Here is a 131,008-nt window from a genome sequence, read left to right as displayed (position 1 = left end):
GACACCGCAAATTATTTAAGTTATTTAAACTTTTTTGATGCCCTTGAATCGGAGGAATTGAAATCAAGAATCGTTTGCAACCGAAAATCTTTCAAATTCAAACAATGCCCAACCCTAATGACGATCACAATGAAAAACAGAATTATATTTTAATATCGCATACTCATTCAAAAGTCATTAAAACCACACCGAACAGACTGGACACTTCATTTGGGGTATCTATATATCGTATTTTCTGTACTATAAGGTGTTTTGGAGTAACCTTCAACGAATGTCTTATTTTAAAACTGTTAACCTACATAGGGTGTACCGCAATATAAAGCACATAGAACTACAAAGAACTACTACACAAAGCTACAACAGTGGCGGCAGTTCATCATGCATTCACTAGATGGAGCTACGCTAAAGGGAATACAATACAATATACCTTTATTTATGTTGAACTTTCACAACCGCTGCAGCTGCAACAAAGCGCTTCAAAGCAATTTAAAATACTACATCCAAGAAATCAGAATAATGATCCATATAACGTGCATCAGATTATAAGGTGCATTGTCAGCGTTTGAGAAAATGTAATGCTTTTAGGTGCGCCTTTTAGTGCGGACAATACGGGTGAGCTCAAAAGAAACAGGAGAAAAAGAGAGAGAGAAAAAGAGCTTTTGTGGATAAAGTCTTTGATACAGTACATCTAGGAGTGCAACTCTTCAAGGTTCAGCATTGACCTTAAAGAGGACTAATCTTTTCGATCTTTTTCAGAGCAACATTTCTGAGTGACGAATTTGGATTGCGCATACCCGAAGGTACGCGTGAAGCTGTATGCACCCACTCTTTCAAATATACTCTACACGCACTGATTTAAAAAAAGCACATTTATAGCACTAAGTGAGAATCCAACCTGCGCTTGGGCTGAGCTATCATTCAGAGCTTTCTGGAGGCCTTGACTGAGTCCTCGACGCAAATTCTGCCTCTGAATGCTATCCAGCCTGTTCCTCCTCACATAGATGGACACAACTATGGCACAAGAATGTAGAGATGAATAAAGAAAAAAAATCTGAGAAGTGAACTATGACACACAAATCAACAATGATCACATTTACCTGTTCTCACCCACATTCTTTCAGTGATATTACACTGCTGAGGTGGAGCTTTGGTGGTGGTGGTAAAAGGGGAGACAAAGACAGTAGTGCCTCCTCTTGGAGGGTTCGTCCTCAGAATGGGCGGGTTGAATAGTCTCCTGGTCGATGGAGTCCTGATGGTTGCGAAAGTGGTTGTTTTCCAGGAGACGGTCACAGGCAGCACCGAGGTTGTGGGGATGGACTGTGTGGTGGTGACTCGTTGCGAAGGCGTAGAAGTCTGGGGCATTCTTGTCGTGGTGCTAGCAGCCACGTTTGTGGTGCTGAGCTTCACAGAGGCTGTTGTGGTGTCCTGTTGAGCGGTCAGAGGTGATACCTGAGATGTCCTCTCAGTGAGCCCAGGAGGAGTCATTCTGGTGGATTTAGAGGGGGATAGTCCGTCCTCTTTGGGAGCAGCGGGCGCAGACACTCTCGATGTTAACTTGTCCTTCTCCGCCACTATAAGAAGACAAACAGTGTGGGGGATTACCCATGAGGGATGTACTGTGGATTAGGCCAGACTGGGTGATGATGCATGTCGGAAGCAAAGTTATGTTCGTTAATCATAATGAAATAACTGTGCATGTTTATAAAACCATCTCTCATTCCAATGAAAATGTCATTTGTTTTCATCTTTGTCAATTGCTTCCATATATGAGCTTTTAATTTCTAATGTATTTATTTCAGTATTATTGTACAGTACAGCCGAACAGAAGGTCAGTCAAGAAATACATTTAACTAAAACTAATACTAAAACATAAACTAGATCGATACTTAAAACTACCTAAAAAGAACAATTAAAAAAAAGAAGTAAAATACAATAGAAAACGAATTGCCATACAATGAAAAAGTTTCAGGGCGGCCCGGTAGTCCAGTGGTTAGCACGTCGGCTTCACAGTGCAGAGGTACCGGGTTCGATTCCAGCTCCGGCCTCCCTGTGTGGAGTTTGCATGTTCTCCCCGGGCCTGCGTGGGTTTTCTCCGGGTGCTCCGGTTTCCTCCCACATTCCAAAAATATGCGTGGCAGGCTGATTGAACACTGTCCCTAGGTGTGAGTGTGAGTGCGAATGGTTGTTCGTTTCTGTGTGCCCTGCGATTGGCTGGCAACCGATTCAGGGTGTCCCCCGCCTACTGCCCAAAGACAGCTGGGATAGGCTCCAGCACCCCCCGCGACCCTAGTGAGGATCAAGCGGCTCGGAAGATGAATGAATGAATGAATGAATGAATGAATGAAAAAGTTTCATGCTCGGGTTAATGCTTGTTTAGGAGTGACAGCCAGATATACTTTACTTCAGATGAGCTCATTCATATGCAGGAATCTTCCGCAATTGCTAAAACTACAACTACTACTAATAATAATTATAATAACAACCACTTCACATTACTATTAGATTAATCCAATTTGAAATATGCACATGCATAATTGTCAATCGTCCAAACTTGGATGTTCTTGTGATGGTCCATCTGCGGCTAAATTTGAATTTAAAAAAATAAATAAAAGCCAGAAGCTGTATTTTCTGATTCAAAGGTGTTTCTATAAAAATGGTTCATCTTTGGTGGTGCTCCACTTTCGATATGCTGCCATTACTTTTGTGCCAAAGCTGAAAATAGCTCTTAATAGCTCAGTACTTCTGTATGCTGCCCATCATTGGCGGTGTTACCACTATGCGGGTTTTTGGACAAGAAACAAGTCCACTCGGTTCGGTTCATTCCGGTAAGCTTTTATTACTTTTCCGTAAATCTTCATTGGTGTGCCCATCATAGTGATCCTTTCATTACTTGAGAATTGTGGTCCTTCCTTCATGACACAATATAATGTCTTATGTAACCTCTGTTTCAAAGACAGCCCATCATTTTTGAGAAAAAGACCCCAGCGCATTTGTCATCCTCCTGGGTTCTACACTCTTCACAGTTATGACTCGGCCAGTGGAATTAATCTGACACCATATTCAAGCCTTGGTGCACTCGGGCTGAAAAGGTGAGACTCAAATTGAGATATCAGGAAAGGGACTTAAGGCCAAGTTTTTCCACCTATCACAAGTAAATCACGCTTATGTCTCTTAGGATACCAGCGTCTGATCACTACGCAGAAATACGCTTACAATAATCAAGGAAACTTATCAATTGTGTGTTAACATGTTTATATCCGCAACGCTCATTTTGAAGTCCAGGCATCCTGAGCGCTTCTGAGTTCTTTTCATTTAACACTGTTCATAGAGTGAATGATGTGTCTCTACTTACTACTTGGACATTATCAAGTAATGATTCATTAATTCGTACTTACAATTTATTGTCCGTTTTACTGCTGGTGATGAGAGTAAAGAGACAGTGCAGTGCAGTTATGATTTGTGATACCTGAACAAAATACTGCGGATTAACACCTTTGTAGGCCAGTTTATTGGAAAACCCTTTCCAAGCAAGAGCCAACGACAGCGTGACCCTTATGGTTTAGGGCAGCATGGTGACCTCATGGTCTGCCTCACATTTTTGAGCATCAAGATTCGACTCTCAGCCTTCTTGTGTGGAGTTTGCATGCTCTGCCCGTGCATGTATAATTTTCTCCTGGTACTCTGGCTTCCTCCTACATTCCCAAAATATGAATGTTCGGTTGATTGGACATAAATTTTACAGTGGTGCGAATGTGATTGTGAATGTTAGTTTGGCAATATGTGTCCTGGCATTGGCTGGCAACCAGTCTAGGATGTACCCTGCTTCGATTGCCGAAAGTCAGCTGGGATCAGGACCAGCTCACCCGCAGTTAATACTGAGGACAAACGGTATAGAAAATGGATGGATGTGAGTGTTTAATTCAGTGGAACAGAGCTAGGAACCATTCCATGAACTTGAGAGGAAAAATCCATTGAGAGGCAGATGGGCACAATAATTACCGCTTGAGGAAGCCGCTGGAGACAGCGATGATGAGGATGTGTGTGACATTCAAGAAAAACACAATTCATCATCATGGAAAAAACAAAAAGTGGTGTAGAAGCTCTTACATGAACTTCCTGGGGACGATGAAGACGGCGTCTCTGAGTCTCGGCTGGAACTGTGTGAAGGCCATCGAGTGATTTTGCTATCAGTGGAGAGTGTCGGGGAAGTTCGACTATGACCAAGGCTCTCTGGGTGTTTGACAGTTTCCGCCATGAGAGATAAGACAGATGAAAAGGCTGGTAGGCCTGATAGGCCTTGCCCCTCAGATTCTGAGCCAGCCTCTGAGTGGGGGGCCGCAAAAGGCACCCGCTGGTCAGCTGAAGGATGAGCAGGAGGAGCTGGGACTGCGGGGTCGCTCGGTAAAGACGAGGAGCCAGAACCATCATAGGTGTTCTTTTCTGTTCATAGAATACAAAGGCAATATAAGGTTAATATTCCAGAGCCGGGCTATTTTCAAGAACAGTTTCCCAATATGCCTTCTTGTGGCTCAAATCCTGTTCCAACTGAAAGTACGAATAAACCAAGAATGCACCGAGGAGCCAGATGTTGTTCTTGTCAGCTAGCTTTAACCAGGTTGGATACCTGTGAAGGTTTGGGAAGAAAAATCCAAATGCATTTTGTCCTGCTATCGCGAGGATGTTATACACAGCCATTCCAATTTACAAAGAGACTCGCGTTCTTAGGGAATCAGACTTACGAAGGTTTAGCTTATAGGGTTATGGCGGGTCCTGATACAAGCAGACAAGTCTAATAGACTGCAGGCAAGATTAAAAAATTGCTCACGTTTGCTGTCATCTACTGTATGTTTGCTTAAGATTTTTTTTTAACTGCATGAACAACAAATTGGGATTAAATTAACAAACCCATCACGATTTAGACCACAGAATGTCATATTTCCTGCCCTTTTCCAAAGAATTTCTCTTTTGATTCTGTCACAGATGGATGTGGAGTGTGTCATACGTTCCAAGCCACAAGTGAATGAAGTCACAATTCGAGTCAGTTGTTCAACCAAATCAGGATGTTGGCAAAAATACAAAAACATCTCTGCAGCCAACATGACGAAATACACTAAATACGGTATATTGTAAATCTAATTTGACCACGTTTAACTAATTTTTAGTAAGACCTGCGTGTTTGGTCAAACGCTGACAGAAATTGTCGTTCACATGACAGCGATAATCAGAAAGGCGCAGGAGACAATTGGCCAGTTCGGAGTCCAAACTATTCTCATGCTGGTCCCCATTTTCTGCTTTTATTCACATCCAATCATCAACAGATCCGTCATCCATCCGCTCAGCACGGTGAAGTGCATCCAGATAGCTCTCCTTCACAGCACATTATGGGGTTTGAAAGGGAACTTTGAATACAGCGTGAAATATACATCATCAAGCAGTCACTTGGCTTCATGTATATTTAACATCACTTGCACAAAATCTAAAACTACATGAGGTTTCTACTTTGTATCAATATATATTTTTTCCATTACAACTGTAATGAGAAAATATCGTGGCAATACAATGACACCCAGAGTATCTTTAAATGTCACCATGACCTCAGAGAAGTGCTCCAGCGGCCTTTCCTCATTTGCTTTTACGTGAATTGTGAACATGTGAACATCGACAGCGCCTTCATGCTACGTGAACTTGCAGATTTGCCATCTGTGATTAAGTGAATATGACGGTCAAATGTGATTATCACCGTATGACCATCTGAAAAAATTAGATGAGTGTGAATCCATTAAGTACCATAAAATGTATGAGCTGCTTCAAAGCTGTCATAAGGTCACTAACGAAACGGACGTTCCAGCACCTCGCCCGCTCTGCTAACACAGATTCGCGTGCCAATCCTCGCCGAGGTGTTGGCTACCAACGGTTCGCCACCTGCTCTGACGGTGTGATGATTATAGGATGATTTTTCAACAACGGGCCAATGATGGGGGCAATGTGATTAGATAAATATAGTTTTGGCGAGGGGGTGGGGGGGGGGGGCGGTGGAGCTGACTCAAGGAAAGTAAGTGCAGTTAGAAAAGGTCCGAGAAGAGCTAAGGGATTGGAGCCGACTTCGCAAAGGAAATAAACAATGACATTTTCAGGAATTTTTTTTAACAGGAAAGACAAGAAGCGCTCATGGTTGTCCACTTTACTGAAAGTAGCATAAATGTGATACCATTGTATATAATGAATATAGAGACACTGTGCAGCACAGGTGTCAAACGCAAGGCCCGGGGGCCAGATCTGGCCCGCTACATTATTTTATGTGGCCTGCCAAAGCAGCTCCAACATGTCAATTTCCATGATCCTTTCTAAAATGTCGACCAAAAGTTAAAATTCTCGTATGTAATAAATAATTATAAGCATTTTCTTTTGACCAAACCCCTCATGATAGTAACTTAAAGTATAGTTAAATCAACAGTTATACTTGACTTCTTTGTCTGGTTTCTGTCATAACAGCCCTCTAAGTGAAACGGTAACTAAAATGTGGCCTGCACCAAAAATGAGTTTTGACACCCCTGCTGTACAGTCTATAATGTGCCTGCTGCATACCTTGAAATTTGAGTGCACAGATCACACAATTTGGATGAATTGCACAGCATATCACACAAAAGTTCAGTGATTCTCATAAAACATCATATTATAGGCTAAAGAATTATATAGCTTTTGCTTTTTTTTTCTTTTTTTTTGCTTCAATACATTGGACATTATGCTGCTCCCCATGGTGTGCCTGCCCTGACCAACTGGGGGCAGTATAATACAGATATCGCAACATTCCTGGAGACTGCAGGAATAGTATTCGGCATCTCAAAAATCTCATAGTCGGGTCACTCATATTGCAAGGTACCACTGTATGAGTAATTACACTACAACATGGATTGCTCTATAAAGCAGCGCTCTGCAGTCTTCAGCTCACAGACCACAACATTAGGTACACCAGCACACAGATGCAACAGCTGCACCTGCAATTCTGCTGTAACATAATGACTGACACTGTCACATAGGGCATCTTATTGTGATTATGTTGGCAGTGGTGTTGAAGAGTACTTAATCACCTTGAAAACTTATTTTTATATTTTGGTTACTTTATCTAGTGACATAGGTGGGACAAATGCTGCAGAGGTCCACACCGCAAGCATAAATATATTCAAACAATATATTCGAAAATATTTCCTTTTTCCACCCCTTCGGTCATTTTTCTTTTCTTTTCAATTTATAACTTTCTCTCAGAAGTCAACCCAAATGCTCTATATTCATCCCCTGAGCAGACAGCATTATATTTGTGTAACCAGCAGTTCAACATGTCACCGCGTGCTCCATTATACACTACTTCGCCTTTTGCTCTCAGCTGTTTTTGTGCTCTTGAGTGCAGAAAATGGTAAACAAGAGAGTACATTTCCAAAGAGAGGCACAGAGAACCCTGCAAGCAGAGAAACACATTTCACAACTAGGATTGTCTGCATTTGATGAGGTGCCAGAGGCATCCCTCAGGTTTGGACCATTTCATGGCACACACGCACACGCGCACGCACGCGCACGCACGCGCACGCACGCGCACACGCACGCACACACACACACACACACACACACACACACACACACACACACACACACACACACACACACACACACACACACACACACACACACACACACACACACAGGATGCAAATGCAAGGTGTTCTTCTTGTCTTATTCAAAGTGTGACAGTAAATCGCTGTGATGTTTGGAAGGTCCTGACATCCTGCGTCCTGTTGTGTGCACAGCGACGGTCACTACTGAGGTGACACAATGCAGTGCTTTCTATTTTCTTCAATGACATGCATCAGCTGTCTGGAGCTCGGCCCAGGAAACACTTAACTACAGCAGCCATGCCGAGATGTCGACGTGTTCTCGATAAATGGGGTGTTTATCTTCTTTTTCAAGAGTTTTTCATCTTTTTCAATCATCGGGTAGGGCCGCGGGTGTGTGTAAAGGAGTCGGGGGGGGGGGGGGGGAGCACCTATGGGGCGGAAGCTAAGGCCTCCCCCCAGATTGTATATTTATGGCCATGTGGAAGGGGCAACCGCTTGGGAAAACTCCTATTTGACGCAACTGCTCAAATTAGGGTGTTTAAAATTGGGTTCAGCTTTGAAAGTAAGGCTTCAAATTAGGGTTTCAAACTCACATTAGGGATTATGGAATGGGCGTGTAAACTCATCCGCGCAGGATGATATAAACTTTAAACCACAGGTGTCGAACTCCGGTCCTGGAGGGCCGCAGTGCTGCATGTTATCAAAGTCGCCCTGTTGCAACACACCTGATTCAAATGATCAGATCATCAGCAAGGTCTGCTGATATTGAACCTGTTCATTTGAATCAAGTGTGTTGCAACAGGGAGACTTGGAAAACATGCAGGACAGCGGCCCTCCAGGACCGGAGTTCAACACCTGTGGTTTAAAGTTTATATCATCCATGAACATGCTGCTAAACGCATGATATGTTTAGTTTGTTAAATGTGTTATTATTGTATTTGCTTATTTTGGAGTAGTGAATATTGATTTCACTGTTACCACTTTATCTGGGTGTCATGCATAATCCTTAGTCGATCAGTCTTTGCTATTGGGTGGGAAACTTAGATGCGAACTCTTAACTAAAACCTAACAAAGTTTTGTTAGTATTTGTCGACTAAAATTAGACTCAAACCGTTTTGAGTGTTTGTCATCGAAAACTATCACAAACAGGAATGACTAAAACTAATTAGGCATTGTTGCCCAAAACACTAGGACTCAGACTAAGACTAAATCTAAACTGGCTGCCAAAAACAACGCCGGTGTCGTCTTGTGCATTTTGGCTTGCTGAAGTCAGGAGTTCTTCTGGAACATAACATTGGTCAGAGTTCTCAAGTTCTTCCACACCAAGCATTCCCATCTGGAACTTGCTTAGTGCACTAAAAAAAAAAAAAGAGGGAGTGGGGGGGGTTACCCAAACGATTTGTGGAGCATAGAATGGACCAAAATGATCTTGTCAAGTTATAAAAATGAAGCCAAACACTTATTTTGTAGCGGTTTCTACCACCAGCAAGAGAAAGCCATTACTTGGGTTCGTTTTAAAAGGTAACAGGGGACACATTCTCCCTGAATTCTTACATGAAAAATTATATATCTGCTGGCTCAAACGCTTTGAGAGTAAAAAATAAATAAATAAATAAGTTGATGCCCAGAGCTATTGATTTCTTGGCCTCAATGTGCACATTCAGAAAGATGCAATTTCTCTAAATGGTGCGCAAGGTGTACAAAGCAAGCCATTCCGGGAAGGTTTTTTTTCACAAGCCCTTTGTCGCCCAAAGAACCATATTTGGGAATTTAACAAAATGGAGACCGCATGCATTACAATAAGGTTGCAGAAGAAGTTGCTTTCTCCAAGACAATCCAAGAAGAGGGATAAAATAAATCATTCAATCAATTATATTGTAGACTATTATTTTTTGAAAAACCCAGAAATTGCTGCTGTGGAAGTTATTTAACCGTGCAATATAAAAACTGTCCAAGCGAATACTCACTAAAACTATTATTGACGTTACATACGAGAATATAAATGCATAACTCAATCTCCACATTGAGTTTAAGCAAACTTGTAAAGTAGTCCGTTGGGATGTAATCTCACATTCTTTTATATATTTCATGGTCATGAACCCTTCCTCATTTTAATCAAATAATTTACCATCTTGAGATAGTGACAATGTGGCGAATACAACTGAAAAGGTTCCTCATCTGCATTCAGGATATGGAACACTGGCACGGCAGTACTTGGAATTGAAATGGACTGATTAAGATTTTTTTTCTTAAAATAGGTGCATGATCCTCTTATCATTAGAAATTAATGCTATGAAAGAAGGGAGAACCATTAAAAGCAGCAAAAAGACATCCTCTGTCACTATTAGAAGTAACGCAAATGGATGACAGATTTTTAAAAATATTTTGGATGCATACTCAACTTGAATCGATTTGAAATAAAACAACCTTCATCTAAATGTAATTGAAGAGTGACCCTGACCTAAGATTTGGAACCTCTGAAATAGATGTTATCTACATACAAAAGCTGTAATTACAGAATGACGACTTTCATTGTAATGTGAAACTATTTGAGTTTAAGTTGATAGTCTATATTTCAATCACATTTGTATTCTCATATCCATTGTGGTGGTCTATAAAGACAAATTCAAAAGGAACAGGAGAGCATCCAAATACTTCTGAACCGAAGTGAATATTGTACAACCCAAATATGCAGCAGAGATTGAGCTGAATTTAGCCTCAAGGGATTAAAATGGGTGTAATTAAAAATAATAATTATTTTCCTTCCATTGCTGCTCATTTTAGCTCTTTTTTTGGGGTGGGTGGTGACAGTGGAAAACTAACTCATCACATTATCAACAATCCAACACAAGTACATCATTGTGTCACTTCAAATAACATCCTCCACAGTGCGGCTCTGAGTGGCGCATCTGCGTGCAGAGACGAGGACGTGACTGTATTAAAACTCATGGTCGTCTGCTGCGAGCTTGATGCGCGAGGAGACAGCGCGAGGAGATAACTGCATGCTGTGACTCTGATGGATCTCGGGATTGCGGCCGCTAGTTGACGTGGTGGATGTGAAATGGCAGCTGGGGGTCAAGGGAGAGCGCCGGCTAATGAGATTACATACAAGGTGAGCATGACTTCGCCTTCAGAGCTATGCATTTGCTCTACTTAAGTTGGCAGACCTCGTACCTTTGATGGGGACATTTTCATTAATTGGAAAATTCACTTTTAGAGGGACATCATCCGCTCATAAGAATGATCTCATGATAACAGGCAGTATGCGGAGCATTTGAAGTCAAATGTGCCCGATGCAAAAAGATCCTGAATTCAGTGCAAAGCATCCATCCATCCATCCATCCATCTTCTACTGCTTATCCGGGGCTGGGTCGCGGGGGCAACAGCTTTAGCAGGGAAGCCCAGACTTCCCTCTCCCTAGCTACTTCTTCCAGCTCTCCCCGGGGGATCCCGAGGCGTTCCCAGGCCAGCTGGGTGACGTAGTCTCTCCAGCGTGTCCTGGGTCTTCCTCGGGGTCTCCTCCCGGTGGGACATGCCCGGAACACCTCACCAGGGAGGCGCTCAGGAGGCATCCGAATCAGATGCCCAAGCCACCTCATCTGGCTCCTCTCGATGTGGAGGAGAAGCGGCTCGACTCTGAGCCCCTCCCGGATGACCGAGCTCCTCACCTTATCTCTAAGGGAGAGCCCGGACACCCTGCGGAGAAAACTCATTTCGGCCGCTTGTATCCGGGATCTCGTTCTTTCGGTCACGACCCATAGCTCGTGACCATAGATGAGGGTTGGGACGTAGATCGACCGGTAAATTGAGAGCTTCGCCCTTTGGCTCAGCTCCTTCTTCACCACGACAGACCGATACAACGTCCGCATCACAGCAGACGCTGCACCGATCCGCCTGTCGATCTCCCGCTCCCTCCTGCCCCCACTCGTGAACAAGACCCCAAGATACTTGAACTCCTCCACTTGGGGCAAGATCTCCTCCCTGACCCGGAGGGGGCACTCCACCCTTTTCAGAATGAGGACCATGGTTTCAGATTTGGAGGTGCTGATTTTCATCCCAACCGCTTCACACTCGGCTGCGAAACGCTCCAGTGAGAGTTGGAGAGCCCCGTTTGAAGGAGCCAACAGCACCACATCATCTGCAAAAAGCAGGGATGCAATACTGAGGCCCCCAAAACGGACCCCTTCAACGCTTCGGCTGCGCCTAGAAATTCTGTCCATAAAAGTTATGAACAGAATCTGCGACAAAGGGCAGCCTTGGCGGAGTCCTACCCCCCACTGGAAACGATTCCGACTTACTGCCGGCAATGCGAACCAAACTCTGACATCGGTGGTATAGTGACCGAACAGCCCGTATCAGGGGGTTCGGTACCCCATACCCACGAAGCACCCCCCACAGAACTCCCCGAGGGACACGGTCAAACGCCTTCTCCAAGTCCACAAAACACATGTAGACTGGTTGGGCGAATTCCCACATACCCTCAAGGACCCTGCTAAGGGTGTAGAGCTGGTCCACTGTTCCACGGCCAGGACGGAAACCACACTGCTCCTCCTCAATCTGAGGCTCGACTTTCTGATGGACCCTCCTCTCCAGCACTCCTGAATAGACCTTACCAGGGAGGCTGAGGAGTGTGATCCCTCTGTAGTTGGAACACACCCTCCGGTCCCCCTTTTTAAAAAGAGGGACTACCACCCCGGTCTGTCAATCCAGAGGCACTCTCGCTGTTGACCACGCGAAGTTGCAGAGGCGTGTCAACCAGGACAGCCCCACAACATCCAGAGCCTTGAGGAACTCTGGGCGGATCTCATCCACCCCTGGGGCCTTGCCACCGAGGAGCTTTTTAACCACATCGGTGACTTCAACCACAGAGATAGGAGAGCCCACCTCAGAGTCCCCGGGCTCTGCTTCCTCCAAGGAAGGCGTGTTGGTGGAGTTGAGGAGGTCTTCGAAGTACTCTGCCCACCGGTTCACAACGTTCCGAGTCGAAGTCAGCAGCGCCCCATCCCCACTGTACACAGTGTTAGTGGTGCACTGCTTCCCCCTCCTGAGACGTCGGATGGTGGACCAGAATTTCCTCGAAGCCGTCCGGAAGTCGGCTTCCATGGCCTCACCGAACTCTTCCCACGCTCGGGTTTTTGCCTCGGCGACCACCGAAGCTGCGTTCCGCTTGGCCTGTCGATACCCGTCAGCTGCCTCTGGGGTCCCACAGGCCATAAAGGCTCGATAGGACTCCTTCTTCAGCTTGACGGCATCCCTTACTGCTGGTGTCCACCAGCGAGTACGGGGGTTGCCGCCACGACAGGCACCAACCACCTTACGGCCACAACTCAGATTGCCCGCCTCAACAATAGAGGCACGGAACATGGTCCACTCGGGCTCAATGTCCCCCGCCTCCCCCGGAACATGGGAAAAGCTCTGTCGAAGGTGGGAGTTGAAACTCCTTCTGACAGGGGATTCCACCAGCCGCTCCCAACAAACCCTCACGATACGTTTGGGTCTGCCAGGACGGACTGGCATCTTCCCCCACCATCGGAGCCTACTCACCACCAGGTGGTGATCAGTTGACAGCTCCGCCCCTCTCTTCACCCGAGTGTCCAGAACATGCGGCCGCAACTCCGATGATACAACTACAAAGTCGATCATCGAACTGCGGCCTAGGGTGTCCTGGTGCCAAGTGCACATATGGACACCCTTATGTTTGAACAAGGTGGACAATACGTGGCGAGCACAGAAGTCCAATAACAAAACACCACTCGAGTTCTGATCGGGGGGGCCGTTCCTCCCAATCACGCCCCTCCAAGTCTCACTGTCATTGCCCACGTGAGCATTGAAGTCCCCCAGCAGAACAAGGGAGTCCCCAGCAGCAGTACTCTCCAGCACACCCTCCAAGGACTCCAAAAAGTGTGGGTATGCTGAGCTGCTGTTTGGTGCATATGCACAAACAACAGTCAGGACCCGTCCACCCACCCGAAGGCGGAGGGAGGCAACCCTCTCGTCTACCGGTGTGAACCCCAATGTACAGGCACTGAGCCGGGGGGCAATGAGTATGCCCACACCTGTTCTGCGCTTCTCACCGTGAGCAACTCCAGAGTGGAAGAGAGTCCAACCCCTCTCGAGAGAACTGGTACCAGAACCCAAGCTGTGTGTGGAGGCAAGTCCGACTATATCCAGTCGGAAATTCTCTGCCTCACACACCAGCTCGGGCTCCTTCCCGGCCAGAGAGGTGACATTCCATGTCCCAAGAGCTAGCTTCTGCAGCCGAGGATCGGACCGCCAGGGTCCCCGTCTTTGGCTGCCGCCCAGCTCACATAACACCCGACCCTTTTGGCCCCTCTCATGGGTGGTGAGCCCATGGGAAGGGGGACCTACGTTGCCTCTTCGGGCTGTGCCCGGCCGGGCCCCATGGGTGTAGGCCCGGCCACCAGGCGCTTGCCAACGAGCCCCACCTCCAGGCCTGGCTCCAGAGTGGGGCCCCGGTGACCCGCGTCCGGGCAAGGGAAACCTTGGTCCATATATTGTAGTCATCATAAGGGTCTATGAGCCATGCTTTGTCTGGCCCCTCACCTAGAACCTGTTTGCCATGGGTGACCCTGCCAGGGGCATAAAGCCCCAGAAAACTTAGCTCCTAGGATCATTGGGACACGCAAACCCCTCCACCACGGTAAGGTGACGGCTCACGGAGGGGCAGTGCAAAGCAGAATTCGACCAAAGTTGACAAAACTATGACTCAAAGGTAGCACAAAACTTTGACGATCACAACCCTCGGTTGCCCTGACATCACTCAAGAGTGAGCAGATTCTATGAAACCTCAGCTCAACAAGCTGTAACAGGGTGCCGCCATTCCAACAAGGGAGGAGCAATCGTTTAAAGCAAAGTGGTAGCTGGAGTGTTCCTTTTATGGAATGTAACAAGCAAAAAATTAGAATGTTCCACATGCAGTAAAAAAATTACAAAAATCAACTCAGAAAATGTGCAGTATTTAGCTTCGGACTACAGTCCACTGTAGTAGGGTGAAAATATCGTCAATGTGATCAGATTTTATACCAATTAACAAGGGATGATAAACACATGCATTTAGTTTTTCGCAACATTAAAAAAATATGCACAGGCATGACTAAAATAACAACCATACTTCTTACACTTAGAATATTCGCAACGGACCAGTGAATAATTAATGAATCCATCCATCTACCCATTTTCTAATCTGTTTATCCTCACGGGGGCCACGGGAGTGCTGGAGCCTATGCCAGATGTATTCAGGTAGGAGACGGGTTAAACCATTAACTGGTGGCCAGCCAATTACAGGGCACCCATAAATGAACAACCGTTCATGCTCACAATCACACCCCGGGACAATTTCGAGTATTCTATTAACCTGCAATCACTGCAAGTGCTAAATACAGAATATTTTGTTGTAAAAAGGATCTTATTATCATATACCTTTAAAACGATGATTGACAAAATTATGTTTATTATTGTGCTCCACTGGGGGGAAAAAAAATGATTGTGTGGTTGTCCCCTACCGTATTGGAATGCATGATTACCTTTGCGGTAGTTTGTCACTTAGCGTCACTCGTTTTTAAGGGAGGGGGAAAAAATGTAAGCCACTTGTAAGTATTAATAAATTGGCACACGGTCTAAATATTCATTCCTCATTTGAAAAGAGATCTCGAGATTGTCTTTTATAATGGCTATTTGTTTACAAGGTTTACACATGTGAAGCTATCACAACAAAAGTGAAGTGGTGTGAAGAAAGTGGAGTAGAACCCAAGTCGGCACACATTCAGTTAGCTAATTACCGTCTTAAGCACTGATTCCGCATGCATAATGTAGAGTAAGTGCTTTGCATAAAATGTGGCCGTCCTGATGCCTAAGGCTGTGGTATCTTCTTAGAAACACAATATAAGCAGAGGACGGTTTCACTATTTGTTGTCTGTGTAGGAAGACAAGGCTTCAGTCTCCTAGCAGGGTGATGTGTGCAGGTGATCTCAAGGATTGGTCATCTGCTGTGACAGAATGAGCACAAAGCCAAGCCGAGAATGTTCCGGTATGACTATGTGAGAGCGATCACATGTCCCTACCTCGGACGATTTAATTGGGCCCGAGGAGACACTTCAGAGGAAGTCAAAGCTTCTCCAGTCTACTGACAGCCTGTTTATCAGTTCAGTAGTGCCTTGACTTGCGAGTTTAATTTGTATTGTGACCATTGACATATCTTAAATAATTTTCCCGTATAGAAATGAATATAAATGCCCTTTATGCATTCCACGACAACAAAAAAGCACCAACAAAAATGTTTGTAAAATATTTTTTCTGCACTATAAGGCATTTCGGATTATAAGGCGCACCTTCAATGAATGGCCTATTTGAAAACCGTTTTCATAAATAGGGCACGCTGCATCACAAGGCGCATAGAATAGAAGCCACAATAGTCGGTGCGTTGTGCTATGCATCCACTAGATGGTGCTATGCTACAGAGAATACAATACATACAATACAAAACATCTTTATTTATATAGAACCTTCACAACCGCTGCACCTGTAAAAAAAGTCATGAGAACTGGTCATGAACACAGACTTGAAACATAAATACAAATGGCATACAAAGGCAATTGATTCTAGAAAAAGGCACACAAACTTCGTGTGCTCACATTCACAAGGAGCCAAATATACTTGTCTCTTTCTCCGGTTTCCTCCCATAATCCAAAAACATGCTTAGCAGGTTAATGGAACTCTCAAAATTGTCCCTACATGTGATTGCGAGCATAAGTGGTTGTTCGTCTATGTGTGCCCTGCAATTGGCTGGCCCAAAGACAGCTGGGATAGGCTCCAGCACGCCCGTGACCCTTGTGAGGATAAGCAGATTGGTAAATGGATATTTCATGCTTTAATTCAACAGACAGTGTGCTACTCCTTTTGGTGTGAACATCTAGGGCGGCTAACCAGGGTTCAGTATAATACATACAGACATACTATACAAAGATTTGATGATGAATGACCTTTGCAAATAAGTAGAATAATCATCATTTTTCGCAAAAGAGAAAGAATATATGCCTGTGAGTGTTATTTCGTCTGTCTGTCTGCATCGCTTCTGTTTGTGCACAAATATACGTTGTTTAAAGGTTTATAACTACGCAATGCAGACACGATTTACTATAAAGTCACGCTACTGATTCAGATGAATCTGTTCGCAAGAGGCAGCAGTAGGGGTTGGCCGAGGCCAGAAATGGTTGAAGCAAAGCGAACAATGAGGGATAATAAGGTGAGGAAAGTCTGTTAAGCTTTCAGTTAAAGCCGACTGAAACCTTGAGCATCGATATACTGACTCAAGCGTAAATGCTCTGTAGTCCGAGATGTCTGCAAGCTGCAAGGCACAATCAAATACAGGCCTACTTTAGTGCATCAGATTTTGAAGGATTCAGGGTTAAAAAAAACAACTGTATGTATGCTGCTGTAAATTGAAATGAGATTGAAACATCGAGTTTGTCTTACACGAACCATTCCCATTCAAATTTATGGTGCAGTATCGCATGTGCCATGCAAGACTGCATTTACTTTATATAAAAATAAAGTATCAACAGAGACTGCTCCGCAGGAGGTAGTGGAAAGTGTGTCACAAACGTGAATGAGGAATGCTTCTTTCTGCACATAACTGAATAACACACCAAATGGGCACCATCACAGCATCCCCGCTTGTGTGTCACATCGCAACGATCACGTGCTCAAAATTGATGCTCCACAGCTGGCACAAAACGAAATCTCCGTAGGTTCACCCTGACAGCTTGATGGATCAGCTCTGCGAGGGAAACCTTCGCGGCTCGAGGAGGCAGACCACCAAGTTACTGCGCCGGATGCCATGACGGCAGTGGGCACCCCACCGTCATGTTTCTAATGAGGTCAAGAAACGGGAGGGAAGAAATCTCCACGCTCATTTCACAACAACACTGCATGATAGACAGGTTCCCATCACACTGCTGCAACCTTTACATCTGACATACAAATGCTGAGCAGCGGGACTGTACCAATATTTGGGATGCTATGTTGAGACGATGACAAGTAATACTATGACAGTATAATGTATTTTGACTTTTATCCCCCTCTCACTGTGCAGTAATCAATCAAATTATTCAATATAATTATAAAACTAGCAACTAAGTTAGCGAACAAAGAGCTACCTGCGGTCTACCTAATATTTATGATAATTACATGGAAATTTCAGACAGAGAGTGGAGGTTTTGTTTTGGATCAACACCAGAGGCGGGCAGCCTGGTGGAGCATGTGGTTAGCAAGTCTGCTTCACAGTCAAAGGTTGGGAGTTGCAATCTCACTTGGACCTTTCTGTGTAGAATGTGCATGTTCTCATGAAATCAAACAAGTCATTTCAAAGACTTTCAATATGTTCAATATTATGTTTGAGTCTGAGTGAAAATGATTGTCTCTAAGTGGCTAGCAACCAGTGTATCTTGCCTCTCGCACAAAGTCCGCGGGGATATAGGCAGCCCTGTAGAACAAGGTAAGCGATTCATCAGGAATAGGCAAGGCTGGGATAGGCTCCAGCATGCCCCGCGAACCTTGTGAGGGTTAAGCGGTTCAGATGATGGATGAGTGGAACTTCAATACGCAGGGCATTAAAAGATGACATCAGCTGCACCATCAATCGTAGACACTTGGAGCTTTATTTTCGGGCTCAGAGCAAATCAGTTGCAAGGCGTCATGAAAATCTGCAGAGCGGCGGGCTAGACTAAGTTTTGGTATTTTCACAGACTTCAAATTAATCAAATCACACTGCACAACCTGCACCGCAACTTGGTGTTGTTCCAGTCGGCAGAAAGTTTAGTCTACTTTTAGGCACCACATTGTCAGGTGCACCGGGCAGATGTCAGAGGTAACATCCTCGGTATGTTGGAACGTCTAGCACAGTGGTTCGATTGAACCTCAGGGGTTCGATGAGTCGGTTTTAGGGGTTCGACGGAGCCTCTCCCATGGAGGGTAAGACACACGCGACTCAACATGTTAGTTATGGCACGCCCGCTTGGCCATCACTGGCTGCAGATGGTCACATGACATTGCCTGTCCAATCAGTGCTGTGGGAAATTTTCTTTAATGCTTAATAGTCAATGTGTGATTGTTGTAATAATACGCTGTGCAATTTTTTAAAAAAAGTATACTTGCCTCTTGAAATGTTTTTTTTCTGTTTTAAAAAAAAAAAATAATAATATTTTGGATTTGTTTTTGTCACTCATAAAGGGCTCAGTGAATGTGCATATTAATTGCTTGCGTTCGGTACCTCTAAAAAAGATTCTGAACCACTGGTCTAGCATGATACAAAGAACCAAATTCCCAAACAAGTGCACGAAAAACCAGGATACGCAACTCGCGCACAGCTGCGCTGTTTACGAGCCCATTATTGATGAAGCCGTAATTGAATGTAGGCTTATACCCAAGCCTATCACCGAAAGTCAGCTGAAACAGGGTCCAGCACATCCCATAATGATGAGATGTGCTATTAAAAAAAATGAATAGGTTAAGATTGTATAAAATATGTACATTCTATTCCTGCATTCCCTTGTAGATTAGCCAGTGATGTTCATGAATTTAAAGGCAAAGCATAACAAGGCGTCAATTAGAGGCGTGATGTTTACTAGTGGGAAGCCCTTTCTTTCGACAAATATATCTAAATCAAAATATACATCAAATCTCAGTACACGCTCCACTGCTCAACACAAGAAAGAACATTTAAACTGGTCCATTATGACGAGACTTAATGTGAGACACGAGTCCACAAGCCCCAATATGTGATGCAGCTTCTCAGAGACTACTACTGAAGAACAAATTCGATCTTTAATGAATAAAAGAAGATATTAGATTATTAAAATGTTAGGAAAAGGGACAACTTGATGGATGAGCGCTCAGGGAAAATAAAATTAATTAAATTGGGAAAAGTCATTGAACTGAACATCAGGGCTCAAGTCTTAAATTTCACATACTGCACGTCCTCCGCCCAGTGTGGCAATAGTGGTGCTGCGGGTTTATTTCAGAGCTCAGAGGCAGACAGACACTGAAAACAGGCGTCCTCGCAGGAACCCGCCCAGATGGTAAATTTCTTTCTGAATAATAACGAGGCACAAATCACTACATGCCAGTATGGAGATGTTTGATGGACGGAGGTATCAAATGCTAATCTCAGATGCCATTTGAAAAAAAAAAAAAAGAAAATCATGATTATATCCTCTCCTTTATGTGGTCTTAACAACACCACGACAGATTGTTTCAAATAACAATGTAGGAAAGAGCCGAGCATAAACTGTCTGAGAAAGGGCAGGCACAAAAAGATCCCTGGAAAATTAATGGATTCTGATTCCGATTATTCACATAAGGGGAGGGGGGAGTGTCTGTGTGTTTGTGTGTGTGTGTGTTTGTGTGTGAGTGGGGGGGGGGGGTGCTACTGCAAAATAAACTCGAGTACATTATTATGTTGTGTCATTTTACTAAAAAGCGCATAATTTTATATGGGGACAATATAGTGCACTACAACAAAAACACAAAATTTGTAAGTGCTCCTCCCTACTTTTGCTACGGTACAATTTTCTCGTGGCATATATGAGAGGTGCACGTGGTTGTTAATCACGACCAGTGATGTTTTTGTGTAATCCTCTCAATGGTGTAATATGAACATGTGCATCTCTATGCTCTCTCCGCTGAACACAACCTAATAGGTGTCATCCATGTCTCTTCTGATGTTTACCGCGAAGGAATAAAGGGACTGACTTGCAATATCATCACTGAAACAAATACGGGTCACACTAAAAAGTGAACGCCCTCTAATGCTGCTCTTCACCTCCATTGACCTGCTCGATTCGTATTGCTGCGATGCAAAGAAAGGCAGTCGCATTGCAATTCAATGCGAAAAAGTAGGTAAAAATAAGGAATCAAGCAAGTACAACAGAACACACATGTAAACCTTTGATAAATCAGGCCTTTTATGAGAGAATATTTAAAACACACACATACACACACATAAAATGAGAACACATTCCAGACGAAAACGACAGTGGCAAATGAATACCTATAAATCCAAGGTATCCAGGGAGGAGACCATAATTTCCCGTCCTGCACAAAGTCATGGAAGTGGCGATCTCAGACAAACATCACACCCACACAATGAAATGATGTAACAGCACATCCCCGATGGATGAGGGGAAGCAAACTGCTATTTGCTACACTGCAGCATGCAGAATTGGTGGGTTTGAAAAACGCACAAAGAGATATATCTCTCCGGAGCCCTGCAACAGCACATTGGGATTAAGCCTGGGATGACCTGTTACCCTGGGAGTCGGTTGTGCCATTTGAACACTGATGTCGCAAGCACAGAGCACTAAAACAAAGGCATGAATCAAACTATTGCTATACAAGCGACAACGGAGCACACGGGGTGTCGTGCAGGCTGATTGAACTAGCTACCATTTGATCTTACCTGGGGAAAAAAAAAACTTTAAAAACCTACGATTAGCTCCACCCAGAAGACTTGTTTGTTGGAAAGCAGTATTTCACAAATACAATTTAGTATTCACACAGTTTTGCTGAAATTTGAGGCACGGGCAAAGAAAGGGGTAATTTTGTCCTGTAAAAACATGAGTGAAAATTGTTCAAATTACTTCCAGATGTGAGATGCACTCAAAAGTTTTTAAACATGCAGGCCGAAAGACTTTTCAAAAAGCTGGATTACTCATTAATAAGACCTCAACAAGTGTTGAACTCTCCCTTTAATGTGCCCAGAGTTTGTGATGCTTCACTGGCACTGATGTAGCAAATGGGTTCCTCCACTCATCTACTTGACACGATTGCTAGAAACCAGGAATAATAGGGGGGGGGGGGGGGTGCTATCTAAACTGCCAGTGCAAGCCATCCCTCCCCACTGACTGGGGACTGAGTGACTGAGGGACTGACACCACATGGGGTCATCTCATGACTTCTTGAGGCTACGTGTTGGTTCATGGAATTGAAATCCCATGAAACTTTGAACCGCAGAATAATTCAAGACTGTGTAAAATGGAGGAAATTAATATTGCGAAATCATGAATATTTCCTTTTCGCTTTTAGGTTAAAGCTACTGTCTGAAAAATTGGGGGGGGGGGGTGGAATAATATGGCCTGCCATGAAGGAGGGTCGTATTTTTCTTAATCATCGACTTGAATGATCGGTAATTTCGCCGTTACCCGCCACGATGCTTCTCATTTCACCTTACAGCGCTAATGTAAAAGACTAAAAGAGACGAGGATCTTCGCATCTATCCATCCATCAATTTTCTGATCCGCTTATCATCACAAGGGTCGCCTGGTGTGCTGGACCCTATCCCAGTTGCCAGCCAATCGCAGCTACCTTAGCATTAATGCGATTCCTACTCCTACTTGAAGCGTCAGACATACAACATCATCATGTCAGATACCGACCCCAGCAACCCCATCCAATCATGTTTGCAAAACAATAGGACTGATGTACACAAAATAATTCAATTTGGCGTTTTTACATGACAATGTGATCATTCTTTGTTAGTTGTGGTCGTGAGAATCCCCAAAACGGGGTCAAGCCACAGGAAAACAAAGTGCCATTCACTATAACCTCTAATTAAAATGCTGTGACCGGAATACATTTCATGCAAAATGGGTTGCTGTGGAGCAGCAGCAAATAGCAGGAGTGGTTAGCATGTGCGCCTCAGTCATCGTTCTGGTTTTTATTCCTATGCTTGTGTTGGTTTGCTTTGAGTAGTTCAGGTTCCTCCAACATTCCAAAAATATGCTTGTTAGGTGAAGTGAATTGACTCTAAATTATCCAGAGTTGTGAATATGAGTGTGAATAATTGGTTCCATGTGATATGTGACTGACTGGCAACCAGTCCAGAATATATCCCAAATTGAGCCCAAAGTCAGCTGAGAAAAGCTTCACCAACACCATAACCCCATTTAAACTGTGTAGAAAATGAGTGGATACATATTTCTTTTCATTTCTTTGCTGATTGACTGAGAAGAAAATATGTCATTCTACTGCCTAAACATGATTCATGCAGGGTTCATTTGTTAGCTAGAGTATTATGGTTCCTTTCGCGATAAAGGCTTACAGGGCAAACGGTAATATTAAGGAGGGCTTGGCTGATTAACTGAATGGCTGATTTGATTGGCGAATATTCGCCTTTTTTTAAATAGTCCCAAAAAAATGGACAATACACTAATACATACACCCCCCCCCAAAAAAAACATCTGCCCCCCCCCCCCCAAAAAAAATCACATTTTTGTTGATGGTTTTTTAACTTGTAATGTGAAACAAATACTACGGGACAAATTATTATACAACAAATTATATAACAGTCAAATGATCTGCCTGTCATTCATAACTTTATTATTGTAAGCGTTAAGCGATCAAAACAAAACTTATTTTATTCTTTGGATTTTATTTCTTATTCGGCCAATTACTTGGATATTGGCTTTTTATTTATTTATTTTTAACCAATTATCAGAATCAGAATAGATCTAAAAAAAATCCAAATTGGCCTGTCTCTAATATGTCCTCACTTCAGTCAGCTTTCCATTGCGGACCAAACTAATGTTGAGGGTTTTTTTGTCTGTTTGTTAGTTTTTTGGGATGTCGATATATCAGAACCACTGGTTTCTGTGAGGCAGCACCACAGCCAAAGCTTTGTCTGCCATTTACATGCACGAGCACTTAAATGCACAGAATAAGGCTAGAGAGAAACATGGATGTAGCTCATAACACAAAGAACAAATATTCCCTTGATCGCACTGAACTATACTGGGGATAATACCGAGCAGATGGTACACTGTACTAATTAGAAGGCATGTTTGCCTTTTTCGTTTCATGTGTGTGTTCCACTCAGGCAAGCTCGCCTTTTTAAACTTCATTAAGATATGACAAAGAACCTCTCGGAGATCATTTCCAGCACCGACAAATATTTAATTATTTGACACCAGCGTTTTCAATTTCGGGTCTAAAACACTTGGCCGGCAAGAACTCCAGACAGATGGAGTGTGAGCGGAATCGAAACGTTTTGAACAGCGCGCCGCTGTTTTTAACATGCTTGCGTATTGATTTAGCAATGAAGCACAAGCTGCATCCATGGAGGCAAACATCGATTTGGATCAAGCACATTCATCTTAAGCTTACTCCCAAGTTAATTAACCGCTGTGCCCTAAATCACCGCAGTGAGGTAAAATGAGGGAAACGTTCGACCGCATGCTATTGACGGTGAGTCACGGTGGTTGTTTGTGTAAACTGACTTCCAGGAAATACTTTTAACATTGGTGGCGGCTTTGAAAGGAGTCACGCTGGCAGAGGCAGAAAAATAAGAAGCAAAAAGATGAGGGATGCACAGCTCCTGGGTCAACTGCTTCTTTTAACCCAATCAGGGACAGCGGTTACTACAGTGGACAGCCTATCATCAGGTTAGAGATTATGATCGTTGGTGCATGAAAGGGTTAAAGTTAAACTCACTTCAACATAGTTTTTTGACACCAAGATGCCACAAGATGGTTGCAAATACCCACGCACTACTTTTGCCTAACTGAAGATACTCAATATACAGTAAGTCAACATAGTTCATTGGTATTAAGATGCAAGAAGATGGTGACAATGTCCTACTTTTGTCGAATTGAAGCTCTTCAAATTCACCATAGTTCTTGGTACCGAGGTGCCACAAGTTGGTAGCAAAGCTCTGCTTTTATCCAAATGAAGTTCCTCAACTATAGTTCATTGGCATCAAAATGCCACAAAATTATGAAAAGAGGCAAGCGCCCCCTCCCTTCCCCCCAACACACACACACAAAAGTGGCAATATGCGGGGGCACACTATCAGCAACTGTCATTCCGAAAAACAGTGCAGTATAATGAACATTTTTGCAGCACATTGTTTCTAATGCGAGATGACAGTATTGTAGTGTGTGTGCAGTTGTGATGTGGTCGTAAGTCATCGCTGCTGAAGCTCCGCTTCTCTCATCACAGCCTCCTTCTAAACATTCAGCACATCCAGTCATATTGAATATGTGCCCCTCCACAACTGGCTTGTATGCACTATGCACTCGTTTTGTTTGGTTGGGGCGAATGTAGCGTGTTGTGTCAAAGTCATATGAGAATGAAAACAATATGCAGTTTAATCAGTGAGCAAGCTTCGTTTTTACAGGCAACCTTGACCCCAGAGATAAACCTACATTTGGCAACATTATGTGTGTCATTAGTGCTGACCCAGATGCTCTAAAAAGCGTGCGACTGCACTGCCTTGCATTCCCAGAATAACTCCCTTCCACTTATTACAGACAATGCCCATGGTTAATGTCAGGTTTTGGGGGGGGGTTGTTTTTTAAAGGACAAAGAGGATTTTAAAGCAGTTGTAATTTGTGGGCTGAGGAAATAGTTTGTGTCACAACAGCACCATCAATTCATATTGGTTTCTGTGCAGTGGAAGCACATTATCAGTTGGTGGCTCTAATACACAATTACACTCTTCACAAAAAGTTAAGGATATTTGACTTTCAGGTGAAATTTCAAGAAGAGCCTAAAATGCATTAAAACCTTTAGAGGTGAACTTAATGTAACCTACTCTCAGATTTTGAATGCCCATGTTCAACTGTTAAATGTTTCAGTACTTTTTGCACAAGTTGCCGTTATCCAACAAGGACCTTAACGGCAAAATTGACAACAGGCATTTGATCCTTGAATCCACCAATAAATGTCGTGGTTCAATTAGAGCTGGTCGTCCTCTTCACGCTCTTCACATTTTGACATCATGAGACCAAGATGACACCTAACAATTGATCATCAGTACGTTGCCATTGTGAAGCTTTAAACAGAACGTTATCAGACAGACGTGGCCACTTAGCTTAGCATGTCACAGAGTGTCATCAGCAGGTTGCAACTGAGATAATGAGAGACTGGAAGAGTCACAGAAAGATGTAGGAAGCGGACATCCTTTGGCTACATCCCATGCTAATGACCGCTGCATTGTGAACAATGCCCTGAGAAACTGGATGATGAATGCCACGCAACTCCAGGCATATTTAAGAGAAGTGAGAGGCACCCAAGGGTCAGATCAGACCATTCGAAACCGTTTAGTGTTCAGTGTGGTCTGTGTGCCAGACGACCTACAAACGCCGATTTCCTCTCACATTCCAAAAACATGCATGGCAGGTTAATGGAACACTCTAAAATGGTTGTTCATATGTATGCCCTGCGATTGGCTGGCAACCAGTTCAGGGTGTCCCCCGCCTAATGCACCAAGACAGCTGGAATAGGCGCCAACATTCCCGCGACTCACGTGAGGATAAGCAGATTCAAAAATGAATCAATTGATGGATCGATGGATGAAAATAACATTGTGATAGATTGTATTGAAATATTCACAGACAAATATTATTTATCCTCTACAAAAACGATTACAGCATTTTAAAGAGTCAAAGTAATAATTCCAAATTCTGTCTTTCTGTCTGCATGACTATATTATACTGCCTCCTGGTGGCCAAGGGGGTACACCATAAGAAACAGCACAATTGGATTGCAGCATTCGATTATGAAGTATAACTGTTTAATTTATTACATTATGTTAAATTATGTTATTATTTTATACTTGTATAAAGTACAATATTATAGAATTCTATTTTTTCCCTTATGAAAATACATCACACATTTTAAGTGGGAGGCTGGAACAGATTAATAGCATTTCCATTCATCTCAATGTGTGAAGATTATTTCAGATGCAAATATTCAGATACGAATGTGACCATGGAATTAATTAAACTCGTACAATAAGGCACCACTGTCACATGCCTCTTGCCAGAGATTAAACTAAAATAGCCATCAGCTCACTCATCACCATAATGAGAACAAGCAGTTTTGAAAAAGGATGGATGGCTGCATTTGCTCATTATTTTATGTCATCCATCTTGTCTGGTCTTGAGATAATCTGAAAAAGACTCTCTACTTCTTGCTCGATAATGGTCATTACCCAAAAAAAAATGAGAAACAGCTCTCCAATATTTGACTGCTGCATTGCATCACACAGAGTGGTTTCTAATATCTTGGTTAGAGAAGTGAAACATAAGTGACTAGTCCCAATCTCTCAGTCCAGTGGGGAAAAAAAAAGACTTTCGGTTGCACATAATTAAAACTAAGACACCTCGTTTATTCAAATTTAAGTAAATCCAAAGGATAATTTTTTCCAGTGTATGATAAAGTGCACCTCTACAATCAACAATAAATACTAGATTAAACATGCAGAATTCTTCAGTATTGGATCTCATAAGGTGTCCTGATAAAGTGACAGTTTATTAACAATGGACATGCAGCGTGTTATATTTCAGCTATTCAGGTGAGCCCAGATGCATCAACTGGGTCGTACAGCCTGCAGCAAATAGTGTGCACAACAATGCCGTGTGAAACACAACACTCACTCACGGCGGAGGGAGATAGCAGGAGACGCATGGTGATGATGCATCCATCTGCATGTTGTGTGTGCGTGTGTGTGTGCGTGTTTGTGTGCGTGTGTCTTACCCTCTGCGGCCAAAGAACACCGGAGCAGGACAAAAAACATCCCAGCCGACAGCGCATACTTTGCAGGCATTCCCACCGCTCCGCTCCTCCACCAGCTCCTTCTTCTTGCACGCCTCCCCTCATCTCCTCCTCCTCCTCCTCCTCCTCCTCCTCCGGCATCCCTCGCCGGTGCTGGATCTGCTGCCCAGGCTGCCCCCGGCGCACGCTTCCTCAGACCGGCAGCCATATCCGGTGGATGAGTTGCTGAAGTTTGGCGCGTAAATAATACATTGGATCAGGCTTCTGCGGGCTTGTGATCCGGTCTTGCGGCCAGGGTTGCAGGGAGGAAGGAGGGGGGTGCAGGGTGCAAGGGCTACGGGGTTCCTGACGCTGCGGTGAAGCCAGATGAGGAAATGAGCCCTACCGGTCCACCTCCGCTCGGTCCACCCATCATCATCATCATCATCACCATCGGCGTGTGGTGCAGGGCGCGCGCACACACTGCCAAAAGGTTCGAATTGTGCTGCAGCTACAATGTAGTGTCCAATGTATTAAATATTTAGCTAGATGGATGACTTTAAAATAAATAAACAAATAAATAAACCAAGATCGAGTACAGCCGGTTATACAAACAGGTTAAGTTACTCATCTTTAAATTCCCTGGAACGTCATTAGGCCGTTGTACCTTCTTTTGTCCACACGGGGTCAGCACAGCACCAGGCAATAAAAGCACGATGGTTGTGACTGCAGTATTTAGCCTCCGTCATCAAACGTACTCGTCTGCACTTCAAAACAATAACATGTCAGGTTCATTTTAGGCCAACTCCCAATCACTGTGCTGAATAAGACATCTTCAGGTGAAGGGAATGACAAAGCACTGGTTCAAAAATGTCTACAACAAATATGAAGGAGTATTCAATTGTTTTGCCTTTCACTCACAATACATTGCTGGCACGTATACGTTCCCCTCCAAAAGTATTAGAACGGCCAGGTTGTATTTGTTGTATACGTTTGACCGACACGTCTGTTGTCCGTTACTCGGTACACCAGTAGATTCTCTTTTTCAAGACATTCCAAATTGTTGTATTGGCAATGCCCAATAGTTGTGCAATAGCCCTGATTGATTTTCCCTCTTCTCTGAGCTTCCGAATGGTTTGCTTTCCTCCCATAGACAGGTCACTGGCCTCTTTGTTTGCTTTATAGCGAATTCATTTGGACAGGTGAAACCCAAATTCCAAAAACAAGCACTGTCGAATATTTAAGCAATCAATATAAAAGGCAACACCTGAGCAACTTGAAACACCCACCAGTCACGCGTTCCAATACTTTTGCACTTGCAAGTGAGTGGCTTCAAACAAAATGTGCTACATCTAGATGTGAGAGCCATGGAAAAAAAGTCGGGCTTATGAATTTCTGTCTCATATTCAACTTTTGATCTGAAACCCAAATATTGACCTTGCCACTCAAATATACAGTGAACCCACATATATTCACAATTCGGCGTTTTTAATTCCCCTGTGAACTTATCCTCTATTATTCGCTGTAAAAATCACCTATTTGCTGTTTTCAGGCAGTGTTGCTCTGCCACCATCTGGTGGAATCTTGGTGCTGCAATTGGGGTGTAGAGCGTCATAAAAGTAGTCCTTTGTTTCCATCTTGCATCAACTCATGGCAGTGTGCCATGTCACCATTGTGTACAGTATTACTTTGCAAAGTACAATCGTTGGGGGAGGTGGAATAAACTCGCTGTTATGTTAAGGTTTCTATTAGGTTAATTTACAAAAATTGCCGAAAACTAAGTTTATCAGTTTGAACAGTATATTCAGTGAAATATACAGTATCTTGAACATCACTTGCAAATAACTGTATTGTATTTTTATTGATGTTTAACAACATTCGAATTTCATTTGGAATTTGGGTTGTTTTACAGACAATAACAAACAAATTCTGAGTCACTGAAAAAAGAATTCAGTCATCCACTGACCACTCAGACCAAAATGAATAAACAAGCAGAAATTCCCCACACCGTGTCTATAGATTTTTTTTTTTAATTCAAAGTGAATCTTAACAATAATACACCATTTATAAGTCTTACTTCGACACTCACCAAAAGAGTCACCTGGAAAACCCGCTTAATGTGACTAAGTAGAGAAGGCTTGGTCACACCTAAAATCACTGAGAACTAGAGAGGAAACACTAACGCAAACTGTAAAGAGACGTCACATCCATATTAGTTTCCCAGTTCTCATACTGTAAATATTGCACAGTGCAATTGCTACATGGCAAACTAGTGTAGCACAGACAAATAAAATAAAAGCAAATAAAACACATGAAAAAAACATCAAAGCCACACAATAATCTACAGGGTTTTTTAAAACAGTAATAGCTCAGATTTCATAATCAAGTGTATTTGATGAACCATCTAGACAGATAATTCCATAACTTGCAGCATGAATTAACTCCGCAGAAAGGGATGAACACAAGCAAAAACATAATCGAGCAAAACAAATCAAAACGGGAACACAGTAGCACATTGAGACTAATACCGAACCTGAATTAACAGCTCTAAAGGATAAAATCGCAGCAGAAGATTTTTTTGTATGTCATCAACTAAAAACTACAATAGTTTACAAACTGTTTTATCTGTTAAATGTTACACGGCTTCTCCAAAAGAAAACACACATTTCTGTAAAGCATGGTGAAGGGGTCAAATTCCAAACAATAGGTTTCATCTCCTCGTGCGTCGCATTGCTGGTGAATACTTTGGGAGGAACCACAACACAAGATGATATTTCCCCATGTGCATTCTTGGCAAACTTTTAAGCAGTAATGATCCGCCAAGTTCATGCCTTGTCGCCGAAAGCTTTCGCGTCCAAAATTAAACACCACATCAGTGTCGAAAACGTATCGCGCCTGTGAGCGCGCCGTGAATCCGCAAGAATAATCTCCTTAATTCAACAACGAAGAGTGGAGAAAAAAAAAATCAACATGCAAGAAGAGAAGTTCCATGATTCTCCAAAGCCAGTGTTACCGGATGTGCTCGACGAAAACAAAGTGACACACATGCAAGCTCATGTCAATAAACAGCTCATCTAAGAACACTTGTGTGGTGCAATGACGGCAAAAATGTTGAAAGTATTGCATCTCGCTGTTTCAAGCCAGTGACAATCCAAAAATGGGTGACGCCATGATGATGTTGATGAAGTTTAAGTGTATTATTGGTACAATGCACCACTCGGCGCCATCCTCTCATGTTTCTATAAACTGATCAGAACAGTCATCTATACGCGCAAAAGTCTTGGGACACGCCTCTTGCTTCTGAGTCATCAATCAGGGGTGAATAATATCCCTTAGTTCCCGCAGATTCTGTATTCCTCATTTTAGCAAGACGGCTCTATTCTTTCATTACAGTGGGAACAGATGTGGCTCTTTTCTGTTAACGGCGCATGAAGCAATGACTTGATGAAGGAATGACTGACTTTGGAAGAATTCCAGAGGCCTGACTAGAACCTCATCAAACACTCAACTCTTTTACGCCGCTTGCGAAAGCCTCCTTTTGCCAAGTTGCTGTTGTGACATGAAAAAGGGGCGACCCAAGTGGCCTTGCCTGGCGCTGATGTGATCACTCATCGGATTATTGAGCTGAGGGGATGCCGCATCACGGTGTGAAAGCAAATATATTTACTGTCCTCCTCCTAAAAAAAATTACCATTTGAAAAATTGCATTGATTTTAAACAGGCTCAGCTAATGGGCGCTATCGGGCTTTTTTTCCATCTCGGGCAGCTGGCAAAGATGAAGCATTTTTCTTGCACGACAGTGCTTTGAAACAGCAATCCGTGCCGTCATCACACCTCAAGATGCCCGTGACGCAATTTATTTTGGAGTCGGCCAGCCTTCTCACAAATGTCTCCAGTTGCTTCAAAAACAAACCTATCTGGACTCTCATTCCAGTTTCGCACCAATGGCTGTTGCGCACTTTAGACTTCAGAGTTCATTTTAAGATTCAATGTTTTCTAATCTCACAGATGAGATTATTTTCTCTCCCCCCCCGCTGGTACCGAAAGACAGAATGACCTCTCGTGGGCATTAGACAGGTCCCTTCGCTGTCCATTTTTTAAAAACAAGTCTTAAGCCCCAATTTTATTCCTTGGCATAAAACTCAGCAATGAGACTTGAGCCTTTAATATGCAATCGTTTTTTTTTTTTTTTAGTGCTCAATAAATAAAATGGAGCGACTATGTTAGTCACTGCTCTGACGAGGCCGTTTTGTACGATCTTGATGTAAACGATTAATTGTGAGCCAGGCAATGGGGATGGGCAAAAGCATTCTTTTCTGCAATTTTCACCTTCGGCCAGTGTCCCAAGACATGTCCTCATATCGTTTTCGCAGAGTTAATGGATTCTCAGCCTAAGTCCCTCCTCCAATATGCATCTAGAATGTTCTGAATCTCAAGGCACAAAGAGACAGTGCTGCTCACACTGCTTCAGTTTCAGTAAGACCACACGACAATGGCAGCTTTCCAATTAAAAACATTGAGAAGAGCGTGGGGGGGGGCAGCGATTGGAATGCAAGGCAAAGCTGATATTCTTATAACATTGAACAGATAAAAACATTCTAACAATAAATACTAGGTTCAATCAGTTCAAACATTTTTGGAGGGATGAAATTCATTCATTTTTGGGCACGTCATCTAATCAGTCTTCCTTTGTGGTGAGTCTAAGTGAGTTTAACATGCACAATGATGTTCTTAAGATGTCCTCTCACAGTGCTCCTTGCACTGGTAGAATATTCTTAATGTACAAGTTAAATTGATACTGCAAGCTACGGTTTCTAAATGTGTACGAAACGTCAATATGAAAGCATACAAAAATTAAGTTCTACGTCAATACGTCGTTTATATGCTAGGATGAGCCCAAAGGATAGGTTGAAAAAAAAGGGTCAAATACTGATGCATAAACACGCGCGCACACCTCGAGAAACGACAAATGCAACTAGTGTTCATTATCAGCAATACAGTAGTTACTATGACACTCCAAATAGGAACACGGGGAAAAAAAAAAATCAAAACCACTCCAATATTAGGTAATTAGGGACCTACACGCACGCACACGCGCAGGCACAAACGCACGCACACAAAATCACAACGCTCGGTTCAAACTCAGAGAAATCACCTAATTTCACAGCTATCGAAGTGGCAATCATCATTTAGCAGCTTATCTATGATACATTCAAGAAAGAAAGAAATGATACGACTTATCAATTGCCCAATAAGCTAGACAAAACCCCGGCCGCGTTGAAGTACGTTTGTTTTGTTTTTATTCATCCGACCCGATTCTACGACTATGTTCTAAGTGAGGTTTATGCAAAGAGTAGCTACCTTGCTCGGGAAATGAACTACAGTCTTTGGTGCTGCCAAGCAACTTCATTTAAAATTAAAGACAAAATTATACACAACTAACTCCGAAAACGAACAAAAAAATACACACACACACAAACACAGATCTACATATATAGATATATGCTATGTAGACTGCTGACACCTGCTCCCACCGTATATATTTATATATGTATACATATATCCTCCCTGACGGAATGTTTAAAAGAAGCAGTCGACACTGAGAAGAAGCCTTTAGCCATCAACAAATGTAAGGGACAAGTTAACTTTGTCACACATGCATAAATGAGAGAATTGCACACAATTAACTCACACCTCATCAAGCATTGGTACTAAATACTCTAGCTCTACAATATACGTCCATATATGTGTGTATATCGAATACTGCATGGTTTTGCTCAGGCTTAGAAAAATCCATACCGTGAATTCATTTTAATTTGCATTGTTTTCCTTACTGAGTCAAAGCCATGCCCACGCATGTCAAAACACCAAAGAAACCAAGTGAAAACAGTCCAAATGAAGATACCAAGACGGGTGGGGAGGGGAAAGGCGACTATTGAGATTGTATTGCAGTTTCGTCAAACAGTACAAATACTGTTAGTAATCAGAGTTTCACTAAATAGAAAGTGATTTGTACACTAGTTCATTCAGAGAAATAAAAGTTGCTTTTTCTCCTTAATCAAACAGCAAAGCATCCACAGCAGCAAAGTATGCTGTTCTGCTTGCATGAACGGAAAAGGAACCTGCGACACGCTGAAATATACACCGACTCCAAAGTGTAAGCACCGCCATCTGCTATCCATCACATCAACATGAAATCCATGCAGATTATGTGCATATATATATATATATATATATACACACACACATACACACACACACAGGTACCTCTACTTGCAAAATGAATTGGTTCAGGAAGAAATGTCTTGACTAAAAAATGTAAGTAGAGACGCGTTTTTCATGTAAATGCCCTAATTTGTTCCAACCCCCCCAAAATTTAGAAATAAATGTTTCCTGAAGGCAAAAAATGCACCAAAATTTGTAACAAATACATTTTACAATTAGATTATTGCACAATAAATACAAGTTGAGCATAATGTAAAAAGCAAAGAGTAAAAAATAAAAATGATGGTCATTTAGATTTTAACTGCGTCCTCATCTTTTTTGTTGTCGTCTTTAGTTCATGTTCTCTCTCAGAAGTGTTTTTTTGCCTGGCGTTTTGTAAAGAACTGATCCAAAGATGTTTGTGTTTGTCGGCTTTTAACAATCCTTTGAAGATGTCCAAGGCAAACATCAGCAGAGTGAGCGGTCACCCGAATGGTGAACACTTTTTCTGGGTGATTCGCATTTACGTAAAACTTTCGGAACACGTCACGGCTCGCAGGGGGAGTAACGAGGACGCTGCATAGACGCATATCTATACGCATAGACAACACATTCGGTCGAGGTATCTGTCAGCCAATGGGTTGACGGGATGATGCTTGGTAATATAGCCAATTGCAGAACAGCTATAAGGATGTTGCGCTTAGGAAACTACTCGCAGCTCATACTGTATTTTTACCTTTCGTATCTTGAAATTTCTTTCGTTAACACGAGGCAATATTTTCCTGTTGAGACGTTTCATAGCTTGAACATTTCGTATGAAGAGACGTTCGTAAGTAGAGGTACCACTGTATATGTATATTCACTCTCTCACACACACACACACACTTAGGATGCATCAAGCGATTGGAATTTCAAGTGCTGCAGTCCAGTACATTAATAGTCTTGTATATAGTCATATATAAGTAGTAACATGAACAATATGTAAGGCACTATGGCTGGGGACAGTTATACAATGCAGCGAGTCTTGTCACACAAAACGATAAGAGCCACGTCTATGGATCGTTCAGTTTACACTTTTGCTCATGCAAGACCACATGCAGCGTGAGGAACGACCCGATTTAAAATCGCGCAATGGACTTTTGACATTGCAAACACCGAAAGACACTGAAAAAGTACAAATACTCGGAACGCGGTACAACAAACACCGTAGACGACATCTGGCAATCTAGAGCTAGAGACTGGGATGGCTTTACAAATGTGGGTGTGTCTTGCTCATGTAAGAAGGCAATATAGAAAAATAGCTGGGATCGGGGGTGCAACGTCAAACTATTCAACACCACCCCAATTATTTACCTGTTTTGAGGAGTATTCGTAGAAGATCCAATGCAAAGGTATATCAAATGTGCAAAACACATTAAGTGTGAGTTTAACTACTCATTCATTCAATCATTCATACATTATTTCCTTCAGATTTTTTTGCCCAAATAATCTCCAACATCGTTCTTTTTTTTTTTCCTTTTCCTGTTAAAGCTTGAAGTTCAATTACACCCAAGTCGACATGATTCAAAAAATAGCTTGCTTTCTCTGTGGTTGTGCCATGGTCTTTCAAATTGAAAAACCATGTTGCTTGTGGTTTAAGACAGAATTCGCCCCGTGCGCTTAGCCCTCGGGTAGTGAGAAGAGTACCTGGGTACTCATGCTCAGATGTAGGGGTATTGGTTTATTTTGGTGGGGCTGAGTGGAAAACCGGCGTAGGCCGGCGAGGCAATGTAGGAATGCGGGGGGAAGAGGGGCTTGAATTGACCTTGGGGATGCAAAGTGGGGGAGGGCAAAAGCCGCGGATTGATGCCCACTGTGACCTGATGCACGATGCCTGCTGGGTGAGAGATGCTGTAAGCGGGCTGAAGGACGGGACGCGAGGCCACGGGGGAGGCCAAGAGGTGGGCTACCGGCGCGGCCGTGACCAGAGGACCAGACGGGGGATAGGACAACAAGGTGGGTTGGGAGTGCGGGTGCCCCCCAAGGTGGGGATGGCCTGCAGAGTGGTTCGGACTGCCGTGGGACAGGGTGAATGCGGGCCCATGTATGGTAGGGGGGATGAAGGCCTGCGGTCTGCGGGGGGCAAAATTGCCATTCCATTCCTGGTGGCAGGAAGTGAAATGTTGGACCTGGAAGAGATACAAATCAGTTTTCAACAATAAATATCAAACATGTGATTGCCAGTAGATGGTGCTGTTTTCCAGGCTTTTCATTTCAACTATTGAATCCCAATGCAAAGCTGTAGGAAAGGAATAAATACGTCAAATTTTGCATGCTGGGGAAACTATACAAATGGTTGTCAAACCTTTTAGACCACGGTTGGACATTAGCACTTCGTGTTAATATGGAAAAGAAACTATATAGTGATTTAGTTGAAGGGCACTACAAAGATAAGATATCCTTTATTTGTCCCACACTGGGGAAATTACAGCCTCCAGCAGCAAGAATGTAGGTAGATAGAAGAAAGAAGAAAAAAAAACAGCAAACACTGTTCAATTAAGTGCAATATAAACACAAAATGGATAAATCACAGTGCTATTTACAATTGTCTTTCACATCATTTAATTGTTATTATTATTATTATTATTGTTATTGTTATTTTTATTCAGCAGCCTGACAGCAGTCGGTAGGAACGAGCGCCGGCGGTATCTCTCCTTCTTGCAGCGCGCGTGTAACAGTCTCTGGCTGAAGGAGCTAGCAAGTGCTGTCAGGGCGGGCTGGAGGGGGTGGGAGGGACTGGCCATCATAGCTTTTAGCTTAGTTAACATCCTTCTGTTGCCCACCTCCTCCAGAGTGTCAGCAAGCAAGTTATAAAAAATGTATTCAAATGTGGAAAAACAAAAATGCCAATGTGTTTGTACTGTACTTATACTTGATTTTCTTTCCTGTTTTAATTGTTGCACATTTTAATTGTATTTAATTCAGTGATTATTTCATGTACTCAATTGTACTCTTACCACACTTGGAGAACCACTAATTGAGATCATATTTGTTTCATCTTAGAATGAGCTCATTTAATTCACTCCTCCTTATTCTGGGAAATCTCCAATGCAGTCCGACAACTCATTCAAGCACGAGGGTGTGACTGCTGCAAGTTCTCACCTGCCCAAAGCCTAAAGGTTGCTGCTGCTGGGGCTGGAATGAAGGGGTGATCTTTTGGGAACGGTTGAGGAGGGGAGTAGAGTGGTGATGATGCCGCCCAGAAGGGCCTCTCCCTTTGGATTGGTACGAAGACTCCGAAACTGAGTGAGAAGTGAGGGAGAAACATAGAGATGAGGATGTCATTCATTTCTTGCGTAAATATAATTTGTGCTGCAAAGTCAGAAGAGCAAAAGAATGCCGCTGCTAAAAGTGGATGACAAACAACAATTGTGGCAGAAGGCTTTATCAGTTGTCTGCTATTTTAGAAGTTTGATCAACTCAGAATTTTCAACATGGTAGAGTGGCTCCTCTGAATGTGATCGCGAAGATTATAAATAGACATATTTGCGAGATCAGGGAGGAACTGGTAACTAAGCTCTTTCATCGAGCTTAAAGAGACGCCAGATCATCAGCTATAAATATAGCTGGTAGCTCCGGAATAGCAAGCCGTGCCCTTTTATGTGGGGCCGCAGTTGCTAGTTGGAGGTGAGACATGACTTTGACATGAAAGGTGATACGACTGAGTGATTTCTGTGAAGGATTTACATAGCAGCCTTACCTAACCCCAATTTGAGCATGTAAAAATAGTGCTGTGGGGCAGGGCAGTGTTAAATAAACATTGGGTCAAGACACATTGACGTCCCACTGGCCACAACTGTTATAAACCATACTCATGGCGTGTGGAAAACCTCTCCTACACGTGAATGAATTTCATGTTTAAACTTTTGTGTTGGTGACATCCAGGAAATGTGTTGACTAGTACTCATTCATGTTTTGAATATTAAATGCGAAGCAAATCCCACATGCCACGTGTAGCTTTATGAAGCTCACTTCCACACAGATACACAGGCTAGCAGAGTCAGTTTGGAATTAGACTATTGGCAGAAAATAAACATCCATTCCATAGATGGGAGCAGATAAATCAGTCAGGTCACCCATAATCACCTGGGAGAACCTCTGTGGCCGACTAAGATGGCGTAATCCCAGGCCATGTGACCTGTAGAGCAGACAGCAGCAGTAGTGACTAGACTTTTGAGCTACCATGACCTAGCACTTGCTGCTCTCCTGTGTGGCCAAGGAATCCAGGGGTCATTACTCACTTAACTATATACTAACACAGATCTGCATGAGTCAGTTCGAAAATGGAATATCAAAGTCATTATTGGCGTATTGGTGAGTGCACAATATGCGTTCAGCATTACCTGTGTTGACAGGTGTTTCACCGACGCCAGTGTTGTTGTTCAGTACCCTCATCGGAGGAACTGCGGCCGTACGCAGGGCTGGCCTTCTGGCCTCGGTTTCCAGGGCCACGCAAGTGACACGAGGCTTGCAGTTCTGATTGCTGTTTGTCATGTACCGCCGCTCGGGAAAGGGACTGTTGTTATTGCCGTTGGAGGCAGGTGAAATGTCCACTGTGTCGCACCCACTTTCCTGTTCATCATCGGACATACTGTAGGCGAGAGGAGAGAGGGGGGTGGAAACATGACTGATGACACTTTGTTGTGGGAATGAAGGCAAAACACTGTCGCTCAGGGCTTTATTGCGATCGTCTGTATTGGTCATACCTGTTGGGATGTTTGCAGGGTGATGTGCTAGACTGCACGGAGGCTGAAGACCTGGTGCTGAGCGTGCTGTCGGGGCTGCTGAGGGAACACACTCTCTCCATGTCAACTGTGCTCTGGCATGCCTCGCAATCTGCACTTCCTTTACATCTGACAAAGATAAAAAGACTTTTACACCTGAGCCGATGCTCTTTTTGTTCTTGGCACCTGGCATTGTGTACTCACTCGCCCATTGAGTGCCTTTGGGCGCCCTCCTCTTCGTCACTACTGATGCTGATGACGCTGACCGACGGGCTGGTGAGCTCCGAGATGACCATGGCGTGCCGCTGCTCCTGCGAAACCGAGAGATCCTCGCTGTCCGGCTCTACTTTACAGCAGTTGTCGTTGTCGTCTTCCTCTTCTGCCTGCTCCGTTTCTTGCTCCTGTATAACAGCATGCCCCTCTTCAGGGCACCTAGCTTCTTCCCTTGCTGCCACTTCCACATTCTTTGCTGTATCAGCCATTTTTGGGGACTGGCATGGTAGATTTTGGATGTTTGTGTTTTGGGAAAAGCTGCTGCCTCTGTGGGCAGAAAAAAGCATGTCACCATCACATCATGAACAAGAGCGTTAATAATAAAGTCAAATCTTCACTGGGCGCACCTAACATAAAATTCATTTAATGAACTTAGTCACTGCCAGCTTTTGACAAAGCAGATCCCCATATTGCCAACATTTTGAATAATCTTTCAAAGCCCACAGAATATTGTGTTCTGTGATAATATAAGCATTGGACCTGCCAAGAGTCTCTTCTTTCACCAGAAAAAAGAAGCTTAGCCTTTTCTGTTCTTTACTAATGGCAGTGGAATGTGGGTTGGTTACAATAAAAACAGTCGTTTCTGACCAGGTTGCTTTTTGTCACAAGAAGCATGTTCAACGCAACAATGATTTCAACATTGAAATGTTTTGCTTTTGTGACACCTCAAACTATAAACCATTAAAAAAGACAGAGAACGGGCTTTTGGTTGCAAAATAATTCATTTGCACATAAAGTGGAAAACACCCAGCGAGTGACATTGACTCACCGCATGACTTGAGTGTGTGTGTGTTTTTTTAATGGCATTTGCCACTCACTCAATAAAGTTCATAATTACAACCGTATTTGCCAAATGGCAGGTGTTTTTAATAGTCCTGTTACATAATTTCCCATCATAAGAGAGGCACAATAGAGGCAGCACTAGTGAATGGAATGCATTGTGTCTGCTGATTTTAATTTTACTGAATAAAGTAACTCACATGACATACCTGTTGGTACAAGGCTTTGCTCTCTTGTTGGCAGCGGGCTGCGGCCACACCACATGTGCAATGCCTATGTTTATTGGCTGGTGGGCGGGCATGGTCATTTGGTTGGTTAGGAACGGCTGAGGGTGGGCAATCATTGAGCTGTAATGGTTACCATGGGGACGCACTTTCCTGCATCGAGAACATTGCACATTGAGCCAAAAGCCTTTAGCAGCATTACTGACAAAATGGTCTCAATCCCAAAGGACACACATATGACTCACCAATCATTAATATTCAAAGGAGATGGCTTTCTGTGTCTGTGATGCAGCGCAACCAAATCCCACTCAGTAGTAAAACAACTTAAGCTAATGACACACTTACTCTCGATATTGTATGATATTATGTCTCCAAAATAGTTGAAAACAACACATTGAAGTGAATTATTGTTACGAGGCATGACTAACAGCTCAGATTTAGCTTACCCCCAGTCACCCACTCTCGGTGGGCCGGCCACTGTGTCAGATGCTAAAGTGGTTGGCGCTGGGGGAACTGATGTCATCTGCTGCCAAGTGGGCACCAGAATCTGCTGGGCTCGGTTTGACCAGGCCTGTTTTAGTGCAGAGAATCCAAAGGAGACATATTTATCTCATCAGTGATTACAATCAAACGCAATTTTCATGTCATTCACAAAAACTCCACATTATAGCCTCATTGTCTCTGATGTCAAAATTGGGCAACTGCACTACCTGCGTGATAACTCCTGGTCTGATTTGGATGGGCTGGATTGGGGGCGCTTGAGTGACCAGAGGAACAGAGGCCTCCATTCGAACAGAGTAGGCCGCTGGTTTCACAGTGTTGGTGGGTATTCCTGCAGGGATGAAATACAGAATACTTGGTTATAGTTGGTTTCTTAATGTTTGAAGAAATGGTTTTTGAACCGCTCCAAATGCAAAACGGCGTGAGTTAACTTTTGATTTGAATTAGTACTACAAAAGAGAAATTAAGTGAAAAGGAATTCAATGACACATACAAACGTAGAATAACCGACCTTTTAAATACAACCTGTACTGTAAATGAGTGTAAAATGTACACATCCTACCTTGAATGGTGGGTGGACATAAGATGAGTGCCTGCTGAAATGAATCGTTGGCTCCAAACTGTCCACTTCCTGGTTGTAATGGTATTCCTGGGTGCAACACCGAGGGGGCAGATGGTGCTAATGCCTATTAAAAAAATATATAATAATAATACATTTTGATGACAGATTTTAAAATAGTGTTTAAAAAAACACATCCCAAAAATGTATTTACAACTTTAAGTCCAACTTAATTCTTTATAATTTGCACAAAAGGTCATGTAATAAAATAGAGACTGTATTGTGCAAATGCCATTTGGGCATGTTGCCTCTGCCTCGCTATTCATGCAGTCTATCATTACATTTACTGGATACTGAGAACTGGGCCAATATTGTTCTGCTACATCTTCCGTGTGGTTGCACATGATTGTTCACACAAAGCCGCATGTCATAAGGTTAAAGAATTACAAGTCCTTTTTACTGTAGCGCATGTCACTCAATATGGTCTCCCGAGGTTAAATAAAGAGGTGAAATCAAAGAGGTTTCCTGGATTTAAAATGCAAACGTCAGCCTTGCAACCGGGACATATTATGGAAAATGTACCTTCTAATAGCCCGTATACAGCTGAGTTCATGACCATCCATCAAGTGAGAAATTAAAATTAATTTGCAGAACTATTACCCCAAAGAGCATTTTTCCGCCCATGACTTGCCATCCAGAGGGTCATCTAGAGCCAACACTGGATCTCAAATCTTCAGCCTTGCTCAAAAAAGATTGATAGAGGATGTAAAGTTTGCTATAATTATTGATTGGTGTATTTTGGTATTTTATTTTGTATTTAAAACGCCTTGGAAATGAGGAAGATGTTGTGACTTAATTTATTTGGGGGTGGGGGGGCATGTCTCCTTGGATCTTTGGTGTTTTCTTGTTTCCAGACAGCATTTAACAAATCCGTAAATTGAAGATTTGCATCACGGAGTGGCACTGACAGAAAAAAAGGTCGGCTCCTTATTTCTCCTCCGCAACCAAAGATTTGCAGTGTTGCCATGACCTCAGCAACATGACGTGATTTTGTTGCCATGACAGCAGTGCCACAAGGCATTATGATGGGCAGGTCTGCTGTTTTGAAGGCAATAAGGGCAAGGAGTTTTTTTAAACCTTCAGACAGGATATGAAACATAATATTTGCTTTTAATATTAGCTTCATTTCCAACCCAAGAGAAAAAATAATGATTTGATATTTTCATGATAGTTGTTTTGAAAATCTACAACGCTAAAGGACTTTCTGTATAATTGCATTACTTCACTTACTGCCACTACTCACTTTAAAAAATGGTTCAAGTATTATCTGCACCAACTGCACAACTGTCAAAGTACTGTATTGCCCCACTGATCACTTTATCTCTGCTCAATGACTCTGCACATTGTCGCACAGCTGTCATTGGGTGGTACTACTGCACAATGGTTCCCTTACATAACGAAACGTCTTTCAATACGTTATATGTCATGTATTTGTTTTTCGTAGTTGCTTGTTATTGCAATACTAGTGCAGCCCATACAACCAGAGACAAATCCCTTGTGTGTTCAATACACTTGGCCAGCAAATGATTCTGATTCTAAGGTTAAAACACCACATTGCAATTTGTTGTTTGTTGATTCTCCTAAATAGTCAGTGTGATTTCCAGCGGATAAATTGTGAAAAATCACCAACTATATTATATATTGGACATCCAGCAGCCGTTTTGAACTACCATTCATCAGGATCATTCAATGTACTGTGCGGTATTTATCAGGCGCTAAAACCACTTGAAAATTTATCGTCACACATTTCTGACCAAAATCAGGAGTGGCTGAAATACTTTATGGATAACTGCAAGCATTTGGAGGATCCTGCAGTAAAATGTTTGTCACAATCTAGATATACCAGCTGTTTACAGTATGGTATACTGTATGTAGATTTAACGGTTTTGTTCTTGAACATCCTCATTTTCACACAAATGTTCACTCAAATAATTCTATGATTCAGTCATTTTCACTGAGAGGCAACGGAATACAATGAGACAAATATAGACAGCAAGTTGTAATGAAAAGACTTCAGTGACAACTTACTTGAGGGTGGACAACAGTCATTTTGTTGAAGGGATGGGTTACTGTGGCTGCAGTAGGAGCGGCCCCGGGTCTAACGAAGGGGCCCTTACTCCTGTTGGTTGCGTCATATGTGTTGGGACGGGTTGAGCAAATATCCATGATGTGGAAACATGACTTCACACTGTGCGCAGGAGGTGAAGAGGTCAAATTGACACCCAACCTTTTATGTCTGCAAAGGTGAGTTTTAGTGGACTCACTGGTTGCTATGAGGGAAGTCGAGCAGGTGTTGCATTGTCACGAAAGGGTGACTGAGAGCTTCAGCGGGGGCGATCCTCTCCTCTGCATCGATGAGCAACATTTTCTTCAGCAGACTCACAAACTCCCGGCGGTCTGCCTTCTCTGCAACTAAGTCGCTGCCTTCTAGATTCATCACCAGGTTCACCTGGGAGAAAAATATTTAAATCAACTCAGTACTGTGGGAAAAAATACTTTTAGCCATGATATTATTTTCCAGAAATTATACATGGTGAAAACAGTTAAGACATGGATTAGAACCTGTGGTTGTGTGGAAGTTGCCTGTCTTCTGAGTAAAGGATGACTAAAACATATTGAGGTTTTGTTTTTTTCTGTTCAATGTATAACTGGAGAAATTAAGATTTAAAAATGTATTCGCTCTCTCACACACAAGATGTGTGTTCTTTGGCATCCACTTCCGCAGATCAAGAACCACATCCTCTCACGCAAAATAGATCCATCACATGAGCACCCCACAGGCCTGGTCTAAAAATAGTCACCAGTGATGGGACACAGTAAACACTGGGAGAGATTTATAGAAATAAACTGCAGTATTTTTTTTTCACGTGGCAGGGTAAAGCAGGGTCTGAAAATGGCTGGCACTGAAGGTATTAACATGATCGATGTCATCACATAAATATCATTTTATTAATAGTAATAACAATAATACAGTATATAATAACCTATGAAAGGTAATTTGGGCAAACGTGTTATTTCGAAAGTGCCTATCAAACTCGTAGACCTTTGCCGTAATCAGTACCCAAGAAGTGGTTCTCACTTTAACAAAGGTTGGTGAACCCTGCTCTAAAGATTTGAGTTGGACATACGTGCACTATGTCATCCAAACAGCTGAAGATGTACTTCCTCGCTTCTTTTGATTTCATCCCCGTCTCAGCCTCATGCTCATCTGTAGACTGTGGAGACAGAATATGTTTAGTATTAGGGTGTCAGTGGAGTTCAATTATCAGAGGTGGTTTCGGTTTTATTGTCTGCAGATAAAACTGCTCACCTTTATCCTCCAGACTGCATAAGGTGAGTCTGACTCTCTGCAAAAGAAGCGCGTGGTCTTTGTCCCTGTATTCAGTAAATGTTCTCCAGGCAAACCTTGTGTCTGAGAAATGTAGCGAATCTAGTGGGTCCAGAAAAGAGTATTGAAGAGAGAAAACAAGGGAGGAATAAACAATAATTCTATTAATAGTTACAAGGAAATTTAAATTCATTTCACAGCGACACTGTGCTTACTGTTAAGGTTAACAACAGTGACATCATTCTGTAAAGTCCCTGAGAGTCCGATCCACTGGGTACAGATTGTCCCCGTCAGGGCACTGCATCACAGACCTTGAAGATTGCAGTTCATGTGAAAGAGTTAAACCCAAATATCCCTGTGCTGATGTCTGACAGGTGTCAGGGTCTTTGCAAGTTAGCTGTGATAACAAGGTTCTCTTGCGCTTAACGCCAGAAGCCTTCCTTGGTAATGATGGCTCTTCAGTGGAGTGCACAACAGACACGCACGCAGGTTTATGTGAGGAGGCCAGTGAGAAGCCTTGCTGACGTCAATCACACTTCAGCGTTAAGGACAACAAGCATTTCAGATTCAGCAGTGCAAAGACTCATGGAGCCACGCAGTGAGAGAGATGCGTCACACCATGTCGATCATTGTGGCATAAGTATAACCCCAAATGATAAAATCCTGTTATATCACACTATTTGCTTGGCCAGTATGGCAGAGAGCATATGTAAAATTTCTAAAAGATCAACTCTTGCGGATTATGTTTTAAAATTTGAAAAACATCACGTGAGTGGAAGCGGTTTAAAAAATGACAATGATACGGGAGGGAAAAGTCTTGCATTAATTTTCCAAGGCTGAAAAACAAGGATATAAAACAAAGTTTTAAAAAACAAAAAAGTGGAACAGGCATGCAATGACGTTATTGGACAGATTCCAAAATGACGGTCTATACGGATGAAGACCGTTCTGAGTTACATTATTGTAAAGAAAAAAATATGTCCATTTGTTTGATTCATTCCCAAGATGTACAGAAAATCAGAACAAAGAATGTAGTCAAGTCCAGTCAAATTAAACTAAAAAGTCATTCATGTACAGTTTGGACATGTAACGGTCTTATTTGTGCATTTTATTTCTAAAGTAAGTATATTAATCAGTGCCCTCAAAAGTTTTGGAAAGGCAACGTCAATTCATCTAGGTTTCAGATCAAAAGATGAATATGAGAAAAGTTCTGAATTGCACCTTTTACTTCATTCAGATTGGATCTTTCAAATACGTACAGAGATGAGCCACAAACGTTTTGGAACAAAGTTTTATGGACTGATGAGTCCAAGATTAAACTCTACCAAAGTAATGGAAAGGCCAAAGTATGGAGAAAGTTTGCATGAAGATGTGGTCTCGGTCCACTTGCAAGTCAACTCCAGTGCAGTTCAGTTCACAAGTTAAATTGGTTTTGACCCCACTTCAATATAAAACACTCAATCTCAAATCATGTTTCACCACTGAAAAGAATGGAACTGCTATTAATCCGTTCCAGCTCCCCACCCCGCAGCCCCCAAAAAAACAACTACCAAATTTTCAACAGTGTGATAACAAAAGTAGCATTCTCCAGTAACATTCTTTAAACCCGTAGTTAATTCATTAGAACACACACACACACAATAATAAAACAGACATACTACACATGGATTTGATGACGAAACCGTGACAAATGTTAAGATGTGATATAAGATGCCAGTTTTGTTTGCCAGTCCATATTGTTTTGCATCGAGCATTAGCATTAAGCCTGTGAACTTTCATTACTGTGATTTTGGATAAAAATCTTCAAAGTTTAATTCTTTTAGTCTTTAGTTTTACAATGACCCTAATTGTTGGAGTGGCAATAAACTTGTTTTCCACACATGCGAAAAAGATTCTTCAGGTAATTTAATTCAATTCAATTTGGGAGCACGGTAATATTGAAAACTAGAGTACTTGTGCTACTATGAAGCCATTATAAACAGACCAGAGGTGTTTCTCATGCTTGACTACTGAAATTAAGAGTGAACTAAAAGGAAGCGTAACATAAGGAAGAGGAAGGTGATAGGAGGAGTCTGAGTTATAAATACAATATGCTGTTTAAGATGGAACCAGACCCCATGCAGAAAGATAAGTACAAAATGGAAAGGAAGGAGTGGCTCCAGCCAGATCCCCTCCGTGGAAAGTGGATGACACCTCACAGCAGCAGGCAGCTGCCTCACTGTGGCATCTTTATTTTGGTCAGCTTGCTGTTTAGACAGCGTATTCACTGTTTATTAACAAGGGGATACTGAAATGACAAAAAATAGTATCAACAAAGGTTGATACTATTTTTGTAAAATGCTCCAAATTTGAGAGAAAAAAAAAGCTACGGTAATTATGTTTTAGTGTGTGTGTGTTTTGATTTGAAAATACGATTTATTTATTTTTAACTTGGTGGAACTTATTTCAAAATGAACTAAATAAAAAAATGCTATTATTCCCCTTTCCCAAGTGGAGCTTTCTCACTGTGAATTCTTATGAGACCAGACTGTAATACTTATCTGGTGAAAATGTGGAGGCAGGTTTGGAGAATTTCAGAATGCAGAAGGGAACAGCAGTTGCAAATGAATTAGCCAACGTCAGCACTCGCTAAGTGTTTGTTTGTATCTTCCATAGCGTATTCAAGCACCCCATGGGACTAAAAGGTTTTCATCCATTTCTCACTGAACAAAAGAATTACCGGTATTTTGATTCAGACACATTTGTGTTAAAGTGATTTTTGCTAGACGTATATATTTGCACTCATTTTTGCAATATTTAATTAATCTATAACAGCAATTACGATTCTTGAATGTGGACTGACATTTCCAATTTGAAATCATAATTCCTTCTCACCAATTGTCAAGCTTCCTTTTTAGTCACTCTCACATCTCCTATTTTTAGCAACTTTTATCCAAACTCATCTGCTCATCTGAGACTTCAGACTCCAAGGAGTCTCTTCATGAAATGAGGATGCTCACACAAAATATCCTTAAGGCAACATTATTATATGCAGTCTGCCTATCGCAAAATAAGATTTTAATTTTGTGACTTGTGTTGTTGGCAAAGGTCAAATCTGTTTTAGAGCTGTAAAGTGAGTTCTCCTTCCCCCTGACCCAGGAAATGAAACAATTTAAAAGCTGGTCGTATAAAATAAATAAATAAATAAATAAATAAATAAAGGAGGAAACCCTTGATGGGATTCAGTAGAGGGTGTGGGGAGGCTGATCAACATCAGGTAGGGTGCGGTGTGGCACACATAGGCTTTGCTGGCAGGCTTTGAGGGGATAGGGGAAAGCGGCTCAGTTTAAGCCCTGATCAGTCTGGTTCTCGGAAGACACCGTCAGAGGTCCACTGGGATGACCAAAACCCATTTTTCCTCAGTCTACCCGACACCAGCTGACTGTTAAATTAAAAAATGTACATTCCTACTTGGAAAAATATCAATTTTCGCTGTGTCCAATAGAAAAACTGGTCTGAGAGTTAAACACCAGTTTTCCATTCGACCGCCATTGCATTTTGGTCCTAGCTCTAAGTTATCTCAACAAAACTCAAGAGAAATCTCTGCATCATCAACCAAAAGCTTCCGCAAACTCAAGGAAATAATTTTTAAAAATGCATAAAGGAAAGTCAGAACCACTGTGGACTGTCACATTTGGAAAGTTACATGAACATTAGAAAAGCAAACTGAAGAAGGAAGGGGAAAAAACAAATGGAGAGGTGGAAATTTGTGATGTTATGCTGCCCAGACGGACATATGGATAGTGTTATGTTGGCTTGGATATACATTTTTGGAGGTCCAACTATTTTTAGCATTAGCCTCTTTAGTCAGAAGGCAGTACGGTTGCTGCAATATGGGGAAGATCCACTTAAGACAAAACATAAAAAAATAGACTCAAATACAAAACAAACACAAGATGTCGCTCCAGAGTATAAGCCGAATTATGGGCGGGGGGATTTATTTTATAAACAACGAGACCAAGAACAGTAGCGCTCAGACTCGGCCCACAAATTTTCATTCCCTATTTGTGGGTCTTCTGCTTCCATTTCTTCTGCTTTTTTTAATGGTTGGCATATGCTTTTGGTGTATTGCTGCCACCTTCCTTAGCATGCTATAAAAAATGTTTCCACCGACGGTAATGCGCAGCTACTTCTTCTGCTCCTTTTTTTGACTTCTTCTTCTGCTGTCTTTTAGCAGTTGGAAAATACTTTTGCTGCGTTACCGCCGGTGGAGAGAAGGTAGCAGTAATGCACAGAAAGTGAACACGCTTAGGGAACGGGTATTATGAGAGGCAGTCTTAGCTTGAATTTGAAGTTATACCTGAGATCACCCAAACAACGGGGGAAAAAAAGTGTGACATAGTTTGAAAAATACAACATATATTATCTAATAAGTAAAAAGAAAGTCAGCGTAAGCTAAAAACTGTCGCGGGAAGATGGTTACCTACCTGGTCATACTCCAGGGCCCCGGGGTAAAGGGGCCAGCCCAGGAAAAGCTCAGCTATCACACAGCCCAGGGACCACATGTCTATGGCTTCACAAAATGGCAATCCCAAAATAATTTCTGGAGCCCTGTAGAAAAGACAAAAAGTAATACATTAATTGCATTATAATATAAATTACATTAAAGAATTACTTTCATTTTATTATTTAATTCCAGTCGATTAAAAGTGATGGCATCATCTAAGATATGAACAATAAGTGGTACAAGGCAATCTTCACTGATAAAAACACAGATTTCACATGATCTTTCATGTTGGTGATTATTTGTTTGGAGGAATCAAGCAATTCTCCATAGGATTCCGCATGATGTCTCTCAGATGGTTTACAGTGGGAAATAGTATGCATCCTTCATTGAGCCGGATTGGCCATGCATGAGCAGGCTCGGCCAGTGGGTTAGGAAATCGGCCAGGCTTGGATGAGAGCTGAGACAATGTTAAATCTCCTCCACCCACACACAAAAATCAGCATTAGAATTTCTTCATTTATATCAAGGCTTTCAGTTTCTATCAGTTAATTGGTCATGAGTCAAGAACGAAAAGGGATTAAAGAGAAGAAAAAGGGCTATTTTGGATGTTTGTTGTTATTAAAAAAGTGCACATAAAAAACCCCCAAAAAGTAACACAGACAATGCTTTCAGGTAAATAAAAACAGGACACACAAATGGCACCTGTGTGTCTGTATTAAATATTCAGAAGCACTACGAAAACAGCTTTGTTAGACCATAGGATGGAGTTTACATTTATTAGCTTCACCAACAAAAATGCAATTTACGACACCCCTGAGGAGAGCCACATGAGTGTTACTTCTATACTTGCACACCAAACCAAGCGATTAACATGTGGGCAATGTGTCTTTTTACATATTGATATCACCAAGTATGGCTGAGTGTGCAAAATAGATTTCTGTGTTATTTTTGGAAGGTCAGTCTGAACAGGATTTTTTGACAGTCAAAACTAAAAAATAGATATTTTGAAGATTGTTCTCAAACAAATGCACGACGGGTCCAATATTTAGATCTGAAGACATTTGTATTGACAAAGAAAGCTCAAAACAGAAGGTAAGACTAACAAAATTACAGTATTACTTCAAAACCAAAACAAAGCAGACAATTTTGATCATGTGGTCAAACCGAAACGCATCCCAAATCTAGGTCAGTCAGAAACATAGTAAAAAAAAAAAAAAATCCTACAGTCAGGCTAACAATTTCGCATGCCATCAGTATTAGGGGAGGATTTCTCGGAGGATAAAGCTCTGGTTGGGGTTGTACTGGATGAGTTGTGACGTGCCCTGTGAAGAAAATGAGAATGCTGATGGGAAGGATGGAGGGGATGGACCAAAGTTGCAACTCAAGCGGCATTGTCCTCTGTTGAAACCAAATCCATTTTCCATCCTGAAAATATGCCATAGAAACCGAGGAGCTACTAAATTCTGTGGCGCGCCATTACGCCAACACAAAGTCAATGTATCAGAGGAAATATAATCTAAATGTAAGTATATAAAGTAAGTATCTCAGTCAATCGATTTAGATTTTTTTTCTCTCCGATCTTAAGAAAAAATATGAAATTGATTAAATGCATAATAAAATAAAATGATTATCCAGAGAAAAAATATGATTCAAAATATCTGACACAGTCAAACTAATTTCCAGGAATCGGGGTACAACGTTAACAGCTCTAGCCAACAAACAATTAGCTCCCTGACAGGTAAAATTGTAATAAATATAATACCATCCTTATGGGACTCCCAAAAGCATTGAGCTTTCATAACCAGATAAGTACTTGTGCATGTGCCATGAAATGAATGAACAAGATGTCAGTTTGCGGAATCTGATATGATGAATGTGTCATGTAGATGCAGATTTGCTGTGAATTGACAGAACCAACAAGCCAACTGGTGTCCACGGCCCCATAAAGCTTGACAGTCAGGTATGGAGCACAACTGTTTTTGTTTCCCTTTACAGAACTTTAAGTGAGGCTGTTATCTCACACTCCAGAAATAGATCCCTCATCCTCTAGCCTGTCTCCTATCAGGGAGGACCAATGTGTAAGGTGGAATCCAACCTGCAAATAAGGGTGGTGACGCATGAGGGAGGGAGGGGTATTGTTTTGTGCTTACAGAAGCCTTATATAGTTTGTTCATCTAAAATTATTTTCTGAGGAACAGGGAGATGTGTGATGCGACAAAGACGACCTATCAACACGGTGACCCCCTTTAATGGAAGCAGGAGGCGTCTCTCTCTCGCTCTCTGCCTATGTCTCCCTCCCTCTCTCTCTCTCTCTCCGTATATAAATAAAAACCAATGCGAACATAAAATGCGGGAAATTATGGGTATCAGTTGAAATTGTTCATATCGCTTGGCATTTCCACACACTAACTTTCAGGTCATTTAGTATGATGAAGTGAAACCACGGGCAGCGATTTTGCTCTGATCGGCCTGGGCCTTGGATTAAGGGTGCAAGGCTTAAGGCGTGTGCGACCAATGTAATGTGCTTAATGCGCTGACATGGAGCCAAAGGTAAAGAAAGATTTTTGTCCCACTTCAGTTGGACTTTGGTTCCAACTTACCCCCATATCCCCTTGGCCAGTCGTGACATTTTGAATGGAAAGGTACTGGACCCATTCCACTACAATGAACCAATATGGCAACAGCATTTCCTTTTGTCTCAGTGGGAGTAAATTTAAAACCAATGCGTCCATTTAGATCTCACTTAAACGAGTTGGAACATGATGCAAATAAGAAACTTATTAAATTCGGGGGCATATCTGAAAACGAGTACACAACACCAGGCTGGCTGTAAGGTAGGCTATTTTGTAACTGTATTGGCAGGTTTGGCAGAAAGGTTAAGACCGCAAAATATGTAACAGTCGAAAAGAAAAGGGAAAAAAAATAAATTTTGTTTTACCAAATCTTTATTTATGTTTATCTCACATTTTGTCACAAAACTAGCAATGCATGATGCTGGATGGTTTCTTTGTGGCAGGTGGTCTAATAAATATGTAGTTTCAGTACAAACGGGGTTCAGGGACAATGATGTTTTTCTGTCCTTGGCAACAACTTGGCTTATGTTGCCAAACAACAAGGTTGAGCCGTTAGTCATTACTGATCTCATTTTCAAGGTGAAACCTCCCCGAGTATTCCTTCGACATGTTGCCCTAAATCCATTAATTTAATGGAAATCCAATAACACAGTGGAATGTCAAGTTGATCTGTCCAGTTTTCATTTTCTCATTATGTGTGCACGCAGTGTTGGTTGAGCCACTAAACTCACAAAAGAGAAAGGTCGGCATTTATTGTGAAATAAATTTATTTCTGAAATTGATTGTGTTGTACATGTTAAATTGCTCCATGTACAGCACTTCGTATGCAGCAATGGCTGTTTGAAAGTGCTCTATAAATGCAATTGACTTGACTTGAAATAGTAGTGCAGATGCTTGTTTGAAATGGTGTTTGCTTTTTCTTGCAGGTTTTCTGACAGAACATGACAGAGAGAGTACTACTTCATTGATTTGATTGTTTACAGATTTATTTATTATTTTTTACAAGCAAAAATATAACTAAGCGCCCTATAGGAATTCACAGTAATTTAATACAAAATCAAAGGAACTGAAAGTCAACAGTTTGGAGAAGGGGTGTGCAAATGCACATTTTATACAAATTGTGTGTGAATGATTCGGGCATGTGCTTCAAAGAATTCTCTGAAATTCAATTGACATGTTTTCTTTTTTTTTTTTTGTTAAAAGCAAAAAAATAAATATATATACACTTCAAATGTATGAATTATTTTTAAATTTGAGCCGTAGGGATCCATCTCTATTTAATTCCAGCAATCTGCTTTAGCCAACTGCCAGATCGTTCAAATGTATGGACAATATGCAAGAGGCTTATTTATTATAAAATGCTGAATGGCCCATGGCATGCAAAACAGTATTCCCATTAGTGGAGGTGAATGATTGGCCAGCACCAATAAACAAAACACACTGATTTTTCCATGAATTAAGTGAGAACTAATTTGTATTGTCAAGCTCTCCTTTTCATTTCCTTCTAGCTGCTTAACCATCTATAGAGGCACATTGGCCAGCATTCTGCCAGTTATTTTAAGCAGTTCTTTCCTCACATCCAAAAACATGCTGCTCCCTTGAAGTATACTCTGCATGGTTTCCACAAGGCAGGCCAAGTTTTGTGTTTTCATTCCAGCAGCTATTTACCTAGCATGTAGTCATTTGATTTCACCAATACTTTCGTTTGTGTTGTGATTGGAGTGCAGCTTTTAGGGCTCTCTTCTGCATTTTCCAGGTTGTCAAATAGTTTCGGCCATGTGTATACTATCTGTTGTTATTCCTGTTGTTATTCAATATAAATTTGACAGTACATGTAATACACCTTAAATATCTGTTCATTGCGGCCACATTTATTTGTATGCATCTGCATTGAGCATCAGAATGTCATGAATGGTCACCAAAGCGCTGACAGCGATGACAAGCGGCTGTTCTCTACTTCCTGCCTTATAAAAGCACAACAAAGAATAAACGGTTCTGTTTTGGGCAAGTTCCTAAAGCAACGTATGTACAATAGTGTTGGTGAAAAAAAAAATGATTACACCAGAAAGGTTTTATATATAGGTACATCACAGAGTTGGGTATCGCAACATCAGTCCCGACTGGGACCACAACCACAGGTACCAAAAATTGAAGAAAATGTGGAGTTTGGCAGTTTCCACTCCTTCGGGAAGCTTTTCGAACATTGTAGAGTGTGTCTGTGAGATTTTTGCCATTTCATCTCGAAGAGCATTAGTGACGTCAAAGATCACAGAGGTTGGAGAGGTCCTTGCTCACATCTCTAGATACCCCCCCCCTCATTTGTTTGCAGTTTGTGTAACAAAGTGCATGCAATAAAAAGTCGAGTATATGGTTTGTTCAATGTTTCTTTAAAAAAAAAAGTCCAACTGTATAAGACCAGAAGGAATTTCATGGAACCAATAATGAGTAAATCCTTTCCCATTTTATCCATTTCACATAAGACAACAACAAAAAAAAAATCCCAGTTCGATCACTTTACCACTTTGTTATGCCACTAATGCTTTGACTATGAGGTTCTTGCATACTCCCAGCCTGAAAACTTGCCAACATGTCTCTTGTTTTTACAGACCACCGTTTCCAGTATTACGATTGGTGTTCACTTCCACTTTTCACTTCTCATTCATCAACGCATGTTTGGGTTGCGTACTGTTGTCTCGGCAAAGGTTTTGTGGAAATGGCCACTGACATCTTACTCGGAAAGACTCTGGATGTTTGCAAAAATATGGAACCACATACAAACATACAAAACGAAGCGAAAAACAAACCAAAATCAGTCTTATGTATCCATGCATTTCACTGTGCATATCTGGGCTTTGGTTTAGCCATGCCCCAAACTACTGATATAGCGAGATAAAAAAAAATGAACACACTATTTCAACGATTCAATTACATATTCTTCTCAGTCTTTGCACAGGTTTGAAGATAATTGCTGAAAATGTATCAAGCATTTAGAAGCAAATCTCTGGATTCATGTTACCAAGTCTAAAACCCATTTTGACAACACGTGAAAATCATCTCCAGATGACATTCACAGGGCAATCCAATTTCAGGATGGTGACAAGTTCTGCTTTCAATCTATTTTGGTCCATAGTACCAAGTCCATGTGTACTCATGGACTATACATGAAAAGTACACAAAAAAAGACAACAACAAAAAACAATCTATTTGGGGATACATCCAAAGCACTATGCCGGCGACGAAAAACAAGTCTTACTTGTGGGAATTGTACGGCATTGGCAGACATTCTACTGCACTGCTTATGATTTTAGGCATGCGCCATATCTGTTTTGGGAGGACTATCATGGCGACAAGAACTTCCTCGAATGATTTCCTGCTTCCCAGACAAACAATCTAAAGGATAGTTAGTGCTATGTTGTACTTTGTTAATTCATTGAATGATTCACTTTTGGTACTAGTGAACATTCATGCTGCCAGCTGTGTCACTTAAAACACCAAAAGCCATCCAAAGACAAACATGTTTTTGTTTTTTTTAAAGGAGGTCTGTGCATGCAGAGTTAGTCATTCAGGTTTCCGCAAGGCCTTGGGAAAATAAACAAACTACACATTTCCCAAATGGATGTCACCTGCAGGTAGCCTCAGCTCAGGCCTACACAAGTCTGGACTTTGATTTTAAAACCACAGACATCCAAAACTAAAAGGCCAAAAATTAAAGAGCTAGTAGTAGTTTGGGCTATTAAAATGTAACTAATTACCTTGAAGGAAAATAATGTTGTCATTTCTTGGCAAGACTTTCTTGATGTAATCTAATTACACAAACAATGTTGAGGTAAGCAATTTAAATCTTTTATACGAAGCACTGTGGCGTCACTTGCTTTCCCAGACTGTCGCTGCGTGTGGCTCCTAAGTTGGCAGGATGTTGTGCAGCATGGGAGACATTTCCTTATTTTGCCGCCAGAGGAAGGACATTTTAAAGCCAACAGTTCTACCTCAAAATGACACTAAAATAATATGCAGTTGCACTTCCGCAAATTGTCAAAACAATCAATGTGATGAGTACAGCCGAGAATGTTTCCTGCTTTGCACTCACCTATAGTACCGAGATTGGAGGTACGTGGAGCAGACCGCTTTGGACACGTGGCTGGCTGAGCCAAAGTCTATGACCTTCACCCTGTAGGGTTGCCTCACCGGATCCACCAGCATAATGTTCTCAGGTTTGAGGTCCGCATGAATCAGACTCATACTCTTCAGCTTTTTCAGAGCCGTGGCCACCTGCTGTAGTACAGGTCTGATCACTTTCAGGGGCAGCGGGCTGAACTTATTCTGCTTCAGGAAATCATACAGGTTCTGCTCAAGCATCTCAAACACAAGGCAGGTATGGCTGCGGTGTTGGAAGCATTCAAAGGCTCGCACCAGGTTGTGTTCATCTGCGTTCTCTGCGCTCAGACGAGCAAGGATACCGACTTCGATTTGACCTTGCCGGGCGTATGAAGGATGGTTCTTCAGGATCTTTACGGCCACTACCTCGCCCGTACCTCTTTTCCAGCACTTGACAACCTGTCCGAACGTGCCGCGTCCCAAGAAATCCAGCACTTCGTATTTATTCTTCAGGGAGCAAAGAACCTCATGCTGAACGACCTGGTAGTCCCCGTCACATCCCCCCGCTCCCCTTGCTGCACCAACACCCACGGGTCCTGCAGCCGGCTTGCTAGTCCCCCCTCCAGCGCCAACGGCCGCAGGTGCAGTCGCCGTTGCGTTTCCTACATTCGTTGTTTGCAACATGGCAGGCAACATTGACAGTTCCTCCACAATCTGCATGGTGCTCCCTCGATTATCCAGCTCTTCACTTTTACGTTTCAGTCCACATCGCTGAGAGCTGTCAGCCGAGTCCAAACCTCCACAGTCCGATTCTGTGTCTGCCTCCCCCTCCTCCTTCTCCTCCTCTCTACCACCCTCACCTCCTCCACTGCAGCCCTCTCCCCTTCCCCCTCCTCCTGCCCCTGTTGCTCCACTGCTGCTCCCACTTGCTGTGACTGTCTTCTGCTGATGATGATTCTGGTCCTGCTTGTGGACAGCCCCTATGCTGTGTCGCTGCTGGATCGCAGCTGGGCCCAATCCTCCAGCTCTTTTCCCAGGCTGTTGTCTCTGGACGCCCCGCACAATCACCGTCTTCACGGGGTAACCTTGTCCTCCAAACACTTTTGCGTCTGCTGCCAAGTCGCGACTCAAGAACGAGCAGGCTTTCGTCGGATGCACAATACCAAGGTTTCGCCTGTTCAGATAAGTCCGCGGATGTGCTCTCTCATGGTACACACAGCTGCTGGGCTCGACTTTGAGTTTCTTCACACTGCTAAAGGCACTTGTCTGGGTTTGATAAATGTGTGGTGGGTAAACCAAGACTTGTGAGGCCATACCTGGAAGGGAAAAAGAAAAAAAAAACATTGGAGGTCAATAAGATGAATCTATGGTATACCATTCTTGTATTTTAATTACAATTCCAATGAGGATAACTTTTTTAGAAAATGGACAAATTTTCAGCATTGTGCCAAAAACAAAAATATAGTAAAAAAATAAAAGGAGCTTACATTAGGATCATAAAAGGTCACCTTTTCAGATACTTATTTTCTGAAATTAAACATTTTCAGACGTCTCTCAGGACTCCCTACTGGTCAAAATAGGTCAAGTATGTTGTGTTTTTGCTTACATCGTTGTGTAAGCTTAGAAAAGTTGAAGGAATGTAAAATATGGAAGATACAGTTAACCAAATGCAAAAGACTGTAAAAGTACATTCATGTTTCAATTCCTCCTCTCTGAGAGCACAAGTTATGTTTATTAGCCCTGCTTTATTGTTTACCACTTGCTAATCTCAAGACTTACTGTGTTAACATTTCAACAGGGAGGACAGTGATGTCACATGCTTTGTCTGACAGATTTCGGTACATTCAGAACATATCATTTGTGATCGCAGCCCTAAACTGGGCGGACACATAACACCGATTCCAAGCCCATCAATCGTGATTTGAACCAGAGAAAGCAGACGGAATGTAACAATAACCAAACATCGCAATACAATATTATCACAATATGCACCCCATGATACGCCAATTACCACACCGTTGTGATGAAGCAGCTGGAAAAATTGTGTGTATGTGTGTATATATATATATATATATATATATATATATACACACACATACACACACTGTATATACAGTATATAAGTATATATATATACACTAAACATGAGTAATTGCATTTAATGTCTCATCGATACAATGCTAATTAGCTGAGGTCATAATTATGCATACAGTTTAAACAGTACAGGTAACATGAATGTACACAAACGTCCTACAATCACTAATACAATTAATATTGAAGCACTTACTTGCTAATGCAGGCACACATAGTGAATCGAGTCAATTCGTGGAGGAACCAAAAATGTTCTACGTTCCCCTTCATCTGGCGATTACCATGGGTCTTAAATGTAGATGGCCAAAACATGACAAATTCAAATTTAACTAACCACTGGATCAGGGGGCGAGTGTGCAGTTCTCGTGACTAGACTATGCTGGAACTGCACAAATGGAAAACAATGTGGCCTTTTTAACAGGTGTGCCGCTTCTAAAATTGTGACATGACACTTCGACACCCATATTGTGGCAATATTAATATCACAGTATTGCCGTTATCGCTACATCTCGAGGAGGCCCGTTTGTTTGTTTTTTTTTTGGGGGGGGGGGTTGGGCGGAACTTCAAATGAACAAATTACTTTTGGTTACTGCCATTTGTAATTTGCGATGTGAAAAAGGGTTGGTGAGCTGCTATATCTCCATCTTTTTTAAATTTACCAATGTCACAATAACACTTTGTGACACCCTTACATCACTACTAAGAGAACAAGTTGCGGGAAAGCACTTGACAGCACCTTTCAACTCTCATTCAGCCACTATAATCCCACCAACACCTCCACACAGAAGATGACTAATGTTGCAAAGGTTTACCTGACCTTTCCCTGTGGTTGCAATACATCCTACTGCATGTCTCTAGGCAACCAATCGGGAGGAAAAGCATCATTGGAAGACAACCAAAGATCATTGTTTTGTTTTGTTTTTGCCCATGTGAATTGGAATTGACTTCTTTCATGCAATTGGAACAGGAAAAGTCTGATTTTTTTCCATAACCAACCAGGTCCGCTTTTGGATGTGGATGTAAAATCGGATAGGTGCCAATGCACCTGCATTATGAACACTCAGGTCATGCTTTTCTTACACATCCGACCTATATGTCAAAACCACACGGGCGGGCAAGACTACTTGGGAGACTACTGACAATCAGCTGTGCATCTGCACAGTTGTTTATAGAGAAACACCGTTACTTTTAAATTGGACTTTCATTTAATTAACGACCATCTCACAACCAGCAGGATAAAAAAAAACTAACAAAACTCCCTTTTTGAACAAGCCAGAAGTTCCACATCAAAAATTTTGGAAGCGCAGCTGGGCAGAGAGACTCCTCTCCTCACACCAACAAAAACACCATATACTTAAATTATGAGATGGACACAAAATGTGAAGCATAGGGTAGTAATTGGTGGGAAGGGAAAACAATGGCAGCTCCTTCTATTATTATGAGCAGAAGCCAGATAGTCCCTTGGTCAACCATGAGGTTCCTACTTTACCATTGCTTACAGCCTCCAAAGCTGCAGAAGCCGTCCCTCAACCTTGAACTGCAAGATAATTACTCACCAGCAACCTTTTTGTCCAACTCAAACTTTAAACGGTGACGAAAATCAACACAAGACACGTGGTACTACTGATGAGCAAGTGGTACTAAGTGAGAAAACAAAGTGCATTTGATATGCTGTAAATAACAGGAACAGAAAATAAAACAAACAACTGGTGGCTATACACATCAAAAGTTAAAACCAACGTGTCATATGTCAATGCTAATATGACTTCGGAACAAAGCAATCATCCAGGACCGACAATAAACATTTTCATTGCTATGAAATTATACAACTTTTCAATACCCAACATGTCACTGAGAGGTTATTGTTTTAACAAAAAAAAGTATAAAAATCCAGGCCCAACAATAAAGTCAGCTTGAATAAAACTGACTTCTGAATGACAATGAAGCGATGAGAAATTTGACAAAATGGCTGCCAACAGAATTCGATACCATTTTACATATCACTCTCTTGTTTCATGTTCTAAACAGCACCTGTTTCAGTGGCAGTGTTCCCATAGTGGGGCTGTAACTCAACCTCTCGTAGCGATGTCTTAGTGGGCTTGTTCTTCAGGCCACAAACTAGTCGGGACTGAATCCAAGGTGCCTCTTGTTAGTCGCTTTCAGTCCGTATCTCATCGAGCATCAAAGGTTTGCAAGTGTGTGCATATGTAGTGAATGTTTTTTTGTCAGTGTTCGTTCAATATTACAAATAGTTGCAAACATGTTTGTCAGACATTCCCAAACTGTTTTAATGGTCGCAATAGTTTTTCTTGTCGCCATGATCAACATTTCTTTGCGACAAGTAAAACGGTTTAAGACCATTAAAATTGTTGCCAAATGCCTTTGTGACCGTTTGCGACCTTGAACGAAATCTGACGAGAAAATAACATTCGCTATGGGCGCAAACACTTGCAAACCTTCGGCGCTCGGTGAGATATGGCCTTTCAAGTAATGAACACCATTTTGTCTCAACGAGATGGGTAGATAATCCATTATTATGCCCATCCCTGAGTTGGGAGCACAAAGAAAATCTCTGCGAATAGGAGGTAAAGCAGAGCTGCATTAAAATGAGCAGGGCTTGTCCACACTTGGTTTAGGCTAAAGGGAGCTTCATCACATTTACCAATGAAACCGTGTTACACATGATTAAGGACATTTAAGTATCACAAACTAGACCTTCAACTAAGCTACAGCCACGCAGAATCAGAGAGGAGAGGCAAAAACTGACCGTAGCCATGCGTTTTGACATCACTATTCAAAGTGAGTTAAAGCTGCTGTGTTCACTGCAGATACCGCGAACGTGTGAGAAAGAAACCTAACATACAGGTAGTTCAGCATAATGTTACAGAGGAGAGTATAAAAACAGTTGACAAACATACGAAGATGGCTTTGCAACGTCAAGTGGGCTGTATTTGATTTCTTAACCTTTCAGGTGGTGTGCCTGATGAATATACAGGTATACCTTTAATTTGAACATAAAGCGTGTGTAGTTTTGCTTGCTTGAGCGAGGCTTCTGCAATCACCAGAACCAGTAGGCTGTCTATCATTTACCAAATCAAGCTGCATCCAGCATGACTATTGTGAAGGCCAAATTTATTGCCCAATCCGAGACTGCAACAGTGGGCATTTTTCGACCCCCCTGCCTTCCAAGAGGGGGCACTGCAAATATTCACAGCTCAACGACCTTACAAAGTCTCGTGAAAAAGATCTTCGTTGCTCAAAAGCCCCTCTATTTTCCAAGGAATGTGAGCACATGGCATTTCAATTGTAAACTTATGACAAACATTTACAAGTCCTCAGATTAGTTCTCATACTAGGCCAATATAAAGAGCAGAATGTTCTACCACTGGGCCCTTGGCGGGACACTGCATAAACTGACATCTGTTTAGAAGGGACAGCTGGAACCGAGATGTAGCATCACACCAAACCAACGCTGCTGCTGCTGCTGCTGCTGCTGCTGCTGCGTGACACATCATGCCTCTAATTAGGAACCGGTAAGGGCCTCGTAAAAATCCCACATTGGTTGAGCATTAGCTGTTTGGTTGGATAATAACAAACGCACTGACCATAAAGTGCAGGGCATTTTTTAAAGTGTTGCAATGACCATCATGAAATTGTCTGCACAGAATGTAATTCATACACACCGTTGCTACCACCAAAGGAATAATATGCTCCCGTCGCGCTTGGAAGCATGACCGAATCATTTCATTCACTCGTCCCTACAACAGATATTCTTCTCGGTTACATTCTGTTGGGATTGAAACGACATTTTAAATGCTCATTAGTGGTGTGCATCCCTCGAATGAAAGACAATCCGATACAGATCTTGACATATGCGGGTGCGATACGAGTCAAGGATGGTTTTATTCTAAAGTAGAAAGATTCGATTTGGTTCTTTTCAGTCGGATAAAGGTTTGATTCACAATGGTATGGTTCAGTTTGAGAAGGTATGATGCAATGAGTTTCTTGATTCAAAACATGTTTTGGTAAACCACGAGTATGAGTACAATAAATAACAGAGGTGGGCATTCCATCAGTACTGCTGGTAGGTCCATCTGTCCATCATTGACGGACTCACAGTTAGCTGACGAATGACTAGAAACTTCAAAGAATGACGGGCTAGGTGCTCGAAGCTGGTTTTTGTCCATCACCGGAATCGTCACTAACAGGGTCGTTCCCAATGGAATTTCTCACTTTGTTACTGGTGACAACTTTTGTTTGCAGGTGTGAATATACACTTATGTTGCTTTTAGCAGACCGCACTGACTAAATGCGTTAACAGGTCACCAGAAACAGTCAGCTTTGACGTATAGTAGATCACCTAGACTGCCAAGTTGCGGCTCCTATACAGTAAGTGGCAGTACGCACTAAAGAGTCGTACGAGTCAGGTTTCTTCCTTTCCTTTGGTCTGCTCGCGTAGGTAAATATAAATATCAGCACTAGTCACAATTTTGATCAATCTGGTCAAATGGCATTGTCATTAACTGACTCAGACCAGAGAAAGTGAAAAAGAGATGTGAAGGCACTGCCGGTTTCAAACCACTTTCAGTTTCTACTGCAATAATATATGGAAATTCACAGGTGTAGCAAATTAAACTTGGATCATTTTAAATACTGAATCCTGACCCTTAGTCAACCCTGACATAGTTTATTATCAAATAATATTTTGTGATCAACATTTGTGCCCATTCCCTCACAAAAAAAAAATAAAATAAAAACCACACGGATATTCCAATCCAATTATCTGACGGTTCTTCAACTAAACACTGTGCCTGTCCTGTGCTACAAAGAATGTTGAATGTTTACTTATGCTGGAAATGTTCCACCCATCTGTGCAGCTTTCCACAGAAATTCCAAGCTTGTCATGGTGCTCACTGTCATATTTTCCACCTTAAATGCAGAGGAGGTTACTGAGAAACCAGTTCTTTATGCACAAACGGTGCAAGCACACATTGCACACCCAGGGCGGTGTGTCATAAAATGCCTGTCCTGCTGCTACCTCCAGAAAGCCATGCTATCGATAACTTAAATAATGCAATACAAAGGGCACTGCGAGGAGTGTCTATGAAGAAATTAAAAACAGCAAATTGCGCTTTTATTTCCAAAAATGTTTTTCGGCAGGGGGAAGGGAAGCGCAGTACCCTTTCCGATTTGCTTAACTGTTTGTTGTATATGTAAATTGTGCCATGTACATCACTTTGTATGGAGTGATGGCTGTTTGAAAGTGCTCTATAAATACAGTTGAATTGAGTTGAGTACCTGACTTAAAATAAAAAAGAAGCAAGGATAAGAAGTCAACTGGAATAAGTCTGGCAACAGATACAGTATGAGGCGACGGGAAAAATAAAATTAGAAACAACTGAACCTTTTAGTCTTATTTTCAAAAAACAGCCAGGCAGCAGTTTTGCTTTTGGTCACAAATAAATACAGCTTTGCATTGACTGACGAAAACCTCAATTTACAATTTTTTTTGAAAAATGAGTCATTGCATCGTTGTTTTTTGTCTTGATTTATGAGCAACGGTTTGAGTTACAGGTGAACTTTGGAACCACAACGCTTGGTGTCAGCGGCAAACTACATTCGGCTATCATCAATTCACGATTTTCTTGCAGTGGAAGGAAAACACATTGGGTGTAGTCATCTTCCATGCTTGCATTTACCTTTTATTTTGTTTTTTGTTGTTTGCTCTAAATTATGTTTTTGCTAAATATGGGGGAAATAAATTGATCTGATATTATTCTTTGTAATAAAGATTAATTGTTGAAAAATACATTTGAAGAGGATCTTGAAAAAAATAAAGTTTCAAAGGAAATGGCAATCGCAATTTTAATGAAGGGGGAAGGGGGGTTGCAATCAGATTTCCCTAAATTGTACAGCCCTAGTTTGAAATCACATTATCTATCTACTGGGGAGTGGAGAGTGAAACGTTTTTTTTGTTTAGTTTTTAATGATTATTAGAAGTCATTCTCATTGATCAAATACATTTCCTCAAAACTATGTCCCATAATCATGACATTCTTTCCAAACTCGTAATATACTGTCGACGGATGGTGTCGAGTTTTGCCTTAAAAGCAACACTGTAACAAATATCCAACTTTAACTTACAATGCCAGAGAGGTGCTCATTTAACATTATCTACATTATTGTGGTTGGACTTTAAAGTGGTGTCAATCATAACATGAGCTGTTCCCAATAATTTTGCTTCAGTTGTTTACCAAGTTAGTGTTTCCTTTGATGGACCAAAAACATGTTTTTGTTTTTTTGAAACAGACATTTCAAAAAAATGTTTCCGCCAAATGCCTTCTAAACAGAACTTTAACATTAGTACTTCCATTTAGCTGTCACGATTGTCCAGAGTGTCTTCTGACTTCCAACGCAATTAGTCGTGAAAAAAAATCCAATGGGCAACAATCAAATACGAGGGCACCTCCTGTGTAGTTGACGAGTGGATTATACATTTATATGAGAGTCAGTCCAAACTGGCCAAGGAAACCATTATAAGTACAGCTAGCCATGAAAATGAGTTAAGATCACTTACCATCGAATTGGGGTTCATAAAGTGTATCCAATGTTGTGGCCACTGAGTGGGAGGCAAAAACAACAAGTGCCCGCAGAGAACATCAGTCAGTCACGTAGTTTTTTTCCTATTCTGAGAATCGACATATACGAAACACAATGGCTCGGAAATAACTAGAAAAGTTACTTGCGAGTTATTTAAACGCAAGCTATGCTTCGCTGAGCTCAAAGGTCTTCTGTGTTTGTGCTAATTTGCCTTTTGACGTCTAACGATGTTAAGAAGGAATGATTGACACTTTTAACGCAATGGGATTCACAATTTACAAATCACTCGGTTCGTTTCATCCACGTAGTAGAAAATGTTATTGTCATCACGATGTAATAAATTGACGGTTCCCCATGACAACACGGAAATAAAACACCAAGAGTGTCCAACACACTCGCGTTAATCATTACAACCAACGTCACAGGCACGTAGGCCTACAAGGGTTTTTCCTACAAGTATAGTAAATGGTTTATCTAGGCAAAGTGATTGTTTTGTTACCACAAAAATCAAGATCATACGATTATAAACCAACCAAGCGCGCTAGCCAAGTTTGTTGGCAAGTCACGGCAATGTTACGTCACGGGCCAACTGTTTTTAAAATGTGAATTTGACCGCAAACACGGTTCCATCGTTAACTTACCTTCACATAGAGTCACAATAAATATAATCCAGGGTTTGTCTGAACATGTTACGGATTTATAAACCCATAGCATGCACAGTTCGCCTGCACTGCTGCCATCTTGTCCTAGACGACAGGGAGGGAGAGCTCCCCCTCGGTAACACCACCATCGCCCACATTGCAAACGTCAACTGAATCACGCATATGAACATCCAGAGATATCAAGTCGTGCTCGAGGTGAGAGCTAGGCAGTTCTAATGTGTCTCCCTCCACTTAGTGGGAGGTAGCCCATCGAGGAAAGGGTGGCCGTCCCCCCGTCAAGATGCGCCGCTCCGCAGCCCTGCTAGCTTCCAACATGTCTCTTTTCCTCTGTCTTCTACCCAGAGTGAATGTTTGTGAGCTGACGGCATTGGCCAGACCGCACCAATCAATCACAGAGAGCACGCGATGCAGAAACATGACTTCAAAATACAACAGTGTGTAATTTAGGCGATGCATACACAATTTACACGAAAATACTGTTCACATTGTATGATTGCTGGATTTACGGGAAGGTGGCAGAGTTTGAGACCGAAGAAATAGATGGTTGATCACTCGGGGATTTTCTTCTTTTGTCTATTTTTTCGGTTGTGAGTCAGACACGGACACGCGCGTCTCCCGTGTTTGTCATATGTCCCACCCTACTGGTCAAAGAGGGGAACGGCACATGTCGAAGCGTGGAGTAATTGTCGTGAATTTGAACCGGGAAAGTCCCTACGACACATCGTTGCAATTCCAGGACTTTTTTCACTTCCGTTCAACTACCGGCCTCGTTTTAGAACTGTGCAACGTTTCAGTATGGGCGTATAAACAGTGCTGCAAGTGCCTTGCTCAGAGAGAGAGGGGGAGAGCGAGAGTTAGAGAATGAAGAGGATTACTTTATAGCTGGTTCAGTGGCTCCCACATTTGAAATGGCAACATCTTGATCTCCAGCCAAATGCTCATCCAAAATTCTATTTTACTTAACCATAGAATTAAGATTAAGATATCCTTATTCAGCAATATTTTAAATATAGTTGGACAAAACACAGCATAATGGTTCGCACGTTTTTCGAAATCCAAAAAAAGATTAATCTCAAAAATGCAATTTCTTTTGAAATAACTTGAATATTGGAAGGCTGAAACTGAACTACAGTAATATGTTGTAAAATTAATATTGAAATGTAGAATGTGAGACTTAGCATAATTTGATTCGGCCAAGACATTTGGAAAGAGCAAACAATGTAAATTATCCGTGAATTTTAAATTGGGGTTTCAATTTTTGGGAGTGTGAAAAAAATCCGCTAATATTTTGAATGATTTGAACCTTTTGAAGTTGAAATGGTTTGATTTCGTCAAGAAATGTTGAAGAAGGGGGAGATTATTGAAAATAGCTCTTGGGAATTTTCTTGTGAAAATGTAGGAATTTTATTGTGCAGAGTGTGAAATTCGGGGAATATGGAAATTGTTGGAATGAGGAAAATTGTCCCCCAATATTTTGTGAATGAGCTGAACAAGTTGAATTTAGAACGAGAATGGTGGAGAACTTTTTTGTTAAATGTCTCGTTCGCTTGAAAATGTAAAATTCTGTCTGTCCTGAATTTTGTTCAATTTTTAAAAGTCGGAATGTTTTGAAAAAAATGGAGGGGTGTGACCTGTTAAAAATGACGGAAAATAAAATATATGCATATATTAACATTTGTCAATGCTCCTCTTTTTGTTTTTGAGAAAAGTATTGTATTATTTTTGAAGGTCCGGGGCAGGAAATGTTATTGTTTTTGCGCGACGCGGAGCGGAAGCGAATTGCCTCGCCATTTTGAAAAGAAAAAAAAGCGGCTCGTTACCGAGTAGCGAGTCCTTTGAGGACAACGTGATCGCTCGATTTAAAGATCATGCTTGTCACGGAGCTGCTTTAAAATTCTCCACCCCGTTGGCATTTAATCATTAGTCATACTGTAGTACTTCTCTAACCCCATATTACTCCTGCAGCCATGTCGACAGACGCAGCAGCCGACCAGGTAAAGTTAGCTTATGTCGCAAAGGCCCGTCCTGAAATGCTACTGCTAATAGCGCGTGTTACTTGTCCTTGTTGTAACAATTGTGTATATATATATATTTTAAATATTTTCGTTGTGTCTTGGTTATGTCACAGTGTGTCAATATATCACCACAGTTTCGTGTACATAACGATATATTCGTTCAAAGCATGCTATATTGTCTGTCTAGCACGTAGTTGTGTTGTTGCTATGGCGTCGTTGGGCCGATTTGCTCACCCCTTACACCCAAATGCACTGGTTTGCGGTAATGAATGATTAAGATTCGAAAGCTTCACAGGAAAGTTGATGAATAAAATATGAATGAAATGATTGTTTGGGGTAATTAATTTACCACAAACGTGCCCTTTAAGATTTAACTTGTAAAACCGGACGCTCCCTCCACCCGTATGCACCATCACGGTCTGCGTTGTTTTTTATTTCTTCTCCTTTCTGCACCATCATGATTCATTTCATGCATTTTGTCCTTCCACTGCAGGCGGCGGCAGAGTATGTCCCGGAGAAGGTGAAGAAGGCAGAGAAAAAGTTGGAAGAGAACCCATATGACCTTGACGCTTGGAGCATTCTGATTCGAGAAGCACAGGTTTAGTGACTCAAGAGTTGCATTACTGCATAGGGGCTAAAATAATAATGGGATTAAGGGTAGTGGGTGGGGGTTAATCTTTTGTGAAAGCCTTAATTATTATCTCTTCCTCACATTTGTGTGGATATAAATGCATTCTCCCACTCTAGAACCAACCTATTGATAAAGCAAGGAAGACATATGAGCGACTTGTCACACAGTTTCCAAGTTCTGGCAGATTCTGGAAACTCTTCATTGAAGCTGAGGTTAATACTCTTTCATTTCTCGTATGCATGCCATTTTCCTTCCGTGATCAACAATGTGTTTTTCACACTAATTGTCTCCGAAGTCGATGGGGTTTAAAGTCACAATTCTTGATTTGAGCCACTTGCTCAAAGTATTTGTTTCAAGCATCACTCTTCCATAGAATATATATCAATATTTAAGCGTTGTCACTGAGGATTGTGCCTTTAAACATTCAAACGGGAAAGGTGTTTTTTTGGGGGGGGGCGGGTCCCAGCATTTAATTAGTATTTTCCTCGTCGTATTCTTTTAAATGGGGCAAAGTGAATTTGTTGCATGTTTGGTCTGCAACAGTATTAAAACAATTTAAATGGTATTTGGAGTGCATTAGCCTTTTATTCACTTGTCGTGTCAATTTATTGCCTCCTGTGTCATTTCTTTTGGAATATAATGAACAAATACTCTGCTTTTTGAGACATTCCCTGCCACCTTCCCACTGAATGAATGGAACAAGGAACAGTCTCCCATTGTATGTTTTTGCTACAATATTTTTACTGATGCAGGCAGACACAGACCTTTTAAAGCCCCTTTAATTTGTTTGTTCTTTTACTTAAAAAAAATACATTCACTTGTTTTAGGCGTGAACTATATTTTAAGTCTCCTTACTCTTACCTGATGTGGCACATCTGATGTTGTGGGTAACCCATCCATTCAAGTAAAAGAATAAACTGCTTGGACCATTGCAGCAAGATCCAGTGGACCGCAGGAAGTAGGTAGCGGAAATAACCACGTTGTTGGTCTTGCTTATCGTTGGTTACTAGACAAAGTTGATTGGATGTCATATAAAGCGTAAATTACGATTATGATTTTTCTCAAGGCCATTTTGCCACTTGCTGTCAACTAAAAATGATAGCGCAGTTGCTTAGGTAATGGCCAATTCTGGATTAAAATTGGGTGGGTTTTGTTGCTTAATTCATATTCTCCAAACGCAATATTAACCGGAATATCTTTGTCCAGACGAGTGGGGCCGCAAAAAACATTGTAAAGAAATATTTTGACTTGACTTTCTTTACAATGTTTGTTTTTGGAATTGTAAGGGAGCTCTATCCCAAAATGGCCCACTTGTCAAAGATTCTCCACCTCTGCCCTCAAGGGAAAGTCAAGTAAAAAAATATTTGTTCATGTTCTATGTGCACCCGCCAGTCTAATCACACTGATTCTTCTTAATATTGCATTTAGTGGAATATGAGTTCAGCAGAAAAATCTGCTTATTGTTATCCATCTTTCCTTACATTGCCACTTGCTGGCAACTGAAAATGACATCACAGTACCCACGGAGTCAGTTTGTGACTGTCACAGTCCACCTGTTTTCTTGGTTTCGTCGCGCAACAGTTGCAACCCCAGCACTTGGCAATGTAATGTCATTTTCGGTTGATTATATTTATTGTTTTTTATTTGGTCATTGACAGTCTCTTTGTGAACATGCCGGTTGCTTGGTGTTCTTCATGATTGAATTTAGGCAGGAGCACAGCTGTCATGTTATGTGGAAGCTATTTTGGGCATGGTGGTGTTAATGTCTTCTCCTCAGCAGAACTTGCAGTTGGCTCATTGCAGTGTAAATTGTCTTTACCTAGCACCAGTTTGAGCAACTCCTGTTAAGTCAATTGTTGACTTGGGGTGTATATTTAGAGTTGAATGTCACCCCCCCCCCCCCCCCCTTTTCATGCTGAGCAAGGACATCAAAGTCGGCACAGAGCTGCACATCTAGAGTGGGCAAAGCTTCTCAACGATCTGGTTGCATGCATATTAGTGCCAGTGAGGCCATACAGCCCCCATCACTCATTTGCTGGGTCTGGATTTTCTTGTGGATCTATCACCAGCGTGTCAGTGTGCACACAGAAAACAGCATTCATCTGACGTAAATTATTTCATTCTTGTTGAAAAGTTACTAGTTATCAGTTTGACACTTATGACCACAAGCACAATTTAATGAGGTCCAGCATAAGATGTATAAAAAGTGTGCATTTAGAAATGGAATGCGTTAAGATTTTATACAAGGCACAGCTAATTTACCAGTGCGTTTCTTATTGTAGTTTATTAGTTGTATGACTGCATTTTGTTCGAATGAGAGTCCTTGATTTTTTTTGCTCCATCATACGCGGGAGTCAAAATATTTGACACCTCACTTTGCATGATGCAGTGCATTCTACACTGACTACAACCATTTTAATTTAATTAGTTTTATGTCGCTCTTGTACTGGCTTGTGCATGTAGCCATAATGTGTGTGTTTTAGTTTTTGTCACTCATAATTAGTAGTACAGTGGATATAAAAAGTCAGTATAAGGGTGCAGGGGTAAACAAATTAATCTGGCTGCTCACAAATGTGCACAACCTCTTAACTGTGATGTGGCACCATTCAGAATTAACAAATTATGTTCAACCTAATGGTAAATGTCAGTGAGCACACGCCGCTCCTTTTGAAATGTCTCTGATTAACCCCTAATAAATTTCAGACGTTCTTTTAGGCTTTCCGAGGCTCTTTCTTTCTTTCTATGAGAAACCTCAATGTGCTGTGCCATCAGTGACTACGATTTCAAACTGGTCACAATTCACTCTGCAGTGAATAATACCGCCGTCTCAGTTGAAGAAAATTGGGCCCCACCATGATTCACTGTAGGTTTGGTGTTCTTTTGGTGTTGAGCAGGGTTGTGTTTTTGCCTTTTGGAATTATGAACCGCACAGAAAATCGAATCTGAGATTCTCTGGACCACAACAAAATCACCCAAAATACATGGGAACATTGTGTGTATGGTCTGATAAAACTGGTGTGAAACTTTTGGGGCCATTTTTCCAAATTGTGTTTTTGTTGGAACACAGTTGCTCATCAATAAATAAAAAAATACAACACTCTAGCTACAGTGAAACCTGGAGAAACCGTTTTTCATTTAGCTGGAGCTGGGAGCCGGAGTCAAGGTGGTGGGAAATATTAACTTGTCTGAATGGCTGTCAATCTTAGCACAAAACTTTCAGTCTTCTGCCAAAAGGCAAAAAAAACAGAAAAGAAAAACACACATCCACTAGAACAACTGAAATATATTTACTATGAATCAGGGTCGATGTGTAGAGTGTCAGATATGTCCAAATCTTAAACACAATCACATCCCACTATGAAGGGGATTAGACTTGTTGGGTAACTAATTATTTCAGATTCTATTTTATTTTCCCCTCTTAAAAATGTGTACCAGTAATCGTTTCATAATTCAGTTGTGCCGGTTATGGGGTGCATTAATGCTGGAAAATAGTTTTGAGATTATTTATCTTTGTATTTTTAATAGCACAAAAAAACTGGCATTTGTGCAGGGGTGTGTAGACTTTTATTTGATATTTAAAAATATATTTATAAATTCTTTTCTCAGCTGCTCTATGTATCAGTCAAATGGACCCTTTGAGCAAAATCCATATTTTTGTAAGCACCTGGAGATTTTGGTTCTGCAAAAACCGTATAACATCTGCTGTTGAGTTTCAACACGTTAGTTTTGCGGACTTTCTTCCAGCTTTTTTTAAAAATAAATTAAAAGAATGTTGTTCTTATATGTCCCTCTCCAATGATAATGTGGTGAAAAGGGGTCGCGCAATATTAACTTTTATGCTAACTGTGCCATAGGGAAGATGTACTGTATATATTTTTTTCTTGCATGAAAATAACATACATCATCGAAAATGACCGGTCAGTCTATTTTCTTAGTACACTATTCGGATTGATGAGCTGGATATCTGAATATTCTGAACTTGTGCTGTCATGGCAGTGTTGTATTGAACTTGAGGTGTTGTCTGCGTGTATGTAATGTAACTTCCCTAAGCTGATAATCATGTTTTTGTTCATAAAACTAATTGATGGTCGATCAACAGTGGCTCTGTTATTTTAACCATTGTCGTGCACTTTGATAATCGACTAACTGATAGATCTTGAGCTTTAGGTTGACATGGAAGAACGTTGTCGTTCTTATTCATTTATGTAGCCCGATTTGGTGAGGCACAAGCATTTTTGTTCCCCCTGACTTTACTGTTTCTACAATATAAAGCTTACACTTTAAACTGTATGTGTGCTTTGTTTCTTTTAGATTTAACTTGGATACCGAGTGAGTTTTATGTAAAATGGACTCACAAAAATTGATGACAGCTTGAGGGGGCAAACGTCCCAAGTTTGAGCAAAAAAAGAAAAAACTCTATGGGGTGTTTTGTGAATCTGTTTCAGTGGAACATGAGTAAACAACACGTGCACGGGTTGTTTTTGTTTCCGTGACTTTATATGATCATGTAGCTGTCATGTAAAATTAGCTCGGTTTGGCTTTATAAAATAAAGTACTAATTCCACTGACTGGCCTTGTCTTTCTCGCACCAAAAACAGAAAATGTTGTCAACCTCCAACAGTGGAATCTTATTTCAAGTTGTATTTTTGTAGTACATTTACGCATAGCACAACTCTGCAAGGGTGGCATCTTTTGGATCTGGAGAGCTATTGGGACGAAAACAACACTCCGTCCCAAAGGAGCTTCTTTCTTGTTGTTCAAAATATTAATTTCAAGATTCTCTCAAAAAAAATAAATCTACAAATATAAGACACTGTACCGCAGAAGTAGTTTTTTTTTTGTCTTTGTGTCTCCTTCCCTTCAAAATGCTTTCATTTGACTCTAACTGGGATTTTATTATGGTTTTGAGGCACAATCTACCCCACGTTACAATTATAATAAACCCCTCTATACAAATTCTTTGTCATTATTGTGTGAATTTCACTTTGTTGATCTGCTGAGTTGTGTGTGTGTGCTGAATTTTGCATGAATTCATGGTTCCTGGGAGCCATACATTTTTTTTCAAAATGACTCTTGAAATAATATTGCATTTACATTTGTCTTATTTGCAGGTCAAGGCAAAAAACTATGACAAAGTAGAAAAGGTGAGTAAATGCCATCATGAGTATTTAATGCAGTGTAATGTAGCATTTTCTAGTTTATTAATTTCCCTGTGATGAGTATATATTTTACATACAGTTCATATTCTGTGTATGCACCTTGAAATTCTTACAAGGCAACATGAAATGATTTTGTTCCACTCATTTCAGGAAACAACACCGGTCACACTCCGTGTTAATTTCCCCACAGTCAAGCCTGTAGTTTTTTGTGGGTTTTTTTCCATTTGTTGAGCCCAGAGTCAAATTCAAAATGATTTGTGACATGTTTGGATTTTATTTGATTACTTCCCACTCTACAGTTCCTTTCAAAGGCATTGGAACAGCAAGGTCAATTTTGTTGTTTTCTTTTTGTATTCAGCTTTTGATCTGAAACCCAAATATCTTCAGTATTCAACAAAAACAAAGGAATTGACCTTGCCGCTTGAAATACTTCTTGAGGGGACTCTGTGTGTATATATATTTTTTCAAAAAAGATTCACTCCGAGTACCTGTTCTCTAAATGGAGTTCTTAAGCTTAAAACCATTAATACCAGCTCGACTTGTAAATTTGTCTGTGTGCAAAATCTCTTTGCTGCAGTTGTTTCAGAGATGCCTGATGAAAGTGTTGCACATTGACCTCTGGAAATGTTACCTTGCATACGTGCGAGAGACCAAAGGAAAGCTCCCCAGCTACAAGTAAGCTTGCGTGACTCCTGTAAATCTTGCCGATGATTATTCAAAGAATTTGAAGGCACATTTTGCCGCCCTCAGGGAGAAGATGGCCCAGGCATACGACTTTGCCCTGGATAAAATTGGAATGGAAATCATGTCATATCAGGTAGATTAAATATAAATAATTTTAGGTGTACATTGACTACTGCTCCCTAATTGTTTGTGGTCCTTTTTTTTAACAGATTTGGGTGGACTACATTAACTTCCTGAAGGGAGTGTGAGTGATTTCCCCCGCGTTAATCCTTGTATGTACCATGTAAGCGAACGTTGATGCTTATGTCGTTCTATGTATCGCTAGTGAGGCTGTGGGTTCGTATGCAGAGAATCAGCGCATCACAGCTGTGCGGAGGGTCTACCAGAGGGGTTGTGTGAATCCCATGATTAACATCGAGCAACTCTGGAGAGATTATAGCAAATATGAGGAGGTGAGGTCATCAATCTTTATATAGTCTTCAATGTGTTTTCAAGACTGTGTTAATGCTGACGGTTGGTTATCTCACACATCAGGGAATCAATATACACTTGGCCAAGAAAATGATTGAGGATCGAAGCCGAGACTACATGAATGCCAGGAGAGTAGCAAAGGTAGGGCACTTGGGGGGGAGGCGGGGGGGGGGGATACAATGAACAACCTGCTTCCTTCAATGTCAAGATGGACTTGCTGAATCAGCGGTTGCCCGGTGTGCGCAGGAGTATGAGACGGTGATGAAAGGCTTGGACAGGAATGCGCCCTCCGTGCCGCCCCAGAACTCCCCGCAAGAGGCTCAGCAGGTGGATATGTGGAAGAAGTACATTCAGTGGGAAAAAAGCAACCCGCTGCGCACAGAAGATCAGACGCTCATCACAAAGAGAGGTGACTTATTGTCAATGACATGTTGACGTTTGTGACTCCGCCGATTAGTTTGTAGCGCCCGAGGAAATTGTCTCTCCTGACTTTTTTGGACTCGTTGCAGTGATGTTTGCCTATGAGCAGTGTCTGCTGGTGCTCGGGCACCATCCTGATGTGTGGTATGAGTCAGCTCAGTACTTGGAGCAGTCCAGCAAGTTGTTGGCAGAGAAAGGGGTACGAGACATCGTTATTCATTTATTACTGTGTTTTCAAAACGTTAGTTACACCTACACTTTCCAATGTGTTGAACAAAAAGTCTACCTTTACAAAGTTATTAATGCTTAATAGTAACCCTCAACAACTGATTGTGTACAGTCCAGTATAGTGCTAGTCCGGATATCTTCGGTCCGGTCAAGATCTTTGGTAGAGCGCTTGTGTTGTGTCACATTAAATTGCGAAAGTGTAATCCATGCAAGTTTATTAGAAGTCAGCATCATCTGACCACTAATGGCCACCTTTTGTTCCTCTCAGGACATGAATAACTCCAAACTCTTCAGCGACGAGGCCGCAAACATCTATGAACGTGCCATTGGGACACTACTGAAGAAGAACATGCTTCTTTATTTCTCATTTGCCGACTACGAAGAAGTGGGTCACCAAAGGAACCGTCAAAGCTCTTCAAAACAACCTGAGACGTACGAGAGGTGATCCTTTATATTTGTTTTCTTTTTTTGCCATCTTGACAGAGCCGTATGAAGCACGAGAAGGTGCACAGCATCTATAATAAACTGCTGGCCATTGAGGACATCGACCCCACGTTGGTGTACATACAGTACATGAAGTTTGCCAGGAGGGCGGAGGGCATCAAATCGGGCCGCACAATCTTCAAAAAGGCCCGCGAGGATCTGCGCACACGCCATCACGTTTACGTCACTGCAGCTCTGATGGAGTACTACTGCAGCAAGGTGATACGTGCCTGTAATGGTAAGCAGCCGGTGACAAAAACACTTAAGGAATCAGTCTAATCTTTTGTCTTTTATGCCCAACAGGATAAATCTGTTGCCTTTAAGATTTTTGAGCTTGGATTGAAGAAATATGGAGACATTCCAGAGTACATACTCGCATACATCGATTACCTCTCTCACCTTAATGGTAGGTTCTGTCCTTCATTTATTTTCTCATTGGCAGTGAGTAGCTGGCACCCATCAATGGGAGGCCTTAGTTTGCGCCAAGGAGTAGTTCACATAATTATAATTGTATATATTGTGTATTTTCCTTCAAAAAATTAAAGTTAAAGTTAGAAGAGAAGTGGAAAAAAAATCCCCAAACAATTTGGAGACATTATTGGTTAGCAGTACCTCACAAGCGGTGACATCAGTCACAGTAAAGGTTCTCCTACATTGACCTTGGCTGCTTTTTGGCATTTTGTTCAAGTGGACCCACCTGTGACTGAACTGAGGAATGACTTCCATTACGGTGGAGGCCACTATTTGAGGAAATAAATGATGTGTGTTATTTGAGAGTGCTACTTTGGACGTTAATGGATGATCATTTTCCACCCTGGAAGCTGAATTGTTTGGTTCATGTACTCCGATTTTCCCATGGTTGTCAAATCGTGACCCGCTGTTCCAGAAGTTGAGAACAGTAAGGAAAATGTGTTGTTCAAAAATAGCCTTTGAAAACACATGTACAGTATTAGGGATGGGCGAGTTTTGATAACAGTATCAGTATTGGGTCAATATCAGCCTTATTTCAAGTTATTGGGTACTCATAAAGCCCACCGATACCAGCCATTGATACTTAAAACAAATAAAATAATCTGACATAGAGTAAATCCTCCTCGCCAGTAGTTGGCACAGTGCGGCGGTTCGATGACAAATTATCGGGTATGGAATGATGTAAGCCGAATTGGTATATAAGTCGAAATGCAATTTGGTCTATCGCTAACTATTGCAGTACTTAAAACCCTTCTAGGCCAAACTTATAAAACGATACAATGGAAATCAGTAAACATGACACTAACCAAGCGCGCCTTCTTGTACTACTTGAAAACGTTACATGGCAGTACCATCGTAAACTGAGCACCCTCTGTAATTTTTTACCACTTGTCAGGGACCCACTCAAAATGGCTCCATGACCCACTTGTTGATCCCGATCCACCACTTGGGAATAACTAGCAAAGAGAAAAACACTTTTGGTAGTCATGTAATAGATTTTTTTCCCCTTCTACTTCCCGACAGAGGATAACAACACCAGGGTTCTATTTGAACGGGTACTCACCTCAGGAAACCTTTCACCGGAGAAGTCAGGGTACATGCAGTGTTTATTATGTTGTCTCATTGACCAATTGATCTCGCCGGCCTCGTTTTGATCGTCTTGCATTTCGTCGATCTACACTTTCAGGGAGATCTGGGCTCGTTTTCTGGCCTTTGAGAGCAACATCGGCGACCTGGCCAGTATTCTAAAGGTGGAGCGGCGCCGTTTCACCGCCTTCAAGGAGGAGTATGAGGGCAAAGAGACAGCTTTGCTCGTGGACAGATACAAGTTCATGGACCTGTATCCTTGCTCCGCCAGTGAACTCAAGGCTCTGGGATACAAGGTGTGTGCTTTGACCATTACTGATGCAACACTTACTGTGAAACAATATAGCTGTATAAGACCTTGGTTTTAAGTTTACAGTTTAGATCGCATTGGGTGCAGTCAGGAAATAAAATACAGAACAAACTATATCTTTTGTGTAAAGGGACATATTTAAAGTCCTTTCCGATTAATGACATCAATAGATGCACAGATGGGAAAAGTGGGTGGCAGTGCTGGGACCATGTTGAAAAGAAAAAAAAGTAAGCTTCAATCGGTATTAGAAGTCCTTGAACCGAAAAATTCACAGTACCGTATTTTCACGACTATTCGACGCACCGTACCAATGGCCGCAGTCTCATTAATGGGTGACATTTCTGTATTTTACACATATACAGGACGCACCGTACGAATGGGCGCAGTTTTAAAGTGGTAAAACATACGCTTAAACATACGGCATGCATGCATGCTAACACGTTCGCTAACACGTTAGCTTGAAGCACACACTGAAGCTCGAAGCTTAAACACGTTTTTAAAAAGGCAACGAAAGCAGAACTGAGTTCGGGTGTATTTTATTTACAAGGTACTCACGTTTTTTGCTCAAGCATCACTCAGAAAGCCATCAAAGTCGTCATCTTCTGTGTCCGAATTAAACAATTGTGCAAGTATCGGTAATCCATCCAAACCGCCGGGTTCCCCCTCGTTGTCAGAGTCACTCTCGTCGTCATGTGGCTCCACGGAAATGATGATCGAACAACTGTACTAGCAGCAACGTTCGTCCAAGCAGCTACAATCCATTCACAGATCTTGGCGTAACTAGCCCGGCGCTGCCTCCCACTCTTCGTGAAGCTGTGTTCGCCATCGATCATCCATTTTTCCCATGCCGCTCGCAACTTCACCTTGAACGCCCGGTTGATGCCGATGTCCAGCGGTTGGAGTTCTTTCGTCAAGCCCCCGGGAATGACGGCAAGCTCGGAGTTCATTTGCTTGACTTTGTTTTTCACCGCTGGTGTGAGATGGGCACGCATGGAGTCACGAATCAAGAGTGACGGCGAGGCATGGAAAAAGCCATCCGGTCTCTTAACATACACCTCACTTAGCCACTCTCTCATCTTCTCCTCGTCCATCCAGCCCTTTTGGTTTGCTTTCACGATGACGCCGGCTGGAAACTTTTCTTTCGGCAGCGTCTTTCGCTTGAAAATCACCATAGGTGGCAGTTTCTGTCCGTTAGCATGACAAGCAAGAACGACAGTGAAAGCTGACTTCTCGTGCCCCGTTGTGCGTATCGCAACCGTGCTGGTCCCCTTCTTCTCCACAGTGTGGTGCACCACCGGGATGTCGAAAGTCAGCGGGACCTCGTCCATGTTGGTAATGTGGTTAGGCTGGATGCGTTTGTCGACAATCTTTTTACTGCAGTAGGTGCGGAAAACGGCCAGCTTTTCTTTGTAGTCCGCTGGAAGTTGCTAAGCCACGGTCGTCTTCACTCTCATAGATAGATGGCGCCGTTTCATAAAGCGAAAGCACCAAGACGGACCTCCTTGAAAATGTTCAATTTTCAATTCTTCGGCTAACGTTTTCGCCCTTAGTCGAATGGTGACCGTGGAGACGCTTCTGCCGGCTGCTCTTTGATCAAGAATCCACCGCTCCAGTTGGTCTTCCAACTCTGGCCACCTCGCCTTATTTCCACGGAAACTGCGCTTGGTCTTTTTGACTTGGCGAAGCTCGTTCTCCTGCTTCCTTCATTTGTGAACCATGGATTCGTTGATATTAAATTCTCTGGCGGCTGCTCGATTCCCATGTTCTTGAAAACCAAAACCGAAGTTGTTTTGCAATAATGCACATACTCACATTTTATACATGTGCTGGTACCTGCTAGAGGCGTGCCTTACACGCCCACCCTTCACTCATTGCCGGACCCACCCCCTGCGTGCCTGTCCTCCCTCACGTCCACCTCTCTTCATATATTTACATTTCTCTCTCTCCATAATTTACATATAAGTGCGCGGACGCACTTCACTGATTGGCCGACCGCTTCTCCGCATGCGTGCGTGTCGTCACTCACGTACACATTTTCTCTCTCTCCAAATTTACATATAAGTGCGCGGACGCGCTTCACTGATTGGCCGACCTCTTCCCCGCACTTCACTGATTGGCCGACCTCACTTCCGCCTTTTCTCTATATAAACAGCGTGTCGGGTCTCAGCCAGATTTTGGAACTCGGCTCATATAAAAGACGCATTGCATTATAAGGCGTCCTGTCCATTTTGGAGAAAATTTTAGACTTTTAATAGCGCCTTATAGTCGTGAAAATACGGTATTTATTGAATGACCCTCGTATTTCATTATCACACATTTTTTGCCATAGTTTTAATAGAAGTCAACGAAAAATTGTGGTACGCCTTTGCGGGCCACATAAAATGGCCTGAATGGCCACGTCTGGCCTTGTGGACCAGAAATTTGCCATCTAAATCTTACTTTGTTCATGAATTGTGTTTCTAGGATGTGACTCGTGCCAAACTGGCAGCTCTGCTTCCCGAGGCTGTGGCGGTGCCGTCTGCGCCCACGCTGAAGGACGAAATAGACCGAAAACCAGAGTACCCCAAGCCGGACACCAATCAGATGATCCCCTTCCAGCCGCGCCACCTAGCAGGTACCTAGTCTCTGTGTCATGCTTCAAACTCAACAGGTGACGTCTTGTGTTCACGACCGCCTGTTGTTTGTGTCCGCAGCTCCAGGCCTGCACCCTGTATCCGGCGGAGTGTTCCCTGTTCCTCCGGTGGCTGTCATTTTAATGAAGCTGCTCCCCCCGCCGACGTGTTTCACCGTCAGTAATCGTGAACACACATAGTGGTCTGCTGCTTTGTTTTTGTATATTTAAAAGGTTCTGCAATGGTCTGCTCTGCAGGGTCCTTTCGTTCAAGTGGATGAACTCATTGAGACTTTCAGGAGATGCACACTTCCGGAAAGTAAGTCGTCCTATTTCTCTGTCTGCCTGCCTGTCTCTATTATTATTATTAAATTTTTATCTCTATTGCTCTCAGTCTCTGTCTTATCTGTGTCCCTCTTCTTGTCTGTATGTAAAATTGGGTGCAAAGAACCGGGTGCCAGATCGAGGCTGAAGTGAATAGCCTAAAATTATGAATCATTGACACCTCCCGTAAAAGGGAAGCCAGCTTTATTTATACGGCATATTTCATACACAAGGTAACTAGATCCCTTTCACATTGAAGGGGAGGTAATTGCCACAAGGTAGTGGCAAAGGTCTTAAAACTACAACTGTTTTTTTCTTCTTGTATTGATTTATTTACTGTGGTCTGTAACAATATAGACCAATAATAATCGGCAGAGCATCAACACCATGCACCTAGCATGTACACAATCTCAAACTCCTGTTACATAAACTACAGTATGCTATAGTTCAGTTGTTCAACACAAAAAACCAAACTGCAGTCGCATGAAGCTCATCAGTAATGTTAGTCAGCACACTAGCTTTTACCTGCCTTTCACTCACAGCGATTAATATAAGAGAATGCCGGCAAAATAGACTACACGGGCTGTTAGTAGCTGCACCAGGAAAGAAGCAAAAAAATGTGCATGATTTGCATCAATAAAAAGGAACATGTCAAACACAGACAAAACACCAACAATTAATTCAACCTCGCAACAACAGCAACTATATTCCACTAGATAACATCATAATATGGTGGTGCGGGCACCCACAGCGGCTCCTCTCTCTCCTGTGTTTGAGAGTTATTAAATTTCATCTGTGCTATATTAAGATTAAGATATCCTTTATTTGTCCCACAATGGGGAAATTACAATCAGAATTCAGAAAGGAAAAACGCTGGGTAGAGAGAGGGAAAAGTAACCACGCTCGAACTATCCTCTTCCGAGGATAATTTAAGTCCAGGATAAAAAAAACTAATGTTGCAAAAAATATGTTGCACATGTAGCACATTTGACAATAAAGTTGACTTGAAACGTGAATATTTGTATGTATGTATACTCACTCTCCCCTTTCCTCCCTCCGTCAAAGCTATCGAGGCTGCTGTGGAGCTCATCACTGGCAGACTGCCAGATGGGGGCGGTGAGGGCAACGGCGCTGTGGAGAACCACGCCACCACTAAGTCACTCAAGAGACCCAACGCGGACTCGGATGAGGAAGATGACAAAGGAGCGGTGGCGCCGCCCGTACATGACATCTACCGTGCTCGCCAGCAGAAGAGGATTCGATAGAACGGCCACTATGGGGGGGGACCTTACAAGAATGTAACAGGGGGCCAAAGGAGGTACCGTAACACATTTGTTTTTGGCGAGGGTTGGGCTGACGGAACTTGACCTCAGTACAGCAACCATACGCAGCCAAACACACACACACACACACACACTCACAGACACAACCTAAGCCTGAGTGTCCTTGTGTTTTTATGTTCAAAGACTGACTTCTACTGTACAAAGTTTTTAATCCAACCGTCATCGGTTGTGGCAAACAGCTCAGTTTTTGGCCTTGTGTTGTTCCAGTGATGGCAAATATTTTTAGATACCTGGAGGAGATGATCTCTCAATAAAAGTGTACATTAAGTTCATCAGAGAATGTGTATTTCGTCTCTTTGTTTCATCGCTGCGAATCTTCGAACAATTACTGTGCGTCCTCAGTGCCACTGTGATACAAACCCAAACCCAGGCCCTCGGGAGAACTCACTAAAAACTGAAGTGGTCACTAATGGGACAATCGTTTTCCAATACAAACTACCATTCAGAGGTTTCATGCTCACCGTGCCCACAAGAGGGCAGTATTTTACATTATTCTAATGGCCATGGCAAATTGAACAAGCCACTGTTAAAAAAAGCATCATTCCATTCAGTTTCTATTATATGAGTCCCAGCTAAAGGATTAATATTTCTAATAATTCTACAGGTTCTAGGTTACAATGTTGCCTATGATAAACACTTATGTGCTATCATGCCATCAAAATATTTGATAGTTTGTGCTTACAGCGGCAAAGCTTTTTTCACCTAGTAACAAAGCAGCCGTTTCTTCAGTAAACGGATCTCATTAAGGAGCCCCATATGAAACACAACCTCATTGACGTGACTGAAGCGAGGCTTTTTGCCGCTGAAATGCCCACGGGGGAATGATTCCCATGAATCTCGCCGACTATTCACAACACCGCAACATTAGACTTTCAAATTTGCGTCAGGAGGCTTTTTCAGACACAGCTGGTCTGCATCACATTGTTTATTTGGAAGACTCGACTCGGTCTTTTCTCACAAAGGACACTCATACACACTTGACTGGAAGAGTAACTAATAACATTCGCTAAAAAATAAGTATTGGAGCACACCTATTGGTTAATACCTCAAACTCAGATTATATTAGTTCTGGTTGAATCTTACTTAAACATGCTGGACCTATCAAAGCTTCCTACTTTATTTCCCAGTGCACAAAGCAAGGTCAATTAAAACATACTTGGATGAGGATGCTTTGGAAGAGCGATGAAGCCGAGGCCTTAATCCTAAACAAACAGCTTTAGGATGAGCTGCAATGAAAAAGTTGTTATAACTGAAAAGCTTGAATCATCTCTTAATTTCCTTCATTTCCTCCCTCCATTTTTCTTCATGTCCCAATACATAAATAAGACATGGGAACCTCCCCAATTGAACACAGTTGGTTCTGGTATGCTGATTGACCTGCAGTTTGTTCTGGTTTCAAAACCAAGTATCCCATAGGAAATAATGTAAAGCAAATGAATTTGTTCTGGGTCCAACAATAATATTTAATTCCTCAAGTGATATTTAAGTTTTACAGTAACATGTCTCTCTCTCTCTCTCTCTCTCTCTCTCTCTCTCTCTCTCTCTCTCTCTCTCTCTCTCTCTCTCTCTCTGTATATATAAAATAACATACACAAGCCATAACAATTTATAAAAGAAACTACGCGCCCATTACTTAAGGTTGTATTGCTCATGCTGGACTGACCTACCTTTCCTATTTCACAGTAATTTTAATTTTCTGTTCTATGGCTAACACACATCTGTGATGGCATAAAACATTTTCAATAAGTTAACAAGCATAACATTTTAATTGCTTACTTAGCTAAAGACATTCTCAACACCTTTGTTTGACCTGACGCATATTCTTCCAGACACATTTTGGGTGAACTGCTAATCGTACCACTTTTGGGGCGTAAATTACTATAATTTCCGGACTATAAACCGCTACTTTTTTAGCCTGCTTTGAACCGTGCATCTTAAATAATGATGCAGCTAATTTATGGATTTATACGGGCTAACCAGCTTCATTACGCCAATATTTGTACCCACCCTTGGCGGTGTCCCATTTCTCAGAAGCATTGACCTCACATCAGGGATCAGCGACATTGCTGGCATACTGTATATAGCCCACGATTGAACGGGGTGCAGCCTGATGTGACACCAAACCAAACGTTACAAAAAGTCCCCGATATGCATCGACCATCAGCAAGACTTGCTTTGGAAAGTCCTTCTCGCTATCTGTGCAACCCACTTTTATACAAACACAACAGTGGACAATGGGTACGTGTAAAAGTTCTCATCTCTTTTTACATTTAGTGGGTGCAACATATAAGTTCAGGTGCGCTCCAGGATTGTAAAGTTATACTTTTGGATTTTTCATTATAGTGTTTAAAAATTCAGTTATAATTCATTTTAAGAGCATTTCCCCCCCAAAAATGCTTCGTTTTAGTACCGGTATTTTGTTTTTCTTGGATGCAAGAATCAAACAAAATTCACAAAGTATTGTGTAAAGTAAATGCCAATATTCCAACAACTGTGCCTGCCTTCTTTTGTATGGACATACAGCAATATCAAAATAAAGACATCTAAAATACTGTATACTCATACTCAAAGCTCATATATGATATTAATTCACCAAGATGAAAACAAAAAACATGTTCGCTTTCATTTTACTCACTTTCAGTTACTTTTGCAAATATAAGATAAGTTCCAGTTAGTTTTTCTTTTTTAAGCATTTTTGTTTTATTTCATTCCGAAAAATTGTAATTAAATTTTACTTTTAGATTAAATTATGGTATGTGCATATAAATCACAGCTTACTCCTCGCAAATCCACATTCACAGTCACTATTTACACAAAGGCCACATATGTTCACAATTACAACCACCCCGTGCATTAAATTACACCAGTCATAAGTTTTACTGGAGCAACATGTTCATACTTGATAACTTATTCCCAAAATATTGCACAAAAATGTCCGGGTGGCCTTTGTAGAACTGGGCCAGCAAACGTCTCTTTTCCTTGTTGGGCATGTTGGGGTTCTCATGGATTGTCCGTAGCAACGCCCGTAATTCCTCTTTAGTGTGCGTCTCTCTGTTTTCTGAATAATCCTTTGCGCTCTGTCTTGTGCAATACGTCGGCCCTGAATTTACAGAGGGGAATGAAATACAACAATAATATGAGAAACAAGAGGAATCATTTTTGTTGAGATGAAGTCAAATCAGTGCTATGATACAATGAAGTAAGATCTGCACACCTGTTATCATATCTGCATCGTTCCCCCGAACGATATTCTTCAATCTGTCGCTGACCATCTTATGTAGTGAAACAGGAACCTGGTGGCAATAAAAAAATATGATATACATTTGTAAATTGTAACAAAGAAACTCCAGCAAATGTGTTTATTTTTTGACGATTATGTACCTGGATGTCCTTATGTATGTTACCCCATTACATTTACTTCATTTGTGGGCTAACTTATACCTGCCAGAGTAGTTTTAATGCATCATACTGTTTTACTTACCATATTTTCCACACTAAAAGGCACACTAGATTATGAGGCGCACCTTCAGTGAATGGCCTATTTTGTCTTTTTTTCCATATATTGGACGCACCGCATTATAAGACGCAGTCTACAATGCATCCAATAGATGGAGCTACGCCCAAGGAAATGCCAACAGAACACGACACTACATTACACCATCTATATATATATTGCGCGTCGCCCCGCACGCGGTCTGTCCTTCCGTCTGTCCCTTTTCAAAACGTACCTACTTCACCGCGCCGCTGCGCGCCGCCACTGCGCGCCGCCACTGCGCCGCTCAGGCAGTGGCTCACTACGATCGCGCGGGCATCTGAGCGAAAAAATGCTGTCTACCCACAAGCATTGCAATAAAATTGTTAGTTATTTAGTAGAGCTAAACATCTCTTTATTTTCGCGATAAGCAATGAAGACAAAAAGTTGAACCAAGTAACAACACTTTTGTGGGCCGAAGGCCCACTTTACCAGCCTTCCACAGGAACTAGCTGATGAGCCGCCCGGAGGACGGCGAACCACCACCTTACCAGCCTTCCGCAGGAACTAGCTGATGAGCCGCCCGGCGGGCGGCGAACCAGCTAGTGATTTATATTGCGATACTCAGATATCAGTCAAACTTATTTAATAAAGCGACACAGTTCACTTAACCAACAGCAAATTATAACATTGACTCGTTAACATGGAACTCCCTTGCCGTTACTCTGTTTCCGTGTTCAACTGCAAAATCAATCGCCTTAAGTTTGAACTCTGCTTTGTAAGCATGCCTCAAGCAAGCAGCCATTTTGGGGCCGAAATATTATCATAATGATCATACACAAGGCACATCGGATTTTAAGACTCTGTGAGCTTTTAAGAAAATGGAAGGCTTTTAGGTGCGCCTTTTAGTGCGGAAAATACGGTATACTTAAATATTTTTTCTCGGATATAACTGGCATTTACTACTCCATGCATGCTGAATGTGTTTGTTGTTATATTATTTACGCGCATATTGTATGCCACCAATTTGTATTATTACACTAAAATATTTAGTTTTACATATTTATTAGAAAATGCTTGGTGTAAACCACGTTTACATTTAATTATTTCAGAGATAACATTTAAAAACATGTTTGCCGTGAGATGGAAGCTATTATCAGTACAGTACAAAGTAGAACCACAACTAATTGTTAATACGCCTCTGATAGTATCAGTCATAACTGAAGATCATCTTCATAAATTTATCTCTCTGCCATTGGATCCCATGAGAAGGTGCCGGTGTACCTAATGTTTTGACAAGTGAGTTGAAAAGATCATTGAAAAGATACGGGATGGAAGAATAAAACACGTTGAAAAAGCACAAACAAAAGCCTGATGATTATCTTTTCTTCCGCTGCATATCTCTTACATAACGTCCCTGTTTATTACCTCCTTCCTGTTGGGAAGCCTGTCTTGTTTTTGTTTTTTTGGGGGGAAGAGACATGCAATTAGTTTTAAGCTGTTCCTGATGTGCATAAGAGATGAAACTCGCAAACAGCATGCAGCCGTCCCCAGCCGTATGTGAGCTCTTCTAATGTAATGCACAACACTCACATTGAATAGATCGCAATGGTTGTCCATCATAAAAAGAACCATCAGGTCCACTTTGCCTTTGGAGAGTCTTCGGCTGTACACGATGGCGCTGGAGAATGACCTCTTCACTGCCATTCGGTTCTCGATCTGCGGGACACACAGGCGCAAAGAATGGTAACCATGCTGCTTAAATATATATTTAAAAAAAGCAGATGGCAACATTCGGTCTCTTTTGGATGAGATCACACAGATCAAGACAATGCACAAGCTCATGAACATATGGCGAATATTTGAAATCCAACTGTTGCAAGCTGCTTGTGATCGATCACAATTTGCCACCTTAAATCTACCACAAAGACTGTCACAAAAGAGAGAAAAGGTGAGAGACATTGTTTAAATTTAGAAGTAGACGCTATTATGTGATGTACATACTGTACATACAGGTACATGCATACATGGCCACACATCAACACGCACACACACTACTAATTATTACTACTACTACTCAATAGCGTGTAAATAATTTAGCAAGTTTGTCATCATTATTTTGCCATCAAAAGCGCATTTTCATGGCTGCTGCTGGTATTTTCTAGAAGAAGTGTTCAGATATTTGAGTAGCCAATAAAGCAAAAAATACTGGCATAACATTCACTCTGCGGCCCGGTAGTCCAGTGGTTAGCACGTCGGCTTCACAGTGCAGAGGTACCGGGTTTGATTCCAGCTCCGGCCTCCCTGTGTGGAGTTTGCATGTTCTCCCCGGGCCTGCGTGGGTTTTCTCCGGGTGCTCCGGTTTCCTCCCACATTCCAAAAACATGCGTGGCAGGCTGATTGAACACTCTAAATTGTCCCTAGGTGTGAGTGTGAGTGCGAATGGTTGTTCGTCTCTGTGTGCCCTGCGATTGGCTGGCAACCGATTCAGGGTGTCCCCCGCCTACTGCCCGAAGACAGCTGGGATAGGCTCCAGCACCCCCCGCGACCCTAGTGAGGATCAAGCGGCTCGGAAGATGAATGAATGAATGAATGAACATTCACTCTTGTTGGGCATAAAATATATTTTCACCAAATGTTGGTTTTCTGCCCTTTTCTGAAATGGGTGAAACCAACCCGAGTTCTATTGCTGGTTAGTAAAAAAAATGGAATAAGATAGAAACTTTTTTTTATGTTGAAAGAAAATAATCTAATCTTTCATTCGGTAATTTTATCAAATAGATTTTGTTTAAGTATCTTATTGATTGTAGTGTATGTTCTGTTGAAATGTCTTAAGTTACGCATTTAATTCATTCTGCGAACTATTTACTGTACTTAACAGGGTTAAAAAACATGTTTCAACTAAATAATAAATAATGATGCCCAGCCTAGCAGCTACACTGGCTTCGCCTCGCAAACATAGCTAGCGGTATGTTACTGTAGGCACACACCTCTTTGTGGAGTTTGATGTCCTGTGCGTTAGCGGCAATGGCCATGAATCTGAGCAGCCGCCGCAGCTCCTCCCTGCATCGAGAGTCCTGCAGCTTCAGGCTGAGCTGTAGTGCCTCCAGAGCTTGCTCCAGTTTACCGTTTACTGAGGACACACGGCACACAAACAGCGATGACACAAGGCAGAAGGAAGCGGAACCTCAGGAGAGAAGCGTATAATAATTACTGCTGTATTTTAACACACTTGAGTTTTAAGCATGTGGGAGGAGAAAACTGGTATCTCTATAGTCCGTTTATTTTTTTCACCTTTTACAGGTGGGCATGGAAAGTCTGTACTACCAACAATAAAATGAAATAAGTCTTCTCACCAAGAAGCTCCGAAATGCCCGAGTAGATGTCGAACAAGTGGTTGCTGAGGAGCGGCGGCTGCTCGACTCGAGCGTAATGCTTCGCCAGGACTTCGTAGAGCAGCCTCTTACATTCGAATAGGTCATTGGCGCATCCCGCCAGACCTTTGCTGACCTCCACCACTTGATTATCGGGGAGGAAGTCCAGACAGTCTACGGCACCAGACATCCATTCATCTGCCCTGAGGGATAGGAAGCAGTCGGGATTTGAAACAAATACAGCCAAGTGATGTCAGCAGGAGATTTGAAGATCTATGCAATATCATTTTCACCCTCTTGTGTAGCTTATAACATAGCCGATCTATTACAAATAGTGCAATAACTGTTTGAAAAGGAAGATTTCTGACACAGTTGTACTGAATCTAATGCTTGTGGACAATGTTGTACTTGTCGGAAAAAAAATACTACGTCTTGTTTGAGAGGTTGGTAAACCTTATTATATGAAACTACAATTTGCCAATGATAAACTCATGTCGTTGGGCCCACCAGATACCGAGCAACGTGGCTGAACCAGAACTGTCGTGTTGTGTGCAGTGTTCAGCCACTAACTTTGCTGTGATCCACTATTTAACCCTTCGGGGACAGCTTATTATTATTTTATTGAGCCAAAAAAAACATGGTGTGATTGTCAAGGAAGAAGTCGATTGCCACGAGAGGAAATGAGTGTAGCTATTTTGGGAGCCCGTTTGCAATGATCAATCAAAACTGTTTTGTTTTGTGAAAGCTGGTGTATTTTTTTTTGATCGGCTGTGTAATTTGCAACATTGTGGCGCCGTTCAAACGATTAAACAATTTTGTGGACCGTGTAACCTGATAACATGATCAGCTGTCCACTGTAGTAACCGCTGTCCCTGAAAGGGTTAAAGCAATTTCTTTCGCAAAGTCAAGATTCTCACTCTTCAAAATGCTGAGGCTCGTGTAAAAAAAAAAAAACAATTCCCATAGTTTTTCACTTAAGAACCGCCACTTACTGTGCCTCAGTGAAGGCCTTGAGCACTTCTCTGTCCAAGTAGCCTGCTGACAACAACAAGTCTGAGTCGCTGTCTACCGTGAGCAATGAAGACCGCGAGGCACACTTGCACCCCAGCAAGTTCTCCAGCAGCGGGAGCTCAATCAACTGCAGGAGCCTGCACACGGCCTGCTGGTGCCACACCTCTGTGACCACTGCGGTGGAGAGCGATTGGAAGGTGACTGAAGTATTTGTGAGCTTTTATACCATTCATCGCTCTGACGGCTACTTACGCTCACATGAGAGGCCCAAGTTGATCATCTGAGGCGTGATGGTCGAGTTTAGGTTGAGATTTCTCAGCACGTCCTCCACTGATCTGCCTCGTCTTACGGGAGAATGAGTGAAGTAGGTCGGCATCTCTTGTCTGGAGGGGGACATCATGACACTTAATCAGAGAAGGTGATTCCCGTCGCAATGTTTGGATTGTTGTTATTTCATGACAATCAGACAAATTATATGTATCTGCTCCAAACCGTTTCTGATCAACTTTTTTTGTACTTTGGAACTTAAAGCATCATTCAAAATATCATTTCACCACACGCAACATTTATAGGGATATGATATAAAGTACTTAGTGTATTGAAACTAATCCTTGCGCTCGTAGTTTTCAGTGGTCTAACACTGTAATATTTTAATCCTCGGCCAGCTAATTGATGTAATGATCAGCAACTAGAACATGCAAGCCTAGTTGAAACCCTGAAAAAAGTAGCTTGTTCAAAGAAAGCGCTACTTTTCCATTAGACAGGGCTATGGCCTGTTGAAATTGAGCTTTTCCCCTTACTTCACATCGGGCCTGATGCTAACACACCACAAGATGGCAACAAAGCAACAGTTTTATGTTAGATGAGCACAAAATCTGCCAATAGCATATGATATTTACAGCAAATTATAATGTATAATAATATTTGATTACCTTTCAGACAGTGGATTATAGCTGTTCTTGTTCCTTTTTATGCCTGGAGAGTCATAGCCGCTCTCTATGGTTGCCGTGGAGTTAGACTTGGTATTGTTCAGCGTTGACAAACCCGTCTGCGGGCTCGGGAACCTGTACAAACTACAGCTACTGTCCACAAAAGTGTCCCGCTTCTTTTCCTTGCCAAACACTTTCACGCCCACCGGCTCAAAGACCTTCGAGTCCATCAGGGCTTGACAAAGTCGCACGGCTTTCTGGCGAGGGACTGCATCGTCACCGAAGAAGCGATTCAAGGTAATGTGCGTCAACACGGCGTCCACGGCCTCGGAGCCAAGAAAGCAGTCCTCGTAGGACTTGAGATTGTGGCGCCGGCGCTTGACCTCCACGTGGGTGTGCAGGTTAGAGATGATGCTGCTCCAGATTTGGGTGGCCCGGAATGGCTTCCCAGCCATGCCTTGCTCTGAGGGACGGAACACAGGTGTGTTAAAATCTTAGCTGAGTGTATTCCTGCTTCTCTAATACCGCTTTGTCCAATGGGAAGCATGTACCAGTATCTCCAAATTTTGAGCTTTCATTTCATTCATCAGAATCACTGAGAATGTTTTTTTTTCAGCAAGCAAGAAATAAGAAGTGACAAAATTGGAGATATATGCACTTCATTGGAATGCATTTTTTTTAATCAGGAGTTTTATTCCTAAAAAGTACATTTTATATTTGGTTTAATCAGTGTTACATTATGCACAGTTTCAATATTAAAACTGCTCACTTCAAATAACAGATTCACATTCAATGAGGTGCAAGAAAACTATATTAATCAGCATTAAAGGTACAGCTTTTTCCGGGCTATTTTGTCGGGTCAGATACATGAAAGATAACGACGCTGAAATGGAAAACATGATAAGTACAGTATTTAAAATTGGATGAAATATGAACAGCCTCCTGGAATGAATTATGTTGAGCTCAGAGAGTTCATTGTCATAAAAAAAACACAAAAAAAACAATGTGGTTCTCCAAGGATGAAGAAACAATGTTCATTCTGTTAAGCCTCCCTTCCAAGAGATGTCCTCATATTGTATTCCAAAATGTGGGTGGTCTTCCTTGCTGCTAACACATGCACCAGACTGCACCGCAGTTCAAACAGAGCGTGTGTAGTTGAGCTCACCACCGTTTGGTATGGAACAGCAAACACTTACTGTAACTGGTTTGAGTGACGATGTGGCGATTGCGGTAAATAAGCCATTTTTGCGTTCCTGGCATACAGTAAGCCGCTGTCCTGCAGAAATGATCAACAGGCTTAAGTGTGGCGAGCTCCGCCCTGTTGGTTAGTGTTTCACAACCTCTATTGAGTCAAGGCAATAAGGGATAAAATGATTAATCGAATCAATTTTAGCATAAAATATTAAGGAAGGAACATATTTTTTTAATGGGGGAGAAATGCATTCATAGATGTTTTCTAAAAACAATCAACTATGTATTCCATCAAGCAGACTGGGGCTATACATCACTGTGCTCTACACACAAGTACTCAACAAGTGCTCTATAAATACTGTTGACTTGACTTGACTGTCCCTCACGGTTGCAGCTCCACTCTGTGTTATGAAAACACAGCCTGACATGATTGCGACCCATCTGTGACAACAACAAGAAAGCAGTTTGTAGAGCAACTGCATGTAGGCAGACCCCCTAGAGTTAATGTGGAACCTCAGACAAAACTAAAGTTGAAGTACGGCATCTTTTTGCCGGTATCAATGTACTATTTTTTATGAAGACAGCTGATGATTCTTCTTAATGTTTTATGTAAATCATAACAGATTAGCAGTTGTAGTGGTGCTTTGAGATACAACTGAAGCGGTTCATGACTTTTTCAATATCAGTCATCATTTATTTTGTATTTTTTGGTTGTTTTTTCTTTTTTTTTGCTTGGCTTGAAAGCAAATATTTGCGATAGGAGTGCTACAGGGTGGCACTTGAGTCACGTCACGACAAGCAGCAGTTTGGCAGATGGCGAACAATTCTTTAAACTGTTGTAGTTTACTGTCAAACTAAACATAAAACACAGAGAACTGTACGTTGTGTATCTCAAACGACCACATATTTTTGCCTCAATAAAGTCCACTTAGCAAACAATGCAAAACACTATAGACCGGATTGACGAATGGCATCCAAGCAACTGATATCTAAAAACAAACGGTGGAGCAGCACAATGTAATAGTTCTCACTTGCATATGTTCTTTATCCTCTGCAAAAACTAATAATAATGCAACTTACTGACTCAGTTGCAAGAAGGAGCAGTACAATTTAAGCAAAAAATATGGCAAAAAGTGTGATTCCTAAAATTGTACTTAACTATGTCATTAATGTATGTTTTTTTTAAGCGAGGTAACGTAAGAAATCAAACTCATATTTCCAGGCAACACTGTACGATACACCAGGCAGGCACAAAAAGGTACATGTGCATGATTTAGTGAGACCCAAAAGATGGCGCCGCGAGAGTGGCTGCCTTTCCAGCAGCTCCTATATTTTGTTCTTTTGCTATTCCTTTCATAACTTTGCTGCTGTGAATTGGGAATTTCTCCATTACGAGACTAATCAAGGTTTTCTTATCATATCTTATCACAAAACCTGTACGCAACATTTTGCCGTTACAATACCACTTTGATTCTCAGCTCAACTCAGCTGGACTTTTTTAACATAGCACTTTCGCAACAGCGGTTAAAAAAAGTGCTGTACACAACACATAAAATAATCATAATAATAGAATTAAATATATTATATTAAATCACTCTGTTCATATTGGCACTTCTAATACCGGAGGTGCCTATGGTTAACCTCATACAATACATTGCATCCCTGACCAACGGTTTACTGGACACAGAGTGAATGACTTTTGTCCTGCAAGATGTGGGTGATTTTTATTCCATTTTGGACGAAATACCATTCCATACCAAACCATATCAAACCATACGAGCAAACATTCATGCACGCAGTATAGAGAAGCTGTATATACAGTAACAGCTAACGCAAACTACAGAAGAAAACTATTAGTGATGTTATCAGATGAAAATCCTTTCAATTAGAAATTAGGGCCATCTGGATAATCCCCAGGATTCCCTGGATTACTAATGAATGCATAAATCCGGATCTGATCAATTTCCATTAACCCTTGTTGAAGACTAAAAAAAAAGGGGCGTAGGAAGAGGAAGGTTGGTGAGGACGGGGTCATGTGTGGGTCGAAACAATCCAAGGAACTCAAAACCAATACATTTTACTGCACCGTGTTGTTACCATCGTAACACGTCGGAATACAGCATATGACTAGACAAAGCTAATGGCGAGTGTTATTTTTATTGATTTGTTTTTATTTGTTTTGATGGGAGCCCGTCAAAATATGTATTCACAAGAAAACAGTCAGTTTCACTAATGATGGTGTGAACTGTTGGAATGGCAGTGCTAAGTAAATGTTGTATTAATATTGGAATTGATCTCCTCTTTGAAGCATTAATATTCATCTGCGCAGTGGCAAGGTGTTGACTTTAGTGATGTTAGAGTTCTAAATCCTAGCCATGAATGCATTTGTAAAGTATAAACATGCAGAATTTGAAACAATCACTAAAACTACAACCACACAACATCGCTCATGGTGGTCGACACCCAAAAAGACTTCATGTAGGACCCAGAGCCAGCCAGTTGAGATGATTGTTGATGTGATGACAGGTAGAGAGCAAGAGTGCAGCAGTGTTTGCCCACAGCACTGAAGGTAAATAATTGCAGAGGGAGACAAATGTCATCAACACAAGAGGTTTTTCCCCCCCAAGTGAATATCGCAGCACCAGCCTCATCATCATCATCATCATAACTGCAGTAAATAGTCTAGTAGGACCTGAAGCAAGCCCCACAGCGATCACATGGCATCAGGCCATTAACAGTTGGTGTGCAGATAATCTTCATTCCTTTAGCATGCAAGAACAAGTGAGATTAAGCTGCCGAGGCAAACCGTGGACTCGCTGCCATTGGCCCGCTGACATTTGAATCCTCGCAACAAGAGCCGTTGTGTCAAGGCATTTTTACCTTGTGTCACCTGTGTAAGTGTGGGGTTTTTTCTAACCCTAAATACCCCATGCTAATAATGAGTCACACAACACAAGCATAGGTCAATTTAAATTACTGCATTACAATACCCAAATAACGCCATGACGTTCAACTTGTCTTATTAGTTAAAATAGGTTTGGGGGGGGGGGGGGGGGTTGGGTTGTTTTTTGTTTCAGACATTGATCAAAACTAGAAGGAACTGAAGTAATATTTTAATTTTTTGCAGAGAATAAAGAATACATGCCTACAAGTATTGTAGTATTGCTTGTCTACATGTGTGCTTCACTGTGAGTGTAATAATACTACTACTACTAATAAACATCATCATCATCATCATCATAACAACAACAAAGTGGCTATTCATTACACTGTCTGTGGCATTTTATAATGCTTGTTAGCATTAAGATAAGGTGGGTTCACTGTCACGATACAGCGTTCGTCTCAAATGTTTGCACATAAAACACAACACAACAACAGGTTATATCTTGAAAACCTCCAAATGTCGAGTCTGTCACATGCCAAGGAGCCAATAACCCTCCAAAAAAGCTCAACTTAATGTCTAATATCTTTCAGGCTTAAAACTCTTACTGGCCATCAACCACTGCCACAAAGCAGGTCAATCTGTATAAGATTGAAGAATTAACAAGAATTAGTAAATACATGCCAACCCCGTCCTCTAATTTGAACAATGGGATGTATTTTTTTTTATAATTTGCAAAAAATATATATTTATATATATTTACACGAGCATAGCATTTAGAGTAGCATCAAGCAATTTTAACTTCAGGTAAAACGGTTGCAACTGACGCACGCCTTTGATATAAAAGGAGTCAACCAAACTCAAGTGAGCACGAAAAAAAGACATTTTAGATCAGGCGGGGAAAGAGACAGAGAGAAGAGAGAGACAATGTTTTAAAATCCTAATGCCGAGCGTTTACCTGCAGTTTACACCAGTGACAGAAGCCATTCACACCTCCATCCCTCCTCTTCCTCGCTCTCAACAAAAGTGACGGGAAATCCCGTGTGCGAACCCCATACCCCATACCATACTCCTCCTCCTTATTGAATATTCATGAGCCAATCAGCACCAGGCGTCATGGCAGAATGCAACGTAAGTAGCTCTTTCATCGAAGCCCCTCCTCCCTCAGTTAGGAAATTGCGATAAAGGCTCGTTGGCCTTTATTTACCACCTTCCAAGCTTCAGATTAATTATTTACATAAAAACGATGAAAAAAAAGAACCTAAATACGAACACCATTTATTCAAACAAACAAAAAACACATTCCAACAAGTAAAGTCCTGGATGTGGTTAAATTTACACTCGCCGGGCATTTCATTAGGTACAGCTGAACAATGAAATAAGATCCAATTGGTACGAGAGCTGTATCCGAAAAAAAGAAATTACCTTTGCAAAAGTAATTATGCTGATTTTACACTGTTTTCAGCGGCGCAGAATGCGTACCCTTACCTCAACAGGTGTGTCTAATATTTGGGTGACTATTTTACCAAAATATTGCAAACAGCCCTCAGTGTAATCATTGCAGTTTCACACCACGATAGGCTGCAACTACGTACAGGGTTAGGTTAGCTGTTTGTTTTGAAACTATTTATTATTTCGGTACATGTTGTAACGATATTGTAATGTTGGTCGTGATAGTGGTACATGGTCTAAGAAGGCTACCGTTTTGGTGATAATTGACATAAATCGTTTCAAAACCACTTTAAGAAATGGATGCCATATAAAGGCTGGTAAATCTGGGATCAACCACATGCAAAAGTCAGAAACAGACATGAGGAGTCCATCTACTGTTGTCCAATGTTGAATTAAAGCAAGCGGACACTTAGTGTTTGTCGTACTTTTCCTTCTTTTCCCCCCCAAAACGCTGAAATATGACTTACAGGCAACTACATGTATCAGGTTTAGGATATTTAAATTTCCGAACTCACCTTCTTTCCCGTGACGAGTTTGATAAGGCGCTTCTCTCCGTCCACATGTCACATTCACACCTGAAAGGAAATGTAACTCTGCCTTTGCGATCGGGAAGCTATGTGGTTCTAAAGCAAAACAGGTTTTACAACTTTCCCCAAGAACTCCCACATACCTGTATTTTGTGTATCCAAACACTTGAAAGAAGGCAGTCTGGTTAATATGAATAATACATCATCGTTAATGGCCTCTTGTTTCATTGCCTGCAAACAGAACCCATAACTCTTTTGTCTTTGTTATCATTCAAATGCAAATCAAGCCGACGCAGTCACCGCAGCTATTAGATATAGGCTACATTGTGTACACGGAAACTCATGCAAGGAACCAAAAATGGTAACTTCAACCACAAGACTCACCAGAGCCCTGTGATTTCTCTCAGTCCGTCAGTGGAGAATGAATAAATAACAATAATAAATCTAAGTTGTACGTGCCGTACAATACGACTGTGTTTTAAGGCACCACACATCAGCTGAAGGGCAGCACATTTCCCTGCTCATTACCGGAACGCCAATTAAGCATAATTCAACGTACTTAAATGTTCTTCTAAATGCTATAAAAGGTTGCCTATTTTCATGATCAAAAAGTCATCAGTTTGTAATGTTGTGAGAACAATGCTGTATTATTTTTTTTAATATTTACATTAACAAAGACATAGTTTGTCAAAGCTAAAGTCTTAATCTTATATGAAGATAGATATACAGTATTGTATATTGTTTAACGAGAACAAAGTTGTAAGAGGGTAAGTGTCTGTGTTCAAAAGGATGATGGACTTCAATGGGTTGTCTTCAAATAGACCAGAGATAACTCGCCAAAAAAAACCTGAAAAAATATATAATAATTCGGTCAAAGATGAACGATGAAAAAAAGTAACTTCAAGTGAATTTTGAAAACTTTATACTCCAAACATCAGGCCTTTTATTCTGGTGCAGGCACATCTGTGGTACATAAAACTAACAAAAAAAACATATTCTTGAAAAAAAAAGATATTTCACAATCATATCTGTGTTTTTGATTGTCCCATAGCTAAGGTATATTTTGTTATTTTTGTTTGATTAGTGCACATGTCAGATTTTTTTAATGACACAACAGAATCATATATTGTGACATATTTTGACTCATGGACATAAAATGATGACACAAAAAAATGAACACGTACTGTAGAATGGCAAATGAGTATCGTGGCAGATACAGTATGCAGCACAAAATGATCAGTTGAGATCCTTTGCATCAGTAGATGAGTTTGGCAACAGAAATGCACGTTCGAACTCCTGAATCCGACCTTTAAAACGCAATGAACATGTCAGTGGAACATAACTAAGCTGATGACGTCTTTTCCCAGACGGTCCTTTTCACATCGTCTCTATAGGGACCCCCGACCCCTCGCTTCTCCCACTTTGGGAACAAAGCAGCTCATTACAATTTGTGTAGACAGCAGAAGTCCCAGCATCTGTCTCAACCAGTTGGACCAGTAGCGGAATGGCGGACTGGTAGGCTGCAGTCCGCCTCCCGCCGGAGGACAGAGGCTCTCCTCACATCAAGCACAGATGCACGTTTGTTTCTCAAAGAGCTGACTGTCATTTTGCGTTATGGCAGCCCTCTGATTGTCATGTTTTATTCAACAGTGAATAGTTTGATCATGAGAACACTAAGGGAGAGCATCATGTTGGGTGGCGTTGGTTCATCAGTGTTTCTCAATAACAACCATACTTCAAAGAAGAAAAAAAACATTTAATGTACATGTAGTTTGGTCTGTTTTTACTCTGCATACAAAATTGATTGTTTACAGAGCAAGCAGCAACCTACTCTCTTCAACCCATTCAAGTGTTTCATCCCTTTGAATCCAAGTCCAGGTTGCTGCGGAATGTCTCTCCGGTCTGGGTCACAAACACATGTACTTAAATGAATTGGAATTCAGTGCATTCAAATCAGGATTTTAACCCTGGAGAACCCAAGAACCATTTTCTTCTTTGGAAAATGATGAATTACACATTAAACGACTGCTATATGTTCACTGAACACCAAAATATACTTTTTTTTTTCAAATATTCAATGCTTTAATCCTAATTTAGGATTAGGGCCAAATTTGACCCTTTAGGATATAAGGGTCGCATTCGAGAAGCAGAATTTATAGGGGCCAAATTTGACCCCGAGGGTTCTCCAGGGGTTAAAGGAGCACACATTTAAATTGCTGGCGGTGTAGTTCTACACTCGCCTGACTTGTGAGTGGTCGGCGTGGGATCGGTTCCCCACTCAGTGAATGTGTGGATGCAGGTATGGGTGGCTGTTTGTCTCTATATGTGCCTGGCCAAAGTGTAGTCTGCTTTCCGCCCAAAGTCAGCTGGGATAGACTACAGCAAATCCCATGTTACCCCGTTCAGTATAAGCGGTGTCAAAAATGCATGCATGGATGGATGGAGTAGACATTTAGTCAACAAACTAATTTTCTGAAGCCAGCCGCACACCATGCGCCGCAAACAACCTGGACTGAATTTGACAATCACGAACAAGTTAGTCAGCAACTCACACCCACACATCTGGCAATTGACACTTATTTTCACTGCAAGGGAAAAACTCTGATCACGCTTGTGTTTATTGCGGAACATTTGATCGAACCACAATGCGGCACGAGTGTCAAAAACAAAAAAACAGTCGGGCATATAAATTCTGGTGATTTTGAGATGTTGTCCGTGCACTTTCACATCATGTTCCTTCACCTCTCTGCATCTTTAAATTACCGGTATATCCCTAAATGTTTGTTTTACCAGGGATGGTGGTTTAGCCTACCGTATGGCAACAATTTTCACACAGAAAATAAAAGTCATACACGTGGCACTTTATTAACAATTAGCATCTTGGGAAGACCAAGAATATTTGAGAGCATGAAAGTGACCTTAAAAATTGCCCGTTGTCGGTAAACAATGAAAAAAGTAGAGAATAATATTTACTTCTGTGAAAAATAGAAATCTATTCATCATTAAAATCTGAGCTATGCAAAGGAGTATAAAGACAGCTGTACTTTACCCTCAGAAAAACAATATTCATAAAAATGACTCTTATAAGCAAAATGTTGAACGGAATAGTAGATACAGTATTTTGTTAGCAATACTTCCACCTGCTTTATTATTTTTTTTATACAAAATGTACACTATATATCATGAATAACCATGTGAGTTGGCACACTTAAAAAGGGGATGTTTTACAAACAGTATATAACTAAGGTTAAATATATATATTTTGTATTACAATCAATAAGCTTGTCTGTATTTGAAGCTACTCATCGAAACACATGACAAAAGCTTGTTAGATCTGTCAGCCATCTAGTTTCTATCTAGTGTCAATAATAATCTGGCTAAAAAAATAGAAACTATAAATCTATAATTGTGACCAATAAAAAAAAGGGTCTGTGGTAACAAACAGACTGGGAGGAGCTTATTGAGGAGAAAGTTCCCAAAACAAAAGCCCTTGTCGTCTCTTGGTGCTTTCTGTCAAGACACAGGAGGCTAAGACTCGTTTGTATTAGTCTTCATATTAAGGCCTCAGTTCCATAGGCGTGTGTAACATACATCTTTGCCTCATTGGCACAATATTGCTAGGATCCTTTTGTAGTTTAAGGGCAAGTCATCAAGTCTATGAGGGTTTTTGGAATCTGAGGCTGTTCATCGGCAGACCTGCTGCACTTGATTTATCAGCTCCACAAAACGATCAAAGAGCCCCTCCAGCCAAGCTCCATTCCGCAGGCACTTCTGCACGGTTTCCTCCTGCCCCAGCTCACCCGCCTGCACCCGCTGGGTGGCGATCTAGAGAACAAATACTGTGATGATAATGAAGGGCCACAATAAAGCAGTGATCGACTGCAGTAACAAGCGTCTCACCTCATCCTTGCACATGAGGTATGTGTGGTACTTGTAGTGCTGGAGAGAGTGGTACAGCGAGAACCACTGGGTTTTCTGTTGCTCCACTGTGTACTCCTGCACAAGCAAAAAATACATTATGTGGTAAATGATGTGCGGATTGCACCATCTGCTGGACAGATTTTAAAAGCGCAGCCACGTACAAGGGCGCCAAAAGGAGCTGAGGACAGAGACATTTCGTGATTTGACACCATTTTGTGGCATCCTGGTGACAAGGGACTCTGATAAAGTGAGTTTCATTCAGACAAAAGTAACACTATTTTTTGGACTACATATCGGCTATATACACTATATATAACAATTTTCATTGTTTGCAGCAGGGCTTGAAACGTATTCACCGCAAATAAGGGCTGTTCACACGGCAAGATTTGGTCCGGTGCTTCGGGGCTGCCCCAGTAGAGCGTTCACACGTGCAAATTAGCTCCGGCGTAGCCCTGGAAAAAGGCTTACACCGGACCAAATTTGATCCACCTCAGGCAGGTGGTTTAAAAATTTGCTCCGGAGCAAATGCTCGTTTGCGAAGCAGCACCGATGTAAATTTGCACGTGTGAACGCAACTGGGTTAAATTTGCTCCAGAGCAAATGCTTGTGGAGAGAACGTACGGCAAAAATGCGTTGCTTTCGAGCTCTGTCGGACTTTCATCATGTGTTTGTTTAATAACGACACAAGACTTGGCTGGTAACATTTTTCCTTTTGTAAGAGACTGGACTGTCTCGGAGTTGTTTGCGTAGTTTGTTCCTTTGTTGTGTTTTCACCCCCCATTTAATTTATTTTTTGATTTCCTCTCTTGATTTTCTGTTTGGTGCATTAGTGTTTGCTTTTCTGAGTGTTGATTGAAGTAATCGTTGATTTACGTTTTCGTGAGCGGTCACTCTCGAGCAGAAGGAACGTAGACCGAGCTCCACACAATTTGCTGCGGTGCAAAATATATCGCAACAAAATACATCGGTGCAGCGGCGGAGCAAATGTGTGCCGTGTGAACAGCCCTACAATGGGGGAACAGGTAGTTTTCCCCAACCTTTATAACTCCATTACACTCCCAATGCAGCAACTTCTTTGCAAGTCATCTGTTCAAATTCAATGTTTGCCAAAAAAAATGACATCCGACTGTCTTTGGACGCTGGTAAAAGCACAATTTGACCAGATATAATGAACCAGATTTGACTGATTTCAGTTTTTGTTGTTGTAAACGATATTTTGGCAAAAAAAAACAACAACAACAACACTATACACTCCCTTCACGCTTACTCTTTATTCTCGAGTAACAAAATAAATATAAGTCTCCTACTTGTGACACTTCTTTCGACATCTTGTCAGGCTTCATGGTCTTCTTGTTGTAAGCCATCCCACCAAGTCGCACTTTGAAGGTGGGAATTTCCCCATCGTTTTTCAGCTCTGTGACCACCGAAATTTCTGGGAATCTATCCAGTGCTGTCTAAACATAGAAGACGTGATCACATTAAGATATTCTGCTACATTGCAGTTCGTCGTTCGTCACCACTATATCACAGATTTTTTCAATATAGTTTTGCATGTATTTTCACAATTTTCAGGCAAGTTAAATTTGGATTTGCCCTCAGCATATTGCTGCAAACAGCCTGGCAGCGACGAGGAGCTGCTTCTCTGTATCACCAGATGGCAACAATCGAACAAACCCACCTTGAGGACTTGCTCAATGTGCAGTTTGTGAAGCAAACGTTTCCTGTTATCACAGATTAAGCCCTCCATCCTTCTCAGATGTGGCAACAGCAGCTCATCTGTGGCCGTGACAGGACAGGCGATATTAGACCCCCGGAGGGAAACCATCTCTGTTCCTATACTGATCTGAAAAGAGTCTTTTGGTAATTTACCACTGGTTCGCTCAAGTTCTGTCATCACATCTTCGTTGAGGGCAACGCTGATGAGTAGCTCCACAAAGCTCCTGAAAGTCTCCTTCATAGTTCGTGTGTTGAGAAGTCGTGAAGCAAAAGCCACAGGGGGGTTTAACTCTACAAGAGCAAGACAAGGAAGCAAGAAACAAATTTGGACCTCAGTCCTATCCTGATTCAACCTCCCTATCTGAGAACAATGAAAATGATTCTTTACCATCTTCTTCTGCGGATGATCCCGAGGCAACGGGTGACAACGCCTCCTTCCATTTTCTCCTCTTCTTGGGTGGGGGCTCTGCCCTTGGCTTGAGTAATTTGGGACGAGGCTTTTGGCTTGGAGACGACGGGACGGTGCCGGCCGTCAAGCCCAGCAAAGTCTTCACTTGAATGCCCCTGCGAAGCAGAAAAAAGGATGACATCACGCATCCGACAAGCCAGACACTAACCTCAACCCTCCAAAGTCGGCAGTATCAACACACCTTAGTGAGTTGATGGGCTTGCAGCGTGGCTTCCGACTGCACACTCGAACATATTCCCTTTTGTTAACAGTGTCCAGAAACTTCACATAGACCCTTTGGTACATCGTTTTAGCATCACCAAAGTATCCAAGATACTACACAAAGAAAACAAAACATGTTGAATTAGACTCAACTAGAAGTGTAGTCGAAGATGAACACAGTTATACCCAATTGACATTCAGTACAATACACATGTGGAAAAAAGTGAGGAAATTATCAAAAAAAAATTGCCTGGTTAAAATAAATAAATAAATAAATAAATCTGATTTAGCATTTTAGTCATCAATATAGAGTTGGTCAAGAAATACGAATCTAAGACAATGACAAATGGTGTTTATTTTATGTGACGCTTATTTGAGGAATGCACGCTAACTCACACTGTTGGTAGCAGAGAAGACGCGCTTGCCTTCTCTTAACTCAGGCACAAATTTCTGCAGCAAAGCCTTCTGGACTTTCCAGATGGCGGGAGGCTCACTTCCTGCACGCATTGTCCCCTGGTGACATCACACCATACATCCAGCATTTATTCAAAGACTGAGAGAAGTCAAAGACGGTATTTCTTGAAATTGGGGCATTCACTTATGTAGCATTCAAATGTACTTTCTGGAACACTGCTTCATTTGCAATTATTTGTATACCTTCAAGGTCTCAATATCCTCATTCCTCACAACAAACTCGTCTCTTTCTCGATACATTCCTTCCCCTCCACTGTCCGACAGCTCCTCATCCGTCAGTCCCTCGATTGCCACGCTTACTAACTGAACAGCGAGCTGGCCAGGCGGTGTTGCGGTGGGCTCCTGCTTGATCGTAGATGTCGTTACTGTGGTGTCTGTGGTTGACGTTCGAGAAGCCGTGGTTAGTAGTGGCAAGCGGCTGTCTGTGATGCTGAGTGGCACTGTGGGAACAGGGACTGGTTTTGGCGCAATACTGGGGTCGTGGTTATCTGCAGGAAGATTAAATAAGACATTCCTTTGGTCATTGAAGTGAAGGTTTTCAAAAGTCCGTCTTTAGTTTAGGTGAGGACATGAAGGCGGAAGGAATGTTTGATCCAGCCCACCATCAATCCACACATCCATCCGTCCATTTTCCAATCCGCTTTACCTCACGAGGGTTGCGGGTATGCCGGAGCCTATCCCAGTTGTTTTCGAACTGGTTGGCATCCAATCGCAGCACATACGAAGACAAACAACCATTCGCACTCACAATCACACCTAAGGACAATTTCGATTGTTCAATTAAACCACCGTGCATGTTTTTGGAATGTGGGATGAAACCGGAGTACCCGGAGAAAAACCACGCAGGCAAGAGAAGAACATGCAAACTCCACACAGCATCCAGCCCACTATGTGATTCTAAAAACTATTTTACACCTCAGAGGAGCGGCTATAAAACCCCCCGAAACATCTAACCCACAAATGCTCACAACAAATACCATAATAATATGTTTGATTGATGTATAATATTTTTCCATAGATTTAGTATGGCCATGGTGAACAGAGGACTTTCAAGTAACTAAAATGGCCTCCATTTAAATACATGCATAGTGTTCCTATACCTGGCTTGGCTTTCCGTTCTGAAGGCTCATCAAGAGCAGAGAGCACCGAGCTGATACTGTTCCTCAGTGCCTGGTTTCTTCCCGTGTGCTCTTCTTCATCTGAGCTAAAGGTTGGCAATGTCTCCAAGTTCTTTTGCAGCTCTTCATCCAGGCGTCTCTGCTGGGAGCTCACGACTTGACTTGGCTGGGAACTCAGAGAAGCTGGCACACACTGAATTTTGGGAGGAAAAACAAACGGTGGTGGTTTGGTCGCAGGCTTTTTGGAGCGGCTAACGGTTCTTGAAGGACTTGGGGAGTACTGCTGTTTGGGGCCAGATTTGATGAAGTCCAAAAAAGAGCCTATGAAACCAGTTTTCACCTCTGGTTGCTTGGCTTCCACTTCCCGAATCTTCTGCCTGATCCTTTCCTGCTGTGGACAACCGTCATAGACACTTTGAGAAGGAGATGGGCTGGGCTCACCGCCCTTGGAGTTAGGCCCTTTTGCCTGCCCAGTGCGCTTGGCTGGTTTAAGTGGGCCATTATCCTCTCCAGAACCCTCTGGCCTTGTTAGAGCCTTCGAGTCGACATCCTTTTTGGGTAACTCTTGTATGTTTTGGCACTCTGTGGTGTTGTTCTCAGTTTTAATACACGTTGCATCCATTTTGATACTGCTGTGGAAATCTGAGGGGTCATAAAATTGTCCTGCTGAGGGATAGCCGTTTTCAGAGCTCTCGCCATCCCCATCTGCGTTGAGATCAGAACTGTTGCAGTGGTGAACGGGCTGTCCTTGGCGGTCCGTGGAGATCTGTGCACGATTTAGTGTCATGGCCACGGTGTGAGAGTTAGTGTCTGTGAGGATCTTCTGCTGAGCTATCGAGAAACTCGGTGACATTTGCGTTGTACCAACCGTCTGAAAGGGATTCTTGGAATCAACGGGACTTGCCATCGCAGACATTTGAACTTCTGTGGAGGACGTAGCTTTGACAAAGTCTTGCGGGGTGACGCCACAAGCGGCCACAGTAGCAGCCAGGATATCGTCGACGTTTGATAAAATATTTCTCTCGTCGGCGAGTAACATGGAATCCGAGAAGCAAAGGGAGTTAAGAGCAAAGTGGTTCTTAGCATCATTTGACTGGTGAACACCTGACTGGCTGTAGTGGTCTTTAGAAGATTCGGAGCAACCTGAGCTCTGCTCGGACACGACTGCGGCCAGCTGACTTTGGCTTTCGGTGACATTGGGACACAGGAGTTCTCGATCCATCTGAAGGTACTGGATATTAAGAGGGCCCAAGCCCTGGGCTGATTGAAGACCCTGCACTGATATGAACTTTGAGGACATCTGGGTATTGTGCACAAGGGGCTGCTGAAGAAAAATCATCTGATTCGGCTCCAAGAGAACCTGAGCACTCGGGACACTGATAAAGTGGGTGTGGTCCTGCTGGTTTTGTTGTTGCGCCTCGGATGATTTGATGAGGACAGGATCCTGTTTAAGTGGTTCCGGGCTAAGAAGTACATGTGAAGATATAATACTGGAGTTGGTTGTTTTTGGATTGGCATTTTCCTGTCCATTGAGACAACTGAGGTGACTGTGCTGTTGACTTAGGGAGCTCATCCTTATTTGTGCTGTGTGCAACTGTGTAAGATGGTCATGAGAATGCGAAGCGTCTCTGATGACGCTTTGCGTTTTGTGGAGGTCGTCCGTTTTTGAAACAACGTAGATGACATTGTCGGGAGCTGCCGTGGTGCCGTTTGCAACTGAGCCCTCCATGGGTGCTTGTTGGAGAGCCTGTAGCTCCTGGATAGGAAGTTCTTCAAATGTCGGTTTGCCATATGTTGGCTTGATGTCCTTTAATGATGAGCTGATATCATTACCCAAAGTTTCGGTAGTTGGCGGGTAGGCAGCAGACACAGTCTCATAAATTTGCTTCGTCTGCACTGCTGCCTGCTGGGAAATGGTGACGGGAAGTGTTTTATTCCCCACAGAGCCTTGCATCAGAGTGTAGTCCTGTGCAGAGGTGGACAAATTCTGTCCACAGGTGGGTTGGTAAGAGGGATTCATGGGTTGTACTGTGGCATAGTGCTGGGACTGAGTCACTGAAGCCTGCTCCTGTGATCCTGACGTATAAGTCACATTTAGGTCAGTCTGAGAAAGAGATGAGGGATAGCTCTCCGAGAGAGTCCCGTGACACAAACCCTGAGCCTGGACACCATACCGTCCTTGGTTCAGCCCTGCACTTGAAGAGTAAACAAGAGCCTGACTCGCAGATGCCCCAGATTCGGAGAGACTCGATAGGGAAGGTGGTGTTTTGTAAAGGGAGGACAAATTGGCTGATGAAGAATTAGAGGGCTGCGACTGGGTATGCGTTGTGATATAGGTTTGGGACAGAGTGCTGGACATAAGGCTGGATAGTTGGTTGCCAATCACAGAGTTCTGCTTTTGCCCAGGGTTGGAAAAACTCTCAGGGGACTGTGATGCTAGGTTCTGAGGAAGTCTGCGGTTCTCCTCATTGGCTGCAGAAGCTAATTTGGAGGAATACTCTTTCGTTGTCGGCACTGTGGTGCACGAATAGCTTTGAGTGTCTGGGTCCGCTTTTTGTTGCAGGGCACCATTGACCCTGTGAGATGAATCTTTTTCTGTGGAAGGGCTGCAAGATTCCGGGGTCTCGCGGGGTTGGTCGTGTCGGTAGGATAAGCCTCCCTCACTACCAGAGCCGTAGTAGCCCTGTAAGGAGTCCTCAGCATTTGGTATTTGCTCTGAGGCTGTGTGGCTCGCAGAAGGCCTTTGGTGGTGTTTGATCACGCTACATTCTCGCTGAAGCGCTCTCTCGACGGATCCTGAGAAAACGGTGGTCCCACAGGATTGTGAGGCACTATGAGGAGCAGGAAGGGCTGATGGCAGAAGGCTGAACTGTGGTTGTAGGAGGTGGGGGGCTGACTCCTGAGCTGAGCGGTATGTGGAGGACTGGACTGGCAGAGTTGAGGCCAAAACAGGTCCAGAAAGGCTGAAAGCCAGGGCAGCTGGAAGCACGGTTTGGCTCGGTTTGACTTGCAGGAGGGAGTCGTGATGAGACAACAGACTATTGGTGGAAGTGCTGAGGGCTGGATCCTGGAGAGCCATGGAAGAGTTGGTGGAATAACTCTTGGAAGTATATGGATCGCTGTGTTGATAGCTTGACAAAGCAGCTGGAGATGGAAATGTGGCGGTAGAAGGCAAAGCACCAGTCAGGTATAGCTCTGTGCTGGATGAGTTGGGACCTGCATAGCACACATTCATAGTATCAGCAGTCTGAAGGCAATCGTTTACATTTGTGGTCGAATATAACATTTGTTGCTCTCGTAGTTTATTACGGATGACAACATCGTTCTGAGAAGGGAAAATGTGTTTCCACCTGCAGTCCATGATGGTGGTCGAAAAGGAGGAACTAGCGAGACACTACCGGGACTTCTTGTCTCCATGGCTGAAAGGAAGCTCATGATTGAATTCTCCGAAGTATTAATGTTTGTGTCAAGTGCTCCTGCAAGTCAACAAGAGAAAGATGAGGGGAAATTAGGACAATGCTAATGACTTATTTTGAAAATAACAATGCACTCTCAAAGCTCAACCAAGTATAACCTCCAAAATCATTCAGAATTTGGAAAAAAACAAACAAACGAAAATAGGCAAACATTTGCACAAAATTTCAGAGGTCAAGCTGTGATCTTGCATGATGTCACACAGTGGATTGTGTGCTCTTAGGTTTCATTGAATTTCTAACCTCTATTCCAGCACATGAGAAGAGTCAATATCAAAACGAAATGCTTCACAATCACCTGTAGGGGCAGCAAGATGTGCTGTAGTGTAGGTGGGGAGCTGCTGCACTGAAGTGTAGCTCTGCCGCTGAAGGGGCCCTGCATCAAGTTGTGCTGCACCATAACTGGAACCGAATGCACAAAAAACACAATTAAATGACACCTGTTTCCACCCTGTGCAGGAATTGCCGAAAAATCAAGAGTTAAAATACATCTTTATTTACTGAAGTTGAAAGAAAGAAATATGTATTATGAAAAATATTGCAAATGATCAGTGCTGTACTGTTTGCTACAAGATCAAATTTCATTCAACATATCGTGTAAATACAGTATTATGTCTCGATTGTTCAAACACTTTCATCAGACAATTGTCACGGTCTGGTGTGGTTTTTAGTCCAAGATTCCTCTCGGCACTTGAATTTGATGACTTATTTATCAACTCATTCGTCTCCATGGGAGTTGTCTCTTTCTGGTACAGCACTGCAAAGTATGACGCAAGCATCTCACCATCTTATATTAAAAAAAAAAGCTACCGCCATGAGGGTTTTAAGCAGATACCTTTCATATAAATAGATCGCTTAAAACGTATCCATCTCAGTTGACCTTTCCTCACAGATAATCTAATCAGATGCAACAGTCAACAGTTTGTGTATCCCCTGCTGATGGGAGTAACTTTGTCTTCCTGAGGATTTCATCACCTTATCAACTGCAGCATCAAAGTTAAATGGCAACGAGTACATTAAGCCAAGTTCTGCGACAGCCCTATTGGATTTATTTAATTCATGATTATGACTTTCCTCACTTTGTTTCTTTTGAGATGCATAGAGCCAAATCACGAAAGTGTCACTGGAGAACTGAGTTATTTACAACACCCACCAACACTTAAGTCACCAAGTATGTTTCCTATTACCGGTGACGAAGTTGCAATGAGTTCGCTAACTTTAGCGTGTTAGTCAGCTCGCTTCTCCACTGTGCTTCAGTAATTACGTTTTAAGTAACTTGCGACTAACTGTTTTATATGCATAAATAAATGATGTATGTCAATTTAAGGCACATCGCACTATTGCTCCCTTAGGGACTGAAGCTAAATTCAAGTCTTATTGTTGTGACTGTTCAGAGATGTCACTGAATTGTGAGTGGAGAAAAAAATATATAGTTGGTCAATACCACAGAAATTTAAGATACAGCACAACATACAGTATGTATACCAAAAAATAGTTTACCAAAAACTGCCCGCAAGCACGAAGAGTAGACGCGGTGCTAGTATAAACTAGCACTGTAGAACGCATTCATAACCAATAAGAAACATGCTCACAACTTAGCCAAAAGTTGGTACACGATGTTTGAATTCTTTTAATTAATGCTGTTCTGTTTTTCGCCAAGACGCCATTCAATACATTGTACTGCCTCAAGAGCAGAGGTAGGCCCTCCATCACCGACATTTCCTTGGTAAGGTGACCCACCCTCCCCGCCTCCCTCCATCCATCACCTACCTCGGCTTGATGGTAGCCGAGCCGCGGCCATAGGCCCAAGAAGCTGCGGGCTGTGCTGCCGGAGCCAGCGCGTCCGCAAAGCTGGAGCTCGGGTAGTTCCTGTCCATCATCCGGTGAACGGCTCACTTCCCCAGCGGAGCTTCGTGGAGCGGCGGACACACATCGTAGCAGATGCGGTGCGGCCGACTACGGCAGTCCGAACAGAGCGGCGCACGGCCCGCTAACTTCGCCCCCGTGAGGTCGCGCTATTCCCCGGATGAAAAAGAGTGCATTTCCCCCCACACCCCCTTTGTGACTTGTTAGCGTGTGTTCCTCGCGGTGTAAATACAACATGCTTGAACACAAGTTAGTCGTATTGAAGTTCCCAAAATGCATCACGCAGACGCATCTTAGGCTATTATTACAGTACAAATCAAGTTACTTAAAAAAAATCATAGTCACAAACAAAAATGTTTTTAGATTGACTTTTTGACTCACTTAAGTAGCCAGGCCGCCTTAATTAAATACTATATTATGGAATGTTTATTTTAGTATATAGTAGTTACATTTTGTGACATTTTACTTAGTTGTTTACGGTGATTTTCTCGTGTAAAATGCGCCTTGGCCCATTACACGTTAGGGGAAAAACTGCCTAATAATTAATATACTTGCATCATCAAGCCTCTCCTTTAGCCAGCGGGCTGGAATGGAACCAATCCTTTGCCAAGTTATAAGGTGCACAAAGATAAAATTAAAAGCCATGTGACATAAAAGGCGATTATGAGCTGTTTTTAAATTTAATCTGTTGATGTAAGGGCATGGAAACGACCGCAAAATGAATCAGCATTTTTTTTAAACACGATTCATTCAGATGTCATTATTCAAAACGTTTAGATTCAAATTCATTGTGTCGTCCACAGCTGTTGATTTCTATATAGATTCCTTTTCCAGTTTTTGTAAAGTGTTGTTATGTGTTAAGAAATGTAAAACAAACAGCAACATTGAATGAAAATATTTATTTATCCAAAGTCTCGAGATAAGATTTGAGTATGCATGATAAACTTCAACAAACTTGGTGCCTTCTGATGAATATATTTTGCATCACCATTTTAATCTGGGCTTTGTCTGGTTAGGCAAAGCCTTAAAATCTGTTTTGCTGATTTTTAAAATGTTTTATTTTCATTTAAAGTCATGTAAATAAATGCCTTCTGCAGGCTCTTTTCTTACCATGAAGAAAGCATTCAAGTGATTGCACTTTGCAGAAAATCATTCTGTCTCACACTCACCTTGATAAATATTTAAAGCAATAATTATAGTAGCAAAACCATCCCCACAATTGCAACAAAATAATGTTAAAAAATAAACTGTCGCAAGTGACAGGAAGTGCTCGATCCTACTTTGACGACTAATAAATCAGGTAAAAAATTATAATACTATGGTGCCTTGACTTACTAGTTTAATTTGTTTCGTGATCACACCAATAATTTAAAACATTCCAATCTCAAATTTTCTTTCCCCATTGAAATGAATGGAAATGCTATCAATACGTTCCAGGTCGCTTGCTCCTTCTAGTGTGTGTGCCATGGAGAAATGATTGTTGTTAATATTTTATGTGTCAAATTGTTGCTTGATGTGAAGTGAGTTAAAAATCACTGCCACATCTAGTGCTTGTTTCTCAAAATTTTGCTCGAAAGTCAGAGAAAAAGTTGGTTAAGCAGTGCCCCATGGCTTAAAAAAAGCGTAAATTGGTCGATTCCTAAGTCAAGGTACCACTGTAATTTGTCATTTGAACTACTCTTCAAATCTAACACAATTTAGTGAAGGTTGGGATTGTAGTGCACAAAAAGCACAATATAGGCTCCTGTGACAACACTTTTCAGGTCTAGACTCTAGAAGCGCAAGATTAAAAGTGAATAAAAAACATATGAGCATTGATAGGATAGCTCAATCCCGATGATAAGCAGGCGGCACAGGCATCGTGTCATCATTTGTGTACATTGTACAGTGTCAACAAGCACAGTGTGAAAGTAGATGTGAAGCTCCTGAAGACTCTACCGATGAATACTTCCAGCTCTAGCAAAAGAAGAGAACACAGTAATTGTAAATAATGTGACGACATTGTAGGATGCAGTTCACTAATGAATGTGCTAAGTGGTTTGGTTACCCTGGATAGGGAGGTGGTGGGGCATCGTGTTGTCCACTTTTTGCAATGGCTTGCTCATATGAGGGCAGTCCCGGGGGCTCAACTTCGTCCATGGGGTGCGGGGGTGGGAGGACTGGCTGTAAAGACACTTCCTCGAGCCGACGTATGATGATGGAGGCATTGCTCCTCCTAGGACGAACCCGAACTGAGCTGTGGAGGAGCAGAGCAGACAATTGCATAATGTCCATTGGGTGTGGTTCATTCAAGTTTTGTACTTGTTATTAATCGTCCAAAAAGATGATATTGCGGTATTTGTAAAGGCGGATTGCCTGATTTTCACACTGCACATTGAACATTTTTTCGTCATTGTTGGACTCTATTAAGTGTATGTAATTTTTGGAGAATTGTACATCAATATGAAGTTAAACATAATGATAAATTAAATGAATCCTACATTGTGGATTGTGGATATAGTATACATCTATTGAATTGAATTTGTACTCAGAATGCCTCTGTAACTATTTATAACTCCCACATGGAACAGTAGATGAAGGACTTTCATAAAAAAAAGAAATCGGTGCCAACATTCAAGTATAATGCTCTGAAAGACATCTTGAACATGTTTGAAAATCTGATCATTTAAGTACAGTTTACATGCTTTCAATTAATTGACAGATTTTGCTTGTTTAGAGGGTATGAGGACAAAAATGGATTCAAGTCAAAATTGGAGATCATTTTAACCGCTCTCTCCCTCACCTGGCTCGGCTGTAGTCATCCTTACATTTGCCCGGACAATAATTCCAGCTAATTAGGCCCACAAGAACAAAGATCACTCCGACAACAACCAGTGCCACCAGGAGGGAAGTAATGTCAACTCTTGATGGTCTCTTGTCCTTCTCTGTGGGTCACCATTAGACACAAAAGGAGCATCATAATGTGGCGCTTTAAAAACGACAAACCAAATGCAGAATTTTACACCATCACCCTCTTCTGATGATGTTGACTTTTTGTCTGGACCCCCCCAACCCCCCCCCCCCCAAAAAAAATATCAATATGAAATGAAATGATCACACATGCAAAACAAAAGCCAGAGAAGACAAATGTAAGCAGACTGATGAGCATGTACCGTTTAAAGGTTAGATGCTCAGGTGGATAGAAAGGTTTTAAGAGAGTGGCATTTGCTTTGTATGAAGTCACACAAGTGTTATTCTAAACAGCACCTCAATTAAAATCTGGCTTTACAAATGCTAATTGTCTGTTCCATGTTTAATATTGTGGGTGAAGTTTGCACTGTATCCTAATAAGTAACCAAATTATTATAAAACAACAACAACTTGTGCACACTATCAGTCAAAACTGAGCTTAATATCTTTAATCGGAACTTCGGTTGCGTATGAATATGTAAACAGACTACACAGCAATTGCTTCCTTTTGATCTTCATAACCAGTATGTAATCAATGTTGTGGCCAGTGAGTACAAATGAATGAGCATTTTTTAATAATAGTGAAATGATCATCCTTACCTGCAGTGTATCTCTTCCAAAATTCATTCTATAAAACATAGAAATCAGTGTAATTAATTTATGTCGCATTTTATCTCATTATTTGACATACTGCGTCACTTAACAGTAGCCTGGGCATCTTCAAAGACCTCCCTTGCTTCTTCGTAATTGCAGTCCTCTTCATAACACTCCCTTTCCAAGTTTCCAGGGACAAATATCTCAAAGTCGAACCGGTTGAACAGCAGATGACGACCCAGGAACGAATTTGCCTCTCCTTCATCCACAAAAACTGACACCCCAAACAGATTGGAATCACACTTTAAGTGAAGGCTGAAGTGGCAAAAGTAGTCACGCTGTACTTAAATCGAAGTACGAATATTTCTGTAAAAACGACTTTGGTAAAAGTACTGAGTCAATTCCAGTACCTAAGTAAAACTAAAAAAAAGTACAGCCGACTATATATGTACCGGTATGTATGTATGTATGTATAAGATAAGATAAGATATCCTTTATTCGTCCCACACTGGGGAAATTTACAGCCTCCAGCAGCAAGAATGTATGTAGAAAGAAGAAAGAAACAACAAACATCTTTCAATTAAATGCAATATGAACACAAAATGGATAAATCGCAGTACTATTTACAATTTTCCTTCACATCATTTAATTATTATTTATTATTATTATAGTATAGATTGATAGATAGATATATGGATAGATCCCATGCACATATTTTGTGCCCATATTTAAAACGAAGCGTTGGTCCTATGTGGTCCCTCGTAGCACTGATGAAAAATTTCCCATCAACATTTACCTTGTCCATCGCAGTTCCACATGAATTAACAGTAAATGTCCCATATGACTTACCTGCCTCTGGTGAGCCGTCCTCGATGGAGCATAACTTCCTGACGCAGGCCAGATCTGCGCAGGTGAAGAAGAGGACGAGGAGGAGCAGGTCAAGATGAAGGAACATGGCCACGTGTATACAGACGCATTAATAGGCCGCAAAAGAAAGTTTCAGCCTCATAAATAGTCCACTAAGTCCCCTTCAACCCTCGCTGACAACAGCCGTTTATAACACCAGGAGCCAACGTCGACGCATAATATCGAAAGTGTCTCCACGTCTACACTGATAAGAATCGGGAAACGTCATCAACTTTTTTCTTGACAGTTTTAGCAGATTACCCCACGCCGGTGTAAAAAAAAAAGACAGCAATTTGTTGTCGGTGTGTTTCACAGAAGACGCTCGTCGCTTCCAATTTGTTTAAAAGGGATCTTGTTTACTCCAAAGTCAAAACTGCACCCCTCCTCCTTGAGCTACCTGCGCAGGCTCGACCAATCGATCACTTTACCTGGATGACACGAGGACTGTTATGCAGAAAAACGGACGCTAGATGGCGGCAGAGATAAGTCTCCGCGCAGTAGATACCGCTATAGTTTATTGTTGGTAGAATTTTGAGAAGAATATGAATTGAATTCGAAAAGCATTGATTCTTACATGGACCATTCAATCGAATTCTCTCTAGATTAATTGACATTTTTTCTCAACTTTTAATCTAATTATAATTGGATTAAATAACTCTAAATGTGTATTGACCCATCTCTGGGAACTTCATTTTTTATGTCATTGTTTTAGTGTTCTGAAACCTCTCGTTTGAGTAAGAAGCCTGAGAGTAACAAGAATTAAATTTTATGCTTCAAGTAAACTTCAATGAAAGGTGTGATTAAGGAGTAACATAAATATTGGGGAAAATATAACATAAAAATCTAAAAGCAACTTTTGTTTCTTAGGGATGCAAGTGAAAACTGTAGTAAAAAATAATGATTTGAGTAAAATGTGTTCACTGTCAAGCTAAAAAATACATTCTTAAGTGCTGGGGGGAAAGCTATTTTTCAGGAATGTGTGTGATCTTATTTTACTGTATTAAAAAATTAAATGCAACTGAATTGCTCTTAAAATTAAACTGGTGTGGGTAAAATGAAAAGTTATACAAACTTTATGCATACAAGCTCATGCTTGATTGTATTTCATGTTTTCGGTGTAAATTGTATTTGTATAGAATAATTCAGTGATTCTTTCTATACTAGAGAGTGCCCTGATACCAGTAATGGTGAATGACTGCCATCGTGTAATACGCTCCAGTGGAATTAAAAGGTCTGTCTCTCTTTAATGACTATTTAAAAGCCAACTTTTGCCTAAACATTTGAACGGCATCAATCTACTTGATGCTTTTACAACGCAGGAGCTATACCATCACCTTTAATGGGTAGGCACAAATTACATCTGTAATACAATGCTATCTTTGGGATCTATATGCTTCTTTTAAAGGCACTCAACCTCTCGCAGGGACCATACTGCTGTGTGTAAACCATGTAAGGGGAAAATGGTTTGGAAACGATATAACCAGCGCTATTCTTGACTGAAGAGGAGACATCTGTGATTCCTTTCACGAAAAAAAGTGGTCAGCAAATTTGGTGGTAAAATAAACACAAAACGTGTTCAATAATTATACAGAAAAAAATGTGGAATTACAAAATGATCTGGTTGGGTTCTTCCAATTCCCCAAAAAATCATAACGTATTTTTTTCTGTTTTATCCTTCCACCGTCATATCATCATACTTTGATGTTTTCACTAACATTCAAACATTCCTAATAGTCATACAAGCTGTAAAGACAAGTTAATCTCTGTGCATTAAAATGAAAATAAAGTCAACCTACCGCTAACATAATGCTGTTTCAAAACCAATACCGTGCTAAGCAAAGTGTGCTTTTTCCACCTCTCAAATGGTGCACTTATTGCCTCAGGCGACAGAAACCACTTAATCGGTCAGAAAAGTATTTACTTTTGGACAAATCAATAATGTAACTGTTCACCACTCTATGCCATCCATGTATAGTGACAGTCAGAATAATCAAATCCTCTTCCACGTGATCACAGAAGGTACAACTAACCCATGTAAAATGCATAGCCATCTGTGTTAAAGGGAAAATGCAGATAAATCCAACAGTACATCTTTTGGCTCTAATGCTTTTTGGCTGGATTTCTGTGTAAAATATGTTGATGTTTCACACAGGCAAATATCTATCCCTGAGACTCAAGTGGCCAGTGTTTATGTAAAAAAAAGATACGATGCAATTGGACTTTATCTGGCTGACGACTGCACGGTACTAATTGAGGGACAATGAGAACCCCTCTCTTGTAGTTGGCGAGGTATCTGGATTCTGTCGAGTATCGGAATTTATTCAGAGGAATGTTCACACGGAAATGAGGAATTCGAGCCTTTATCAGCTGCGTGATGTCAAACTGTATCGCTCACTGACGATATCGTAACCCAGATTTTTGAAAAAGTAACGTCTTGTGCTGAGGTATACATCTAGTTCTCAATAGTTCACACACAACGAGGCTGCTGTTTGTGCTTGTTAATTACTGTTGTCGCTTTTCATGATTTCACAATGCAGAAGCACCTCTCTCTGACTTAGATAACAATAAGGTCATAGCGCTTACGACAGATAAAATGAGACCAGTATTTACATCTGGCACTTCTCACATGCAGAAACACTGAATGAGACAAATTAGAAGCAAGGGAGAGGGAGCAGTAGCCAGACTAAAGAGGAGCATATTCCAGCCAAGATACAAGGCTTTACAAACATTCCGTTGACTTTGTCGCATGACTCTTCCAGTTCCAGCTTTTTGTCCGACGGTGGCCCCTGAGAATGTGTTGCATGATACAGACGCCCCGATAAAGGCGGGAGATGTTACTCCTGGTGGACCACCGGACAGGGGTGAGTGCTGAGCTTCTGCAGATGTCTGGTGGGATAGGAAAAGCTGATCGCTACTATAGTTAAGGCTTAATCCGACTACAAAAGACGAATAAACGACTCACAAAAAGTCAGGGATATTTGGCTAGCAGGTGAAATTTCAGGGCGAGTCTAAAATGCATTCAAAACTTTACAGGTGAACTAAATGTGACCTGCTCTTTAACTTTTGAATACACGTGTTTAACTGTGAAATGTTTCAGGAGTTTTTGCACAAGTTGCTGTTCTCTAACGGGGAGCTGAATGGCAAAATTCACAACAGATGTCTGATCCTTGAAATCGACCAATGAATGTCTTGGTTCAATTAGAGCTGGTGCTTAACCAGTCGTCCTCATGCTGTTAATATTTTGACATCATGAGACCAAGACGATACCTAACAATGGATCAACAGTACCTTACCAATGTTAAACAAACGGGATGTTCACAGACGGAAGTGGCCACTGAGAAACCAAGAAACTGGAAGAGTCACAGAAAGATGTAGAAGTGGACATCCTTTGGCCACATCCCATGCTGATGACCGCTACATTGTAAACAACGCCCTGAGAAACCGAATGATGAATGATACTCAACTCCAGGTGCATTCAAAGGAGGTGCGAGGCATCCAAGTGTCACGTCAGACCATTCGAAACCCTTTACATAAAAAAATATATTTACCACTTTAAGTGCATTTGGCTTTTGGTGTTTCGCAGTTTGCACTTAATGTCTCAGAGCAGAATGTGAGAACATACTTGTTGCAAGATAAAATCAAACAGAGTGAATCATGCTGACCACAAGTTGGACATTGCCTAGCAACGCTGTGAATCATCCCCCTACGAGCTCCAAGTGTTGTTAACACAATAATGCACGACGGGTTCATCGCAGTTCGCTTTAGCGTCGACAGTTCTTGCGTGTTTCCCTGACAAGCGACCTCATCATTGCAGCCAATTTCTCAACGCAAGTCACAGCTCATCTAATACTGGCATGTTGTCCTTTGACTGAAACCAGATGTTGAGAGACGTTTGAGGGCGAGCCCCCCCCCAAAAATAAAATAAAAAAAGAATCACCTTTAAAATGAAGATGATGCCCATTTGAAAAGATTCGATTTAAAACCGCAACCATTAAAACATTCATTCATTCATCTTCCGTACCGCTTGATCCTCACTAGGGTCGCGGGGGGTCCTGGAGCCCATCCCAGCCGTCTCCGGGCAGTAGGCGGGGGACACCCTGAATTGGTTGCCAGCCAATCGCAGGGCACACATAGACGAACAACCATCCACGCTCACACTCACACCTAGGGACAACTTAGAGTGTTTTTGGAATGTGGGAGGAAACCGGAGCACCCGGAGAAAAACCCACGCAGACCCGGGGAGAACATGCAAACTCCACACAGGGAGGCCGGAGCTGGAATTGAACCCGGTACCTCTGCACTGTGAAACCGACGTGCTAACCACTGGACTACCGGGCCGCCCCACCATTAAAACAATCCTGTACAATATAAATTGTTTTTAAAAAAATCAAATCAACCAGATTGATCTCCACTGTTCTTTTATTGGATGAGTATAAAAGCTGAGGGAGCAGTTGTGAAAGAAGGAATCCAAGGGTTGGGCAGTTGACAGATAGGGTGAAGGTGGAATTTAGGCGGAAGGTGACAGAGTTTGCAGGCTGGACTTGACGGTTGCTAGGTTGGCTTTCCAGGAGGTGAGGCTATCGAACAGCTGCTGCCACTGCTGCTTGCCGAAGGTACGGTATGTGCTGTGGCTTATGGGGAGGATGACGGAGAACATGTCAAGTTGTATTCTTTATAAATGAGTGACACATTTACCCAGCAGATTGAAAATGAAGAGAACTTTGCAGAGGGATTTCTTTTGTCGGTCTCGCTCGCTCAAGCAATTTTCATCTTTTCGTGTGGCACAATAGAGCTGCAACACTTACTGTTTACGTCATTCTTTGAAATCCTTCGCTTGCTGTGTAGTACTGCGCTCATGTAGACAAAATCTGACTTACAGTATGTACAAATTCTGTTGAATGGTTTCACTATAGTTCAAATTTTCACTTAAAGCAGGTGGGTCTGGAATCTATCCCCATGATGAATTCCCCTCTGGCATCTTTGGATTTAAGGTAAGCAAAAATAATAATAAATAAAATAATAATAATAATTGGTTGTTCTAATTTAACACTGCCTTGCGGGTTGACCCTTTTTCCTGCCTTGGACACCATGCTAGTGTTGTGGCTACTAGGCTGGATGAGTCTGATCAATTGGACTTTTATGAGAAAAATAATAATGAATAAGAATTTTAAAAAAACATTTAAAAAAGAGAAGAATTACCTGACAACAACTTGTTGCTGAGTCTGATCAATTTTGCAGTAGACCATCTTTGTCCGAACAGCTAAAAGGTAAACAGAAAAAAGAATAATAATACACAACAAATGAATAGGCAGAAAAAGTCAACACCTTCATACTTGAATGACATTGTAAAGAAAAAATGCACTTGGCCATGTAGGAAATCAAACAAAACGATTCTCATGTCTTATTATGAAACCCATCCCGGTAGATGAAAAGTGGCCTGTGCTAGGGGAAGGTTATTTACCATCAATAACGAACGCTTCAACATCATCTTCTCCAACCAGCAGCTCCTGTTGCATGGTTTCAAAGGAGATCTCCTTGAATTCCGCTGCCATGCCCATGAATGTGAGCAGACGCATCTTGGCCATGTTTTGCTCGTGGGACAGGCCTGTGGGCAGCAACGCGTAGGAATCATTAAACCGTCGGAGGTCATTACTTTCCCCTCAGGGACTTCCCCACTGATGACTGCTTGAACATTGACAAGCAACACAATTGGGCATTCTACTCATCAACACGAGTGCACAGTTCAGGTTTTTTTTGGGGGGGGGGCGGTCCGTCCTATGCGTGTATTTACAACTGATCACTTGGTCGTGAGGGGAAGGCACACTGCTGATGCATGCACATTCCTCTTTGGTGTCAACTGCGGGGAAAATGTCGGCTCAATATTCAACAGCCAAGATGACATGCTGTGATTTGTAAAAACGGTAACGGCTACGTAATATTTTGATTTCACTTGTTATGCGGAAATTAAAATCAGACTGGGGAAAAGTCAGCAGACAACCACCATTCTCTCTCTCTCTCTCTCTCTCTCTCTCTCTCTCTCTCTCTCTCTCTCTCTCTCTCTCTCTCTCTCTCTCTCTCTCTCTCTCTCTCTCTCTCTCTCTCTCTCTCTCTCTCTCTCTCTCTCTCTCTCTCTCTCTCTCTCTCTCTCTCTCTCTCTCTCTCTCTCTCTCTCTCTCTCTCTCTCTCTCTCTCTCTCTCTCTCTCTCTCTCTCTCTCTCTCTCTCTCTCTCTCTCTCTCTCTCTCTCTCTCTCTCTCTCTCTCTCTCAACTCCCTTCCTTTGAGTATTTTTGTAGTTCTAGTACATGTGATATTTTCATGACAATGATATTGTCATACACTTAGCAATGTGTTCTTTTTAGTATGACCCGTCTTATTAGCATGTGTATGCACGTAACAACTGGTGAGTGTACTTACCGAGAGAGTCAATGAAGTCTTTGTTATTCTGGTAAAACTTGACGTAGGAAGCCAACTTTGCACTTACAAATATAGTTAACAGCTGTAAAAGAGAAGAAGAGCCATCAACTTCTTCAGTGAATCAAAATTCAAGTCAAAAGTAATTGTTTGTCATATGAGACAAGTTTACTTTAACAAGCCATGTTTGACGAGGGATTTGTAGCCTACACAAGGCAATATCAGATTTTAAAGATTCCACGGCATGAAAGAATTGCACATCGCAAAACTCACGTCGTGTATGAGCTCTCCTTCCAAGAAGCGAACTGGCTTGAGAGTGAGCAGGTGGTCAAACAGGAAAGTGTTGGGGTCTTTAAGGGCTCGGACAATGCATCTGAAGAGAACAAAAGGGAGAGCAATCTGAAGGACGTGCAGTGAAGGTGAATGGGACCACATGAGGGGAAGGGATGCAAATTTACCTGTGGGCATCAACGCGCGCTTGAGATGCATTGTCTTCTGTGTAACTTCCCAGCAACTCCACCATCACTTTGGCCGCAGCCTCACTGTCAAATCAGATACAGTGATTCAGTTTTGACGGACAGGTCTCTGCCGTTTTTTTTAATGTGTGTAGCGCATGTCTTTAGATTGTGGAGGTGTACCTAAATGAGCATGTCTTTAGATTGTGGAGGTGCACCTAAATGAAAATTTGACTGAATGTGGACAAACTTGCTTATCTGCCTGATTGGCTAAATATGTAATTACCTTTTTTTGCAGTCCACCAGTGCTTCGTACACCAGCCTCAAAAGAGTGTGCTTCTTCTCTGTATTCAGGTTCCAATCTACAATCCACTTGGCCACCTAATTCACAGGATGCAGAAAATCAACAAAAAGTGAGGTTTCATGAGATGCCAAAGATATTAACAAGTGGGACTGAACATGCCTGGTCGAGGTCAGTGGGGATGAAGGCGATGGCATTGCAGGTGGCTGCCACCTTGATGAGGCTGCATAGGACTGTATACCTGACTGGAGCATTTTCATCCATGCCATGGAACAGATTACTGAGCCTAGAACACAAAATCAAAAAGCATTTCAAATGCATTCGTGATGGTGCTTTTTTCCAGCCTTTGACCACCACATTGTTCTAAGATTTATCTTTAATACGGGTTGTGTACTGTCAGCAATCCCCTCACCGGTAGTTTCCACACATCCAGGAATAGTTATTTTAGCTTTTGGTAGCAGCTAAGAACACGAGTGTGTGACTTCAGTAAGCAAAAGGTTCAGAAAATGACTCACAACTGCATCCTGAGGGAAGGTCTCTCTCCTTCACGGAATTTGACTAGTTTCTCGCACAGACTCTCGATGAGAGCTTCTTGCTTCTCTGCATCCAAGATCAACAGCAGCGATACGATGCTGTTCATCACACTCTCCACATCTGTGGAGATGGAGATACACCCACACACACATATGCCCACCTCTGTGTTATTTACTGTGTGTGAGGCTGAGGCTCATTTGTACCTGTTTTGTCTGAACAGAGATTGCTCAGCACGTTTAACACGATTAAGATGGCTTGGACGACTGCTGACCTTTATCATCGTCTTTGAGACAAACATCACAAGCCTCAATGATCTGAGCCAGGTCGACGTGAAGTCCACCTTCAGAGTTCTCCTCGGAGATTTCCGCTCCTTTGGACTTAATGTAGGCTCTCAACTCGGAAGCCTATGAAAATGTGCAAACATTAAAAGCTGATATTTGGTTGATCTTAAAAACATATGTCACGTCCTTTATCTAATTTGTGTCGATGTAGAAGCTAACGCAATTATCTCATCAAGCATGGTTGACATGGGTAAGCTGCGCAGAACTACGACGTAAGATAGTTAACAAAGCTTGTATTTAAAGTCAATTCGATCGGATATGTTCCACCCGATTCTTGCGGTTCTCGTAGCTACCTCTCCGCTGCTTTTAACCGTGTTAGCTTAGCTGGCTAATCTTTCTCGTTCAATATTAGGAATAAACGAGGTCATCAGCAGGGAGAATGAGAATAAAACAAATATATGGATAACAAGGCGATACCTGGTCATCTTCCGTTATATCGATGAATGCCGGGACGCTCATTTTTGTTGTTTTTGTGCGCCTCGGTGACAAGACACACGCTCCCACTCGGGTAGACCTGACCGGAAAAGAAAAAGGCAACAATGCCGATAAGAGATTTTACTTCCGGGTCATTTTTCTTAAAGCGACAGTGCTCACAGAGCCTTCCTTCTCAGAATTTGGGGTTTTACAAGCGTTTTAAATTATGTCCCGTCTTTATAACAGGGAATTGTTTCCACTTAATTTCGTCCTTCCAAATTTATGACTAAATCCCCACATATAGCTGCTGGATAGCTTCATCTAATGTTCCCTTAGCCTCAAAGGTCAGCCACCCTCTTAAATTTGATGTCACCCAGACTTCCACACTGCATCTCTATCTTTCATTCTCTCCTCTCCTCTCCAGATAGCCATCTACTCTCTCTGGGAGATTAACCCTGGATGACTTGGATGAGAGTTACTGAGGTGAAACTGATCCCTGAAAGAGAGGTTATCTAATGGAGCTCCGGCCCATCTGCGTGGACCACCATCGCGGGGCCCGTTCCAACCCGGAAACACCATCAGTGTCAGAGGGCAAACACCCTCCACCGTAGCCCCAATGACCTGTGGGCGCACGTGGTCTGCCTCTGTGCCAAGCCTGATCCTGTGTATTGTTACAATGGCAGGTCACGGGGTGATAGAAGTGAGGTGGGTGCAAAGGGTAAGTAGAGCAAGAGTTCACCCTAAAAACTATGGAGTCGTGTTACAAACATCTGAAAGGTGCTGCACAGGCTTCAGTCCCACAGCGAAGATGCCAAAGTTGTTTTCAAATGCATTGCTTACAGTTCATTTGTCACCGAAATTCGGGTATTTTTAGGACTCACTGGCTACCGAGGCATATGCGCAGTCATTATTCCCTGAAAGAGTTCTTGCCACATATTTCTCGTTGTGCTTACAGTTAAGGAACTGAACTCACTGTAGTTAGTCTTAAAAAAGAAAAAAAAAAGAGGGGAAATGGCTGATGGAGGATTTCACCATCATACTCGCACAATGCGTCATCTTGTTGGGAAGGCAAGTGCCTGGTACCAAATCCCACCCTTACTCTCTGCTGCCCTTGTATGCTGTCACAGCAAATAATTTATAGATACTTCTCCACAAGTGTGCTAGTGTAACACAGCACCGTTCATTATCTGATTAATAACAGTTGTCAAGTGCCTGGCGTATTTCAGGTCCTGATTTTTTTTTTTTTTACTTTGAAGCTCCAGGTGTATATGAACTGTTGTGTCTTCTTTAAAATGCTTTTGCAGTGTTACCTTGAATACAATATCTAATATTTATAACATCAATATGTTGACCCCCCCTCCTTTTGTGTTTTCAATATGTCTGGTAGAACCTGTGTTTGCATTGCGATAAAAATAAATGGTTAAAGGGTCAAAATGTCACCATCCTAAAAACGTTATTTACTATTCAGGGTGTTTTCAGTACCAGTAATAGTGTAAAATTCTTAACATGCACACACAGTGAAAAAACCTTCTCACTACACTAATACTCCTAATTGAAAATTAAAAAAACTGCTACCCACAATTACTCATATGTTTTATAGTATATTGTTGTCACTGTTGCTTTTTCTCTGACTTGCTTTGCTCAGACTGGTCCTTTTTATATTTTCAAACAATGTCGCAGAAACCACAAAAATCCAAAGACATATCAAAGTACATGGAAGGAATGACGCAGTAGAATGAAAGCCATTGGCAATGATCACTTCATTCATTCACTGCCCTCATGTATTTTGGCGACTTAGACAGTCAACGCTTTGCTTTTTCCCCATGGCTATGTTCAGTGATTAATTCTTCGAATCGGTTCTCCTCACTAGGCAGATATGAAATTATAAATATACACATTGTTGTAAACACAGTATATACATATTATACATGTAATGCAGTACTTTTCACTTATTTTCTGTTACGCCCCCCCCAAAGTAAGACGAAAATATTTCGCATCTCCCCCCACCCCCCTTCCAACTCTCCGCCGTGACTGTAAGTAGGATCATCTGTCGCTAAAATTGCACTGTGTACATCTCTGCAAAATAATGTATCTTTGGTAACATTAAGGAAACAAAAAAAATAATATAAACCTGCCGGATAACTTTATTAATATTGTTTATACTCCCTGCACACAGTCTGAAAATGACAGCGCCACTACAACCTACTGTAGTGCGTGTGCAATTACATTTTTCTAGTAAAAAATAAATAAAAAAAATAGCATGGTCCATTGGGTAATTGAGGTAGCTGGCTGGATCTTGCTTCATATCTGAAAATCAATTTTTTTGTGGTTAGCGCTCATGTTATACAACATTTTTGATTGACCATTACATCTGCAACATTGTGACTATGTACACCTTCGATAGCAAAACTAGTGGTCGATATTTGGCCATTCATGAAAACTAGTTGCAGATCATTGAAAACTGTTAGGACGGTTCAGATGTGCCCAGCGGCCGCCATATTTTTACAGGTATTATAAAGTAATGATTCAATAGCAGAGTGAAAGCCCGTTTCACATTACTAAAGGATGAAAGAATGCTGTCTGCAGAGAAATTGTATTGTGTGAAGTATACTCCTGTTTCTCCCCCTGTCAGTTGTAATTAGTCTTGATTGCTTGACTCTACATTTCCATTGGAAAAGAAATTGAAATACAGAAAAAAAGCACAACAAAAAGACCGACTACTGCAGTTTTCCTGATATGTCTTTACTGTACAACCTAACTTTTACCACGATGAAACCTGACCAGTGCAGTTCTCAGAGGATTAGTTGACAATTGCAGCAGCCCCATGTTTTCAGTAATTTATGTCTGGTGAAATCTTTAAGTACAATTCAGTGGAAGAGTAGTTGTCATTTGCCGTCTGTCACGCAGTCTGCTTGATGATGTCAGTTTCCCATTTGATCGTAAAACTGTGATTGGGAAACACAACATTGTCAAAGACACACCTTTATGCAGGGACAATATAATGTTCAATGAAATCCAAATTTCAGCACGTACCTCTTTGAAATGAAACAGTATGAACATTTCGTATCACAATTATAGCACTTTTTGTACGCTAGAAATTATAAACGGCAGCAATAAACATTAATTTTCATGCTTGAAAGGCCCCAAATAATGTGGGCGCTTTCACACGAGAAATTTGTTTTCTCTGGTTCCAGTCAGTCTATATACTGAATGCTCAAATGGCTTAAGAATCTAACTGTAGTATAAAAGCATTGCTTTGGCGCCATATTGGTGTCAAGAAACTACGTTGAAGTGAGTGATAGAAATTCATGTACTACTTTGGCGCAATCTTCTGGATTCTAGGCAACCGTAAACTGGCGCTCATTACGGATTTTCACAATTTGCGGGCTGCGGTAGGTTTCCATCCCGATTCCCCACAAATTGCAGAGGAACACTGTACTTGCTGTACTTGCTTGCTCTCTATCCGCTTCTAAACAAAGACAATGCAGCTTAGCCTCGTGCTATATGATGTCATAGGTTGTGATATGCTTTTGGCAGTATGTCAAATGAATTACAAACCACATTTAAAAATACAATATACATATGTTAAGGCTAATTTTTAAATCGTGATTCGTCTGAACTTCTGTGAAGGGTGTTGCGATTTCACAAGGGTGGCAGCTACCACTGTGACAGATACATTATTAACAATAATTACAATTTGAACCGGTAAGTTGGAAATTGTGAAGTATGTCAGAAAGGTTCCAGGACTGGTGTCACAAAAGATATGATTCAAATCTAAATCACAAACTAGAATTTTCTCCCTGCAAAGTAATACTCCTTGATACTCAAACGAACCTTTTCAGCCTTCTATGCAAGGCCTTTATGCCCTCCTGGAAGGAGTTTTCCTGGATCATGCGATGTTCCATTGTCACGGACATCTTGATGTCATCCACATTTTGATGACCTCCTTGAGCTTGGGAAAGAGGGGGGGGGGGGGGCGGGGGGGGGGCGGGGGGGGGGAATCTCACACAGTCATGTTGCGTCAGTAGGGAGGTCGGACCAGCATGGTGATGACATTCTGGCCCAGGAACTGTCGGATGCTCGGGTGCGTTGTCATGGTGAAGCAGTTGCAAGTTGTCCTGCCACAGCTGTTACCTCTTCCCACAAAGTGAACAAAGCAGCCACTGCAGGATCTCCTTGTAGACGTGCTGGTTGATCAACTGACTCACACTTCAGTTGAAAACTCGTAGTATATAGTTTGGCCTTGAAATAATACCTTTTGTGACAGCGGTCACAAAAGGTATTATTTCAAGGCCTTTTCTCACATACTCCATATGCTGTTTCACATTTTATCAGTAAACCGGTCCAGTTTTAGTTTCTATAACCGCAAATCATTTGTGTTGTCGGTGTGACCGATAACATTGTACATTGTAATTGTAATTAAAACCACAACAAAAACAACATCAGACAGGCGTGAAGCTCACCAAAGCATGGCAGTGACAGGGAGACGCCAGGGGCTGCTGTAATTCCCCTGGAATACCAACAGCACCTCTGTTGTGGTTATTCTTTTCATGTTTATGGCAAATTGCCCATTTGGCCTCCTACAAGATAAATGACTGTGTATTAAGAGTGAGTTGAGCCCAGGTGCGGCCTCTCTCGCTGTCTGCCGTCCAAGCGGCGAGTATCCATGTAAAGCAGCCTCATGGTCATCGTCCAACATGGCCGCCTACCTTCCACCCACTAATTGTCTGGTTCCCACAGTTCTGCCTGCCTTCACCGCCTCTGAAAAATCCCCCTCGCTCAGGCTCATCTATCAGTCAGTGACCTTGTCAGGATGCATTGCTTGACTTGCTTTGTGCTTCCCAAGGTGAGGCCGATTGCTTGTTAATTACTTATAAGATGAGCGCCCCTCCTCCCCCTGCCTCCTTGCAAGCATGCAAGCCGTTGCACAAGAACAACAAACAAATACTGTCGAAGATGCCTTTACTGCCAAGGACTAATTTATGGGACCTCAAAGCAGCATAATTATTTTTTTAAAGCTTCATGTTTAAGCCAAAAGAAATACTTTCTAGTTGTGAATTGTGTTCTGTCATAATGATTTGATCGTCGCCATCATGATCAAACCCATATCAAACAAATCATTACCAATGACTCAAATGAACACAATAGACGTGAATTTATTACAACAAACACATATTGTTTGTTTGATGATCAATAGAAATAGATTACAGCATTTTTTATAGCCAGTGACATGTTGGGAACAGCTGGTTATTATTACTCGGCTTAAGTATGAGTCACAATGCTGTGTACTTGTTTAGATTATTTTGTCTTGTCTTTGACAAGTCACTAAAAGGGAAAGTAGCGCCCATTGTTGGAAAACCTCAAACACTTTGCAAATAAAGACAACTTGTATATTTTTCTCAAATAAGTCATTGCTTATCAGCACATTCCCTCTTAAGCTGTAAACATGCAACTCTGACAACTCCAAATCTCCAATTTTCATAAAAGGAAATCATTTATCATACAGTGGGGAGCAACCTCCAAGGATGAATGCAATCTTTTCTGAGATTCTGGACCACCTTTGATTTGTGCATACTTCTCTTTTCGGACATATTGGATTCCTAAATATAACAACTGTAATAAATTAAAAAATGTAGATATTGTTTCTACATTCTACATTCAAACATCATCCATCAGAAACTTAACATAAATTTGCGGCTTGCTAATCGGAAGGAAAGTCATATTGGTTTTTAAAAAATCCTCAAATTCGGGTCAAATTGTGATCGTGTTTCATTTGACAGAATCCAACATTATTTTGAAGGTAAATTCTGTTTACATTTTCCAAGGTTTTGCAACTCTTTAAAACCAGCTATGATTTTCTATCTGGCTAGTCTTGAACCTGCGACCTTATAATAGTTTGACGCCTATCTATATCATTTACTCCTCTGATAGCTTCTAAGTCCTTGTGATTGATTATCTGCTCCACCTCTTCGTATCCAGTCAAGCAGAGTTATGATCAGAATCACCCACGATGCACTCTAAATGTCCATTGACGGCAGGCATTCAGCTAGAATTTTATGACTCTAGTACGAAAATTTGTACACCAGCCCCCCCCCCCCCCCCCCCACCCGACCCCCCCTGCTCCACTCATGCCATATCACTTAGCTTCATATCACTGACAGCACCACGGTGATCAATCATGGCAACTTTGGGGTCGTTCATCCCCCAACGCGGAATGTGTGTCATGCGTGCTCTCGTTCAACCTCATGGCAGCTGCGAAAAAAAAAAGAGGAGTCACTGCAGTAGGAACGCAGCTCTCTCTGTGATGGAGCGACCACTTGTCATCAAACGGTGTTTATATTACGCACACTCACAGGCTTGTACAAGTATTAAGATGACATAGTTAAACAACAGTTAACATCCAATTCATCTGAATTGAAGCCAAAAGACGCCACTACTCTGTAATACTAATTAGAAACATGTTACATTCCATGACCTTTCACTTTTCAGATAACAATGCAGGCCATCTCATCCGAGTTGATGATGTCGGACAGAGGTCCTCAATAGGTGGATTCTTGTCTGACTCATGAGACCAAGTTGCCTTTCTGAATGGACCCGCCGCTTGATATTACATTAATTTGATCAACGTTTGTCATATATAAAATGACTTATCAGGTTTCTCGTCAGTAAAATAGTAAATGTAGGAAATGCACTGACTGTGTGCTTTAACTCCTCCCACATGACGCGCCTCAGCCAATCAAATCCGCATATCAGATTTGTGGGTAAAATCAGTGGGTGCGTTCGAAACGGGTAAGTGGTGAAGAGAGAGGTCTCAAGAAAAGTGGAAAAGGTGGGGTTGAAGGTTTTCAGCTGTTCATATTACTTCCGTGTATATTACTTATGTGTGCAATATTTTTGCAAATAATCAATATCATTGCAGAACAATATTTCTTCTTAAAATAATCCTTCGGATCATAATGGCAAACTATGTGCTGACTAAATTCAAATGTAGGCCATGATGTTTGGGATGTTGCCTTGAAGAAATGTTCTTTAAGTTTTAGTTGTGGGGGGGGGGGGGCCCAATGTCGATTATTTTATGTTGGAGAACAGATTGCCATTAAATGATGTCTTTAAAAGAAAGAAAATGAAGGATCCAATCTTAGGATCCAAACTAGGTCAAAAGATGAGATTTATAGCAACAAACATATTTTCAGAGATTATTCGCCTGCTGGAATTCTCGATTCCACGCTGACGTTAGTTATTTTGCATGCTTCTCCCTATCATTGCACTCACATGTGAGTCATCACGTCCGCGTTTGCTTGTCCTCATGATGAGGCTTGCGGTGGATGACAGCCAATGCACAATAACCGCTGGAGATATGCGCAATGTTTTTGGTGTCCTGCTGACGCCCTGCTGGCCGCAGCTGCTGCTGGGCGTGACAACACGAAAGAGGCAGCAGTTTACTGTAAAGCGCTGATAACGGGCTGGCCTTGAACGTGACACACATGCACCTGCTGGGATGAGACATGGATTATCACATTTTCACATTTTTCTTGCAAGTGTTGAACTATATAAACCTTAAAAAGTGCTTTCAGTAAGCCAGATCATTTTTTCATCACATCAAATGTTTACACAAGGCCTGCAATAACTTATTTCTCTTGGACACGTTTAGATTATTGTTCTGCTCTGGGTTTTGTATTATTATCTGACTTTTACACACTTTGTTTGCAGAGGTCCATGGCAAAAGCTGCATAAAAATGCCCAGTTACGAATTATACTGTTCAAAAGTTTTCATTCTTACAATGTTTTGGTGGAGACCGATACTGCATCATAATGTGAGCTGTCATTAGTAATTTCATGACCTTTCTTGTTGCAGATTAGAGGGACAGAGTATGAGAGACACCTCTCAGTATGATGAAGTATAGTTCCACACAACTGCAAAATAAGATTGTTGAATCAATGCCCCTCTGAAAGTGGAACAAAATGAGCATTATATTTTGAATGGCTTTTTCTAATATAACTGTTCAAGAAATTACATGGTTCGGATGGAAATTAGCTGTTTGTAAAACTCACAGTTGAAAAAAGCATAATTTCTTTTACAGTATTTCCAGTATATAGTCTTGTGACATCTAACTCTAGAAATGTTAATTTGACATTTTTGGGGGTATTTTTATTTTTATCTTTTGTTGGTAACACTGCCACGGAAGGGTACCAGTGATGCAAGCATGATGATAGCCAGATTAAGAGTGCCACACCCAGGAACGTCTGCCAGCTCAGTTACTTAGCAATAGAATTACTTTCATATGAATTACATACAAAAAGCAACTGACCAGACTGGCTAAAAAAATACATGTAGCTGAACACTAATGTCTGATGACGACCATCCAAATGATCGAAGAGGCTTGTCTTTCAGCTGTCTTCAAAGGTCCGCTTTATAATGTGTCCAGATAGTGTTCAACTTTGGACATTCCATTGGACTTGGGTAAACAATAATCAACATTATGACTTCATTTCAGTGCAAATATTTTACCAGAAACAAAAAGCTATTGCACTCAAACACTACAACATTATTTATGTGCTTATTGGACATAAACCAAAGGGAGGAATATCGGGTTTCGTGATGGAAGTTGACGGTGAAGAGAAACAAACAGCAGAACAGAGTGTGTTAAACATCAGTCGACTAGTGTTGTGTCTGACACATATAGTGTGGAGAAACTCACTCTCCCACAGATTGTTCTTCTCTGTGTCTTATCACCGCTTCTGATATGTGACTCTTTGAAGAGTGCTCACTGTTGATAGTGGGGAAATTGAAATTAAAAAAAATGCATGGCCATTGCTTTTTCATTAAGGAAAATCAGGAACAGTGACTATCCTGTTTGATGAAAACACTTGAAAGGTGCTTAGACCTCCTTAATATGAATTGAAAATTACTGATTTTTTTTCCGTTCCCCCACTTGAATGTTGAAGATCATCATACGTACACTACATATAGATCAGACAACGACAACAAAAATATTCAAGTTACCTCTCCCTGTGTGGAAAAAAGTACTTGACTCCCTTGTTAAATCATGGATTTATTGTGGCTACTGGCAAATCACATTTCTTAACTCATTTTCATTACGGCCAAGCCTGACTACCTCCAGACTTGTTCACTCAAGAAATCACTGAAATAGAACCTGTTTGCCAAAATGAAGTCGGCCAAAAGATCTCAAAAAGCTGAAACAAAACGGCATAATCCAAAGAAATTCAAGAACAGATTAGAAATAATTTAAACCGAAATCTAACAGTCTGGAAAGGTTTACAAAGTCATTCCTAAAGCTTTTGGACTCAAGCAAATCAGAGAGCTATTATCCACCAATTTAGAAAGCATAGAACAGCAGGGAACCTTCCCAGAAGTTGCCAGTCTCCAGAAATTAACCCAAGGGCACAAGCGATGACTCATCCAAGAGATCACAGGA

General features: G+C 41.7%; 7 protein-coding genes and 1 long non-coding RNA gene across 15 annotated transcripts in view; 2 read left to right on the top strand and 6 right to left on the bottom strand.

The window, feature by feature from the left end:
• kiaa1549lb (KIAA1549-like b) overlaps positions 1–27,650 on the bottom strand; it is a 54,518-nt gene extending 26,868 nt beyond the window's left edge. The window contains exons 1-4 of one of the 2 annotated variants that reach the window (XM_052063462.1): positions 27,159–27,650; positions 4,108–4,440; positions 1,098–1,571; positions 896–1,011 (exon numbers count right to left, since the gene is read on the bottom strand). In XM_052063462.1, coding sequence (XP_051919422.1) covers positions 896–1,011; positions 1,098–1,571; positions 4,108–4,440; positions 27,159–27,384 — 1,149 coding nt within the window. In that variant the 5' untranslated portion in view covers positions 27,385–27,650. The remainder of the gene's footprint in view (positions 1–895; positions 1,012–1,097; positions 1,572–4,107; positions 4,441–27,158) is intronic. The other variant, XM_052063463.1, reaches the window with a different exon arrangement.
• A 7,166-nt stretch (positions 27,651–34,816) lies between these two features.
• Positions 34,817–64,712, bottom strand: hipk3b (homeodomain interacting protein kinase 3b). Of its 5 annotated transcripts, XM_052063456.1 has the most exons (18): positions 64,334–64,712; positions 63,670–63,711; positions 54,994–56,317; positions 48,314–48,437; positions 43,830–43,949; positions 43,648–43,734; positions 42,784–42,968; positions 42,548–42,707; positions 40,463–40,586; positions 40,110–40,231; positions 39,846–39,970; positions 39,376–39,552; positions 38,327–38,662; positions 38,105–38,251; positions 37,742–37,989; positions 37,485–37,536; positions 36,501–36,640; positions 34,817–35,527 (listed from the first exon to the last, which is right to left on the bottom strand). In XM_052063456.1, exons 1-18 carry the CDS (start codon positions 64,404–64,406, stop codon positions 35,019–35,021), a joined length of 4,095 nt encoding a protein of 1,364 aa, XP_051919416.1. In that variant the 5' UTR covers positions 64,407–64,712; the 3' UTR covers positions 34,817–35,018. The 5 variants fall into 5 exon arrangements, with proteins under 5 accessions (XP_051919416.1, XP_051919419.1, XP_051919420.1 ...); XM_052063459.1 differs by lacking the exon at positions 37,485–37,536; XM_052063460.1 differs by lacking the exon at positions 37,485–37,536 and having other exon boundaries at positions 39,385–39,552.
• Positions 64,713–66,114: 1,402 nt separating this feature from the next.
• Positions 66,115–80,862, top strand: cstf3 (cleavage stimulation factor, 3' pre-RNA, subunit 3). Its single transcript, XM_052063481.1, has 20 exons — positions 66,115–66,348; positions 66,863–66,967; positions 67,117–67,212; positions 72,112–72,144; positions 72,737–72,834; positions 72,910–72,976; positions 73,053–73,087; positions 73,169–73,295; positions 73,378–73,455; positions 73,561–73,723; positions 73,824–73,933; positions 74,231–74,347; positions 74,446–74,664; positions 74,749–74,851; positions 75,940–76,009; positions 76,103–76,298; positions 78,776–78,926; positions 79,006–79,100; positions 79,182–79,242; positions 80,313–80,862. Exons 1-20 carry the CDS (start codon positions 66,322–66,324, stop codon positions 80,510–80,512), a joined length of 2,151 nt encoding a protein of 716 aa, XP_051919441.1. The 5' UTR covers positions 66,115–66,321; the 3' UTR covers positions 80,513–80,862.
• Positions 80,863–81,479: 617 nt separating this feature from the next.
• Positions 81,480–95,552, bottom strand: depdc7a (DEP domain containing 7, paralog a). Of its 2 annotated transcripts, none has more exons than XM_052063486.1 (9): positions 95,416–95,552; positions 89,380–89,839; positions 88,700–88,830; positions 88,429–88,621; positions 87,419–87,639; positions 87,053–87,195; positions 85,656–85,781; positions 83,805–83,883; positions 81,480–83,690 (listed from the first exon to the last, which is right to left on the bottom strand). In XM_052063486.1, the coding sequence occupies exons 2-9, from the start codon at positions 89,829–89,831 to the stop codon at positions 83,467–83,469; spliced, it is 1,569 nt and encodes a 522-aa protein (XP_051919446.1). In that variant the 5' UTR covers positions 89,832–89,839; positions 95,416–95,552; the 3' UTR covers positions 81,480–83,466. The 2 variants fall into 2 exon arrangements, with proteins under 2 accessions (XP_051919446.1, XP_051919445.1); XM_052063485.1 differs by lacking the exon at positions 95,416–95,552 and adding an exon at positions 94,407–94,520.
• A 2,715-nt stretch (positions 95,553–98,267) lies between these two features.
• Positions 98,268–108,891, bottom strand: qser1 (glutamine and serine rich 1). Of its 2 annotated transcripts, XM_052063454.1 has the most exons (14): positions 108,571–108,891; positions 107,098–107,208; positions 106,729–106,802; positions 106,677–106,692; positions 103,309–106,542; positions 102,392–102,696; positions 102,131–102,247; positions 101,715–101,848; positions 101,453–101,628; positions 101,218–101,355; positions 101,027–101,124; positions 100,656–100,802; positions 99,328–99,423; positions 98,268–99,252 (listed from the first exon to the last, which is right to left on the bottom strand). In XM_052063454.1, exons 1-14 carry the CDS (start codon positions 108,677–108,679, stop codon positions 99,112–99,114), a joined length of 4,896 nt encoding a protein of 1,631 aa, XP_051919414.1. In that variant the 5' UTR covers positions 108,680–108,891; the 3' UTR covers positions 98,268–99,111. The 2 variants fall into 2 exon arrangements, with proteins under 2 accessions (XP_051919414.1, XP_051919413.1); XM_052063453.1 differs by having other exon boundaries at positions 106,677–106,802; positions 108,571–108,890.
• A 658-nt stretch (positions 108,892–109,549) lies between these two features.
• Positions 109,550–113,545, bottom strand: prrg4 (proline rich Gla (G-carboxyglutamic acid) 4 (transmembrane)). The gene is made up of 6 exons (XM_052063547.1): positions 113,058–113,545; positions 112,319–112,482; positions 112,215–112,242; positions 111,448–111,589; positions 110,713–110,901; positions 109,550–110,621 (listed from the first exon to the last, which is right to left on the bottom strand). The coding sequence occupies exons 1-6, from the start codon at positions 113,161–113,163 to the stop codon at positions 110,600–110,602; spliced, it is 651 nt and encodes a 216-aa protein (XP_051919507.1). The 5' UTR covers positions 113,164–113,545; the 3' UTR covers positions 109,550–110,599.
• Positions 113,546–115,658: 2,113 nt separating this feature from the next.
• LOC127599558 (uncharacterized) lies at positions 115,659–118,644 on the top strand. The gene is made up of 2 exons (XR_007962140.1): positions 115,659–115,975; positions 118,047–118,644. It is a non-coding gene; the product is annotated as an uncharacterized LOC127599558 (long non-coding RNA).
• On the bottom strand, positions 117,516–121,736 carry eif3m (eukaryotic translation initiation factor 3, subunit M). Its single transcript, XM_052063525.1, has 11 exons — positions 121,575–121,736; positions 121,088–121,220; positions 120,798–120,936; positions 120,445–120,568; positions 120,268–120,362; positions 119,985–120,068; positions 119,800–119,899; positions 119,530–119,611; positions 118,576–118,719; positions 118,314–118,374; positions 117,516–117,745 (listed from the first exon to the last, which is right to left on the bottom strand). The coding sequence occupies exons 1-11, from the start codon at positions 121,614–121,616 to the stop codon at positions 117,622–117,624; spliced, it is 1,128 nt and encodes a 375-aa protein (XP_051919485.1). The 5' UTR covers positions 121,617–121,736; the 3' UTR covers positions 117,516–117,621.
• Between the last annotated feature and the right edge of the window lie 9,272 nt (positions 121,737–131,008).

The sequence above is a fragment of the Hippocampus zosterae genome, chromosome 4 (genome assembly GCF_025434085.1).
Source record: "Hippocampus zosterae strain Florida chromosome 4, ASM2543408v3, whole genome shotgun sequence".
Taxonomy (NCBI): domain Eukaryota; kingdom Metazoa; phylum Chordata; class Actinopteri; order Syngnathiformes; family Syngnathidae; genus Hippocampus; species Hippocampus zosterae.
The sequence above is the reverse complement of the archived record's forward strand: the minus strand, read 5'-3'. Positions and strand labels throughout refer to the sequence as shown.

Coding starts and splice junctions, on each gene's coding strand:
- hipk3b (XM_052063456.1), bottom strand. CDS start 64,406: ATGCTATGGGTTTATAAATCCGTAACATGTTCAGACAAACCCTGGATT. Junction 42,708..42,783: donor GACTTCCCTCATAGCAACCA/GTGAGTCCACTA, acceptor TCCTGCGCACAG/TGTGAAGTCATGTTTCCACA. Junction 39,971..40,109: donor GACCAGGAGTTATCACGCAG/GTAGTGCAGTTG, acceptor GCACTAAAACAG/GCCTGGTCAAACCGAGCCCA.
- cstf3 (XM_052063481.1), top strand. CDS start 66,322: ATGTCGACAGACGCAGCAGCCGACCAG. Junction 66,349..66,862: donor CAGACGCAGCAGCCGACCAG/GTAAAGTTAGCT, acceptor CTTCCACTGCAG/GCGGCGGCAGAGTATGTCCC. Junction 73,724..73,823: donor GACGCTCATCACAAAGAGAG/GTGACTTATTGT, acceptor GACTCGTTGCAG/TGATGTTTGCCTATGAGCAG.
- depdc7a (XM_052063486.1), bottom strand. CDS start 89,831: ATGGCTGGGAAGCCATTCCGGGCCACCCAAATCTGGAGCAGCATCATC. Junction 87,196..87,418: donor GGGCATTTCGGAGCTTCTTG/GTGAGAAGACTT, acceptor GTGTGTCCTCAG/TAAACGGTAAACTGGAGCAA. Junction 83,884..85,655: donor ACCATTGCGATCTATTCAAT/GTGAGTGTTGTG, acceptor TATTGCCACCAG/GTTCCTGTTTCACTACATAA.
- qser1 (XM_052063453.1), bottom strand. CDS start 108,679: ATGATGGACAGGAACTACCCGAGCTCCAGCTTTGCGGACGCGCTGGCT. Junction 107,209..108,570: donor CTCGGCTACCATCAAGCCGA/GGTAGGTGATGG, acceptor TTTGTGCATTCG/GTTCCAGTTATGGTGCAGCA. Junction 101,629..101,714: donor AAGCCCATCAACTCACTAAG/GTGTGTTGATAC, acceptor TCTGCTTCGCAG/GGGCATTCAAGTGAAGACTT.
- prrg4 (XM_052063547.1), bottom strand. CDS start 113,163: ATGTTCCTTCATCTTGACCTGCTCCTCCTCGTCCTCTTCTTCACCTGC. Junction 112,243..112,318: donor TTGAAGATGCCCAGGCTACT/GTTAAGTGACGC, acceptor TATGTTTTATAG/AATGAATTTTGGAAGAGATA. Junction 111,590..112,214: donor TTGGAAGAGATACACTGCAG/GTAAGGATGATC, acceptor GGTGACCCACAG/AGAAGGACAAGAGACCATCA.
- eif3m (XM_052063525.1), bottom strand. CDS start 121,616: ATGAGCGTCCCGGCATTCATCGATATAACGGAAGATGACCAG. Junction 119,900..119,984: donor GCGCGCGTTGATGCCCACAG/GTAAATTTGCAT, acceptor TGTTCTCTTCAG/ATGCATTGTCCGAGCCCTTA. Junction 117,746..118,313: donor CAGCAACAAGTTGTTGTCAG/GTAATTCTTCTC, acceptor CCTCCCCATAAG/CCACAGCACATACCGTACCT.